The sequence below is a fragment of the Lepisma saccharinum genome, chromosome 22, assembly GCF_977018435.1.
Source record: "Lepisma saccharinum chromosome 22, izLepSacc3.1, whole genome shotgun sequence".
Taxonomy (NCBI): domain Eukaryota; kingdom Metazoa; phylum Arthropoda; class Insecta; order Zygentoma; family Lepismatidae; genus Lepisma; species Lepisma saccharinum.
Window position 1 is genome coordinate 14481511 of NC_139250.1, and position 144179 is coordinate 14625689.

At 38.6% G+C, this 144179-nt stretch overlaps 1 protein-coding gene across 2 annotated transcripts; it reads left to right on the plus strand.

The window, feature by feature from the left end:
* The first annotated feature begins 18920 nt into the window (after positions 1-18920).
* On the plus strand, positions 18921-78527 carry Usp10 (ubiquitin specific protease 10). 2 transcript variants are annotated; one of them, XM_083144061.1, is made up of 10 exons: positions 18921-19031; positions 31747-31915; positions 36295-37926; positions 40761-40959; positions 42671-42917; positions 43704-43817; positions 45713-45877; positions 62747-62975; positions 68308-68367; positions 77395-78527. In XM_083144061.1, the coding sequence occupies exons 1-10, from the start codon at positions 19014-19016 to the stop codon at positions 77592-77594; spliced, it is 3033 nt and encodes a 1010-aa protein (XP_083000187.1). In that variant the 5' UTR covers positions 18921-19013; the 3' UTR covers positions 77595-78527. The 2 variants fall into 2 exon arrangements, with proteins under 2 accessions (XP_083000187.1, XP_083000188.1); XM_083144062.1 differs by lacking the exon at positions 18921-19031 and adding an exon at positions 19154-19253.
* The last annotated feature ends 65652 nt before the right edge of the window (positions 78528-144179 follow it).

A 144179-nucleotide genomic window follows, 5' to 3' on the forward strand; every position in this document is an offset into this window, starting at 1 on the left:
GAAAGTTAAATAGGCTTTATAAAGTGAAGAATGTGAAAATTCATATTTTGCACTACATAGGTTACGGTAAATATCGATAAATATAAGTTTAAAAAATATTTTAGAGTGTCTTGTCAGCAACCAATTTTATAAGCAATATTTTTCGCATGGCCTGAGAACACACACAGCTGAACCCTTTCATTTATCTTGCACGTGAGCAACACGGATATTTCATAGAAGAATGATCATTACAAAGCATAGCTTTCCTTTCTCCTATCGCTCCTTCTTCCATTATTTAAATCGGTACAGATTTGTAAAACTGTTGCACGTGTTCGCTCACCGTGGGCTACCCATCCGGAACTGGAGGCTCGAAGCAGATGACAAACGAGCTCTCCCTAAGGAGTGACGTAGTAACATGGCGGCGGTGTGTTTTAAGCGCAACGCTAGCCCCGCAACTTTGGAAGTCTCGTTTCTGCCTTAAACTGGACGCAGAGAAACGCGAGAACTTGCAGGGGTCATTTTTCCAGGGTGCAGTATTTAAATATGCTGTAAAAAAAATTGAGTGGAAATGTCCATTGTACTTTATCATTAAAGCTTTTTTTTTTTTCAAAAAATCATGAAGCGTCTTACCCAATGCGTCCATGTATTACCGGTATTACGTATGTGTGATATTTGGAACAGGTGCAAGTCGATTAAGAGGGAAGATGAAAATAGTTTGAGAATGAATTAATGTCAAATGTAACCAGAAAGAAAAGTGGACATGCTAATGTTACTGTTTCATTCAGTACGATGTCCTTTTTCAGTGAGTATATCCTGGTCATGAAATCGTGAATATTGTTATTAAACTAGCCTTTCTCTTTCGAGAAAGAACTGCAACGATATGTTTTCAATTTTCTCCTGTCCCAGCTTTTCAAGTACAGGTCAATTTCAATTCCTTTATTTTCAAATAATTTCCAAGAACCCCAGTTACAACATGACGTACAGATCATACAGCGCTGCTTTGGACAACCAGTGCGTATAATAGTTTGGTCTGCATTTTCCGTGTTATTTTTGCCTATCATAATTAAATGGCCGAGTCTGCTGCCACGCACGTGTCAGCAGTAAGAATAAGCATCAAATTTGCTGCTGCCACGTAATTCGTCTGCTAAGAGGATGTTACAAATCTTAAGAACAGATTAAGACGAACGAAATGCAAGTTTATGATTAGTGGAAATGAATGTACAGGTAATTTAGAACCTTTTTTCTTTAGAAAGCATTTAGCGATATTATTTTAATGCTAATAGAACTTAACCTAACTACGAGAGCATTTAGGTTTATTATTAGAAGAATGCTGAGGGACCTAATCTTAAAACATTTTTGTGAAAGTAATCGCTACAACTTCACAGTATGTGTTACAGACGTAATTGCATACATAGCACAATGAAATCACGATAAGACAAGAGGTTCCAGCAGAAAAAGAACGTGGCAGTAGACACTACCCTTAAAGGCTATACACAGGATGCAAGAGAAAAATTAATGAAAATAGTCATGGACAATTTGCACTGTACACACCCCTCAATTAGTACTGCGGCATTTAGTTTCTTTATACACCATATTTGCAGTAAATACAATTCAATCCACAGGTGTTAATGTACGCTGTATAAAACACAACTTATTACCGACTTCGTTATCCCTGTACAATGGGATGCATAAGTAATACCAAACAAATTGCCAATCACCATGTTCACTTGTTTTTATTCATGCAACGAGAGCTTCATGAATTGAAACAAAACACAAAAGAAGCTAAGGATCGTGTCTGCACCAGCATGCATAAAAATAGATTCCTTAAAAACTAGTAGTATGCCAAAGAAAAATCAATGAAAATAGTCATGCACAATTTACCGAGCAATACTCGTACATCCAACAGTACAGTCAACAGGCAAGATTATTATAGGCAAATTATCTATCATCATTTTTATTCTACATTCTGTTTTGCCTTTCCCGATAGTGCAGTGGTAGGGTTGTCACCTTGTAATCCAGGGGGACCAGGTTCGATACCCAAAAGAGGCACACACAGTGGTTCGGATCTAACTTTAAACTGTAGATCCAGTCCCGATTAGCTTTATTGTGCATAAAGTGGACTAAACACCAACAAGAGATCACTCAATCCTACATTCTATATTGTTTTAAGGAATGTAATTATGTTAAGCAAATGTTGTTCCGCTTTTCTTTCGTATCATTCCATGACCATCCAATTGCGCAAAACAGACTGAATGAAAATAGGATGGACAATTCCCCCATCATATCTTTTGTCATTGGGTCTATTATTGAAACATACATCAGTGTACAGTTCTATTCTCTCTTTGGCAATGGCACAATACAAAATACACCACCTAGCGCAGAAGATACCAATAAATCAATTCAGAAAAAAATTAAACATTGTGAGAACCCATTAGATCACACAAATTCAAGTATATCAATTTATGTTGACATTGTGAGCGATCTTCTGCATTCTTCATCTACCCTAGAAACAGTGGCGTGGCGTGACTTTTTAAAAAGTGTTACCGGCTATCAGTACGACAATTATGCCTGCTAGACATTATTACAACCCTCCCCCCCTTTCGGTAAAGAAAACATATCTTCGAGCTAGATATTTGTTCATTTCGTTCTTGTTTTGCAATCAGCACAGTGATTTAGCCACAAACACTGCTAGAAAGAACCACCACTCATAAGACAGTTACCACGAAAATCCAATGAATGGTGATAGACCCTTTTCAATTCTTCATCTGTCTCCGTTTCTTTGCAATGAGCTGCGAAGGGGAAGAAGAAGTACCACACTTTTCCCGGGCCAGTTTGACGTTTTTGTGTGGTGAGCACTGAGCAGACGACAGAACTCCCCTTCGTCGTGGAAGGGAAACCCAGCTGTGCGTACTACTGTTGCCAACTTAGTATTTTGGAGCAAGGTTTGTCCAAATCACGAATCACACCAAGGAACTATATTTTCGTCTATTACCTAACTGGTCTCAGTTGTAGTTCAATCCAGTCTTGGCTTTGCAGTCTACTCTGGTTGCTTCACAGAAATTGTATTCCTATTCTAGGCGGGATATAGCTCTTTTCTGTCAATCCGATGTGACAACACTGGTTGCTCCGGTGGGTCTGAACGGCAACAGGGCCCCTTAACAGGCATATGAATAATACACCAAAGTCCTTCCCCGCTCTTTCCTTGCATTGACGCCCTCTTCTCCCTTGTTGCCTCTTCAGGGTAGCGGAACGGCCTCCCTCTTCGCTTCTGTCGGCTGCAGAAAATGTCCTAGGCAATATCTACTCGATGGCAACTGTGTTCATTAACGTATTTAACAATGTTGTCATTTTATTGAAACAACTTTTTAATTCTTTTCATTTTGCTGTTACCTGCGGTAACACCGGCTACATGCACGCCACACCTCTGCCTAGAAAAGATACAATTATTTACATAACATGCTAAATGAAACATTGGGTAAAACAGCTTCTTGAACATTAGTTTTGGTATTCAATCGCAACCTTTTTGCCAACATTTCAAGGCACAATTGAGCTTGTTACAGGTGCAACTTGTATAATTGAAATTCAGGGAAAATACAATAGGAAAAAAATATTACCCAAGTGTTTTTAGTTTGACATGAAAACTTATTTATCTATCATGACATAATCCCCCCAAAGTTTGCTAGGAATCTAATCCAGGTCTCCCACGTGTCTGTCAGATGTCTTACCAATAGTTCACCACACTTGTGGTTCTCCTTGCAAGTAAACATGTTACAGTTTCCGATAAATTTCTCAAACAAAAAAACATAAAAGTTGGCATAAACATAACACTAAACAGTTGTTATTCACCATATTTTGGAGCGGAATCCTTTATTGTACTTACTCTCACTTGCAAATTAGAGTTGTTTTTATTATTTATAATAATGCAAAACCAGTAAACAGCAGAGTATTTTTACTGTAATCATGGCTTATTCAATATTATCTTCATTTATAATCGGCAGTTTCCAGGGATGGTCAATTGCATATTTTTCTATCCAGAATCTGGTTCCATCCCCAGCTGCTCAAAGAGGATTTGAAAACTTGAACTGCAATCTACACTGGATTGCAGAAATGTAAATTTACCACACTAACCACTCTTATCAAATTTTGTGCAACATGAACTACTTTAATAAGACAAACATACAAGGATTAAACTACAACATGTATACATGCTGCTTCTCCACTCCGTGCCATCTGCCCTTAGCTGTACTACATTTCCCTTATATTCTAGTGGCACCACTGGCGTACGTGGAGGGAGATCGATGGGGTTACAGCCCCTCCCGAAATTTGGATAAAATCAAAAGTTTCCAATGAAAGCTGTAAAGAACTTGGAATAAAACCTAAATGGTAACTGAAACCTCGACTTAAAAATGACCTCCTATCACAAATTTTTGTCTTTGAATTTTCATCGTCCTTAAAATGCAGATATGTAATATCTACCTTTACAATTACAGCCCCTTCTGAAAAAACCTCCATACACTAGTGACTGGCACAGCAACTGTTGAATGGTTACTAGTACAGGAAAGGTAACAGGTTATACAAAACATGATTTATAGTGCAGGAGGCCTTAGAAAGATCGCTTCGTGGGCTTACAGCAGACTACAATATGGGGTGTGTCTGCGAGAACCAATCAGGTCCGCAAATGAGCGAGCCTGGTTGCCACAGCTAGTTCGCTGCACCCTTCTGGTAGGGTGAATGACCTCTGCCTATTTGTTCGGCTGAGGAGCAGACGACATGAGAGTATCGGCAACAGTGTGCGTGCGACGTCTGCTGTTAGTCCGCGAAACGCTCTTCCTAAGGCCTCCTGCACTATAAAACCAAAGTCAGAATATACGAGGGAATATAAAAAAGTAAGTTACACCCAAGCCGTGTTCCTGTACTAAGAGAGATAAAATTATCACACTTGTTGGAAACACTGTTCCGAATATTTTCTTCCCACACCCAAAGCAGACGTGCTGCAGCTGATTTAGTATGCGAGTAGTTGAAATTAGTAGTGCATGTACTATAGTACTATAGTATTGGATGAAATTTTTGCACACAAGAAATAGAAAAACTGGTCACACTGCGCGAAAAGTGTTGGAATAACTTGGCGACTATGTTGAAAAAAGTTAAATGCTCATATGTGTTTGTCCAATATATTTTTCATTTGAATGCGTTTTGTTTGTTTTATACGGGGGTGTAATTTTCTTTTTGATTTACCCTCGTAGATATTCACGCTCAAATAATGTAAGGGAAGTTAATTGACACAGGCTCCATTTATTTTATTAACAGCATACAACAAATACTAATATTTTTACTAGCTACTGACAAAAGCACACTTTTACTTGTATAGTGAGAATTATACACAGAAACTCTCAACATTTTAACATTTTACTACTACCAAGGTCTTAATTTTGCCTGAGTTGCATGGGTTAAGATCCAAGTTTTACTTTCTTGTTTTTTCATTGACATTTGTTTGTGCCTTGGATGGGTTTTACATTCATTGAACAGCCTATCATGGCGCCACACGAAATAACAATCTTTACATCTTCTTTTCAGCCTACCCTTAACTTTGTATCCGCAAACAGGCATCAGCGATGGTAGCCATGGTGTTAGAAGCGTGGGTTCTCTTAATGAAGTAGATGAATTTATACCACTACAATTAATATTAGTCTTTAAAAATGCATTGTGGTACAGTCTCACTCCATATGATGGTAGTGTGCTTGAACATCTTCTCAGAAGACAAGTTAGCCTCGAAACAGTATTCATGATTGACACCTGCACAAAATAAAATAAACAGAAATTAAACTTGATGTCAACTTAATTAAAAAATGATGCAACTTTTATTCATGATTCATTGCCAGTGCTGACAACGTGGGGATCACAATCCATGGTAAGCACACTCTGGCTGTGTCCGAAAGGTACGAATTACAGACTTGAGGTATGGTCTTCACAGAAGTGACATCAACTAGTGCAGTTCGAAAGTGGCAAGTACAGAAACATTTGAGACCATAGGTCAGAGTACGGATCATTGCAGACGTGGTCACATTGTTCATTTGTTTGAAATCAAGGAGGTACAGCAAGTTGTTGGTTCTCCTAGCAGAAAGACTAATTATCGTAGAACTTTGGCAATCTTTGTCAAACAAAATCTAAACCTGCCTTAACATAGTGAGCACTGTTAAATTTCGAAAAAGTCACTCCCTCTGTCCCATAATTATTGTCTGGTACACTTTTGTTTGTTGTCCCATAATACTTGTCCGGTATTCAAACTGTGACATTGGTGTATACAGAAGAAGAAAATGAAACACGGTAATGAGTCATACAACATTATTACTCAAGGATCAGTACAAATTCGCCGATCAAGTATCCAAAAGAACATAAATAAAAAGTTACCATTTTGGCATACAGGACTACAGAGGGAGTATTTATATTGGAGGGGAAAAAAAAAAATGAAAATTATACCCAAACCTGCGTGCCTCCCATGGACATTTTCCATTGACAAGCGACTGTAAGTATGGTAGACTAGTGGAAATTAATGTAGAAGAAGTAAACCGGAACCTTAGTAGACTGCATTTAGGGACTTTATTTTATAGCTAAGAGAAATAAACCTGGCCCACCTAACCTAACTACAAAAGCATATATTGGACAAAATCTTAATTGGTAAAACTCCGCAGTATGTGTTAACAGAAGTAAATCGAAATAGAGTCATGTAAAAATTGCATTCGTAGAATGATGAAATCGCAATAAAACAAAAAGAACTTGGGCCGAAGTTCTTCTAATGTGTGGAAATGTATGTATAAGAACATTTGAAAATACTATGTGATTTCTATGGTGAAAAACAAGAGTTTAAAATGCGGGGAAAACAATGAGTCCTAAGTTATATCTATTGATCATATTTGGCATTGCAGTCGAAGTGCAATTCAAAAGACTTTCACTTCCAGTCCACGACTTCAAGACCATACTCGGAGAAAGCTCGCTTCAAGTACGGTCTTGCACCTTTCGGACACGGCCTCTGACTGCCTTTAACGTTTCCTGTGCCAAATGTTAATGGTAACCAACCATTCGTCTGTTGAACTGCGGATTTCTTCAGTATTAAAACGCAGGCTAAATTTTGCAACAAAAAGTTAGTCTTTACTTCCAAAATACAAGAATAGCATGGAAGGAATGCACTCTTGTGTGCACTCAAAACAACACTTTGACTGGTGTTCACAAGACCTGGCTTTGGGGCAATGGCAGCAGAAGAATCTGGTCGTCATACTCTTGCTTGAGGGTCAGAATGCACAGTTTTTCCTTCCTTATTATTGTTGAATGTCTGCATCAGTTATTTGCATTTCCACATTTAGGATGATAGCAAAATCTTAAGAAGTTGTTGTGGAAGTTTTGGTGTACGTAGATACTAATGTATCGTCTGCCAGACGACGCAAAATAAAAAACCGTTAAAAACACACTGAAGGAACGCTTGTAAAAGGACACCGGTACTTTCTTATCAGTCTCTCAGATTCAAATTAAGGAAGATGGAACGGGGAGCGGAAGATTTTAGTGGAAGGGGGTGAAACAAGAAAGCCACCCCACACGAGTAGTCTGCCACACCATGCGTTGGCTTTCTAGGGTTAAGCCTCAGGGTTATCAAAATATATTACAACTAATTATGAATTATTTGAAATCCATTTCATACCATGTGAGAGAAAAACTGACAGGTATGTAAGACAGGAGAAGAAAACCAGAGTCCCTCAGTGGTAAAGTTCTTTCAGATTAGCTCAACATGTCCCTGCGGGGCATTGTGGATAATGATATTGCCTTGTAATCAAACGGTCCTGAGTTGGGTCCCTCATCGAGGTATACATTGAAGGTTGTTTCTGATACCAATTTAAACTTGTGCATGAAATAACTTCAAATGGATTTCAGATGATCTGTAGCAGCATTCAAAACCAAGAATAAGTGTGAATTATTACCACCAATAAGTATAATGATTGTTTTATGAAACTTTTTTGGGGTGGACTTGGTGCTTTTACATAAAAAAACCATTAAAATTGAGGACATTGGGTATTATCCCGATTATAGGAGAAAATTGGAAAATGTGTCGATCTGAACACTGCTGTTAAATGAATGAAGCAATTCTTTTCCCATCAAAAATGTATCTCTAATTAATATTATGTTACAGTGAATTTTTCCCACAATTTGGTGTGCTTAAATATGAATATTTATTTTAACATCTACATTTTCTAGAAATGTTGCATGCACACAGTGGTGGATGCTGGTTTTAACTAGTGGGTAATCTCCGACACTTGATTCCCCCACCCACTCCTGAAGTCTCCCTGCAAATTTACCTCAACATCCATACAGGATTTATGAATATATGTGTTAAAAATTTTACCTTATTGTTGAGACCACTGTCGAATAATTGTTGTGATTGCACTTGCAGTTAATCGTTAATCTAAATTTAGAATTTCAAATAATAAAACAAGAAAAAATAAATCTATAAAAAAAACTGTAACAAAGAATATGAAAGGAATGCGGTAGTGAAATAAAAACCCTCAATATTAATTGAAGTGTAAAATTCAAGTTACCCCAGTACCCAGTTACTTGTACATTCCCGATTTTTGTTTTTATACATGGAAGTTTAAGTTCAAGACCTGTGATACAAGAGATGTTACTGACCTACCTACATTAACTATTTCCAATTTCTCCGGAAAAGATCCCGTTCCAAATATTTTCACATGCAAATCAAATATTGTATTATATCCACTGCCTTTAACTTCAGTAAACACAGCACTAGCACGAATACTAAACCACTAATAGCTAAACAAATATTAAATTCTCGAATCGCTACAACACGCATTCAATTCCCTGCGCCAATCTTCTATTGTGGTTCCTTCCTGCTTGACACAGAATTAAATTCCCTATGGATGCTGAAAAATTCCCTTTCCCAGCTTTATATTCCCTGTGATGCGTGAAGTTCTATAAGTTGGAATCATTGCGTTTTTTGTTTACATATTTAACATTCAAACATCTTTTATCATTATGATCATTATTAATCTAGAGAGGGGGGAAAATCAACTTAAATTACCTATGTACGTATATATAGAATTTATTTCTGATAGCTTTCCCTTTTAAAAAATTATTTATTTCTGTGAAAGAAGTACTCTCACTGGTTTTGAAGGCTACAAAGAAAGTAATCACGCATTTTAAAATACAAAAATGAAAAACTAAGCATATAAATAGTTTAATTACTTCATTAATCGATTGATTAAATTGTTATTTGACGTCGCTTTTCTGCCACTTTTGGCTAATCACTACGAGTGATGATATGACATTGATGAAGGGACATTTACAAAGAACACCAATGACCAGAGCGGTATACGAACCTTGGAGCTCTGGCGTCGAAGGGAGCTGTGCCAACACTCCGCAACGGAGGTCGGTGTAATTTCTTGAATTTCTAGTTCAAATTTTAATTTATTTAATTACCTTCATCTTCAATATTAAAGTTGTTTTTTTTCCTTTGACAATATCTGTTGAAATAGCAGAGATCAGGAAAACAAAAGCAAATGTAAAATGAGAATTAACATAGAATTGGTTCGCAAATGTTGTTCAGATTTCCCTGTCTCTCACGTATTTTCAGATGTATTTTCTCTACTTTCCTTTTCAGTACGTAATTTGTGAACCCAGAATTCTGTTTCCTGAGAAATTTCCGTGTCGTAAACAGCACATCTCCTACGATACAAAGGCCATCGGGGAAGAATGGCAGTTGGCAGAAGAGGGTGCCAGCCGACGGAACGGCAAAGGCTCTGGGTTGGAGAGTGCGACCGATGGACTCTCTCCAGAAGGAGGTTACCCTTGCCACGGAATCACCGCACCTGAGAAGCAATGTTTCCTTCCCCTCCCTTCCGTCAAGGGATTTAAAGGGAGCCGGTGGAATCTCACCCTGACGTCACCAGATTCCACAAGCTGGAGAAAAACCCTCACAGACATTTCGCGGAAAACAGTTGAAAACATTCGCGGGCTGGAAGCAAAGAAATATGTGAATCAAATCAAAGTAACATGGGCTTAACTTCCTCCCTCACCTGTCCGAGGAAAAACCAAAATGTTCAAAACATATTGTTGCATTGAGTCTGTCGTCTCATCCAGAATGACACCTATATCGCAATCTGACACTTTCACCTTAATTTTACGAACAGTTTCTTCATACACAGGTTCGATATAGTTTCTCTGTAACGAACTCTCATCGGGCACTGACAACCGTGTGTACTTTTCACAGAACCCTTTCAAGGCCAGATGGTTCACCTTGTTGAGTGGAAAGATGCACACAAGTCAACATTAAATTCCTTTAAATTTTGGTTCTTGGAAGAACACTGCTCAAATGCATTGCGTAAGAGAGGCTGCCGAGATTTACTTCCTTGCAGATTCTTGTTCTTTTGATGCTTAGAGCTGGAAATATGTTGCTGGATGCGATCTCTCTGGAGTTTTTTATGTAATGTGATTTCCGTATCACAAACCGTGCATAACAGTTCCATCACCTTCTATGAACTCGTACTTAAATTCTTGAACCAGACTGAGAAATCGGGATCTGGGCACTTTCGGCATGGTAAAGTACATGCACTAACAGGATCTAAGAGAGTGAAAAAGCAGGTAAGGAACTTACATCCACAAACAATATCTGTCCACCGCGCACACATGAAACGTGAAACCCACCACTTCAGAAACACATTGTTGCTTCACTGCTTCCAAGACCAAACTGTGTTTCCTTCTTCCTTCTATCTTAAAAAAAAATAACGGCAATCTGGTGCATATCAGTAGCAGTCTTTCCATTGTTGATTTCAAATAGGCAACAATCAAGCACAGTTTAAATACATTCAATTTCAGTTAACAATGTAAAAACATCTTAAAGAGAAAAGTGTAGCGAAAAAGAAAATAAAAATTCAATGATTTGCTGAGGAAATATATTTAAAAACACCAGTAAAAGGACACAAAAGGGGAGGAAAAGCGATTAAGAACACGAAAAAGGGGGAAAATAGATAATGTCCCAGAAAAGGGAGGGAAGGGGAAAGGTTATCAAAAAAGGGGAAAAAAGGTGCTGGAAAATTAGCTCCATTCTCACGTTGAGGCAACATTTCACACACTGAGTCCTTCCAGAGAGGTCTCACTTTCACTACGAAAAAAAGGTGCGCACCTAAAAATCCTAACTCTGATAATTAGTCTTCCTGCTGCTAGGAGAACTTGCAAAAAAAGAAATGGAGTGACTAGTTTCAGCAGGTGGTGATATATTTTAGTATGATCTATGATCTGACCTGGCCTATTACATATATGTATACATTATTTAGTTGTTGGTGTGTATCAAGCTTATGTCGGTGTGCATTTATTTTCATGCAGGTGACAAGTACCTTTTTTTTTTTCCTCTGCACACCATGGAGTTGGGAAAACACCGCAAGGTGATCCAATATTGACTGCTTCTGCTAATATGTGACGTGCTATTGGTATGAAGGGGTAATGCATTCCTAAATATTTTCGTTGTTAGGTTAGGAAGGCAAGGTTTAGGGCTGTAAGTATTAAAATCACTTCCTTAATGATTGCAATACCTGATCTAGTAAAAACAGTTGCAACGAAAATAAAAATATAATTGGGGCACTTATTCACATATAAAATTTAACATTATAGACATTTGATTGGATTTAAATATGGCCTTTTCATCAGGTGGTGAGGATAGCATGTAGGGCTATTTTCACCAGGTGCTAAACACAGCATATGTGGCTATTTTAACCAGCAAAAGTAATTATCTGAATCATACCATAACATTGTATTTTATCATATTTTATTACATGCATTGGCAGTGTTACTGAACTTACTGTTGAGAAGTTACTTTAAATTAAAAATATGTTCGACTACTACTGTGAGAATAGCAGAAAGTGCTGAAGGCCAGAAATTACATGATCAGGTGTTAGGGAGTATCTACAGAAGTAATTTTGGTAAATATGCGATAACGCCCGGACACCTTTCGCTCATTTATTTCCTTAATTTTACCACTGGTACTTACCTATTTTACCTTGCGGAATATTCTTTAAGGTGAAGTTCCATAAGGCCTTTTTCCATAAAATACTGTCAACTTTTCATATTACGATTGATTATTTGTCTTACTTGTTCCGCTTCTGTAATAGACAATATGGCGTGCACTCGTAATGGATCATCGCGCGTCATGACGCGCCAGCTTGTGTTTTGTCGATTTTCACTGTGCAAGCAGTGTTTCAAACCTTCATGACGGAAAATTATGTACTATTTCGATTCTTTTTTCATGTTTACCTCCACAAACCATGCATGTTAGCCCCAAAAACCATCCACGGGTAGCCCCAAAAACCAATGACGTTAGCCCCAAAATCCATCCATGGGTAGCCCCACAAACCATTGACGTTAGCCCCAAAAATCATCCACGGACAGCCCCACAAACCATTCACACAAGGTTAGGTTAGGTTCCATTAGCACTCATTTCACCCCTAAATTCATCGAAAAAAGAAAGTGCGGTGAAACATAGTTAAAAATAGAAATTTTCGTTTGGAAACACTGCAGAGATTGCGTGACTTTCAACGCTCTCGCCATCTGAACGCACACAATGGAAACAACGGCATAATGTGACAGGCAATGCCAATTTCTTACGTAAAAAGTTATTAATTCTTGTTCGGCAGGATTAAACTACGAAGTTTTTACTTTCCATGAAAGAAAATACCTCCAAGAACGTCCACAATGATAAAGAACCTCATTTCAGTAAGTACTTTCTCCTGTAAATTTGAAGAAATCCGTCCGGGCGATATCGCATATTTACCGTAATTTTAATGCTAATAGTCCTAAACCTGACCTACCTAACCTAACAGTAGAAGCATTTAGGAACATAATACCCCTTCATACTAGCAGTACTGGCCCATATCAGAACACCTCATGGTATTTTTCCAACTCTATGGTATGCGGGAAGAAAAAAGTACTTGTCTCCTGCACATGGATGTAAGCTTCATACACATCAACAACTAAAGAATACACACATCTGTACAACAGGTCAGGCCAGGTTGTAGATTATGCACATGCAGTTTAAAATTTGGTGAAAACAGCTCAAAAGCTAGCTTCATCACCTGGTGAACATAGTCACTCAGTTTAAATATTCATAATGAACTAATTTCATAGAATTATGAAGTACTTTGTGGTTCCTGCTAACAAACGAGAGAAAAAAAACAACAAAAAACACAACAACTAAAGTTCCCCATGCCGTGCCTTTGCTACCAGTACTAATATTTTTTGTTGGTTGAATATGCATTGACAAACATTTCAAACCTTAATGTAAATAATAACAATAATAATTTTCATTGATTCATTTTGTTGTTACACGGACTCACTGGCGGCGATTGGGTTCCAAATCTAGGGGGGGGGGGAGGTGCAAAAAGTGGGGGGAAGGACAGTACTTTCTCTTCGTACAGTGCAGGTGTATCCAGTGTCAGGGTGGTGCAAGGAAATAACGTTCAACCAACTAGACTAAAAGCGGTGTTCAAGTTCAGAATATTCAACAAATGCCGGTCTGCTGCTTTAAACAGTCATTTGATTAGTTAGCACGCACCATGTGACCATACACCAAAAATACACCGGTCCGGAAGGTAGTGCAGAAACCAAATACACCACTTGACTCCATATCAATGAACCAGACGACTTGGTGTTGGACCGTACAAACAACTAGAAGGGGCTAGTGCAGCGACAAAAAAGTGGGAGGGAGGGCAACTGCCACCCCTAATCGCTTCCACTGCATGGACTATAACCACTTTCCGTGGAATGCCCCAATTGTACTCTTAGTGATGAGAGAGGATGCTTCATCTTTCCATGACTTAGGTTAGTATCAAGCATGGGTACTACTTTACTATACCGGAGACACCTATCAATGATTTATTTCGGAATTTTTTACATTGCTAACGTACTATTCTGCGCTGCAGAACATTTCTTTAGGTGAAATAATGGATTTCTAATGAAAATAATGTCTATTTCTTACATACGATAGCCCCACGAACCATCACGGGGACGAGGTATGCCTCTAGATTAGGCCTGTTGGGTTAGGTTCCATTAGCACTCCTTTCGTTCAATTTAGCATATATGAACAACATCGGAATTACAAATTCCATGGCATCTTCGACACGTCATGTTGGTGCAGCAGCAATAGCGCGTATTGTGCTCTCGTGCAGAAAGGAAATGGCGGCAGCAGCATTAGTGCGTCGGAAATGGATTTTCGTAGAAAACAACATGCATTCGCATTAAAATAGATCAAAACTACATTCCCGAACATCAACAACGCTACAGAAAATGATTTGTGTAAGTACTTTCTCCTGTAAATTTGAAGAAATCCGTCTCCGGTATAGCAAAGTGTTACCTCAAGCATGTACCTAGTTCCAAACATGCAGTGGTATAAACATATTTTTGAACTACCGTTGTATTTTATACTGTTATGGGCTAGATTCTAATTTACGTCCTTATTGCCTTTTGGTGAGTGTAAAATATGTTTATCCCAAGTAATAATTTAGTGCATCGTTCAAAACCGTGCTTGCAGACAGCCGGCATCTCTTCGGGTAAGTACCTTTTCTCTTTTTACACTTTCTGTTCGCAATAACCCCATGAACCATTCATGGATAGCCCCACAAACGATTCATGTTAGCCCCAAAAACCATGCACGGGTAGCTGTGGGGTAGCCCCACAGCTAACCCACATGTTAGCTCCAAAAACCAGGTAAAACTTCGATAACGGCCCAACGAATTTCTTCATTTTTACACAAGAAACTACTTACCGAAATGAGTTTCGGTAAATGTCTGTTATAACGGAGACACACTTCTAACGCATATTTTCAGTTGCAAATGGTTCGTACTTACCAATTGTGTATTGCGGAACCTATTTCAAGGTACCATTATGCTTTTTACCCGAAAATAACTTCCGATTTTTCACATTACGAGTAATTCTTTTGGGTCCTTTCTTCCGTTGCGGAACATAGAATATTTCGCGCACAGCTGTGGATCATCATGCATCGTGCTTGTGTTTTGTCGATTTGGAGTGGGGCATGCAGTGTTGCAACCTTCTTAACCGAAAAATACCTACTTTCGTGTTCATTATGTCATCACAAACCATTAACGGATAGCCCCCCCAAAAACATTCACGATAGCCCCACAAACCATTGACGATAGCCCCAAAAACCATTGACGGATAGCCCCAAAAACCATTCACGATAGTCCAAAAAACCATTCACGTTAACCCCACGAACCATTTCCGGCAAGGTTAGGTTAGGTAAGCATAGTTAAAAAAAATAAAAAAATTCTGGTAAAAAAAAGGCACGTTTGGAAACACTTCTTCCTCTCGCGAGACCGCGTGATTTTCGACACTCGCGCCATCTGCAGGTTCATAATGGAAACAACGGCATAATGTTATCGCTTCGCACAAAAGGCTACTTTATTACATCAAAAGTGCTTATTTTCTGTTGTGCAGCATTCCATAGTGACAAAATACCTCCACAAAGTTTGATAAATGCAACAGAAACTCATTTCCGTAAGTAGTTTCTCCTGTAAATTTGAAGAAAAGTGTCTCCGATATAACAGACATTTACCTGAGTTTCTGTAGCATTTAGAAGTTCATGTTGATATTTTTTTCATCGAGAAAAACCAATGTTGTCCGTATATGCTAAATTGAACAAAATGAGTGCTAATGGAACCTAACCTAACTTCGTAGGCATACCTCGTCCCTGTGATGGTTCGTGGGGCTATCGTGAATTTTTGGGGCTAACGTCAATGGTTTGTGGGGCTAAAGTCAATGGTTTTTGGGGCTAACGTCAATGGTTTAATGTCAGAAATTGAACTTTTTCGTGAAAAAAGCAAAATAGCACCTTGAAGAATCTTTTGCCATGCAGAATAGGTAAGTATGAATGTTAAGAAAGACGAAATAAACAAGTTTCCTCAGTACGTTCAATTACGCATATCCGGACAACATCGGTTTTTATCTACCGTGCGTCCATTTCGATCTGCAGCCGAGAGATCGGGAGAAGCGTGGTGGGCGGCTCTGACGGAGAAGCCGACATTTGCGGCCTGTAATGCCCGCTTATTTTTATAGACATATGCAGACATTTATATAAATATTGCAAAACGATCACTAACCTGTGTTATAACACGCAAAAGTTCTTCTGTAATTCATCCAAGTTCTGCTCTTATATACACAAATAAATACGCTATAGAAACGATGTTAAGAGCCACAGATAAAAAAGCATTTTAATCATGGTTTTGATCAGTAACGTCCTGCTTAAGTTTATATCCTTGAAAGAGTTTTGTGGCGATGGGAATCGTTTTGAGGTCTCCAATGTGCAACACTGTATCAGGGTTACACTGCAGACGAAACCGATAAAAGTGAATGGTTTTCGTGAGCTTCCTCGCAATCCGAAATATCCGAGCTAGAGTTTTTTGTTCCTTCGCGACTAGATGAAGACAGAGTTGTAAATATAGTGGCGAGCAATGTAAACCAAGAGCGTGTTAATTTCGTAATGTGCGCAAGAGTGTTATTCTTGGTTACTTGCAGTTACTTGTTTGTGTTATTGTAGTGTGTATGTGTGACGTGTCAGTGAGACGATTGGAATGCCAGCCGCAAGATTCACGTTAGAACAAAGATTTTTTTATGTATGACACGTACCTACGTGAAAACAAACTCGTGTCGAGACGTGTGTAGGCAATTTGTACAGAAATTCCCATGCGTTTCAACTCCACACAGAGATATGGTTAGATATCTTGTCCTTAAATTACGAGAAACTGTATCGTTAAATTTTAAAACACCTAAGCAAAAACGACGGATTCTAACCGAAGCAAAACTCGATGATATTGGTGCAGCGTTAGAACGTTCTCCAAACAAACCTCTACGCCGTGTTTCACAAGAGGTGGGCGTGTCAAAATCATCGGCACATACAGTCACTAAGCTACTAAAATTAAAACCATACTCTTATAACACAGGTTAGGGTAACAGTAGTATAAGCCGGAGACACATAAAACTCGGTTGTTTTCAAATAAAAATCATTGCTACTTACCTCATACGCATAGCGGAAGATTTTTCAAGCTGGCCATAACTTTTTTCCATGAAAAACACGTTACTTTTAACATTATAATCATTTATTGGTCCTTGCTAATTCGGCGGGCAAATCTTGACTCACGTTGTCTATCGTCAGCTGATATGCAGTATCGTCAGCTGATGTGCAGTGTTTCCAAACTTATGAACCGATAAATGCCGCACAAACTATTCACAAAAGGTTTTTAAGCGAAAATTGAGGCTAGACTCTACTTTACGTCCTTATCTGCATGGTGATTGCTTCTTTGCGTTCGCGGTGCGCGATCGTGGTGCGGCACCCGGCATCTCTTCGGGTAAGTACCTTTTTCTTTTTACACTTTCTGTTCACGATAGCCCCACTATCCATTCACGGGGTCGAGGTATGCCTACGAGGTTAGGTTAGGCCTGTTAGGTTAGGTTCCATTAGCACTCATTTCACCCCTAAATATGTGCTTCATCATCTAAAAATACCTCAGTATGTTCAATTGCGCATATCCGGACAACATCGGTTTTTCTCGATTTACTCCTTCAGGAAATTTTTGCTCGCTTTGGGATTTACGTTGTTGAATTCCTTATAAAATAAGCTTTCCAACAATATATGACACGTATTCCTTAGGAAAAGGACGTAAACTAGAATCTTACCTTTTATTGGAAAAAAACCGATCACACGTCATCTTGTCAAACTTCCGCGTGGTTGCTACACTGCGAGGGGGTTACATAACCAAACGCAAGGAAAATTTGATTCACGTAGTCGACGGTAATGGCGGCACGAGCTATCGCACAACGGAGATTCATGATTGACGAAAAATACCTTATTTACAGGCAAAATACGTAGCACGATTATAAAAAAAAATATCTCCGGTTTCAGAAAGCCCTCAAGAACACAATTCCGTAAGTACTTTCTCGTCTTTTCTCCTGTAAATTTTAAGAAATCCGTCTCCGACTTATACTACTGTTACCCAGGTTAGTGCTCGTTTTGCATTATTTATATAAATGTCTGCATATGTCCATAAAAATAAGCGGGCATTTCAGGCCGCAAATGTCGGCATCTCCGTCAGTGCTGCCCGCCACGCTTCTCCCGATCTCTCGGCTGCAGATCGAAATGGACGCACGGTATTTCCTCCTCCAGGTAATTTTTCTTCGCTTTGGATTTACGTTGTTCAATTCCTTATACAATAAGCTTTCCAACGATATACGTATTCCTTAGGAAAAGAACGTAAAGTAGAATCTTACCCTGTTATGTACACATAGCTTAAAATTCTTACTTTCGTATTTGTAATGTGTTAGTTTTAAAATAATAAAAGTTGTAAACACACTGAATTCTCCTTGCACTTATGAATTAGATGAATTGTTCTGCAGCAAATAAGTTAATAACTAGTTGTTCAAATTTTTTTGTACACAGAGAAAATAAACAGGGATTTCCTTCACTGCACTTACATCGATTGCAACTTCAACAAAAATTAATAACATATTAGAGAATACTACTGAAAGCACTGTACAATAGGCAGAAATACAGTTTCTATTTGAAATCGGGGTAATCCACTACAAAAGAAGTGAACTGAAGTTGACAAGGATAATACTCAACGTGAAATTATTTTCTTTTCTGATGATTTGTATTATTTTGAGAGAATTGGAAAGTTTGAAAATTACCAATACATTCCTAGAATGGATATTCCATTCCACCAAGGAACTTCACCACAACATGGATATGGATGTATTCGGAAATTTCTCATACCTTATTACAAGGCAAGAAAGGGACCACGTTAGTTTTGTAACAAATGCTTTGATTAGCTACGTTTTCAGTCTCCTTTCCCCATCTACCAATAGAAAAGTATCTCGCATTATGACTCTATACGCATGCGCAACGTGCAGACTTCTGTACATGGAGGAGAACATGTCTTCGTCGGTGTAGTTATGACATAACGTGGCTTTTAAATACGATGGAGCCTTCATTACAGGTAAGATATTTGTAAACATGTTTGCTACCTGTTGTTTAGTGACATTTTTATAACATATAGTTGAAGTACTCGCCTTTAAAGTACCAACTTAAGGGTTCCTGGTGAATAATCTGGCGAGTGCAGGAGGCGAACAAGCGGTCAAGATGTCGTTAGGCCTATCATGTGCTGCACGTGGAGATTTGAGAAAGATATTGCTGTATTTTCACTTTAATTTAGTATATGGTAATGTATACGCATGTTTTTGTAGTTCATTTTTCAATAATTTATCTAATAGTGGGCATATTTTTTCCCAGGCGCATGCCTTGTTGAAAGTTTTGGGAATCTTGAGTGGAACGGAATCTGGTGAGAGCCTTCGGAATCTTGGGAGGCATTGCAAGTGGAAAATTGTAATACTGTAACTAATGTATTTCTATTTGATGTGTGAATTTAATAGGCCTGATGATAACCATTCAATGATGGGATATAAAACGACGAAACGTAATTGCAAAATGTAGTAATTTTTCCGCCAATAATCATTACGTGATTCAGCATACTTGAACCATTGGTTTGCATTTTCGTTTCATGTAGGAGTTTGTTGTGCAACGTGTAGAACTCCAGTATCTATTTAGTGGTTTATTGTTTACCTTTTTTTTCATTTGCAACATTTGTCCCTAAAATGATGATTCAGAATTATAAAAATTCCTTCATGTCGTATTTAGTTTCCAGAAGCTTCCTGGAACTGTAGGCAATAAGGACGTAAAGTAGAGTCTAGCCCTGGCGTCCAAAAAAACGTTTTATGTAAATGTATGTCCTTGTGTGTCGAATTTTTATCTACATTTCATGCGAAAGGAAATATCGCTGTCCAAACAGAATTATTTTAATCGTCCCAAGTGTATAGCCTAAATTACATTGTTAGTAGCTATTAATGATGACAATTTTTGGTAACCTGATTTACCATTACATAGAATAGAATTTTTGGTAAATTTCTCGTATGGGACAAACAGCTTAAATTTCCTAATTTTCTTTATTTCGATATTCGTACTTACGTATTCTGCATTGACGAAGATTGCTGAAGGTGACATTTCGATTATTTCACCGAAAATAGCTATATTTGCGACATATAGAGTAATTTTTCTTGCTTGCTTCTTCTTGCTTCTTCCCTTCCGTAACACGGGAAATGGCCGTCACAGTTTCACCACCGTAGTCAATATGCAATGTTTCCACCCCACCTAGCGTAGAAAGTGCAAGATCGGCACAATTGCTCATTATTTACCGGTGAGGAGGAAAGTCGGAAACGTGTTCGGGAATGTAGTTTTGATCCATTTTAATGCGAATGCATGTTGTTTTCTACTAAAATCTATTTCCGAGGAGCTATTGCAGCTGCCGCTATTTGCTTTCTGCACGGGAGCACAATACACGCTATTGCTACTGCTAGAAGCCAATCTTGTCCGTATATGCTAAATTGAACGAAAGAAGTGCTAATGGAACCTAACCTAACAGGCCTAACCTAACCTAGTAGGCATACCTCGTCCCCGTGATGGTCCGTGGGGCTATCGTGAACTTTTGGCCCAAAAATTATGCCTACTAGGTTAGGTTAGGCCTGTTAGGTTAGGTTCCATTAGCACTTCTTTCGTTCAATTTAGCATATACGGACAAGATTGGCTTCTAGCAGTAGCAATAGCGTGTATTGTGCTCCCGTGCAGAAAGCAAATAGCGGCAGCTGCAATAGCTCCTTGGAAATAGATTTTCGTAGAAAACAACATGCATTCGCATTAAAATGGATCAAAACTTCATTCCCGAACACGTTTCCGACATTCGGACAACATCGGCTTCTAGCAGCAGCAATAGAGTGTATTGTGCTCTCCTGCAGAAAGCAAATGGCAGCAGCAGCAATAGCTCGCCGGAAATAGATTTTAGTAGAAAACAACATGCATTCGCATTAAAATGGATCAAAACTACATTCCCGAACACGTTTCCGACTTTCCTCCTCACCGGTAAATAATGAGCAATTTTCAACACGTTGATCACGTTCAAATTTAAACGTGTGACCAGTTACATAAACGCATGTTTGGAAACACTGGCCCGGATTACGTCATCACGCACAGGCTACATCCACCTGGAAGTAAATGGATGCAAGAGCTCTCGTGCAACGATGCAAGAGCTCTCGTGCAACGATGCAAGAGCTCTCGTGCAACGGTCACACATTTATATCGAAAAAAGATGATTAACCGGCAAAATTCAATGAACGATGCGTGAAAACACTTCCCCGAACTTCCACAAGTATAAAGAAACTGCATTCGGTAAGTACTTTCTCCTGTAAATTTGAAGAAATCCGTTTGTCCGATACGAGAAATTTACCGAATTTTTTTTTATTATTGTGGTACACTAAAGTGAAGCCCTGATTTTGATTCTGCCACCCACCCCCTCTCAAAGTTGATCCCAAGCCTATGGGATACATTTTTCGTGAAAAAAGTTGGTGTATTTGTAAGTGACATAAACCAACATGTTTAGCATGTAATGTGAGAATCAGTATAATAATAATTTTTATTGTAGAAACATATGAGAACCTCACATGTATTATAATCATCAGAAATATAACCTAGCCTTATACTAATAAAGTAAATCTTAACAAACAAACATCCCATCAGCAACTTAGAAACTTAACACAACTTACATAAATTTGGTAGTTAACATTATCATTGGTTCTAATCTGATAGTCAGGACAGATTTCTTAAATTTTACAGAAGAAACTACTTACGGTAATAAGTTCGTGTAGCATTGTCAGACATCTGCAAGGTGTTTTGTGTGATGTGGGAATGTTTCATAGTGGAAATTCATGTTTGTTGACAATTAATCTTCTGACGGAGAATAGCCTTTGCCACGTGTACACTTTCCTCGTACACCTTCCTACATCATCATGTCGTGATTGTGTTTTGTTAATGTTCATTGGGTATCCGGTGTTTCGACCCGTCTGTTTTTCCAACGAAAGTGAGAAACATGACTTCGTATTGGATGCGTGGTTAAATTTGTACCGGGTGTAGAGGATCCAGTGGATTTTGTAATTCAACATGGGATCGTGAAGGAAGGAGTTGAATGTTCAAAGTGTGGCAGTGAATGTAAGGAATGGTCTGTGGGTATATGCATGTTCAAAAAGAGTTCAGGGACGTGGGAAGTTACGGTTTAAAAGAATTCCGTGTAGATTTGAAAAATCGGCAAAAGTGGGTACCTTCATAGGACAAAGTAAGCTTTCTGTTGATAAGATAATATACTTTTGTAATTTGTGGCTGTCTCTGCCGTACCCAAGACAAGATATTGTAACTATGTTTGCCCAATATGACGTGTCGTGGATGCGTGGTGAAAGTTGGGGGCAGGTAACTGCCAATTTCTAACATGCCTTTAACATGGAGTCTATAGAAAAAACCGGGGAGCGGAGGTGGGGCTGTGGTAGCGGTTGGGGGCAGTAGGTCAATTACCCCAGGGGCGGAGCCTGGAATCTGTGGAAAATTTGGACTCAAAAATTTGAAACTAAACAATTTTTTTTTTCCATTTCACACCGGTTCCTTGACGGATAGCTCCAAATATCATTTACGGACAGCCCCACAAACCATTATAATTTTCTTTGTAAAACAATGTGAAAAGAAAATTGATCACGAGCTTTTTCACGGGGGGCATTTCTTGGGTTCTGAAGGTTGACACACTGCATAACAAATGAAAATCCACAAAACACAAGCTTGACGCACGATTGCGTTGGAAGTTGTACGCGCCATATTGTTGTAAGCAAACGGAAAGACTAAGAGGAAAATGTACTCGTAATGTGCAAAATTGCAATAACTTTCATAAAAAAAAAAAACGTGAATGTACCTTCAAGAATGTTCCGCGAAGCAGATGGGTAAGTACGAAGGTCAAAAATTCACAAAACGAAAAAGTTATAGGTGTCCGGGGACTATCAGATAATTACCAAATTCGGTAAAAATTTACTATTCCACAAACACATGTAACTTCTTTGTTTAGTCACTTTTAACATTCGTACTTATGTATCTGCTTCGCGGAACATTCTTAAAGAAGTATTCACGTTTTTTTTTTTTTATGAAATTAATTTCAATTTTTCACGTTAAGAGTACTTCTTTATTTGCTTTGTTTCGTTTTCATACAGTATCGCGCGTACAACTTCGTAGATCATTGCACATCGTGCTTGTGTTTTGTCGATGCAGTGTTTCCAACCTTTGTAACCCAAAAAATACTCGTCAAATGAATTTTTTTTAAAGCTTCTTCGCATTATTTTACGAACAAAATTTTAACTATGCTTGCCTTACCTAACCTTGCCGGAAATGGTTCGCGGGGCCATGTGTGAATGGTTTGTGGGGCTACCCATTTTTCAAGTACCCAATTACAAAATCCAGTGGATCTTCCACACCCGGTATGAGTTTCACCATGCATCCACAACACGTCATCTTTTCGGAAAACAATGGTCTGGTTGGACACCCTGCAATCGACAAAACACAAGCACGACGTGCGATAATCTACGGAGGTGACAATGCTACAGGAACTTACTACCGTAAGTAGTTTCTTGTGTAAAAATGAAGAAATCTGTTTGTGGAATAGTAAATTAGTACCAAGAGTTATTCTGCCTTATAAATACAATTATGTCGATATTTTTTGCAGTTTTCTTTTGAATTTTAAAAGGGGCAGTTGCGTTAAAGACAAAGGGAGAGCATTGTGAAACTTAACCGACATGTAGTAAAAGGTTTTTGTGTCTTGTAATTACATCTAAACAATCCCTGTTTCTGGTTTGATAGGTATGTGAACTCCCTAACTCCTCATAAATGTGGATGTTTTCTTTTATATAGAGCAGGCATTGGAATACAAAGAAAGCAGGAGCTGTCATGATACCTAGTCTAACAAAACTTAACTTACAGTGGCCATGGCTTGGAAGACCATACATTAATCTTACACATATCTTTTGCACTTTTAATTACCTTTTTATTGAAGGCTGATGACCCCAAAGTATGGTACCATAGCTTAAGTGACTGTGTATCTGTGCATAATAAACAGTTTTTAGAACATTCAAAATTCTTGTTACTCTGTTAGTTTTCAAACAATATTACATGTCTAGTTTCAGTTAGTTACAATACAGTTTAATTTTTTAAAACATCTGCATTGCCATTCGCATCAATACTTTACAGCTATCTATAATTCAGAACTTTGTATGCCTATGATATGCCTTTGTATTATCAGCAAGTGGTCACACTAGTCCAATTTCCACTTGGAGATAAGCAAAGGTGCCCAACAGACATGCAAATTTGATTGTGTCTCATGTGTTGTTAACTTCCTCTTGTGAGACAGTAACTCTGTCTAGTTTGCTGCACTTTTTTACTCACTCTGCACTCTCGTGTCTAGTTGGTTACAAAGTACACCACCAAAGTGGTGCATCCTAACCAATGAATTGTACATTTAAAGCAGCATACAGGTATTTGTTCAATCTACACTGCTATTCTTGTATACAGCGTGTACTTGGTTGAATGTAATTTCGTTGCACAAGCCTAACACTGGTATAGTGGAACCACGAACAAAACAACCTGCGCAGTCCCGCGACTCCTGTGCACTATACCCCCGCGAGTAGGGGAGGGGGAGAGTTGACCATGCTTCCTTATGGCCCAAGGTGGAGGGAAGAAGGGAAAGTTGCACGGGGACATTTCGTCCCAAGGTTTTTTTCCTTGTGGTCGATCTATATGCATCTGCACTACACCTGGTGTCAAAAAAAGTGTAGCGAACTACGTTTGGCTAACACAATCTAACCTCTTCACCTTCAGACAACTTGCTTCACCATCTCTTTTATGTGATCAAGTGGTCTGTGTGGGTAAGTTGTTGACTCTTCACTAAAGTTCGTTGGTTCATGATGTTGCCTGGACTTCTGTGTTCTTTGCGAGTAGCCCTGTCTAGTTCGTTTCACTTTTTGACTGGTGCAGTGCACCACCAATTGAATTGACTTCAACTTCAGGCTGACACGAAGTAAACATTCCTATACACTCAGTAGGGAATGGGGAAAACATTTTAATATGTTATCAACATTGCCCTCCATTTTGAGAGATAATTTTGGGGGGGGGCTCCCTCTTCCTCTCCATTTTGGACCTAACTTCATTTTTTTAAAAATGGAAATGCTGTGTGACAGTAGAGTAGGCTAGAATTCACATCGAAGAGACAAGATGCAAGCGGCACTGGTTTCTTTGCTCAGTTTTCATGATAGTACCTATGTAATTAATCAGTTTATTATTCCCGGGGGGGGGGGAGTAAGAGACATTGTACATGTAAATAACATTGTAAAATTTGTGCAAGTTATTGAAACTCAGGAGAGGCATGTTGTACATTATAAAACTGAAATAATATGGGAGCGAATTTACAATACCGGAGGGTTTTTCCAAATTTTTTCATATTTGTTATACTAAGTGATTTGGCCTCGTGATCTCGAATCTGAAGTTAAATTGTGGGGGTCACGTCTGGAAATTGGAAAATACCCGAATTAAGTGGTTTTTGGTTAAGTTTTTCTGGAGCTATATGTGCATTGTTTTAAGAACTAAATTTTAACTATGCTTGCCTAACGTAACCTTACCGAAAATGGTTCCTGGGGATATCAGAGAATGGTTTGCGTTCAAATTGCGAGCACATACATTAAAGGAATGTTAGTTTTGTAGCACTAGAGCGGCAAGCAATGTTTTTTACCTCACAGAAGATGCCATTTTCCTCAAATGAACGCTCTAGCATCTCTGTAATGAACATTATTTTACAACTTGTACACATGCATGTACAATTTCTACACGTTACCCCCAAATCTGAACTGCAGATATGTCATCAGGACTCGATATTTAGTAAGTATAAGAAGTAGGAAAGAAATTTGAGATCATTCCGGTATTGTAAATTCTTACCATAATATGCACTGACCTCAAACTGTAATTGCTAGACTTTCCAGCCTGAATACAGCGAATACCCATACACTAGAGAAATGCTTCTCAACCTTCATGAAACCATGTCCCGGTATTTTTTTTAAAGTCAATGCCCTTAGCTGAAGAATTTTCCTTGTAAATACCTTGTTACGATCGCCCTGTATCGTACTTGGTTTGATGGGTATATTGAGCCTCGGCTTCGCGCTCAGTATCTCTTCGGGGCTTGAGTCTCCTCGGCTCAAGGTTCGGGTTAATCCGGCTGCTTCAGTCCTCGATGTAAGGTCCCTCGTAAATCTGGGGCAAAGGTTCTCAATGTACTTATAGATCTTGACCAAGATTCTATAAGCAATCGACAATCCTTTTTCCCACAAGGTTCTGTCGATATTCAGTTAAGCACCCAACTTCCTTTTCTCTTTTCAGCCTCTGACCAGAGAACCGAGAATTAATCCATGACCACAGAATAAGAAAAGGTGTACCTTGACGAGGGTCACAAATGTTGACTACCAACAGTCTATCGGCCGATCCCGAATTCCGGTATATCTTAAAACAATCACAACCCTCTCAATTATATCTCCTGACCAGGAGCATAGAACTGAGAGAACATAAGCCTTCTGACCAGAAGAGCTAAGTAATTGTCCCAAGGTGATACCAGAATGAACTAATTCCTAATAAAGAAGTGGAAGAAAAATGCAGAAGTTCGATCGTTGAAAGGAAAGACAGTTATACGAGTTCCGTATTTATAAGAAGTTCGAATACAAAAGGCCACGGGCCACCGAGCTTCGCTGCTTATATAGCATTTCACTTTTATCATAACCTCAATTTTACATTACAATAAAATACAAATTAATAAAATATCGATGAGGAACATAATTAGCTACATGTAAAAATTACTATTTTTACCCTTTTGTGAATAACAAATATGCAATATAATTTTAATTGTTACACTCAGTATTTAATTTGACCAGGGAGTATGGCTTCTTCCAACTCCCCTCTCTCTGCAACGGCCACGCGAGATGACAACAAAGAAAAAGAAAGAAAATTTACAACGTCAACATGTTAAGCAAAAATTATTTATATACAGGTTTTGTCTTGCGCGGGCATAACTTTCTTTTACCTTAACGTAGCTAAATTCTGAATACACTGTCTTGAAGTTAAAGAATCGGGGATTATTATGATATAAATGTAATTATTGTCTGCCAAGGAACACAACAGATATAGCGTAGGAAAGACAGCCTAATCTTTCGTCTTTTCCCTGTGACAACGTTTTCATATGGTTGAGTCTGCCTGGCTCTTACACAATAGCGTTAGCTTCCTTGCATTGTTGTCACCGATAAACTTCCAGCTCAGCTTGCTGGCAGAAAGAAACAAACTCTTGGAACTTATATTTAACATGAGGATGTATAGTTTATATACGAGGTGTGTTCCACAGTCCTCAATAACACATAAAAATTATAAGTACAAAACAAAGAAAAATATTAAGTTTATATGCATATTTGTAACGTGAACACTGCTACACGTTACACCTTTACAGTATTTAAGATTTTATGCATGAATTAACATGTACCTATGAAATTAAATATTGATAAATAAATTCTAGCATAATCATAAAGAGTAATAATAGTTTGATATTATGGAAGACAAAGTGGTAACTTAGTCTCCTTGTAATTAAGTGATCCCGGGTTCAATAACTGGTGGAGGCACACAGTGGCGTGGGTCGCACTTTAAACTGAAGGTCGAGTCCTGATAAGTATGTTTGTGCATAGAATGGACTTAAAAGATGAAAACTCTCAACTCATATATGATATTGGGAATATGATAGTTGTCAACCACTTTCAGCAGAACCTTCTGCTGGTCTATAGTTGATATGAAGGCACAGTATCGGGTCGCAGCCTGGCAGTTAAGAAACAATGCAGTAGATTACTTACCAAGTCTTAAATGGCGAAAGCACAGCCTCTTCACATGAAATTGAAGGCAAATTACAGCCGATAACTCCATCATAAAACTTGATAAAGCGAAAAGGATGTTGTTAAAACATTAAAACACTGTGCATATCGATACTTTGGGCTCTCTTCTAGCCTAAATATAGCTAGTTTGAATGAAGCATTCGCTGCATGTACGCAAACAAGAAACTGAGGTGACACGATGCACGGTATTGAGAAAACGGCACAGTCTGAAAGACACGTATGAGACATGTGCAGCTTGCCGTGTCTTCGGTTTGAAAGGTTGCATTGATTAATGAGTGTTCGCTTCCAAGCGACGCATGTTGCGTGTGTCTTCGGTGTAAATTCTCCATAATATGTTGGTAAGCTTATATCTATTTTAACTATCTTCAACCACAAAAGTGTTTAGTTACATGTGGCGTGATTGACGATTTTGCTCCATGAGAAGTGATGGATATCTTTTTGAGTGTCATGCTACAATAAAAAGACTTCAGTAAATGTTAACAAGATTGACTGACCAAGTTGATTAAGAAAGTTCTATAAATAAGTACAGTCCACATTCATGTTTACCAAGCCACATGTAATGAAAATGTGTGTTCAAGCAGATAAAAGGCATGAAGCCATGTAAAACATAAGCAAATCAAGGTTCTTTCTCATGAAACTAGCAATTCTTGTATGTCAAATGTTCACCATGTTATTTTAAAAAAATGAAGTTACTCTTAAGATGTCTTCCATGTTGGTAACAAAATCTTAAGAAATCCTCCTCCTTCCTATGTTCTGTTCAGAGATGTTTAATTCGTGTGTCTGTAATTATATTGGTTTTAAAAGATTGTTTCCACACTTATGGAGAACTGAACACACACATACACATGAGGCAAAAGAAATTAGTTTAAGTCCACTTTATGCACAGAAAGGTTAATTGGGACGGAAACCTACAGTTTAAAGTTGGATTTGAACTTCTGTGTTCCCCCACTAATATTGAACCTGAGGCCCCCTTCTTTATAACATGATGCCACCTTCTGTGGCAGAGTGGTTAGCACATCTTGCTGTGGAACGAGAGGTCCCAGTTTTGAATCCTGGCCTGAACATCAGTGTTCTTTGTGAATGTTCTTTCTCAATTTCACCATATGATTGCTCGCCCTCATCTTTACGATTAGCCATAAGTAGCAGAAAAAGGTAAAATAAATCAAACTTGATTATAAGGTGATGATGTCACCACAATGCCATTAGGAAAGCAGTAGTTTTTTTCCTTATTGAAGCAGTACAATGTGAAATTTTTGAAGACATTGGATTTGTGTGAGAAGAGGGGTATTGCATGATGAAAACTGTTGATGAAAGTTATGTTTTTTTTTAGTTCAAAGACCAAGACAACAATTGAACCTGAGTTATATGTATGTCAAGGTGAAGGAAAGTAATATGTATAACTGAGAATACTTACAAATCAGATTTAGATACCATGTCATATCATTATTAAAATACTGTAATTGTGTCAATTTTGAGGAACAAGATATACGTAATATAGGCTATTTCTGTCATACAGTGTTAAATTAATGAATCGAAAAGTTAGATTATTAAGTTTTATGTGGATTAGCATTTACTTCCCGTATGAATTTTATTTTTTGGTCATGCGTGTAACTATTCCTCTCTCTGTTTTCCATAACTGACCAGTAGCAACTGAAAATGTTCGCTGAAGGAACTGCTGTTCTGTTTTAAGTATGGAACACTGCAAACATCAGCTGTTGGCATCTTTTTAATGTGTGTACTTTCATATCGTAATTACATACAAATGAGAACGCATCTCATCAGCAAAATCTTCTCTGAATTCATGCTGCAGCCTCTCCTTGCCTTCTCCGAGACACCACCACAACTCAAGACTGACCGCTGCCATGCCCTCCTATCTTGTTTTGTATTTGTAACCACAAGAAATTTATACTTGTAGCATGATTATGTACAAATCAACTGTATTTTATGGAAATTAGTATGTATAATCCCGAATTAACATATAAACAATTACTTAGAAATAGGGTTTAATTAACATGTATTTAAATTATATTTTGCCGGGACAGTCTCAATTGTATTCCCTGAATTCATCTTATTTTCATGATTATTTTTGAAAATATTTTTTTTACCTGAAATGTATTTGCACAATATTAGTTTTGTGTTCAGAAATGTGTGGCTATGTCTGTGAAGACCAGACAATATTTTTTAAAGAAAATCCCAGTTTAAATGCTAATTTATCACTAGGAATAAGTTTTATTGGTATTCGTTCAGTAAAGTAATTTTGCTCCTCCTTGGACAAGTTTCTACCAACTTATGTCTCGAAGTCCTTGATTTCAGCTCACTCAAAATTCTTGTAATGCCGACAAAACTTTAATTCCTTCATCAATACCACTTCAAGAACGTATACTTGTGTGTGAAAAAGCTGTAAATAAAATAAAATTTTGGTTTTATAGCTGTGAAAAACTGATCAAAAGTGGTATATAAAATGACATTTTGGTTTTAAAATTCTGAACCTAATCCAAAATTTCATTTTGAAACTTCACTTATTACAATAATAAGCATAATCCTTCTAATAGCACATTTATGTAGTTACTAGAGTATTAAGTTTATTCCTGTATAAAGGGGTCCATTATTGCTTCTCAAATATTTTCAGCAGAATTAATCAATTTTCCGTGAATTGCGTAACTCACAGGATAATTTAAACTTCAGAAAGTGTCGCATCGGTAAATAAACTCTAAATTTCGTGTATGAGAAATATGCATGCCCCTACTGATGTATCATTATAGGCCAATATCAGTGTCCAGAATTCGAATGTTCAGATCCAATTACTGATACTGTCGATAACTTTTCTTGAGTCTGCGAAGTGCCATGGCCACTTTAATGGAGTCCTGGAAATTCACAATAATTTATATTTATTTTTTCCCAATATTTCTGAAAATGGACTTTGTTATTAGACAAGCATATAATTATTATTTTCACATCGTGCTTGTCCTATGTGTGACCTTGAAGTTAAACTGTGTTAGATTGATAGTTGTACTTCATGTGAAATTCTTTTTTATTAACCCATTAACTGCGGCGGAGCTTTATATAGATGCTCTATAAATTGTGCCTTTTTTGAGGAGCGGTTATAGACAGTATTTCAAAATTAACGGTTCTGGTATCGTGGCGACTCATTTTTATAGACACCACTTTTTCGTGCTATTATTAATTTTTGTGCGCTATTGACAACAATAAAATCTGTTGTTGATGCTTTGTCAGTTCCTGAAAAATATTTTTTTGCAATATGGAATTAAGAGCTGCAGAGGTGTATTTGGTGGTGTCTCACTGCAATGCCGGAGACCTGGATTTGATTTCTGGCTGGGTGTTCTCAGGTCAGAATTTAACGACCTAGTCCCTGCATAAAGCACATCACCTCCAAAATGGCCAGGGTGGAGAATATGTAGTTGGGGTGTGAGGCCCTACCCCCCACATACCCTAAATGTGTCTTCAAGGCATGGTGGTGTATGGGGGGGGGACCTTACCTAATATGGAATGTTTATTTGCGGCAGAGTCTATATATAGATTGTCTTCCTTAGCCTCATTTTGCTGCAAGTCTTTTTATAGTTAGTTTTTCATTTTGCACGAATTTGTGTTTGTATCTATATATGTATAGATGATTTTTTGTGATCGCAATTCTCTTCAACTTCACCACAGGGAAGGGGTTAATGTTTCCTAATATTTTGGACAAGTTTTTAACATGTTACACTGTTTAAAAATTGGCAAGAATAACAATACGACTATAGTTATGTGATTTTCGCTAGTGTGTTACAAATTTATTGTTCTTTTCAATAGTAACACATGTATTTATTTTTTCCCCAGGAGTTCGAGTTTCTGGATCTCTCTGAGATTAAACCAGAGGAACGGACCTTCTTGCATAAGGTACTGTTCACACCTGATCCAAGCAAAAAGTCTCCTGAACTACCATGGGATAATTTACCAGATGAGAGTCATTCAACTGCTGAAGAGTGGGCTTCGTCCAGTTCATGTGGTATGAATGCATATTATTTGTGATTTTCAATGAGTTCTTAATTCTGAATCAGAAAGTTGATATATTTATTTCCAGTGTCTTGCTTGTACTTTTGTCTTATGCATAACCAGGATCCAGATAGTTATGCATACGAAAGTGCATAAATGAATCATACATATAAACTTCTTAAATGTATTAGAGCCAACAACCCCACTACTAAACTGTTTTACGTCTGTGCGTTGATGTATTGCCTTCTTAAAATCCCTTTAGACGAAAGCCGTTTGTCGTAACATTTATGCCATGACCAAAAAGCTACCGTGTAAAGTGAGAAATGTTATGGCATTTCAGATGCCATGGCATTTCTCAAGGATACAACTGGCTCTATTTTCGTAGCAAAACCAATCAGAAGCGACCTCATGGTCACTAGTACAAATGTAATGGCGGATGTATCACCAGGTATCACTTCACACGTTTAAACGACGATAAATATTCAACCAAGAGGAATATTGCTTCTTATTAAATTGTTTTAGGTGGAGAAGAATAAAATGCTGATTATATACAGATTATATATACTGATTACAATGTTGACTACACGTATGGAAGAATATTTGGCTTTTTCAATTGTAAACATCGTGCACACAGCATTGACGGTGTAACTCGACGTGCCTTTCATGCTGTATGTATTGTACATTGTAATTGAAACAGCTAACTGAAATGTTCCATAAAAGGCTTTCGTGTAAAGTACTATTGGTTTTTTGAAGCATTTACATAGCATGCTAGTAAAAATGTTAAAGGAAATCCTTTTGTCTAAAGTCGGCTTAATAAAATAACTTTCTTCTGCCATTGCCAACAATGCAATAGATGATTAATAGCAGAGTGCACCAACGAAGACGGTTCAACACTTGATTGCGATCTAAGAACATCAAAACGAGTTTATCTTCTGATCGGCCATTCACCACTGTTTTGGTGGCTGATCCTGGTTCACGATACTGACGCTTCAACTGCAGGCAGTTGTTTTTGAATAAAAAAAAGAGTAGAAAGTGATATCAAGTTCGTGCAAGTGCTAGAGATTTTGGCCGTGCAATGCTGATAATTCGAGAACTGTGTAAAAACTGCCAAAATAATAAAAAATTGTGGTGCAAAGTCGTAATGTTTCTAAATATTTTCTACCCCAGAACACAAACATATATAAATGTCATATACTATTACCATGCTATAGATCCACCAAGCTTTCTGAAACCTTGGAAAATATGCGAACTAACCGGCCTCCCCCACCTCCTTCTTTCACCCCCGGTGTTTGCTCTGGCGCTGGTCAGGCAAGGACCTTCCCACTTCCGCTGACACAGTGTTGCTAATTTTACTCTCTTCAAGAATTCAAGGAGTGTTGTTGATGTGCGTAGACGTGTTTTTGAGTAGGCTAAGTGTAAAGTGTCGAAAGTTGTGCACAGCAGTGAGCGAAATTTGCTACTACGAATCATCGAGAAGGGTGGAATTATCCTCGCGATCAATTCCTAAAGAGAGCAGTATATCTAACGGGCGCTACGACGCCAAGGGTCCCGGGTTCGAATCCCGGTCGGGCTTGGTTGTTTGTGAATGTCCTTTCATCAATTTCATCATTTCATCACTCATCCCCATCTTCGCAAATTAGCCAAGAGGCACAAAACGTGAAGTAAAATAAACTAAATCAAATCAAATCAAAATATTTAACGGGACGGTTGGAGTCATTGCTTAAAAAACTGAAAAGAGAGAAAAAAGATTTACAAACCCCTGACCAGAAATTGTCCATGAAATGTACGTAGTGAAAAGAGAAGTTCCTACAATATTGAAACTTTTAGCTATTGCTAAGGAAGAAATTAATTATCAGGGGGGGGGGGGGGAAACATTACGGAAAATTATCAAACATATCGGCTTTAAATTTTTAAAATGTAGAAACTCTCGCTTAGCTCTGGTTGAACGAAGCAACATTGTGGTTTGGAGAGCAAGATATCTTCGTGCGATCAACAGATTCCGCAACGAAGGGAGGCCTGTTGTTTACATTGATGAAACTTGGATTCAAGCTTTTTTCTTTTTTTTTTTACATATTTTTTTTTATAGTTTACATAATTTAGAATATTAATCGTATGTGTTTAAATTGTTGATATCCTTCTGCGAGACAGCAGGCGTTTTTAACTTTAGTGTACCCCTCCCTCCTCTCTCTTATGCTATATTATTTGAATTACCACGTCTAGAAACGAAACTTAATAGTCGGCCTGCATATTTGTTTACTTGCAAACCTTTCACGGCACACGCCCACTTCTAGATTTGGCAACACAGGGGGAAAACACGTGTTTCTGCCATCCCTTCCCTTGCCCCAGAGTTCCCGAGCTCCCCTCCTAAACATTCGACACTAGCGCCACTTGTTTCTGGCCAGGGTTTCAAATAAGTTGGTGGATCTATATTACGTGCAAGTGCAAGGTAAATATTACTATATTGCTACATGGTGGTGGAAATATTTTTGTATAAATTTACAAAAATACATGTTACTGGCTATTCACACGACATGACAATATAAATATATAAGAATTAAGAAATGAAAAATTCAAATACCACAGACATCAGTAGCATCAAAATCAAATGCATTTCGTAAGACATTAAAGCATTATGAGCTAAGGTTCTGTCCCGTAGAAGAAGGTTCCATGCTTTCTCTCTTTGTATTGTGCCGTCAGTTCTTTTTTAATGTTATTATTTTTCTACACACTACTACATCCTTGTACTCGTCAACAAGGTTGATTAGTACATATCTCAAATTCAGAGAAGTTTGCAGCCCGAATTACTTTCTTCTACATGTTCGTACTTTAACACATGACCCTACTCTGTGCGGTTCAGGTATAGCCTTACAAATTAATCTCGGATCAGTTGAACGGAATCTCGTGAACGTCGTTTTTCGTTGGTGCAATGCAAATCTTTAAACAAAGTTTAAAAGTGGCCACAAGTAGTGCACCCACAAGTAGATGATCTTGAACTTGGCATGTCAAATGCTGTTGCCTTAAAATATTACCCAGTTGTAATTTTTGAAGTAGAGCAAGTTTCTTTTGATTATAAGAGACTATTCTTGCTAGAAACAGGAGTTTCCAGGTTGAAAATTTGAGATATGATGTAATGAAGTGCAATCATGGTCTGTAAGAAATGTATTTTTTTTCATTTATAAAACCGCAGCTAATGTAAAGAAAAGTGGAAAAATTCAAAACTGCAACTTTTCTTTGAAAAGTACCTCTTCTGATGAGAGCCACAGTAGCACATCATCAGACTGCTACACGGGAAGCCTGGCTTCAATTTCTAGGGTGGGTTATTTCTAGGACATTGCGTTTGGAAATGTCGGGGAATTTAAGTTTTCTAGGAAATCTCTGGGAAATTTGCTGTTTTTCTGGGGAAAAAATATTTTTTTAGAGCACTAAAAGTAAGTTTTGTACACCGAAAAAAAGGAAAAGCAATAATTTTTTAATTTGTCATGGACAGACTATACTTTAGTTTAATATACTGACTATTAAGGGTAGTTACAGTAGACACTTTATAGTAAATACTCGAGGAAAAGGAGTCATGTTTTGAACTAATAGAAATGTACTAGAGTAAGTAGTGGCCCTGTATATATGATCTTACATCAAGAAAGAATGCTCAATTTGTGCATAAGTTTAAGAAGTGCTCAAGAATGGCTAAACATGGTGTCACCAGAGCCAGTGTCTCGTATGTATGTTTGCAAGCCCCTATGCTTCGACATTGCAAACTGATTGCAAGTGTGTTATTTTTCTTCGTTGCAGCAGTTAAAGATCAGAAAGATGACTTTTATCGTAAATGCAATGTAAAGACTAGATTCCAGGAGACTAGCTGGATATTTTACTCATTCCTTACGGATAAGAGTGAAGAAATAACGTAAGAAAATTGGGTACGATTTTTTTCAAGAAACGCGTCAACAATTTACTATAGGAACATTGATGTACTCTTTACACTGATGTATCACTGATATCAGTATTTGTTTCCTAACTGCAGTGACAGTAGCAAATGATAACCCTCTATGATCAGTTTCAACCACGTAAGATACTGTTGTCATATTATTTATGAATATGGTCTAAAACTGCCAATGTTCCGAAGGCTTCAATATTCATGCGTTTCCTAAAAAAATACCTGCTTTTCTTATGCTATTTCTTAATTAACCCCTCATCTGTAAGCATAGTATCTTTCTTTATATTCACCAGAATCTAATCTTTACACTGATGAGTGATACAACCCCCTTACAGCCCCAACCTTGCCCCCCCCCCCACACCTCACTATGCAGGTTGAAAGTTTTGTTTGGAAAACACATCCGGGACATTGACATGATTGCTCATTTCAAAATAATGGATTGATTTCAGTTCTTGTTCTTACAGGTGAAATTGCCAATGGGCCAGCAGTTTCGGATGTATCTTCAAGCGAATTGTCATCTGTTCCTGTGGAGCTGCAGGCAACTGCACTCGTAGAAGCTCAACCAGTTCTACAATCCGATTCCAGCACCCAGGTGCCAGGTGTAAATATGTACGCTCCCCCACAGCCTCAAGCTGTATTGACAATGCCACCCACGAACAACACAATGCCAGCACAGGTTACTACAATATACCAGCAGATCGTTCCTCCCATGCAGAGCAGTGTGTATGTGAATAACGTTACGGCGAATGTTAACGTGCATGGATTTCCGATTGGTTACCAGACCCTGGCCCCGCACCAGTTTTCAGCTGAAGTTCCTACAATATACCCAGACAAGCCAGACATGAATCGGATGGGTGAACCTGTAATCAAGAATGGTGTTAACGGACAGTCGAATCGCAGAAAGTACATGAAGTCTAAGCGAGACATGAATCATTACGGAAAATCTTCACAGGACATGAACGCTCAGGACCGAACCAGTTTAGATCCATCGGCAGGTGGGGGTAGTCCTCTAGTGCAGCCAGCATACAATGCGCAGTATATGACGCCACATTATTCACCAGGTCCTCTACATTCGCCTGCCGCTGGACCCATTCCCGTTGCAGGACACCACTACATAGCGCAAACTCCATATTACCACGCGACCCCGACTCATCATACGCCCACTCATCCTACAGCGCAGCATGCAACTGGTCATCCGTTGTACCTCCCGCATCCTATATATCAGCAAATGTTCAGTTATGCTCCGATTCCGACACATCCTGCAGCCGGAGTTTATTCCAGCCCGCAGATGGGAAACAGCGGCTCAAGTACTATAACGACAGACACGCAGTCTGTTCCGTTGCAGGTCTCGAGTGAGTGTAGTTCATCCGTGGTTATGGTGGCGACTCCCCAGGCAAATACGTTAGTTGCACCAGAACAGTTGGTTCATTCGGTGAGTTCCCCTTCGTTCGAAGCAGAAACTTTGACTTCCCCAAACTCGCAGACAGTAGAGGTGGAAGCTGCGGTTCAAGTGACAGAAGTGAACAGTGAAGTCGAACTTCATTCTCATTCCAAGGAAAAGACTGACACAGTAGCTGATGAACAGGATGAGGTACCGCATGATAAAGTTGAACAGCCACAAATCCCACCAAGTAACTATGAGCCTGTAAATAGTGTAAATATTAAAGTGATTGCACCAAGTACTTTAGAAGTAAATACCAGTGATTCAAGTAGTGTAAATAAATCTAATGACACAAGTGAAGAAGTGAAACTGGTAGTGACGAGCCCGACTGTAGATAAGATTGTAAATAATTCACCGGCATCGAACGTTGATCCTTTTCCGACAGTTGGCTACCCAACTACATCCCCAGTTAACAGTCACAATGGACCCGAACCATGTACGCCCCCTGTATCTACTCCTGCTGGGGGGAAGTCATGGGCAAGCTTGTTTAAACCACCCGGCTCGCAACCAGAAACCAAACCTCTGGCACGTGTGAATCCTTTTATCAACCAGTCTCAGGAGAAGAATGAATCTGGAGGTCGTTTAGTTGCAGGGGTATCATCACTTCCTGCCTCAGAGTCAATGGTAGATGATCCATCTGTGTACAAGCTTGCGGGTAAGTTATTCCCTTTCATATGTACAGTACTTTTGTTTTGGGTAAGGGGGTCTTGTTAATTTTTGTAAGTCTGCATCTGCTTTTGACGTAAATAATGCAATGTTCAACTTGAACAGGAGGAACAGTTTGTGTCCAGGCAGACGCGAGGACCCTAGCTGTTCTTCCCGCACGGTGAGCTAGGAAAACACGTCTGTTCATTGGATGTTCGTAGGAGGAAAGAAAACTTAGCATTAAGATTGTGGAAGTAAATTTTACTTGTTCTTGTGGGAATATACTTCGGATGGCACAGAAAAGCACATGAAAGGAAAGAGGGCAGGTTAAAGATTTGATTAGCAGGTGGAAAAGTAGAGACTTCTATTTGATTAGCCGTAACTTGAAGTTGTTGCATTTTTTCTCCATAAGGAATACATGCGATTCTGAAAATTCTTACCATATTTTTCAACCATCGTATCAAGCTTAATCTACTTAAAAAAAACATGCTTCCACCTGCAACAAGGGGAGAAATTCATATTCTCCTGTATACCGAAGTTTTTTTTAGTAGTGATCATTCCAATGATATTGACATAAATCCATACCTGTTGAGAAATTGTCAGTCCTAAGAACTACTGAAAAATACTACTGTCTACTTCATTCATTTATAATTGTCCTATGAGAAAGGTTCTGGTGTGGGCACCATTATTAACCTCTAGGAAAAAGAAACACTTTTTGGTGTACTTACAATAAGTTACAAATGGATGGGTTACGGAATATTGATACAGCAATTCGAAAATTACTGATAGCAACATATTGATCTAATATACTGGTTGATTTTTTTAACCTGAATCATTTGAATATCTTGAAAAAATATCATCCTACAAAAAAAAGTTTCGAATAAAAAGTTTATAGTTTGGAGGGGTAAGTTTAGTGGTGCAACAAAAAACCACCCCCCCCTCTTGTAAGTGGGGTGGGGGCAATTTTGAAATTTCAAATAGAAACCCCTATTTTTTATTAGAGATTTGGATTTTACGGAAAAAAATACGTATGTTTTGTCTGAAACATTTTTTTCGATTCGTGATAGATGGCGCTATAATCGACAAATTTTCATGAGCTGACATGAGGATCATGGGCCACAGCAGCTAACACATTAATTTCATTTTCTTCTCCAGTAACTGTTCTTCGACGGGTCCTTTGTTCAGGTTTAACACTTCCTTCAGTAGTAAATTGATTGACTGTACGTTGAAACGAAGCGAAAGAACGCACCCTGTCTGAAACACACTGAGCATAAACAACGACTGCTTGACAGAGATTCCTGCCAGATTCTCCATACACGAGAACCATTTCAATTTTCTCTTCTACAGTTCTTAGTCAAATTAATCGCTCGGACCATTCTTGTGATCTAAAAAACAATGATTTAACAGGAAAAGTCTAAAAAGGAACTGTTTCTTGACATTGTTTTATTATTTTTTTACTGTTGTAGCTTTGTTAAGCATCTTTGACACAACAATAAAAAAATTAAACAAGTGTCGAATCTAACTTTTAAATGTTGTAAATAGGCGAATTACCAGCTTAATGAAATCTCAAAAGATTTGTCAAGAATTAGTACAAAGTTCATGCACGAGAATGTTTTATTTTTTTACTTTAAATGAATTCCGAAATGAAATACATTGGCTTTAAAGTGGAAACATTCAAGAAATGAAAATTTGTCGATTATAGCGCCATCTATCACGAATCGGAAAAAATGTTTCAGACAAAACTTATGTATTTTTTTCCGTAAAATCCGAATCTGTAATAAAAAATAGGGGTTTTTATTTGAAATTTCAAAGTTGTCCCCTGCCCCACCTACAAGAGGGGGAGGGGGGTGTTCTTTTGTTGCACCACTAAACTTTCCCCTCCAAACTATCAACTTTTTATTTAAAACATTTTTTGGTAGGATGATTTTTTTTCAAGATATTCAAATGATTCAGGTTAAAAAAATCACCCAGTATAATTACAAACATGGATTATTTGTATGTACTACTTATTGTCTATCCCCCCAAAAAATGTAAGTCCTGAAATCATAAATTTGCCAACAAAGTAGCCAATTTTCAGACATGTCCTTCTTGTAAATGAAGCACACTGCCATGAGAAATTTACTCATTATAAGGTTCATTATCAACTTACATGGTCCACTTGGTATATTGGGAGAAAATTATGAACAAGGGTGGCCAAAGCTAAAAATAATTCGCGAGCAATTTTTTCCCTCCTTTTCAAATAAGGAGTAGGTAAACAATGAAATGTCACTTTAAAACAACTAATGTATTGAATTAAAGTTAATTAATTCTTGTGCCTGAGTGCCCTTTCTAAAATTATCTGTGTATATGGCTCCGCTGGTAACAGTATGCATAACTATGCACTACATATTAATATACATGGTGGCCCAAACAAAAGTAACCGAACACATAAGGCCTTGTTCTAAATTTCAGTTATCTTTTTTTGGGCCACCATGTATGACTGACTGCCATTTCCCTGCAGATTTCAAAATATGCATAGCAACAGTAAAAATTTATTAGTTGCATGTTTTTCTGTATTTCTTTACCCATGCTTGTAAATGTTTCATTTTTAATATGATTTTAATATTTTTTTTACAAGGTAACGATGTTCTTTTAGAAATTTTATGCACGTAAAGTGTCACAATGTAAATCGTTCGTTTTGAACATGTTTGAGATATAAGTGAGTACAATGGAACCTTCATTTTAAGTTTTTCAGAGGACCAGGCTGAAAGGGAAATTTAACACTGTATTTATATACCTACAAGTTGCTAACTTTGTTGTGTGATATTCAAATGTGTTACTACTATTGAAATTTGTTTGTTCCAGAATTTTTACATAAGTACCAACTGGATCACAAAGCTGTCACTCTTCAGCCACGAGGGTTAACAAATAGAAGCAATTGGTGTTACATTAACTCCACATTGCAGGCTCTGCTGGCATGCCCTCCTTTCTTTAATCTTATGAAGGCATTGCCTGTAACACCAAGCAAGGGCAGTAGGAAATCGACACCCATAATAGATGGCATGTAAGTTGTTTTCAGTATTTTAACTTTGATGTATGTATGTATTAAATATAGAAGGTATGAAGTCATTTATATTTGTATTGTCAATAGTTCTACAGTTTAATTCTGTTTTAAGCATGATTTTCTATTATGCACTATGGCACAGAAATATTTTGTATTGAGAAAGCTTATGCTATATTCAATTTTTTGTTGAAGTTTGATCATAGTTTATTGGTGATAGATTATTTCATTCTCTGCATGTGACAATTGTTCTTCATTATTATTCAATCTGAATTGGAAATTATTGATTGTTTAGTGCTTTTACCTATACTTATTTGAACACTACTTGTGAGACCAATCCAATAACATTTTATGCTATTGGGATCATGAAGATGAAAATATATTAGGGATGGGCCGATACTGATAAAGTACAGATATGAAATTTATCCATACCGATAACAGATATTCTACCAATCCGATATAAAATTCCAAATGGTCCTTGAAGAACGAGAGTGGATCATTGACCTCCTTAATAAATGTGTGTTTGGAGGTGACTGCAGTGCAAAAGAAATTGCATATTTCGACATTTACTTTTTTAGAAAGTAGAGCATGGAGATTATCCATAAAAATTACAGCAGAATGGCAGAATTTTGCACTAAATTATCAGATATTTATCGATATATCGGATCGGTAAAATAATAGGTAATTTTACCGATAACCTATATCGGCCGATACCGATAGAGTACCGATTAATCAGTCCCATCCCTAAAATATATAATGTGGGAATATGTAAATTCTAGGAATGTAAAATTGGTTCCAGCACATAGCCAATTTTCAGACACGTCCTCCTTGTAAATGAAACACACTGCCATGAGAAATTTACACTCATTATAAAGTTCATTATCAACTTACATGGTCCACTCGGTATGTTGGGAGAAAATTATGAACAAGGGTGGCCAAAGCTACTTTTTTAGAAAGTAGGGCATGGAGATTATACATAAAAATTACAACAGAATGGCAGAATTTTGCACTAATTTATCAGATATTTATCGATATATCAGATCGGTAAAATAATAGGTAATTTTACCGATAAACCTATATCGGCCGATACCGATAGAGTACAGATTAATCGGTACCATCCCTAAAATATATAATGTGGGAATATGTAAATTCTAGGAATGTAAAATTGGTTCCAGCACATGCCAGGCAGTTAACCAGTCATAAAGGTCAAGAAAAGCAAAGAAATCAACAAGTACGTCAAGAAGTCAATTAAAAAAAATAAAGAAATTATGCTTGCAGTCAAGAATTTTTGCTGTCATGATGACTGATTTAGTTATTTTACTTCTATTTTCTGCGCCCCATTTGCTAATATCGAAGATGAGGATGAATGATGGTAAGATAAGATGGATGAAGGGACAACACGAGCCCCACATAAGATCATACTGGATGGGAGTCCAGATGCCAGAGCCTCACTAGTCTGTCAAATGCAGTCCGGGATGCATGAATAGAAGCAGCAAGTATAATTCTCTTGTAAATACAGCTTCAGCTTTCATCGTTAACTGGCCTTTTGTAGGCGTTTTTCATTAAATATTTATTTTCCTTCGTAATTTCCAACTTTACCTAAGTAGGGTTTCGTATAAATAAACGTTAAGAAAAAACAAAAAAAAAGTCTAGAATTTTGAATTAATTTGAACACCCAGAATGTCCGTATAATATCGGATTTGTTTATTTGCAGAGTCAAGTTTGTAAATGAATTTCAACCATTGCCTCCCATAAATCGATTGCCAAGGAAGGAGAAGGTGCTGCGAAGCAAGGATGAGGGACAGGTAGACATCCAGCCGGGGCCTATTTTCGAGCCAACTTACATCTATAAAATGCTGAGCAACATCCAGAGTGACACGTTCAAAGTTGAAGGCCGTCAGGAAGATGCTGAGGAATTTCTAAGTTGTCTGCTTAATGGCCTCAATGACGAGATGTTAGAGGTAAACTGTCTTTATTATTTGTAATCCCTGCGTATGTATTGTTTGTTAACTGTGTTTGACATTATTTCAGGGCAAGTAATGTGTCGTGCAGCATAATTCTTCTTTCTTAGTACCTATAGTCGGAGCACAAATTTTTTTCACCTTTTTCTTAATGCTTTGAGTATGTTATATTCAACATCCTTTTATATGTGACTACATACTTGATCTTCATTAATTCATTCTTATATTTTGGACATGCTTTCATTGTAGAAATGTGCATTCTTCGTTCACGAATAATGTTTTACTCCCTACTTTGAGTGTGTTGAGTTTGATATGCTTTGTTATAGGTTTTTACAATATTTAGTATTTCTCTCCAATTCTTAAACAATATGTGATATGGGTCCCTGGTTCAATCTCCAGTGCAGGTCATGTTAATTGTAGGCTGTCATGATTTAGCTTACCTGAGCATAGAACGAACTTTGATTTATTTTTGGACATTTTTCATGGCATGGCTGTGTTTAATAGTTACAAAAATTATCCGAAGTAAAGCGGAAGATGTATTCTTGCTTCATTGACATCGTGCAAATATGCAGCATTTTTAGTTACCAATAACTATTTTCTATTTTTACTATGTTTTGAAACAAAATATGACTAGAAACTTTAATCATCCTGTATGTAGTACCCTCACATTTCAAATAAAATTCAAAATGTGATGATTAATATAGCAGCTGCCAGAGAAAGTGTATTTTAATAATTTTTTTAATAAAAATAAACTTAGAAGGTATTACAACAGTCATTTATTTACAGCTCATAAAACTTGTTGAAGACAGCGCTAGCAAAAACAACTTAAGCAATGGTGATATGGCCACAAATGGCGAGGCTTATCCCCCTAGTCAGGACGAAGATGAGACTGAATGGAAGGTATTGTGCATATTTTTTGACACCCTCAAGAGTTTTTGATATGAGTAGTGCAATATTTTCATGGCTTTTTAATTTTTTTTTTCCCACCTGCAACAATCCCATACCTTTGCATGTCCTTTTTTGGCGGAGGAGGGTGAATTTTGTGGAGCAAGGCATAACTTTTTTTCTCGCACTGATTCATGTTTTGATGCTTTTTTTAATAAAATGTAAGCAAGGGTATCTTGTGTCGAGGGTCTCCAGAGTGACAGACAACACTGATTTAATGACATTTCAATGTGCTGTAAAATGAAAATTGTTTGAGATAGTGAAAAAAATTTAGGGGGTTTCTTTCAACCATATAGGAAAGGTGTATACCAAATTTCATCAAAATCGGAGTTGGTGTGTGTCCTGACCTCGTTGAAATTGCATGGAATGACCCTATACTCAATACGTCAATTTCTTCAACCCGGTTTAAAAGATGTCTTCCATTCTTCAATTTTTAAAACTCCACATGTGGGTAATTCACATCCAAAATGCAGGAGATATTTCTCTTACTTTGTCTTATTTCTCAAAACATCCATTTGAGGTAATGCATTATTCATCTACTAGCTTGATGATGCATATGCAAGCAGATAATAATTTCCTGCTTCAAATTTGCACTTTTCGCAAGTTCCAAATCTTTTTAAAGATTATGCCATTATAAAAGCATTTTCAAGATTCTGTTATGAACAAAAATGTCTATATAGTTCAAACAAACTATTAAAGATTAAAGTATAATCTTTCAAAATATCAAGATTTATACAAATATCAATCCTTCACCAATAGCCACATTTTTACTTATCCTCCATCCATAATGAGATTACTCAAAAGTCACAGAGGACTGGTATCAGAGCAACTAGTTCAAGCAAAATTTTTTAGTATGTGTTATCTTCAATTGTTTTGGTTTTATATTTTTGTCAATAAGTGCTTAACAGCTCTGTTACAGCTGTTTTGCAATGTATACAATAATATACTTATCTAGTGATTACAATTACCATTTTTTGAATGTTGATACAAAATACCAAGAATGACATCATATTATACATTGAACAATTTTAAAGAGTTGACCTTTGTATATAAACCTTGATGCCTATGCAAATGTACACAATTTTGATAAAATTATAAATTTGAATGTATCTTATCTTGCTTGTCTGAAAGAACACACATGATTGAAGATTTTTGTTTTTCATATTGTCAGTCAAAAATAACTGTTATAAATATGAATCCGAAATATTGCACAATTTGATAATTCTGTCATGATATACAAATTGGCTTTTTTAAACATCATATTTAATAAAATTAGTTTTAAATAGTAATTTCAGACACTTAATTGCATTATATGAATACATTTTGAGCAATCATATGACCAAAATAATTATAACTATTGCACAAATGTGGAACTCTGAACTTAGCCTAACCATTTTCAAATGTTATGGCAATGTATTGATTTTATTGTCATCCTCATTACTAATGTTTTTGTATCCCTTGAAAGAGATTACTATTTCATTGCAGGGAGAAGTAAAGCAAATAATTTGCTTTACAAAATAGTACTCCGAAAATGATTTTTTAGTCGTATCATCAGTATTACATGTTTACTGTGTATAGTCTTCTATGAGCATTATTCACCAAATACACATGTGTACTACATCACCTCAACATCAGTGGCAAAATTCAGTGAACAATAACATTTTTATTGTAGAAATTTCCAAAAATTAACACTCAAAACAGCAAAAAGGTACAATTTATAAATTTAACAAGGAAAAAGTGAAAATTGGATAATTCATGTTCGAACAGTACATCAATAATGCATGTGTGGTTAATAATAGTAGTTGGTAGCCATTCTTAAAATCTAAAATTCTACTTTTATACTTTCATAGGTTATGGGACCTAAAAACAAAGGTTGTGTAACTCGCAGAGCTGACTTTGGACGATCACCAATTTCTGACATCTTCAGAGGCCAATTACGATCCAGAGTTCAACGTGCTGGAGACCAGCCAACAGATAATGTCCAACCATTTTTTACACTGCAGCTTGATATTGAGGTAAGGTTGTAAATACTGTTTTTATATGCATGTATATGTGTAACAAATGAGATGGAAATATGAAATTCTCGCCAAAGTATATGCCGACCTCCATGGCGGAGTGGGTAGCATATTACACTATGATGCCATGGGTCCCAGGTTCGAATCCTGGCCTGGGCATGGATGTTTGTGTGTCCAATAATCGATTTCATCATATCATCACTCATCCCTACAGGCATGCATATTTCGTTTTTGACGAAAACCCGAAATATGAAATAACTTGCTGTAATGTTCTTTTTTCATGTTTCTGAAAGGTGTGAGGTGCATTTTGCTACCCTGTTTTGTCACGAAATAATGTGAAATGAACTGCAAAATGCGAAAGATACTCTTAAACACGAAATTTACAGTTTATTTACAGATGCGACCCTTTCCGACGTCTGAAGTATCCCGAGAGTTATGCAAATCAGGAAAATTGATTAATTCTGCTGCAAATATTTGAGAAGCAAGAATGGACCCCTTTATAAGGAACAAACTTAATACTCTGGTAACTACATAAATGTGCTATTAGAAGGGAAAAGTTTATTTTGTGTAATAAGTGCAGTTTAAATCAAATTTAGGATTATATTCACAATTTAAAACCAAAATGTCATTTTATATAGCACTTTTGATGTGATTATTCACCGCTATAACACCGAAATTGTATTTTATTTACCACTTTTGAACCCGAAATAGATGCTTGTTTTTGTACCGAAATTTTGCTTTTTTATTTACTAAAAATATGTGCCTCTACTCATCCCCATCTTCGCAATTAGCCAAAAGTAGCACAAAAGCGAAGTAAAATAAACTAAACCAATTAATAAATCGCCAGAGTATACGAGCTGCATCAAGAAATATGGTAGAACCAGAAGTGAGTATTTGACCTGCAAAATTGCCAGGTTTAGAGTGAAGACACTGTTGGTGCAAGGACTGAGCCAATACACCTGCCAGTGTGTCGGTATCAAAAAGTATTGGAGTTTATTTACTGGCTGCATTTCAGTCTTACGGTATTTTGTGGAGTGTGCTGAAGGGAGGGTGAAATAACAACAAAATGCCACGTAGCACTTGCACTCCATTTATCCTAGAAATTATGCAAAATTTGAAGTTTCTGTGTATTTTGTACCAATATTGTGTGCAAAAAGTGTATTTGTGATTACAAAATGCATATTTTAACATTATGATGTACTTCTTAAATATTTCGAAGCAAAACTGATAAAAATTCATGCTTATAATTGGATTCCAAGAATTAATTACATACTAATGTTAATAATTTGAACAGAGGTGGAAGTTCTGATATTTTGAACAGCAGTGGAAGTTCTGAGTACATGAAGAAAGTGGTGGGTGTGACGAAGGTAGGAGGGCACAGCATTTACAGAAGGCTTGATATATAAAGGATGTGCAAGTATAAAATAGTCCAGTATCAAGAGTTGCAGTGGTGTGCTGCTGGTGGGATATCAAGGCTGGCTTGTGTAAGATGACATTGGTGCATCTGCTATTGTCCAAGAGGGTCCAGCTTTCACATGTAAAGTTGCCTGCAAATTAGGGATGGGACCGATTAATCGGTACTCTATCGGTACATATAGGCTGATATACGCATATCGGTGTATCGCTAAAATTACCAATTGTTTTACTGATCCGATATATCGATAAACATCTGATAATTTAGTTGAAAAATCTGCCATTTTGTTGTAATTTTTATGAATAATCACCAAGCCCTACTATCTAAAAACGTAAATGTCTAAATATGCAATTTCTTTTGCACTGCAGTCACCTTGAAACACACATTTATTAAGGAGGTCAATGAAACTTTCAGGTTCAAGGACCATTTCTAATTTCATATCGAATCGGTAGAATATCGGTAGAGGCATATATTTTTGGTAAATAAAAAAGCAAAATTTCGGTACAAAAACAGTCTATTTCGGGTTCAAAAGTGGTAAGTAAAATAAAATTTCAGTGTTATAGCGGTGAATAATCACAGCAAAAGTGCTATATAAAATGACATTTTGGTTTTGAAATTGTGAATATAATCCTACATTTGATTTAAAAACTGCACTCATTACACAAAATAAACTTACCCCTTCTAATAGCACATTTATGTAGTTACCAGAGTATTGATTTTATTCCTGTGTAAAGCGTTCCATTTTTGCTTCTCAAATATTTACAGCAGAATTAATCAATTTTCTGTGAATTGCATAACTCACAGGATACTTCAGACTTCAGAAAGTGTTGCGTCGGTATATAAATGGTAAATTTCGTGTTTAAGAGTATATTTCGCATTTTGCAGTTCATTTTGCATTATTTCGTGACAAAACAGGATAGAAAAATGCACCTCAGACCTTTCAGAAACATGAAAAATGAACATTACAGCATGTTATTTTATATTTCGTGTTTTCGTCAAAAACAAAATTTGCATGCCTCTAAATATCGGTTATCGGTAAATTTTATGTCAGTACTTATCGGTATCTGCCAAAATTTTCATATCGACCCATCCCTACTGCAAATTATGCCTATTTCCAATTAATCCCTTACCCCAAAATTAAAACCACCACCTTGCTAACAAGGATAAGTGCTAGATCCCTAATTTGCCAACAAGAGTTCCAGGTTTCAATCCTAATCTAGGTGTGGTGTTGTTTTGTAAGTGTCTGTTCATTAATTTCATTCATGCCCATTGTTGCAATTAGCCAAAAATTGGCAGAAAATCAAATGAAACAAGAAAATTAGAACTGATTTTTTGTGTCACCATAAAAGTTTTTTAAGTTATGCCCATTTTCTGATGTGAAGTACTGCCTTTCATCACATGGCATAGCATATTTACTTCTACTCTACTACTTGTGTATCACCCCACTTATTAAGAAGCCATGTGTAGCATCGAGAGTTGCAGTGGTGTCCTAATGGTGGGGATATCAAGGCTGGCCTGTGCAAGATGATATTGGTAAGTCCAATATTGTCCAAGGGGATCCAGGTACACTTACACATTTAATCTTACAGTTTGTGATTTTGAAAAGTATAGCCATTTCCAAATGGTCCATTGCACAAATTAAAACTGCTTTGCGGCTGAAAATGCTTTTTAAGTGATGAGACTCGTTATCTCTTCACTGATAATTTCAGATTTGACTCGCGATCAGGGTGTAGGTGTTTCAGTACAGTGAAACCCCAATTTTACATTTTCCTGCATTATACATTCAATCTTCATGGTCCAAACGTAGCAAAATGTTATTAAATTTTCCTCAATTTTTACATTTTCCTGCATTTGAAGTTCTTGCAGCCTGAAAAACTTAAAATCGAGGTTCCGCTGAATTATCTATTCGTCATTCATCCTCATTGCCGTAATTATCCAAATATACTGCATACTGACAATTTCATACTGATGAAATTGTCAGTCACATTACAGAATCAGGGTGGCTATTGAAGTCTGGAAATTATGCATGAATTATTGTCTCCGGGAATTGTAAAGTTGACCGTGAAAACTGGGAATTATACTTTCATCATGTGGTCACCCTGGATATAAACAAACATTATTTCACACCAACGAAATTCAGTTAATTACAGAATGATAGTTTGAATTTTGCCCAGTTTCTGATGCCAAATAATCTCCTCCATAGTCATGAAGGAATTTAGATGTAAAAGGGGGGGGGGGATGTAGTGGCCTGCATATTGTCATTTTTGGAGGTGATGTGATCAGCATCATGCTCTGGCTGCTTTTTTCTCAGGGTTGTCCCCAGGTACCCATTGATTTGAGGCTGAGTGAGCCCCAGAGGCACTTTAGGGAATAAAAGATGCGGTAGTGTAATTTTGTTTGTTAAATAGCTAATTTTTTCACAAAGGTTTCAGATTTCAGTCTTGGCCTAGGCATACTTATTCCTTTGTGAGTGTCTGTTCATTAATTTCATTCATGATGGTTGCAAGTAGCCAAAAATAAAGAAGAAAAAATGCAAAATTAGAACGGGTTTGTTCCTACTGAAGAAATTGCCTGTCACTACAAAAGGCTTTTAAATTATACCCATCTTCCAACACATTCCAAAGCAGCATTATAGTTCTGGAGATATTTAGCATTCATAATCTGAAAGAAGTCTACATCTGCTTTAAAATGCTGTTGAAATTTTTTAGGTGAAACTCAAAAACCACGTATTTTGTAAATTTTGCAAATGGAAGGAATAACAGTTTCTTGCATTGAGATTTATGTAAAGAAAAAAAGTTTATGCAATTCAATATTGATAAGTGATATATGTACTACATAGTAGAAAGATCTGAATTGAATTGTTATTTGGGAAGTTTGTAGTTGTAACTTTCTGCTTAATTCACTACTTTTGTATCACCCCACTTATTAAGAAGCCATGTGTAGCATCGAGAGTTGCAGTGGTGTCCTAATGGTGGGATATCAAGGCTGGCCTGTGCAAGATGATATTGGTACGTCCAATATTGTCCAAGGGGATCCAGGTACACTTACACATTTAATGTTGCAGTTGTGATTTTGTAAAGTATAGTCATTTCCAAATGGTAAACTGCACGAAATTGAAACTGCTGCACCTCTGATAAAGTTCTTTAAATCATATGCTTACTATCTCTTCACTGAAAGTTCCAGATTGGAGTAGTGATCTGTGTGTTGGTGTTCATCTCTAATCATCGTTCATCAATATCGTCTAATTATCATTCATGCTCATTGTCGCAGAGATGCTGCATAAACGAACGTAGGACCAATTATTTCATAGTGACGAAATTGTCGGTTGCCGTTCAGAATGAGTGTGTGAATTATGCCCAGTTTATGATGCCAAATAATGTGAACCATGTAACAGAATAGAATTGGATTGGTGAAAGTTACTTGAAAGTTTAAATTTTTGAAGTTTGCCCCCCCCCCCCTTACCCCTTTTGTTTACAACTTTAGAAATGGACCATATAAGAGAGATAATTAATTACCATTCTGATGGGGGATGTATTATCCATACACCTGTAATGTCCTCTATTATAAAGTCACATCCTGGGTTTGTCAAGCAAATACAGTTTAGATTTTATGTTCTGGATTCTATATTTTCTCAATTTTTTACATCTTGTTCCCAGTAGAAAATGTAACATGTAGGCTCCACTCTGCCCATTTATTTTCCAAAGGCATTAACTTAGTTACATACATTCATGTTCAAGGAATTTTATAGCAGACCAATAGAATATCAGTACTTGATTGGTTTTGGTGAACATTTTATATATTTCTAATAGAGAGAGAAAGAATAACGATCATACTAATTAATTTTTTTGCATAATTCGCGAGCGCATTGCGTCATTAGCATATACGAAGTTTCAGACTGCTACTCTCATTACAGCCCGTGCTGTAACACTCTGAACACCGTCACTTTAATTATAACCACCTGGTACTTACAATTTGGAAGCTTTCAAAATGTGTTATGAAAGTTTTGAAAAACCATTTTTTTTCTCACTTGTGCCTGATATTTATTTGATACACTGATAAGCAGAGCTAGGAATTTTAGGTGCAAAAATTTGCTAATAAAGGTGCAAAAAAGGTGCCAAGTTTTGTACAAAAAAGGTGCTAAAATAGGTGCTCATTTTCAGATGTAAAATTTATTGTGAGCAGTGCATACATATATGATTCAACTTGTCTGGATAAACACAGAGTATTCTCTGGTTTTAAATCGTTTAATATAACTAAGCAAAGAAAATTCTCTGATACATTAGAAAGCGACATAAATTAAAACATGCTCATTCTTACTTAGAATTAGTCATCGAGAAAACTGTTAAAATAGATTACATTCAAAATTTCTATGTTCTTCTGAGTGAGGCTACATCTGCGGTCACTAAGCAGATACTTGAAGTTGAAAAAGAACGTTCAACGTCAACAGACACAAGTGGTGCATATTTTGTTTTAAACCGGTAATCCACATCCTTGTTGGTTGCAACTTCTTGAATCGGGGTTTTTGGCTAAACTTTGTTCTAACTTCTCTTTCCCGACCCCTTGCAGCTCTCGTTGCACATCCATCAAAACAGCCCACTGTGCTTCCTTTTCAGAACACTGCTCCTCCAGGTTTGTGATTTCAGTAGTAAGGAAAGAGAAGCCATGTACAATATAGAGTTCATCTTGAAATTCCTGTCTAAGTGCAAGTTTTTTGGAATCGCTGACGAATCACTAGGCAAAGCATCTAAAAATTTCGATATTGTATGGAAATGATTGCAAATAAACACTGCAGCTTTTAACCATGTACCCCATTTAGTGAGGATGGGAGAGGGTGGGAGTGAAAGTTTCGTAATTTCTACGTACTTCTGTATTCTATTAGGAGCCTTTTTCAGTATTTTCTTAATGCTAGAAACAAATTCATTCACATATGTATATTCATATTTAAGAGCTTCACAAACTCAATGCAAAGCATGAACAATGCAGACCACATGTTTTAAGTTAGGATACATATTCAGGGTGGCGACAGACCTGGAAAACCGGGAAAAGTCAGGGAATTTGAGGTGTCAAAAAAAGTCAGGGAATTTCGTCTTCATTGAATTTTAATTTTTTTTATTTATTTATTTAAAGATATCGTTATGGAACTCTGCTCGGGAACAGGAAATCTCGTTCGTAAGTTTCATCTTTTAGGCCCCTTTTATGCGCAACACAACCATGGCGCCAAAAACCAGTGATGGCAGGAGGAGAGAGAGAGAGAGAGCGAAATTTCTCTCCCCCGGGGTTCTCGGCTGAATTTTAAATTCGAACACTCTTTGGAGGAAAATTGTTATAACTCTCACACTATAGGAGCAATCTACTTCGGATAACTTTTGTTTTGCAGCTACAACATCAGCACATGCAACCGTGTTCAATTCAGAACACCGGCCGAGGAATGAGGGCGGGGGAGGGGAGCACGTGTCCCCCGAATTTCAATGGAAAACATAAAAATCTGCAGTTTGCCCTCTCTTCAGCCGCTATTTTGGGGAGAAGGCGCGAACTTTAGTATTCTTTTCAAAGAATGGCCATTTCTCAAGAGAATGAAACATGTTTCATGTTCTTGGGTGCAATACAAGTTGAATAATTAGCCGAAATGTGATTTTTTTATGCGAAAAATAGGTAATTTGCATTTTTGGAGGAAAATTTTTATAACTCTGGTACTATGGGCGCAATCTACTTCGGATAAGTTTTGTTTTGGAGCTAAAACAACAGAGCATGCAACTGTGTACAATTCAGAACGCCAAACCGAGGAAGAGGGGTGTGTGGGGCGCAACCTCCGAATTTCAATCGATAAAACATAAATAAAAACATAAAAATTTGGAGTTTGCACCCTCTTCTCCCACTATTTTGGGGAGAAGCTGCGAAATTTAGTATTCATTTCAAAGAATTGATATTTCTCAAGAGAATGAAACATGTTTCATGTTTTTGGGTGCCATACAAGTTGAATATTAAGCCAAAATGTGAAACACTGGTTTTTACGAAAAATAGGTAATTTGCATATTGCTCAGAAAATTGTTATAACTCGAGCACTATGGGAGCAATCTACTTCGGATAAGTTTTGTTTTGCAGCTAGAACATCAGAGCATGCAACCGTGTACAATTCAGAATGCCGGACTGAGGAAGAGGGGCTTGGGGGCACGACCCCCGAATTTCAATGGAAAAAACAAAAATCTGGAGTTCGCCCCCTCTTCTCTCGCTATTTTGGGGAGAAGCCCCGCAAACCTTAGTATTCTCTTCAAAGAATGGACGTTTCCAAAAAGATTGTAATATGTTTCATGTTCCTGGGTGCCATACAAGTTGAATAATGAACCAAAATGTGAAATTCTGTTCGGAAATGTGGCATTGATATGTTGCGGAGAAGGTGGGGGGAGGGGAGAGGTTGGTCATCAATATGAATTTTCCAGGCTTGCTCCAGACCTGTGTCAGAGTTTCCACCCAAACATAAAGAGTATGAAGGTCCAAAAAGCACATTCATTTCGTAATCATAATCGGGGAAGTAAAGGTTAAGCCTCTAAATATTACGTGGTAAATGCATTGAATTATCATTTTTTCTTGTCCGTAGGGGAGTAGTAAGGAGACTTGTCAACAGATGGAGGGGATAAGAGTGGGTGGCGCTGTCCGATAGTTGTTGGGCGTCGTAGTAAGGCATTTTGTTGGGCAAACTGAAGGAACATGTAAACAAATAGGTTCCAATGATACATACGATTTTTGTCGACAAAGTATCTCACTACAACATGAGACATAAATTGCATGGACTGCAACATCCAACAAAAATCGAATGCATAAACAAGAAGAGCTTTAGACTGTAAATATGCTGCTGGAATTTTATTACTCTTCTGGCTCACTTCACCTTATTTAATGTAGCAGTGCTTACGAAGGTTTTCTTTCATCATCTTGACGTATTACTGGTTTCGCACAAGTTCACATACTTTTACAATGACATTGCACTATTCTTAGATATCAAGAAGAATCCAACCAAATATATTGAATACTATCACGAAAAAGTGAAACACAAATCTACATTGGTGAACGTTATAGAAATTGGCAAGTGCATGCTCCCAATCTCAAATTTACTGCAACACTAGTATTGCAATGAAATTAAAGCCACTCTCACTGAGTAAGGTTAATGTCCAATATTATAAAATAAAATACTAATAATAAATACGTAAATATTTTAATATCATATTTACTCGAATCATTCAATCATAAAAGCAAATCACTTTCTAAAAGAATTGACTTTTCTCTGCCAGCCTTGCTAAATTTTATCTTTCCATCTACTGATTTATACGAGGGGTGGCCAGAAAATAATTCCCAATTAGTAGGGGACATTGATTTTTCGCAAACGCCAAAACCTTGGAAGAATGGTAATTGCTGTGAAGTTATGTTTAGGAATGTGCAGTGATGTCTGGACACATTTTTCGCCCGTTCGAAATAATGCGAATTGTTGGCGTTTTTAGCGATTATTTTAAAAGTAATGTCCTAAAACAACGAAAAATTCCATGAAATGAAAACATTCTTGTCTTTTCTAGGCCATGTTTGTGTACATAGAACATGCATGTTTTCCAACATTTTATTCAAGAGTAAACTATAATGCCTGTTTTATACATGGAATTATTCCGACAGCCACATTAAGTCATGTATTTCCCATGATTTTTTCGACTTCTATCAAAACCATTTGCATCACAGAGCAAAGTGGCAGGGTTCTAACAGGAGATCGAGTGTGTATCTACTGCTACACGGGAGCCACATCTTCGTATTTGTCGCACGAGATATGTTTCGAATTACCAAGCTAAGTGCCCACCATCGTCATTTGTCGTGCGAGTAATAATGGAGCTCAGTCGTTAGGGCATGTGACTACTATGCGAGAGACCCGGGGTCGATCCCCTGATGTGGACAACCGGGATGTTTTCCACCTATTCAAACTGCTCCGGCACCCACCCAGCATCAGCTTCAGCTGGTTCTTTGAGGAAACTTTGAGGGATAAAGGTAGTCAGAAGCGTGGTGCTGATTACATCCATCACCCCTACCTTCAGCCGTGATCAAGAAAGTGTGGGCCCCTAACTCCGCACCTACTATACACCTTCATGGAAAAGTGCAGGGGAGCACTTTACTTTTACTTCCTCAAAAATCTGTTCCAACATATCAAACTTGTCACGAAAATACGTAGACCATGTAAAAAAAAAGGTAAAGTGTTCCCCTGTGCATATCACCATGCCATGAAGGCGTATAGGGGGTGTGGGGGTAACGCCCCACACTTTCTTGATCCGGTCGTGAGTGGGGGTAATGTGATCAGCATCACACCCCTGACTGCCTTTACCCCCCGGGGTTTCCCCCAGGTACCCATGTTATTCGACGCTGGGTGGGTGCCGGGGCCGCTTTTACCGTTAGAAAAGTTCCCGGATTTGAACCGGCCGGGAATCGAACCCGGGACCTTGCGCATGGTAGTCAGACGCGTTACCGACTGAGCCACCGCGGCCTCTACTTAGACCATGCGACCTACAATTTAAAATAATAATTTAAAAGCAGAATGGAGTATTACGTTTTGGTATATTTGGCAGAAAAATGTTCTAAAACAAAAACGCGAATTTTGGGAAACGTAATACTAACAAGTCAAAAAAGATAATTCCAATTTTTGGTGCCATAATATATCGGTATCTGTCACGTGAGATTGATTGATTTTAATTTTTTTGGTACGTCGCCACTTATGGTCATTATGCACCCTTCAGTATATACGGGGAAAATTCCAGTATCTAAAATCCTTACCTTAATATTAAAAGAGGGGTATGGAAAATAACTTTCCCAAAATAACTTTCAAGATATCAAACTCTCACGAAGAAGCGTAAGCCATGTGACTTACAATTTGAAACAGTAGTTTAAAAACACCATGAAAGTATAATTTCAGATATTTGCCAGCAAATGCGCTAAAATGAAAATGTGAATTTTGGGGAAAATAACACTGTATAGTAAAAAATAAAAAATAACAAAAGAAACTCCAATTTTTTAAAAAAATAACAAAATATCAAGGTCCCTACTGATTAGGCATAAACAAGAATATCAATTGTAATTTATTGCATTAGTAACGTCCTAACCTAATTTTCGGCATAATCACCACCATTGTTCTGGCATTTGTCGTAGCATGCACTAAATTTTGTATACCCTTGTTATGCGTGTCTGACATCAAGCAAAGACTGGAACTATCTCTACCGCAGTGTAGCTGTCAAATCCTTGCCCTGCCAGAAACCTCTTCAGTTAAACAAAGAGATGAAAGTCGGTACATTCAAGGCCAGAGCTGTACAGGGAGTGGTCCAAGATCTCACCTGAAGTGATGCAAAAGGCCCGTGTGTACTCAGCTGTATTGGGTTGTGCACATTTAATTGACCTTCCGTGAATTGTCTGCACCGTCTTCTGACCTTACTATCACTCACGACGTCCGGTCTGCACACCTCACACGATTTCTGGTGGCTCTGTGTCAACTTCCGAGCGTGCAATGTAGGCTACATCGCAGTCGGTGGGAGACTGTATGAGAGATGCAATGTTTAACCTAGAACTGTCCTAAAACGGCTGCATTGCAACTGTACCAGATTACATCGACATGCCACTTCTTTCTGCCTGCATGTGTGTGTGTCGCTCTCCAACCACTAGTTCTGCGTATAGGCACCATTGGAGCTTTTTTCAGGATGCCCCTCGTATATGAACTTTCAGAAGCTTTTATTATTAGAGTGTTCCTGTTTTAATGTGTGGTTAGCTAAATTAGGTACCTATACAATGCAATCTATAAATTCCTTGCGTTAATTTCTAATAGCTACATACCCTTTTCGTCAGCATTAATTGTATGGTATAACTGCACGTTGTCAGTTTCACAGTACTTCACTTGGATATATACTGTACTGTAGCAGAAATCCCATTGATAATGTAAGAAAATATGACACTTTATTTTGTTCGATTCAATTGTTTCACTTATATGCAAGAGTTGAGTTGTTTGCCTTACAGAGAATAGAGAAGTAGCTTTATACATTGAAAAATGAGTCCGCACTCATGGTTCTTGCAAGCAGAGGGTTCCAAACCTCAGTGGAAATATCAACATATAATACCGAAAATGTATAAGGAGACTGATAAATTACAAATTGTATTTCTTAATCAATCACTCTTCACTCTTATCTCATTTAGTCGTAACTTTAAAAATAATCAATTATTTTATTTCAAACTTACTGCGTATGACAAAATTCCATAATCCTTCCCTAGCTTGTGAATTGTAATATAATTTTCCAAATTCATTATTTTGCAGTTTGAATTCAAATCATAGAGAATAGAGAAATTAAGTCAATTTCATAGAAGATAATATTGGAACTTAACTAAACCATACGTGGATCTGTGTGAGTTTATTATTTCTATTTGCAAAAACATCAATGTAGTTTAGTTTGTAATTGTCAGGGAAAAATGTAAATTTTGTCCTGGAAAACCTGGAAATGTCAGGGAATTTCATTTCTGCTTTTTTGTAGCCACCCTGATATTCTTCAGATTAGAAAATGCAGCTAGCATGTAAGATGCTTGGTCTGTAAGAATTAACCACACTGTCATATTTTACGCCCTCCGGCCACAATACAAAACATGCATCCCTGAAACTTTGCATTACACTTGCATTATCTGTTTTGCCGAGAAAATAAGTTTTTAAAAGCATGGTTTTCTCTTAAGTCCATTGAGAGGTGCCTGGATGGTCAGCTACTACTTGCCTGATCTGCGAGATTTTAGCTTCATAAAGAGGTTGAAGGTAAAGATTTCCTTAAGGTGCTCTCATCTGGAACAGACTTCCCAGTATATTTTTGCAAATATGATTTCATGACAGGATTGTTAAGTTTCGAAAGAGGTATTCCACACGCTATAAATGTCCTTGCTGTCTCACTGAAAAAATCAATTGTATTTCTGGAACTCGAAGATGCAATCGCCTCACCAATGAATTACTGTCGCTTCCTACCTTTACCATCTCGTAGTTCTTTATTCCTGACGTGCTTCCCACTTTGTAGATGCTGCACAACACAAGTGCGTTGGTGTTTTCATCAACAGCAACAGAAATATCACACACATCACACCTCAGAACAGATCCATCACTCTGAATGCAGTCACCGCTAAACTGTTTAACAATGTCCTGCAGTTTCCCAACATTTACTTTATGTTTTGGCATGGTGAACAAGCAAATCCGATGCATCGATCAGTCGATCACAGACTGCAGTTGCCTTGCTCGCTGAGACGGGAGAAGGAAACGAAAACAAAGCAGCTTTCCTACAACAATTCGTAAACAATACAGCATAGGACAAAAAGAGTACAACTTCTAGCAAATGTAACGCGTCATTGTTGGCACTGTTTAAAGTCCGAGCGCTTACTACATTAACGTCCAAGAACTGAAGAAAGCTGATTCATTGTTGTGCGGTAAACAAGAATCGTGTGCCAAGAAGCGGTCTCTCGAATGTGGGTGGGGTTAAACAGCATGCGAGTTGTATTAAAAAAAATGATAAAGATGCAAAAAGGGCAAAAAGGTGGAAAAGGTTCTGAGATTGTGAAAAAGGTGCAACCGAAACACCATCAGTAGAGTTCAATAAGTGCTTATTTTGGGGATGAGTCACTTTTTTTACCCATTTTCACACAAAAAAATTTAAGGTGCAGCACCTAAAATTCCTAGGTCTGGTGATAAGATGTTAATGCTAATTATTTTGTGAGGTACCCCATTTTACAAGTGTAATGAAAAATCCTGCATCATTGCTTCACTTGTAGTTACATACCCAACTAGTGATATTTATTATGTATTAGATAATTCAGAATTAATGTTACATCTGAAAAGGTGTAGTCCACTGTTTTTGCATCACCCCACTTGTTTAGCTGGCCATATGCATCTTCAAGAGTTTGTGTTGTGCTAATCCTGAGGATATCAATGCTGGCAAGTCATAAATGATATTGGTACATCCGATATTGCCCCAGGAGATCTAGGTACACTTTCATGGTTAAAGTTGCAACTTGTGTGATTTTGCAAATTATGACCATTTCAATTAATCCATTACACAATACAGGAAAACCTCGTTAATGCGAAGTTCAAGGGACCAAAAAATGTCAACTTCGTATTAAAAGACTTCGAGTTATCCAAACTTTTCAAGATGGCACCTGTTTTCACGTGTAAATAAAGTAGAGTATAAATTACCCCCACAAAGGATGTTTTATACTTGGTGGTAGCTCAGAAAATAAGCTTTATATGTACTATATAATAATATTGTACGTTTTAAAGAAAGTGTAAAAAATGTTACACAAAATGAGAACACTGAGCTTAACGCGGGCACAAAGATTCCAAGGAGACGGTTAACACCATTTATCCTGCCTAGTTATACAACCGGTTATGCACGGGATGCATATTGTGGCAAAAAGTCTTATAAAAAACGGTATTTTCTTTTAATTGTGCAAAGTCCTTGCTCTTCCATGAAATTCTTACAATTTTAGTTCATAAGAAACCCGTTTTCATGGAGACCTATGGAAAGGAAAACAATCTCGTTTATTGCAAGAAGTGAAACTCGGAAGAATCTTGACAGTAGTCACACTGGCGCGAGCAAGAGCAAGAGACGTGAGATAATCTTACAGAATGAATATTGGATTTTATGTGCGTTCACTAGAACATTGTCCACTACAGGATTAACTGGTAAAAGAAGATTCTCTTGGGAGAGAACACAACCTTTCCCTGGCACAAAACAAAACAAAAAAATCGGGGCTGTAAATTTCGTTCTGGTTCCCCTGTCTAAAACACATCGTAAAAAAAGTCATGTATTCTTTTAAACTGTATATTTAGTCCCGTTTAGCTCATCAGCATAAAATGAACTAAAAACAAGCTTTAGGACCGCCAAAACTTTTCCTCTCTTCCTCTCGTATTCCTACATTGAGCATTGGGGGTTATTTTTTTTTGGTGTTTTTTTTCAACAGCAGCACGCTAATGGTTCTGAAGAAAAGTGGGGATTATATGGCTTTGCGAGATTCAAAACAATGAAGCTTATTCCATCCCACTGGATGAGTCATTGCACTTATCGGCAAGCAAGAGCTTTCCAGACGCTAGACTAAACACTGGCGCCAGCTGCAGCGTAAACACAATGAGATGGGCTGGAAGTTAGTGCAGTGCAGCAGGTGGCAGAAGAGAAATCATCAGGTTGTCGAAGACCGAAACCATGCACACCAGTGGCGGATAATGAGCTGTTGTAGGAGAAGGAAGGGGGTCACGTATCTTTTACTTATCATGCATTTTTTTTTTGTTCGTCTTAAAGAAGTTATTCAGAACTGTTTGCTTCTTTTTAGACGCCAAAGGAAAGGAGCCCGTGTGCGCACAGGAGCAAGAAATCGTGCCCGAAACAATTAGCAACTGACTCCCCCCCTCCCCCCCGTTTGCTGATAGATAAAGGGGAGAAGTCACTCAGACAAGAAAACATTGTTTTGGCAAATTTTATGACCGGCACAGTTGCACAGTTGGGAAACTGGAGTTGGAACATACGTAAGATCGAAGTCAACTTTTGCGGGAAACCTAGATGACAACGTATTAAGCGGGTTGACGATCTTTAGTTGGCCTTTGCGGCTTTGATTATCTGTAACAGTTTCCCTTTTTTTATGAAGTTCTACAGGGCACAAAGAACACGCTTTTAATGAAAGTGGTTACGGGAAGTTGTCGGCTACCAGGCCAAAAGTTGCTCGCTCACGGGAAATTGCTGTATCTCGATCTCAAAGCTAGACAGATGGGTGACACTTCCAGGTGCCACGCGTCTTTTATTTTGGAACATTCCTGCCATCTTATCTCTCATTTCTCATCTAGCACTGGTGAATATTTTCAAAGTGGCGCAGTCAGCGGGTAAAGAGCTTGACCTGCCATGCACATTGACAAAGAATGTCATTGTCCAACAGGCATTTCGGGCTGCTTCCCTCGAGTTGTCAGCAGTTCTTAGGACAAGGAAACATGTCAAGGTCAAGTTAAAATAACATCCAAGCTCTCTCCACATTCGATCTTCTCTTGTCGACTTACACAGGTGTCTACTTCGAATTAGGCGAAACCAGTTTTGCGGAAGGGTCTTCTAAACAACTTCGTATTAAAAATTATCCGTATTTCGATTTATCCGTACTGAAATACATTATAAATCCTATCTTATCGGCTGGGGAATGGGAAGAACTTCGGATTAAAGGGTACTTCGTATTAACGAGGTTTTCCTGTAGTAAAAATGTCCTCTTTCTAAGAAAGTTAAAATGCTAGATTCATAATTTCGCCACCAATGGATCCAGGTTTGAATCCTTATCTAGGCATAGATAATTTTATTTATCCTCATTGTCACACTTAGCCACAAATTGGTGGGAAATCAAATTAAAAAGAAAAATTATAACTGATTTGTTCCTACTGAACACACAAAATGTTTTTCTAGATCTAGTTTCTGATGTGAAAACCATCTTCCGTCACATTATAAAGCAGCATGCTAGTTCCTGATATATAGAGTATAGTTTATGCTGAAAGAAGTCCTAAATCTGCTTTAATGTTGTTGAAGAAAGTTATTAGGTACAACTCAAAATCCACTTACATTTTTGAGTTTTCCCATTTATAACCTAACCAAAGAAATGACGGAGAAAATTTGTTGCACTTGAATAGTGAGATTTTATTTATTGGAAAAATATGCAATGCAATATTGATAGATGATATTTATTACAGATTACCTGAATTGTTATTTTTTAAGTTAATAGATAACGTTCTGCTTAATTCAATACTTGTGAATCATCCCACACATTAAGATGACCATGTGCAACGTAAAGAGTTGCAGTGATGTGCTAATGGTGGGGATATCAAGGCTGGCCTGTGCAAGATGATATTGGTACATCCAATATTGTCCAAGGGGATCCAGGTACATTTTAAATTTTGGATACAATCAGTGTTGAGTGATAGTACAAGGGGTCCCAAGTTCTCTGGTGAGAACTCCACAAGATTTAGTTTTAAGCCCACATATTGATTCTAGTTAGAGAGCCACATAAAATAAAAACGGGAGCATTTTGGAAACAAAATAGAATGTATTGAAATTTCATGTTTCCATGTTGCACAATTGGATAGTGTTTTGTGATTAATTTTGAAGTTTCACTTCACTGCCTTCATTCACGAAGGGTACGACATCTAGAGCAGAGATGATAGTGCATCACTTCTTAGTGAATGAAGGCAGCGATCCTTCGAAAGTAATCAGAAAGAAACAAACTATCCAATTGTGCAATGCGGAAACACGAAACTTCATGTACGTAATACTTAAACCATATTTTCCGCATCCATCATGAAGATAAAATGTGTGTACACTCTTAAAATATTTACTCTAGAAGACTGATAAAGAAATTGATACACCTAGAATTGTTATTGAATTTTATTTTCTCTTTATTTCTTGCAGAAGGCACAGTCCGTGAGAGAAGCATTGGAGATTCTGGTTGGACGAGATCAGCTGGAAGGTGTCACATGTTCACGCACAAACCAAGAAATTGAGGCCTGGCAGCAAGTTTCGCTGGAGGAATTGCCATTGGTCTTGGTCCTTCATTTGAAGTGGTTCGATTACAAGCTTGACACGTGCTCCAAAATCTGCAAAACTGTGGAGTTCCCTATAGATCTTAAAGTAGATCCAAGTAAGTTCTTAACACCTGCTGCTAATTTTTTTTTTTTTTGTTTTGTAATGGGGTTCAGCAGATATTGATGTATTAATTCCACTAAAAAAAGGTAAAGTGATCCCCTGTGCTTAGCACCATGCCATGAAGGCTTATAGGGGGTGGGGGGGTAACACCCCACACTTTCTTGATCCGGTCGCGAGAGGGGGTGATGTGATCAGCATCACGCCCCTGACTGCCTTTACCCCGCAGGGTTTCTCCCAGGTACCCATGTCATTTGACGCTGAGTTGGGCTTCCAATGTTAGAAAAGTTCCCAAATTGGAACCGGCCGGGGATCGAACCCGGAACCTTTAGCATGGTAGTCAGACGCGTTACCGACTGAGCCACCGTGGCCACTAGTATTGATATTTATAAGTAGGGTGCAAATTTCTGCCTAGATCTTTCACCACTTTATCTCTTTCCACAGAGTCCGATCCTGCCCTTTTGTTAATGCTCTCTACTACATGGTCTTTCCACATCCCCCCCCCCATTTCTTTTTCCAAGCCCTTGTACAGCTTATGTTCTAATTTGCAGATTTTCCACTCTCCCCCTTCCCTCCAATCTCTTCATGAATGCAGCCTCGCTATCCCCTCATTGTCACTGCAGCCTCCTGCTCCTACTAAGCTCTAAGAGTTTCATCTCCGCTGCATCTTTCTTCTCTCTTTGATTGCCCAAGTCTGCGATTAAAAATTAAAACTTTTTTATATATTTTATTTCCACATCATACAATGGAACCCCGATTTTATGTTCCCAGATTTTACATATTCCTGCATTATACATTTAGTCTTGGTGGTCGCAACTTAACAGAATGTTATAAAATTTTCCTCCAATTTTACATTTTCCAGCATTTTAAATTTTTTCAGCTTGGTCCCCTGAAAAACTTAAAATGGAGGTTCCACTATAGTTGCAATTAATTAGAAAGATTTGGGGTCATTCCACGTCAGTTCAACCAGACCAGGGAACCCACCATCTCAGATTTTTATGAAACTTGGTACATTCAATCGTTCCATGGTGGTAAGAAACCACATAAAATTTTTCGCCTCTAACTCATCTGGTTTCAGAGTTATGGCCTCTCAAACTTTCAGCCAACTCTAGTTTTCCTTCATTTCCGAAGCCCTCATTGAAACCTGCAGTGCTTTACAAAAAAAATTCCATCTCGCTCACACATGATTCAATCCTTTTGAAATTTCACAATAATATTAACCAAACAATAGGCATTTCATAAAAAAAGATATGGCAACACATGATATGAATATTTTAGTAAAACAAAAAATTAATAAAACAAATATTAGCGGGATTTTGTTGCCGAAAACATGCCTTGCTAAAATTTCAATTATCATTAAAAGGGAATGAATTAATACCAGCATAAGTATTTTTAAAATTAACCTGGATATGTATTCTAACTTACCCAGCAATAAAAGTTATGGTTATTTTATTCCTTCTATAAATATAATATACTTATGTCTGATATTTGGATGAAATGGCTTCCGAAGTATTAAAATATTTTGGTTAACTCAAAATCAATCAAATAATGTGTTATAAATTAATCAGTGAAGCAAACTCGAAATTCTACACTTTTGTTTATTCTTTGAGCATTGTTGTCTTATTATTTCCTTACTTATTTATAAAATAATTTATCCATATATAAGCAAAATATGTATGGTTCAAAAAAATCTTTGTTTAATGTTGTGTTCTTTGTAAGCAGCAGTTTGATGATATGTCAACATTACCTGAGACAGAATAGCAATGAAGATGACAATAATGATGATAATAATAATAATAATAATTTATATCGTTGAACAATATCAGTTATTAACGTATCCCCTCCTGCTTCAACATTTGGTGTTTGATGATTTATCCATATAGATATTTAAATGTGATTGACCAAAACACAGGTTTAAAAATTACTGAATATTCCATATATTGCCCATATATATTTTTTACCTTTCCATATATGTGCATGCAACATATACAAAAATTTACTTTGTGACACAAGTTGTATACTTTGACACGTTGGATTATCTTGTCCATTGAACTTGGAACCTTTTGCCATCCAGATGTTGTTTCTGGTGGATCAACAACAGCCAGCACATGGGGAATTGGTACTGCACATATATCTTCATGTCTTGGCCAATAGAATGATGGGGAAGGAGCATGGGGGTGAAGAAACTTTACAACAACATCTCCTTGATCTTCATCCACTTGAGATACCATTCCAAAATACCACAACTGATCATACTTACAAGCAATGTAACATCCAGGAAAGAGTTCATGTAGGGTTACAATAAAAGATTGGCGGTTTTTCAGACTGTACGTGAGAGATGGGGTCTCATCTTGACTGATTCTTCCAGCCACAATGGTGCCTGCAGAATCCAGAGGGCTGAAATTGTGGAAACTTCTAGTGCCTGGAACTGTTTGTACATCTGTAAACCGGTTTTGAAGTGTCAAATGGGTTGAATCAACTTCACCTTTCTCAATAAAGTGAAATGCAATAGTTGTAATTTTTTCCACACAGAAATTGTAAAAATCCTCTGTTGTGATCTGTCTCTCAAATGTTCTCTGTAAACTCTCTTTTCGTGCCAAGCGTTTTGCTGTTCCGCCAATCCCATTACATTCTGATTTCCCATGGCTTGTTGCAAAGAATGACCATTGTGCCTCTAGCTGGAAGTCCTCTTCATGCAGACACAAGTTGAGAAAGTTATATTTGTTTTTGTATTGAGCAGCAGTCCTGTCACGAAAATAGTGTATTTTCTTGACATGTGAAAAATTTTCTTTCAGAAATCTCACGACTATTCCTTGAATTTTGTAAACCATGTTCACATCATGCTTCAGGTCATTATATATAATGCAGTGTGATGAAACAATCTTTTCCCCAACAGAGTTCTTACAGTAGACTACCACAGGATGTACAGTACATGACTCAGAAGTCCAGTGGTAACCTTGCGCCTCATAATGGATTGTAAAAGATTGGATTCAATCTTTTATTGTAACCGTAGATGAACTCTTTCCTGGATGTTACATTGCTTGCAAGTATGATCAGTTGTGGTATTTTGGAATGGTATCTCAAGTGGATGAAGATCAAGGAGCTGTTGTTGTAAAGTTTCTTTACCCCCATGTTCCTTCCCCATCATTCTATTGGCCAAGACATGAAGATACATGTGCTGGCTGTTGTTGATCCACCAGGAACAACATCTGGAAGGACATACCACTTCTCAGACATCTGCATGACGTCAGTGCAGGAAAGAATCATACATTTGGGTGGCAAAAGGTTCTAAGTTCAATGGACAAGATAATCCAACGTGTCAAAGTATACAACTTGTGTCACAAAGTAAATTTTTGTATATGTTGCATGCATATATATGGAAAGGTAAAAATATACAGGGTGAGTCATAAGTCTCCATACAAATGCCACTAACGAAGGAAGAACGGATTGACATCGTTCTGTTGGCTGGGAGTGGTACCACCCATCATGTAGCACGTACATGCAATGCAACACACAGAACGCAGGTAACCCTTCACACCGTGGCCAAACTTATCAAGAAATTCAGAAGGACAGGTTCATTTGTTGCTGTCTTTGGTCTCCCAGGCCTGCTTTCGTCGGCAACGAACTTTGGCCACGGTGTCATGGGTTATCTGCATTCTGTGGGTTGCATTGCATGTACGTGCTACATGACGGGTGGTACCACTCCCAGCCAAGATAATGATGTCAATCCGTTCTTCCTTCGTTAGTGGCATCTCTTTTTCATTGGTTCACCTGCCTGAAAAGGAAAAACAAACATTAGTCATGGTTTTCACCATTTGTATGGAGACTTATGACTCACCCTGTATATAGGCAATATATGGAATATTCAGTAATTTTTAAACCTGTGTTTTGGTCAACCACATTTAAATATCTATATGGATAAATCATCAAACACCAAATGTTGAAGCAGGAGGGGATACATTAATAACTGATATTGTTCAACGATATAAATTATTATTATTATTATCATCATCATTATTGTCATCTTCATTGCTATTCTGTCTCAGGTAATGTTGACATATCATCAAACTGCTGCTTACAAAGAACACAACATTAAACAAAGATTTTTTTGAACCATACATATTTTGCTTATATATGGATAAATTATTTTATAAATAAGTAAGGAAATAATAAGACAACAATGCTCAAAGAATAAACAAAAGTGTAGAATTTCGAGTTTGCTTCACTGATTAATTTATAACACATTATTTGATTGATTTTGAGTTAACCAAAATATTTTAATACTTCGGAAGCCATTTCATCCAAATATCAGACATAAGTATATTATATTTATAGAAGGAATAAAATAACCATAACTTTTATTGCTGGGTAAGTTAGAATACATATCCAGGTTAATTTTAAAAATACTTATGCTGGTATTAATTCATTCCCTTTTAATGATAATTGAAATTTTAGCAAGGCATGTTTTCGGCAACAAAATCCCGCTAATATTTGTTTTATTAATTTTTTGTTTTACTAAAATATTCATATCATGTGTTGCCATATTTTTTTCTGAAATGCCTATTGTTTGGTTAATATTATTGTGAAATTTCAAAAGGATTGAATCATGTGTGAGCGAGATGGAATTTTTTTTGTAAAGCACTGCAGGTTTCAATGAGGGCTTCGGAAATGAAGGAAAACTAGAGTTGGCTGAAAGTTTGAGAGGCCATAACTCTGAAACCAGATGAGTTAGAGGCGAAAAATTTTATGTGGTTTCTTACTACCATGGAAGGATTGAATGTACCAAGTTTCATAAAAATCTGAGATGGTGGGTTCCCAAACCTCTTTCTTTTTTGGTTGAATTGATATGGAATGACCCTTTGCCAAAGATAAATTTAAAGGAAATTACTCTGCTTCCAACCTGAAAATTCCAAACAAACAATACTACTGATTTAATAAAGATTCAAGATAATATGCAAATTTTCAGTTACCAAAATTGACAACCTTGTGCAGTGAAACTCTGTTAAGTTCTTCAGGAGACCAAGATGATGAAATTTAAAAATGCAGTAAAACTTAAAAATCGGGAAATTTTTATGATGTTTTGCTCAATTGGAACTATGAAGAATGAATATGCAAATGCAAGATCAGGGTTCTGCTTTAGATTGCTTGGCATCAAACAGAAAATAGTAGTTGCTTTTACAACTTGCAACCCCAGCCTAAACACAATGTGATTTCCACATTCATAGGAAGCTGGTGGTTTGCATGGGTTGGTTATATTTATTATTGATCAGGTTTTCTCTTTGGTCTTGTTCTTTATTTTTGTCAGTAAAAAAAATCTTGTTTCCTTTCAGAACTGGTGTCGTCAAACAAAAAGTTCGGTCCTAAGCAGAAGCAGTATAAACTCTTTGCAGGTAAGATTGCTTTGAACCTTTTCAGTTGTTAGATGTTCCCCCTCTTCTCCGCGAGATGTTCCCCCTCTTCTCCGCGAGATGTTCACCCTCTTCTCCGCGAGATGTTCACCCTCTTCTCCGCGAGATGTTCCCCCTCTTCTCCGCGAGATGTTCACCCTCTTCTCCGCGAGATGTTCACCCTCTTCTCCGCGAGATGTTCACCCTCTTCTCCGCGAGATGTTCACCCTCTTCTCCGCGAGATGTTCACCCTCTTCTCCGCGAGATGTTCACCCTCTTCCCCGCGAGATGTTCACCCTCTTCCCCGCGAGATGTTCACCCTCTTCCCCGCGAGATGTTCACCCTCTTCCCCGCGAGATGTTCACCCTCTTCCCCGCGAGATGTTCACCCTCTTCCCCGCGAGATGTTCACCCTCTTCCCCGCGAGATGTTCACCCTCTTCCCCGCGAGATGTTCACCCTCTTCCCCGCGAGATGTTCACCCTCTTCCCCGCGAGATGTTCACCCTCTTCCCCGCGAGATGTTCACCCTCTTCCCCGCGAGATGTTCACCCTCTTCCCCGCGAGATGTTCACCCTCTTCCCCGCGAGATGTTCACCCTCTTCCCCGCGAGATGTTCACCCTCTTCCCCGCGAGATGTTCACCCTCTTCCCCGCGAGATGTTCACCCTCTTCCCCGCGAGATGTTCACCCACTTCCCCGCGAGATGTTCACCCACTTCCCCGCGAGATGTTCACCCTCTTCCCCGCGAGATGTTCACCCTCTTCCCCGCGAGATGTTCACCCTCTTCCCCGCGAGATGTTCACCCTCTTCCCCGCGAGATGTTCACCCTCTTCCCCGCGAGATGTTCACCCTCTTCCCCGCGAGATGTTCACCCTCTTCCCCGCGAGATGTTCACCCTCTTCCCCGCGAGATGTTCACCCTCTTCCCCGCGAGATGTTCACCCTCTTCCCCGCGAGATGTTCACCCTCTTCCCCGCGAGATGTTCACCCTCTACCCCGCGAGATGTTCACCCTCTACCCCGCGAGATGTTCACCCTCTACCCCGCGAGATGTTCACCCTCTACCCCGCGAGATGTTCACCCTCTACCCCGCGAGATGTTCACCCTCTACCCCGCGAGATGTTCACCCTCTACCCCGCGAGATGTTCACCCTCTACCCCGCGAGATGTTCACCCTCTACCCCGCGAGATGTTCACCCTCTACCCCGCGAGATGTTCACCCTCTACCCCGCGAGATGTTCACCCTCTACCCCGCGAGATGTTCACCCTCTACCCCGCGAGATGTTCACCCTCTACCCCGCGAGATGTTCACCCTCTACCCCGCGAGATGTTCACCCTCTACCCCGCGAGATGTTCACCCTCTACCCCGCGAGATGTTCACCCTCTACCCCGCGAGATGTTCACCCTCTACCCCGCGAGATGTTCACCCTCTACCCCGCGAGATGTTCACCCTCTACCCCGCGAGATGTTCACCCTCTACCCCGCGAGATGTTCACCCTCTACCCCGCGAGATGTTCACCCTCTACCCCGCGAGATGTTCACCCTCTACCCCGCGAGATGTTCACCCTCTTCCCCGCGAGATGTTCACCCTCTTCCCCGCGAGATGTTCACCCTCTTCCCCGCGAGATGTTCACCCTCTTCCCCGCGAGATGTTCACCCTCTTCCCCGCGAGATGTTCACCCTCTTCCCCGCGAGATGTTCACCCTCTTCCCCGCGAGATGTTCACCCTCTTCCCCGCGAGATGTTCACCCTCTTCCCCGCGAGATGTTCACCCTCTTCCCCGCGAGATGTTCACCCTCTTCCCCGCGAGATGTTCACCCTCTTCCCCGCGAGATGTTCACCCTCTTCCCCGCGAGATGTTCACCCTCTTCCCCGCGAGATGTTCACCCTCTTCCCCGCGAGATGTTCACCCTCTTCCCCGCGAGATGTTCACCCTCTTCCCCGCGAGATGTTCACCCTCTTCCCCGCGAGATGTTCACCCTCTTCCCCGCGAGATGTTCACCCTCTTCCCCGCGAGATGTTCACCCTCTTCCCCGCGAGATGTTCACCCTCTTCCCCGCGAGATGTTCACCCTCTTCCCCGCGAGATGTTCACCCTCTTCCCCGCGAGATGTTCACCCTCTTCCCCGCGAGATGTTCACCCTCTTCCCCGCGAGATGTTCACCCTCTTCCCCGCGAGATGTTCACCCTCTTCCCCGCGAGATGTTCACCCTCTTCCCCGCGAGATGTTCACCCTCTTCCCCGCGAGATGTTCACCCTCTTCCCCGCGAGATGTTCACCCTCTTCCCCGCGAGATGTTCACCCTCTTCCCCGCGAGATGTTCACCCTCTTCCCCGCGAGATGTTCACCCTCTTCCCCGCGAGATGTTCACCCTCTTCCCCGCGAGATGTTCACCCTCTTCCCCGCGAGATGTTACCCCTCTTCTCCGTTAGATGTTCCACCTCTTCTACATTGGCGATGATCTTGCAGCATTGAGCACCTCTGGAATGGCATAGTGGTAATATTTCTGTCTTATAATCAAGGAGTCCTAAGTTCAATACCTGGTGGAAGCGCATAGTTGTTTGGATCCCACTTTAAACTTGTCCAGTCCTGGTTTGCCGTTCTTTGCATCAAGTGGAGTTAAATATGAACTCAAAGTGTTATTGCATTGGTTCTCAACCTTTCTTATTTTGAGGGATTCGTGATTAGTTGCCTTACAAAACTGTGCCCCATTTTTGATCATGGTGAATTACATGAACACATTAGTTCAGGATCCCTTTTCAATAAGCACATATTTTTCCATTTGTCTTTGTAAGCTTTGTTCTGAATCTACAAGTAGCATTCACAATTTTCCATTCGAAACTAAAGAAATTTATTTGTTAAAACACTAAAATAACACACGAGCAGCACGATAAAAAACACTTTGGAGTTCTTCCAAGCTTTCGGCTCTTTCACGGAGTCTTCTTCAGGGCTGGTCGAGGAAAGACTGAGTAGATGCAGTTTTCGTTACACTGGCGTTACTTCATGTATCCGTTGGCAGATGTCGTTGCGGTCTTGCAGTGTTGGTAAGTCTTGGTATGTTTGGAATACTCGTTGGGGGAAATGGATTTTTGAATTTTACTGTGTTGTACCAAGAAGAATAAAGATTTCCACATAAATTGTCATCGAGATTATTTGTGTTTTTGATCGTGTGCAATGAAGGAAACACAATCCTGTGGAAGTTGATGGTTGGTTTTTAAGGCGTGTTTGGATAAACCGGAAGAACTTTCTTTCCTGCGTATGTATCCTAGGTGGTCGGCTAAATGGTCTTTGATGGGTCTTTGCATTGTCCTATGTATTTTTGGGTGCATTCACATCTGAGGCTGTAGATGCCACAGTTTGTTAAGGGGTCTTTGTCGTACGTTTTGAAGCCTGCTAAGTTTTGTCCTATGGATTTGCCAGGTTTATATGCTATTCTGTAGTTTCGTTTTTCCAAGATGCGTCCGAGTTTGGTGGAAAGGCCTGGTCTGGTATAAATGGTATCCCTAACCATAGTCGTGGATCCTCTTCGTTTGTGGGAAGGTGGTGTTTGGCTTTTTTCTGTTTTTTTTTTCCTTTTCTTTCACTTTTAGCAGGTTTTGGTCAATTATACCGGGGCTGTAGCCATTAAGGGAGGTCTGTTATCTTAGAATGTCCAATTCTTCTTGCAGCACTTGGTTGTTGGAACGTAAGTGCACGGCTCTTCTAACAAAGTTGTTCCAGATGTTGTCTTTTTGACTAGGTGGGTGGTTGGAATGTTTATGTATGAATCGGGATCCAGCCGTGAGTTTGTGGTAGATTTTGGTTGCGAAAATTAAGAAAAATGTAATAAAAATTATAGTCATTAATAAATTAGAATAATTTGCTTCTGGTAGAATATGTCTGAATTACAGTATTTTTTTTTCTTCTTAATTCTCTCAGTTTGTGGGATTCTGTTGAAATGTTCATTCTCGTCAAATGTTATACCTAGAGCCACATATTTATTGTGAAAAGTCAAGATATTGGTACAAAATGCCACATTTCAAGTTAAAAGTGGGATGTAAAATGGCATTCTGGTGTTAATATGATGAATAAAACCTAAAACTGTTATACAAAATTAAATTTATCCAATAGCAAATTTTTGTAGTTGTCAGAGTATTAAGTTTATACCTGTTTAAAGGAGTCCATTTTTGCTTCTCAAATATTTACAGCAGAGTTAATCAATTTTCCATGATTTGCATAACTCAGGATAATTCTTCCAAAAAAGTCATGTCTGTAACTAAATTTTGTTTTTTTTGAGTATTTCACATTTTGCAGCTCATTTCACACAATTTCGTGATGAAAACATTACAGTATGTTATGTCACATTTTGCGTTTGTCGTATAGTTATACCATTTTAAAATTGAAACTTGGATAAGTGCAAAATTTAATTTTTTACATTTATCATAGATTGATTTTGTGAACAAGTTAAAAAGAAGGAATTTTTTTAGGGTAGGAACACCATTTTCCCTACTTTTGTTCATTGTGTGTGCCACATGAAGTCAGCAGGTGCCTGGTAATAATGCAGGAATCTTGTGTTACACATGTGGCAGAATAATTTTGTTCAGAGAGTTGATCATTGTATATCCTGTACGTGGTCATAGTTATCGAACGTACATGCATTTCACAAGTTTATTTTTATAAATATCATTTTTGTTTATACATTGTCTGATATTTATGTTGCTCGTGACAGAAGCTAACAATGCTGCAGAGTTAGATCAGTTAAAATCTGTTACTCCAAGAAGATACTCTGTGACCTGGGAAACCAACTTGGGAGTGAAGAGAGAGAGAGAGAGTAATTTTGAAAAATGTGTGTCCAAAAACCTCAAAGTTATTGAAATTGAAAATTTTGCTTGCCATGATCAGAAGCTTGAAAACACTTTCACCTCCCCTCCCAATTGGTTTCTTTTCTTGGGGAATGTTTTGCATAAATGTGTTAATTTTAATTTGCATAATTTATTTTTGACAATTTTGAATAACCCTGATTCATTTGATAGATATTCAAAGTTGAAGACATGACACTCATTTACTAGTATGTTAAATTATTATTAAGTGGCCTAATATGAGAAACTAGCTCATGCATTGTGCTGGAAAATACATTATTATTCACTCTTATGTTAAAAAAAACAGCACATGGTTATAACGGAAGGGTTGACAAATTTCTCATTTTGTAGGGGTCATCCTATTATGACGATACAAGCAAGAAGTTTGTGAAACATTACCTGTTATTCAGTTGCTCAATGTGTTATTTAGAAATATGTAGTGAATACTAATTTATTAAATATATGTATAAAGTTAGAGAAAACCTTGTGCACAAGTTTTTAATGTAAGTTTAAAATAGATTATTAATTATTATTTATTTTTGTGTGTAATTAGAAACACAAGGTGTGAAGTAAAAACCTGTGGTTCGACAGCCCTTGAAGGGCCTAGGCAGATTTCCAGACTGCCAGCCCCCCTCCCACAATCCTACCTAGAGGTGTGGAGATCTTCAACAGTTAATGGGGTGACGTGACATCTCCACAATGAATATAATAAATTGAATATTTTGTAATTAGAGTAAACAGTATTTTTCATACTGCATCATCAGATGCTCATGTGATAATTGAGATTTGAAATTTTGAGTTCTGTTGTAATTTAACATACAGGGTGACAATTAATGAACTATATGAAATAAAACTGAAATTAGTGACAAACCACGTAGTACACAAACTATATTGCACATGTAAACGGATTTAGGTTATGACATGTTCGATATGTCTGCCATCTCTGGCGATGATGTGGGGCAGACGAACAGCAAAATTCTACTTGACCCGCTGAAGTGTCGATACATCGATGCTGTCGATGACCTCCTGAATAGCAGTTCCAGCTCGGCAATGGTTTTGGGGTTATTTCTGTACACCTTGTCCTTAACATAGTCTCACAAAAATGAGTCACATGTGTTCAGATCTGGGGAATATGGCAGCCAAGCGAGTTCCCTTCCAGTGCCCTCTGGGTGCGCATACACATACGAATTCCCATCATGCCCTGTGGCCAGCCACGCAGTTTGGACATCATCATGCGAACCGTTCAGAAATTATGACGGTTTAATTTCATATAGTTCATTAATTGTCACCCTGTATATTGCCACATGAAGTCAGCAGGTGACTGGAAATAATGCAGGAATCTTGTGTTACACATGTGGCAGACTAATTTTGTTCAGAGAGTTGATCATTGTATATCCTGTACATGGTCATAGTTATCGAACGTACATGCTTCTCTGTTATTTACTTGTAATTACTAGAAATGAAGGATAAATTGAATATAGTCTACTTTTTTATTTCTATGCTTAATAGATTTTGCTAGGTTTTTGTATTGTAGTACAAAATTAATATTTTCCAATAACAAAGCACCACCTTTACATTTTGGGTGTAAATGGAACTAAAGCTATAGTTTTAATCTAAATCATAAAAGTTGTAGGGCCAGTCCCCATGTCGGAGTGGTTAGCACATCGCTCTAGGATTCCAGGGATCCTGGGTTCGAATCCCAGTCTGGGTATGGATGTTTGTGTGTCCATCAATTTCATCATGTCATCACTCATCCCCATATTCGCAAATTTACCAGAAATGGCACAAAAAGGGAAGTAAAATAAAGCAAAGCAAATAAAAGTTGTAGGGTATTTATGGCTGAACATTTGTCAGTAAAAGTTAAGTTTTTTATCCTAGTGTGTAATTTGTTAGTTTTTAAATGGCCAGTAAGTCTGTATTTTTCTCCCCCTTTTTTATTCTGTACTACCTGATTACCCGGTGTTGCTTGCGTATTTATTTATTTATCCCAATCTTGTATTAGACAGGAAAATAATGAATTCTAACTAGGTAAAATATAATAAATGTTAAATGTGATTGTAAATGTCGCCAATTACAAATGAAATGTATTTCTTGAAAATTAGGGTGAATTACGTATAAACAAATTACATACAACTTGGTTTCGTTAACACGTTTTTAAATTATATTTTGCGAAACCTACAAAAGAGTACCTCTAAAACAGAATTTCACAGAACTGAGTTACTGTAGTACGAAGAAGAATTTATCAAGAACAAATCAATTGTGTGTGAATTGATTGATTGATTGAGTTGGTGTTTTAAAGTTCACTTTATGCACACTACAGCTAATCTGGAATGGACCTATAGTTGGAAGTGGGATCCGAGCCACTATATGCCTCAACAGGGTGTCGAACCCAGGACTACTTGATTACAATACCAATTACTTTCTTTCTTCTTTCCGTTGGAGTACAATTTCTCCAAACAACTCTTATAAACACACACACTCACACACGAACGCCCGCTCACAGAAATCGGACTGAATATTAAAATAAAAATGCACTGCACTCAGCCAAAAGCTCTCCGCCTATTAACGTTGTTCCTTCAAATATGAACAGAGCCTGAATGAGAAGAATGGAAGTGTCCCGTTGTTGACTGTTTAACCAGATGTTTAATCATGTGTTTCTGTGGGCTCGCGAAAATCCTGAAGTAAGTCAACCCGGCAACAGTGCGTCACTAGCAGAGCGAGTGGTTCCACACCGGTTGCTAGCGCATCCCGACTGGAACAACATTTCTTTCGCATGCAACTTGATTTTTTGATGACACAATTTGTTCTTTTCATGAGAACATTGTTTTGGTGTGGACTACTCAACAAGGCTAGTCAGTCCAGTGCTGCCACCACATGCCAGTCAGTGGAACTACTGCATGTCACATTTAGAGGCAGAAAGAAAGCCATTGTTTGATTATTTGATTCAGTGTTGCTACTAGTGACAATCAACATGTTGAATAATCCCTTTTTTATTCTGGGAACTGTTCCGAGCCATCCCATGTGAAACTGGACGAACAAGGTTAATTTATTTTTATTGAAAGTATCACTTATTATATATGAAATTAAAGGGAACACTATGCAGAATTTGGAATTATTAATACAGACATAGTTCCATGGCTTTTAAATAACATTGTTTTAAACCTATTACTTTTTATAGTAGAAGTATAGTATAGTATAGTATAGTAGAATAGCCACTGTAGCTCAGTTGTTATGGCATCGGTCTACCATGAGAGAAACCCGGGTTCGATCCCCAGCTTGGGAGAACTGGAATTTTTTCCACCTGTTCAAGCGGCTTCAGCGCCCACCCAGCGTCGTATAAAATGGGTACTTGGAGGAAACTCCAGGGGGGGGGGTAAAGGGGGCCAGGGGCCACACCCCCTATAGCACAGAGGAGCACTTTACCTTTTAGAAGTGGGATTTTGTGTGTGGTGTTCCACATATTTACTTTCATTATGATATATTATTATACCATTCATTCATTCATTGTTTTCTGCCTAATTGGCAGGTTTTTCACTGCAATCTCCAGCTTTCCCTGTTCTCTGCCTTACGCTTCGTAATAGCATACGACCCAGTTAATTACCATAAGAAATCTAAATTAATTCTAATTTCATTCTAATTATCTCATGTGTTGTTTCTATATCTTAAGCTGTGAAGTATTCTACTTCGTTTCTGAAACAAACCTTAGTTTGAAGAATCTATTTATGATAATTTTCATACTCTTTGCATTGTTTCATAATTCTACAAAGTAAATAATGTGCATGATGCCACATTTGTCACACCCGTCACAGCCAAAAATGTTTATATAAAAAGTATAAGTATATAGTAATAATTTTAGAAACAAGGCACCTAAATGTTGAGTAAAGTTTGCTTTGTGGAAATAAAATTGTTTCAGAAAACCCATTTACTTAAGAGAGTTTTCTGAAGCTCCTAAAGTCATGTCTCGGAAGTGTCACATCCGTCACAAGTACGAAAAATGTATTTTCTGTACCTGAGAATTGAGATGGAGGGAGAGGAATATTCTGAAATTAAACAACTTTCATCAAGGAAAATGAAATTACATGAATTGATAGTTACGTATTTTAAGGTGTTAAAATAATTTAAAAAATGAATGTTGATTTGTCAGATCTGTCATGATGGAATTGCACTCGTTAATCTTTAAAATTGTTTGTCTTACAGTTGTCTATCATGATGGAAAGGAAGCTACCAAGGGGCACTACATCACTGATGTTTACCATGCAGGGTATGGTGGGTGGGTGAGATACGATGATAGTGTTGTGAAAACTGTTCTGGAATCACAAGTGTTAAAGCCAAGAGTACCAAGAGTCCCGTACTTGTTGTACTACAGACGGGGAGACACGCTGGTCGGTACATCTTAACTACCTCCATCTGATAAAAATAATTTACAGTGGTGGTAGTTTGTAGGAAGTACACAGTTCTCGTGAAAACTAAAATTGACCTTCTAAAGCGTAATCTTGATTGTGCATATATGTAGCATCAAAGTGTGTGGACAGTGTAGTGTCTACCTGCCATTAAAAGACTACAGACATAATGACTTTTATTAAAAGGAAAATGAAAAAAATAGTGAGAATGCAGATAGTGCAACACAAGTGGAAATCTGTTTTAATTGTGAAGAATTTACATTTTGTGAATAATTTATCCTGGTTTTATTGTAATTTCTCTGCAAGCAGAGGATTATGTGATGTGATAAAATATATACATATATGTATATGAATATACTTTTGACAATATAACATCAGAAGTTGATTCCTAACAATAACTGGTGACAAGATAATGTAATTGTTACTCATCATTTGTTGAATTGTTGGAATGTGATGTTAATCAATTTGAAAAGTAGTGAAGTGCACTTAATAAGCTAAATTAAAAGTAGTGAAAAAAAATAAAGAAGCTTGCTGTGGTTTTTATTAGGAATATTGAATAGTATAGTATGTCTCGAGCTGTTAACTATGGATTTCAAAGAATGAAACCTTATTTTGAATCTGTGATACAGGGGTGATAAAAGTATGTCGTAAGTAGTAACCTTTATTTTAATATCGTAACTATTGCTTTTTTTCCTGTCGATAATATCAGTGATTGCATACTTGGCTTCGGTTAAATGTCACAATTATATAAAAAAAATGTATCCTTGACGTACAGCTATTATGAAGCCTTTGTGTTATTTCTTTTACTATGAATTTTGTTGAACTTTTGTATTTACATAATGTGAAATTGTATGTATTTTGGATGAAATGACTTTGTAAAAAAACATACTTTTTGCCTAGCATAGTGAAAGAAAACATACTTTAATTCTCTTTCTGTATCTTATTTTCATTAATTTTTTTGTATTATAGTTTAAATGATCAACTTTAGGAATTAACATAAATTAAAATTTCATCTATAAATAGGAATTTAATATATTTATGAGTAATATGAAGGGGTTTTGAAGCCGCAAGCTTGACACTTTAAACGTCCAAAATGGGGTTAAGAGAGAAATATAAGATGACTGAAAATGCAGTAGTGATGCATTTTTTTAATGCTGAAGACATTGATACAGATTTGAGTTTTGTGGTCATTGCTGTTTCTCATCAATCTGTCTTCCACTGTTATTTTCCGATGCTGCTTTTTGTGTGTGTGTTTTTTGTTTGAGCTTTACACTGTGAGAAAAATATAGGTTAGCACCCACTATGTACTAGAAGCACCTTATTTTCTGTACAGCCATTTAGTTTTGTAAGTAATTCAATTTACGTGGATCCCTCCTAAGTAGCCTATTTATTGCTTCATTTTCTTTGAGCAAATATATGATGTGAAAGGTATATCAGGTTCTTTGCAAGTCTGAGGGAATATATTAAACTATTGCCTTGCAGTCCAGAATTTAACATGCGGAAACTATATTGGTTATACTAGTAATATCGTAGGGAATTGTGCCTTGTACCCAGAAAGCAGTGTTCTTGTCCAATGCGATCTTCACTTCTTGAGATATTAAATAGTATCGAGTGGTGTAGAATAGCAGAGCTGTTTTTAGAACTAAGTACTAGGTGTTCTGGACCCGTTAAACAATCCTATTTGTATATCATAAAGGTGCCAAATGAGACAGATATCCATGAAGTATATCTATTGTTGTTCAATCAACTGATAATCTTGTATCCAGCAGAGAATGACAATTGAAGGTCACTGGTTCCACTTTACAATGATTTGTTTATATTCGTTATTAATTTGCAGAATCTACTATATATATATGTGAGATGAATCTTATGTGTTGAAATTTTTCACTCCTATTTTTTCTCATTGTATACATATGTAATGTGCATGCATTTAAATTTTGTGAAGATCGAGTGGTGGGTTCAGTGAGTTAAATGATTTCATTCACAATACTTTCTTTTTTGTCCAGGCTCAATTTATTTTCCCTAATGCAATTCATTCTTATATATGTGAATACATATAACTTCCTTTTTGTAAAGCGATGCATATCCAATCGGTAGAATTTTTGATTAGGAATGTTTGCTGTGTGTGTATACTTAACCATGACTATAAGAGTAGCATTTATTTTAGTGGCTGCAAATGTGTGCGTGTTCACAAGTCATCATTTTTTGTTAGTGGTGTTGGTATACTGTTTTGCGAAAACAAAGTATAAAGTGCCCATACAGTCCCCCATTTGTAAAATGAATTTGCGTGTTCCTTTTCTTTTTTATATTGTAAATATTTCTATTTGAATATTGCAGGTGTGGCTTCACGCTTGTTGCGAAATTCAAGAGACGTGTATATAAAATACTTTTTATTGTGTGGTTGTGAATTCTTTGCTACCCAGTCAAACTGTTCTCAATTTTTTTTTCACTAAATTGAATTTCCTTGAGTTGTTAACTGTTAATTTTGTCTTGTAAGGTTCTTTCCGATGTCTACTTCAGTAATGTCCTGTCATATTGTACACTGTTGCTAAGTTCTGCTGCAAATCAAAACCTGATTCTCAGGCCTAACACGCTTTTCCTTGGTGGTGCCGTTGACATTTCGACTAAATTTTCGAATCCCTCCCTACTGGCCAGACAGGCATCTAATTTCATGTTCTTATATCACCTTTTTTCAATTCATGTGATAATCTTGATTTCCACAAAGTAATCGTAGCAAATTGTGTATATGAGCATAATGTATATAATTATTTAAATAATTTTTCAGTTATTGCTGGGAGTAAAAACTTAGCAAATTTGACGGTAAGTTGTAAATTTCACAGAGTGCTTGCCAAGCGTTAGAAGCATGGACACCAGTCTTCAGAACTAAGATGTGCCTCCAATGATGTTGATAATAGTTGCCATATATATATATATATATATATATATATATATATATATATATATATATAACAAGAAGAGAATGTAGTTTGAACATATTGCTTTGCACTTTAGTGTAGGTAATGAAAATTCCACCAGTCATTTAGCTTTGTCATTATTCTAAATTTCTGCAGTGCAGATAACCTTATCTGTTACATTGGCATTCAGAGTATATTGTATACTAGTTTCCATGAAGCTAGCGCAGTAGATTTGTTCCATTGAGCGAAGCTGTTATTTTTTTTCCCCAATGGCACAATTTTCTGCTAGTGTGTTTGTTGAGCAGTATAAGACTTGTTGTAACCTGTATATACATACATTTGTTCAACTCCATGGATTATTGTAACAAATTGTCAATATTTTTGACACCCTGGAAGTCTAGTCTTCCAAAGGTGAATGAAGAAATGTATAATCTATGAAAAACGTGTAGAAGACTGTAATAAAGAAACTTTAATAATTAGTGCATTTTTATTGGATGCTTGACACCACGGTTTTTGTGGGCCCAACTGTTTCAGAAATTCTTGTAGACACTACTACTACAAGTCTCGATACGAGGTCAGACAATAAAGTAATGAGAATGATTTTATATTGTGAAAAGGAAACAAAATAATTGAACATTACTTGTTTATTACTAAAACGATCGATACGACATCTGCAAGTCTTCAAAGTGCCCAAAGGAAGAAATACGTGTTTTTTTTTGTTTCGGCTAAAAAACTGTTTTAGGGGGCAAAACCCACCTCCAATGTCAAGATGAGGACAAATTGACGTGGGGATCATCTGACCCCTGTGTACTCCTCCGATTTCCATGAAATTTGGCAGGTGTATAGAGGGGCCCTATGCCCCCTGTTTCTTCCTATGCCATATTTACATGGTTTGGGGTCAGATCCCCACTTCAATTTCTCCTCATCTTGACATTTGAGGGGGGGGGCCTCTATACACCTGCCAAGTTTCATGGAAATCGGAGGGGGAGACTTAGACCTCCCTTGCAAGTGTATTAATTAATTACAAATCGCGCACGCGCGCGCGCACACACTAAAATATATATATATATATATATATGTGTGTGTGTGTGTGTGTATGTATATTATATATATATATATATTAGCAGGTAACAATATGTTATAAACACATTCTTACTTTCCAAAGAAGCTCATGTGGGATGGCGATCCGGATCCGGATCTGGCCATCCCTAATCCAAACCACTGTGTGTGTCCACCAGGTATCAAACCTGGAACCCCTTGATTAGAAGAAGGTGACACAACCACTTAACCATCTGGGAATCCCTAGTATAGCTTACTCATGACTGCATTCTAAATTTGATCTGAACCACTGTGTTATGAGCTTGTATTGAATATTGAACCCAGAACCCATTGATTACAAGATAATAGCATGCCACCATACCATGGAGAGACCAATCAACATAATACAAAATTAGATATGTGCATGCACATTGTGGTTCATTATGTTTAAATAGAAATAATGAATATTAAATTTATGTCTGGTCAAGTGAAATTAAGTTCAAAATTATTTTTCTCGAGAGAGGAAGGTCTTTTAATCAAGGTGTCCCGGGTGTGATACCTGGTGAAGGCACATAGTGGTTCGGATCCCACTTTAAACTGTAGGCCCAGTCCCAATTAGCCTTACTGTGCATAAAGTGGACATAAAACACCAAATCAATCAAATGAGAGAGGAAGAACCAAAGTCTAACTTGCTTATACTTTTGAAAAAAGACGGCAACCTCTGTTTCCGAAAATTAGACAACATCCACAGTTCCAGAAATTACCATAGACGAACAATGGAATCATTAAGATTACTAATCATCACAACCTCTCCATTTTATAAAATAAGGTGCAAAAGGTGACGTAAAGATAGTTTGATTTCTCCAACCCTGGTATTCCTAGATACGAGGGCAATTCAGAAAAAATAAATAACGCCGGTTGGTTATCAGTAGGGAGACAAATTTATGGTAAATAAAATGTTAGATCAGCGGTATATACCAGCGGTGGAAAAAAAATTGGCACACACTTTTTTCATTATGAGAGGAAACAACATACAAAAGAGCTATAAATTGATCAAGTACTTCATTTTTATATACTGTACACATACACAAGTACTTAGCTGTCCAACCAAAGAGAAAACATCAACACAAAATCACTTCATTTCTAAATTGCATATTTCAAGTGATTTATTCATTGTGTGTATTTAAAGGATATACTTGCTGTCCAACAAACAAAATAATCACTACCGTACATACACAAACACATGTTGAAAACCACATGATGATAAACAAAATTCATTCATGACTGAACACAAATGACGCCATTGTTTCCCTTGATGTGCGGGACCAGACTAATGTTATCGCTGCTACAGCTAGCAAGTTCAATGAAACTGGAAGTTGAGTAGACCTTCGGGGGAAGAAAGGAATGCAGCTTGATAGGGAGCGAAGTTTTCGAACTGAGATTATGTGCATGGGAAATCCCAATTTGCAGCGTCTTCCTGATGTGATCGAAGATAAAACGTTTTTCAGCTGCAAGTGGTAGGAAACTTTAGGCAAACGTTTCGTTACAAATCGACAGTTTGCGCACAACCTCGATTGCCGGTTTTTGCGTGTTTTCTACTTAATTTTATGATATTTCATGATTATTTCGCGAAATCCTTCATTTCGTGGAAAAGCACACATTTCGCATTACTTCGCGAATAAAACTCATGCATATTTCATCATTGGGGGTGTAGTTACGTGCAGAATGTTCAAAATTGCATCTTTTTTTCACATTTCGCGATTTCGCGCATCGCGAAAACTCAATGTCCCTAGTTATCAGTGACAGACACTCGTAGATACAGAACTTTTATTATACACATTAGAAAAGTACAACGTTACATTACTTTTCAACATATTCACCATTCAAATTGAGGCACTTGTCATAACGTTTTACAAGGTTTGAAATTCATCCTACAAAAAAATTCCCGCTTGGGAATGAAGCTACCCGCTAACAGCATCGTGAAGCGCATTGCCTTTGTTGAAGCGGTGCGATGCAACCCACTGTTTCATGTGCCTGAAGAGGTGGTAGTCGTTCGGCGCCAAATGTTGGCTATAGGGAGGATGATCAGAAACCTCCCAACGGAACTGCTCCAAAAGTTCTTGAGTGCGTCCAGCGGTGTGCGGGCGATCATTATCGTGAACCAACATCACACCGGAAGTCAGCATGCCCCGACGCTTGTTCTGGATAGCTCGTCTGAGTTGTCGTAACGTTTCACAGTAGTCTTCTGAATTGATGGTCGATTCACGCTCCATGAACTTCACTAACAGTACTCCTTTGGCATCCCAGAAGACTGTTGCGATAACCTTTCTGGCAGACAAAGTTTGCCGAGCTTTTTTGTGGGTTCTTTGGTGAGTGCGTATGACCCCACTCGATTGATTGCTGTTTGGTTTCAGAGTTCACGTACGACACCCAGGTCTCATGGCCAGTCACAATTCTGTTAAGAAATTGTTCTCTTTCCTCGGCATAACGCGGGAGAAAGTCCAAAGCAGATCCCATTCAGTGTTTTTTGTGTTCCTCAGAAAGGAGTTTTGGAACCCAACAAGCACAGAACTTGTGGTATCCCAACTTTTCTGTCACCACCTCGTACAAAACAGTCCGAGAAATTTGGGGAAAGTGAACAGAAAGTTCAGATATTGTGAACCGACGGGTTTCACGGACCGTTTTGTCAATTCCCTGCACGAGTTCATTGCTGACTACAGATGGGCGCCCTCTTCTTGCCGCATCGTGCACGTCAGTTCGTCCATCTTTAAACATGCTACACCATTCACGTACGACACCTTCACTCATCATGTTTGGTCCTAAACATCACACAGTTCGCGATGAATCGCAGCTGCCGAAAGTGTTTTCGCACGCAGAAATCGTATTACCGCACGCACTTCACATTTGGCGGGATTCTCTATTGGAGCGTTCATTTTCAATGGGGCTGTTCATTGCCAAACTTTTCCGGTGGCGGCGCCACCCCTGTCGTGTCCCTAAATAATTTCGTTCGTCATTTGGTTGCCCTAAGCTTTACATTGGAGCACGATGGGATGGCTACTCAAACGTTATTTTCAATGAAGGTAAGAATTTCTCGTGTAAATCGATAATAAAAATGGGTTTAGCAAAGCTTAAAGATTATGTAGCCAGTCATACGTTTCCGAAAAATACATTCTCCTGAACCTAAGAATGAATATATAAAAGCGCAGAGGAATGGTTGCGATAATGAGCTAAATATAGTACGTTTATGCACAAAGAACACTAAACTTGACGTCATTTAGGTCATCTCTAGCTGCCATGGGTCGAAAATACAAAAAATTAAATTTTTACACTATGCTTTGCTTTTTTCTGGTTGCGAGCATGTGTAATTCAACGGCGGGTAGGAATCGAAGAAACTCGCAATATTATAAAGAGAAATGTATTAAGTGTGTAAACGCATGATATATATATATATATATATATATTATTATACACTATGACTGACATTATGCCCTATCCGATAATTTAATATTAACGTATGTTTTCATTGTATTAAGCAGATATTCCCCCTCTCGTATTTTCGTCCTTCTTTTTCTTGGTAGCAATCAGGCGCGGCTCGTGCATTATTTACCCGGGGGTTCACTGAAGTCATGTGACATATATTCAGTTTCCGCAAAATAGACTTCCTTCGCCTAACAAAAGGATGGGGGGAGGGCTTAAAAGATTTGTCCAGAATTTTTTTACCTGGGAGTATAAGGTTTTGTATTAGGGGTATGCGAATAAATTTAGGGCTGAAACTACAATAAATTGTGCCTTTATGAAAAAAGTTGAGTTTTCTTGGAATGTCATGAACGTCCTCAAGTAGGGGCAGGTAATATATTTTTTTCCCCCAGGAGGAGCAAAAAACACTCTTTCAGCCTGAAGTTGCTGCAACGCTTTTATAATAATTACCAAAAATTATTGTGACTGACATTAAATTATATGCGTGTAATATATAATTTTTGGTTTACTTTCCATGGGGGGCGGCCCCCTTTTCCCCTTCCGGACGTCCATGCCGATTAATCAGAACTGGTCCTACATTTATTAAAGGGAAATGGCAACTAATGGCATGTGCATTATAGAAATCAAACCTGAGACCCTTTTCATTGATACGCGACAGCTTTGTTCAAATTTGGGGCTGGTCGACCAGCACACGCTTTTTTTCAGTGGACAAGGAAGTTTATTTTAAGTTAATTATGTGCATTTCTATCGGTCATTTCTTACCTGCGCGGACAGCAACGCCTACAATGCATCAAATGACATAACCTAGGTAAAGTCCATCCCTCGCTTCACTCGCAGCATCACTTAATACTTTCCAACAAGTATCCAAGCACTTCAAAAACTAACAAACTTGAGACGATTGACACCGAGCGACAACGAGTCACGTCTTCGCGCCATTCTTTCTCTTTCGCGAACCCGAAGTGTTTCCACCTTTAAGGAAAAACCTCTGAATGCATGCACGAGCTATTTTGGTAATGTATCTCCTTTATTTTAATTCATCGCATCTAATTCCAGCTTTTATTTGTTTCCACTCATCCATCTCTGACACAATCTTGCATTTATTCCAAGAAGTTCGGTGCAAAAATGATACAAAGAGAATATTGAATATGTAATGTGTGCGCTTCAAACTTGAACCGCACACAGCAACACTGGAAGGGAGGAAGCAGCGAGATCGGAGCCTTGTCCCGCGCCTTCTGCGAGAGAACGAACTGCGCATGACCGTTGGGTGTCGACATAGGTTCTGCAATCTCATCTTCCATGTATTTTGTCCTATACCCTCCTCGAGCTTCTGCTCCCGCGCGAAGCTTTCACAATGGCAAGAGCTGTCCTGTGGGGGTTCAACTGAGGGTCTGTATCAGGGCGGCCGATTCGCGGTTTCTTCTTCTCAGCAAAAGAGTTCGCCGTATTACGGGCACAAATACATGACTTATTGTGTAGAATTTTTAGCGAAATAATGTGGAAATGTAAAGACATTGTTTATTGTTCATTCTCGAGGTGATTATCGTATATTACTGGGGGTTCACTGATCCTGTGCGCTATAGGGCCAACCGCGCCTGGTAGCAATAATTTTAAAATTATAATTGCTGTAAATAAGATAGCCCTAGAGATAGCGAGACATGAAACAGAAGAAAAAATATTTTTTTTGTAATAACTATTCTTGACGATAAATGTGTGTATAAAAAACAAAGGACAATATTTTCTAGCTACGTGGAAAATTATAATATCACGTGAAAAAGTTAGTTATTAAGAGCAACTATAAAAATAAAAGTTTCAGTCGCGCGGAATTATTCTGCATTATTCTTGACCGGATTCTCAACAATAGATCACTTAAATTGTGAAAATTGCAAGTGACGGAAAAAAAAAGTGCTGTGCAAATTTTAAGGCTTTTTTGAGTTTCGATATCTTTTCTGTTGTTGACGATCGTCTTTTCAAAAGTCTTACTTTTACAGCACTGATTATTCAACTACAAGGGTTGGATAAAAAATAATGGCAACACTGGTATAATTGGTACTTGACTGTATTGGCAGAGGAGCACGTGTTACATTCCTTCAAAGTAATCGCCCCTCATCTCTACGACCTTCTGTCACACGTATGGAAGGCATCGTACACGGTCAGCGCGTCCATCTCTGTCGATGTCCCGCAGTGACCACCCTATAGCACGTATGATGGCTTCGCGCGTGTCGTAGTGCTTCCCGCCCAGTGGTTCCTTCATTTTGGCAAAAAGGTCGTAATCACACGGTCTCATACCGGTGGATACAGAGGATGTTCCAGTACCTCCCACTACCGGTTATGCAGGAGCGCCGTCACATTGTTCGCAGTGTGACACCTTGCATTGTCAAGCAGGATGATGGGACACCGTGCCGTCGCTTCCTTCTTAATGCGAGACGAAGGTGGTGTTGCAAGAAGGTGCAGAAGTAGGCTGCGTTGACCGTCTGCCTGAGAGAAGTTGTTCTTCTTGCCTAAACATATTGTTAGGGCGCTTGCACTCTCGTCCTCTGCTTCAGAGCACTGCTGTTTTTGACTGAATAACATACAATCGCTCCCACTCACTATACTTCAACGTCTGACATTCCTTTATCAGCCACGAAACGCTTGTGGCGCTGTGATTCACCCCTTTCACGGGACAGCAGTGTTGCCATTACTTTTTATCCAACCCTTGTATCATGTTCAGACATCATTTCTGAGGTTAAGATGATATTAAAATTGCAGTTTAATGTAATAGCAGCACGTTCGGCATCAAATTTCCCATGTATTTAAATGGGAGAACAAATGCCGATCAAAAGCGTGGGGACACAACAGGGCTACTGCCACCTACAATAGCTTGCTTTGACCAGGCCCATTGTTATAGCGGACGAGTCAACTGCAACACAACACAACCATCTCCTTCCACTCAGTGCCGGATCTACAAGCCGCGAAACCCCGCATTGCGGGGGGGGGGGGAGACCAGTAAGCCTTTAGGGAACCCTCAGCCATTGACATAGTAGAGGGTTCGCGTATGTAAAAAAAATAAACGTAGTTACTCAGGGGGGGCAGATACGAATACAATATATACAGGTAAAGGTAAAGTTCCATGTGCATATAGCACCGTGCTATAAAGGCACATTTAGGGTATGTGGAGGTAGGGCTCCACATATTTTGCATGTCTGATGTCTTGGAGGTGATGTGATCAACACCACGCTCCGGCCGCCTTTACCTTCCCACCAGGTACCATTTGATTTGAGGCTACTGTAGGCCCTGGGGCCGCATTATGCGGGGGAAAAAACCGGAAATATTTCTACCTTAGATCACCCACCTCGGGTGTTCCACGTAGCAGTCATACTAGATTCAAATCAGGCTAGAATTTCACGAGAAATGCATTGGTGAAGGTTTCTTCAACCTACCTTTAATCAGGAAAAAGTTACAACTGCATGATTGTAACAAATGTATCATTTTCCAGGTGTGAGAAAACAGGGTGATATATATATATATATCACATCACCACGGGCGCCGTAACCGGGAGGCAGGGGGGGCAGGTCCCTCCAGTTCTCGTTTGGCTGTCCTATAGGGGATCCAATCCAATGTATAACTTTCAATATGACATAACTTTTGCACACAACAGGTGGGAAATTTCGCAGGATTCTGCTCTGAAATTGGAAGAGTCAATAATGTGGAACTATCGCTCAGTTTGAGTGTCTTTTTTTGCATTGGTGCACACCTATGTGGTTCCCCCTAAGCCTAAACTGTTTCTACATGACCAACTGTACCCAGCCTAACTACTTTACTCTTTATAGGGTTAATTTTCAAGAATTACACACACACACACATACATTATATATGTGTAATATATATACGTATATACAGGGTGTTGCAAAATACCTGTTACAACACTTGGGAGGTGATTCAACAAGTAAAAACAAGGAAAAAATGCCATGTGAAAAAATGTCGAAATCGGCACCGTTTTCGAGTGACAGGCATGCGAAAATCGCCTCACACCATCTGTAAAGCATAATAGCTCAGGAAGGAAGAAAGATATCAATGTCGGGTTAAAAGAATAAAAAGAAAGTCGTGCCTGACGAATACAATGGTGCAGCAATTGAGGCCCAGTGTACATTGCGCAAGGGGACTCTCAAAGAAAGTGGGGAATCCCCTGATGGAAAATATAGGAAATTTACTACTATTTTCTACATAATGTTGAGATCGGAATGTAGGCAGTAAAAAATGACGACGTATTCCACATGTCCCACTACTACTGGGACACCGTCCCACACCCGGGAAATAGGAAAATAACTGCAAATCTCCTGTTGTACACGGTTCACTTTGCGGTACGAAGAAGAAAAGAAACCAATTTGTCGCATGTCCCACTACTGCTAGGACACCATCCCAAGTGGAAAAAAAACACGGGAAAACCATAAAAAACGTTTTCAATTCCTTAATGTTGACACACTACTTTGCAGTACGAAAAACAAAAGTTAAACAATGGCCACATGTCGTCAGGCTGTACATACTACAAGAGAGCTCCCCAAAACAAACTGGGTAATCCACGAAGGAATGAAGAGGGAGAATGGCAAGAAAACGCACACAATGGCATGTAACATTTCCAGGGACAGCACATCTTGAAGCGATTCCATTGAGAAGCGCACAACCTCCGCACATGCAGGTCGACGGCATGTAGTACAGCGACCTCCATCATCTTCACTCGCACCTTTCACTAAAGGACACTATGCGGTGCTCACAAACACCGGTATACTCAGAGTTGTTGAAAATGTCCGCCATTGACTTCAAGACAAAGATGGCATCGGCGAAGCACAGATGGTCTGGTACGCGCAAATACCTCTGGCATGTCACCAATTGTCCCAGCAGAGGCACTAACACGAGCAACGAGGTCCTTAGCACTTTCCACAGGGGTTTCATACACGAGCCTTTTAATTTCTCCCCACACAAAGAAATCCAGTGGTGTGAGGTCGGAGGAGCGAGGTGGCCACGGTTAAGGCCCATCCCTGCCAATCCAACGATCACTGAGTAAGACCCTGGCTCCCCGGTCGAAATGCGCGGGGGTGCCGTCGTGTTGAAACCAGATACGTTGTCTACCTGCCAGTGGTACGTTTTCCAAAAGTTCAGGTAATACGTCATGTAGAAACACCCATTAATTCCCACCACACAAAGTAGAGGGCAAAATGTACGGGCATATCAAGTGGTCACCTACTACTCCACACCACACATTCACTGCGAACCTATGTTGATGATGGCCCACAATGATTGCATGCGGATTGTCCACATTCCAGACGTGGCTGTTGTGGCCATTGAACATGCCGTCCCTGGCGAACATTGACTCATCGGTCCACAAAACTATTGTTGAGAAATCTGGAATGGCAAGAGTTTGTTGCACGTACCATTGGCAGAAATCCATGCATAGGGGAAAGTCCGTGGGCAGTATGTGGTGCACTTTATGCAATTTGTATGGGTGCAATCCCTCCTCCTGAAGAACGCGGAACACATTACATTGCTATGGTAGGTTTGTCGCGTACGAGCAATGACACGTGTGCTGGTGCCAAGACGTTCTCGTATCGCGTCCAACACGTCCTCTTCAAATTGCACAGTGCGCATAGTGCGGGGTCTTCCACAATCCCACCTACGGGGTAGTAGAGATCCAGTTTCACGCAGTCGAACATCAAGTCTTTGAAAGAGTGAATGTGCTGGCAACCGCCTATTGGGAAAACGTTCGTGATACGAAAGCCGTGCCTCACGGCTGTTTCGGTTTGCCTCTTCATAAACGAGACGCATATCATCAAGCTCGTGGGTATAGTACTCCTCCATTGTCCTGTTCGAGAACTGCCCAGCAACAGGGGCACTTTCCCTCCGAGTGACGGTTCACAACTACCGTGATTAGCACCCACGTAATGTCACACAGGTGTCCACGCAGTTGTTGCAAACCGAGAAAGAACACGCGAATGCGTACTCTACGTACAATTTACCTTGGTGCAATTCAACCACACACACACACGCCAGACTAAACTCCACGCTGTGACACGCAGAACAGACAGGATGAACAACGGTCGACTACACTCTCTACATAGTATCCACCAACGCAACTACACAACAGGTGACCTACACTCCCAGCGCCTCTAGTGGGGCTTTCTGTAGCAATCAGCTGAAATCAATCTCAGCGTAACCTGACGGCATAGCGTCATTTTCGGGTGAATTTCCTATTTTCCGAGTGTGGGACGGTGGCCCAGCAGAAGTGGGACATGTGAACATACGTCGTCATTTTTTACTGCCTACATTCCGATCTCAACATTATGTAAAGAATAGTAGTAAATTTCCTATATTTTCCATCAGGGGATTCCCCACTTTCTTTGAGAGTCCCCTTGCGCAATGTACACTGGGCCTCAATTGCTGCACCATTGTATTCGTCAGGCACGACTTTCTTTTTATTCTTTTAACCCGACATTGATATATTTCTTGCTTCCTGAGTTATTGTGCTTTACAGATGGTGTGAGGCGATTTTCGCACGCCTGTCACTCGAAAACGGTGCCGATTTCGACATTTTTTCACATGGCATTTTTTCCTTGTTTTTACATGTTGAATCACCTCCCAAGCGTTGTAACAGGTATTTTGCAACACCCTGTATATATAATGTATGTGTGTGTGTGTGTGTGTGTGAAGGAAGTTTTGTAGAGGGGGGCATTGGTAATATTTTGCGGGGGGGGGCTCAAGGGCTTAGCATATTGCGGGGATAAAAAGTGGGCGGGGTAATTGCCCCCTCCACGTCCCGTTACAACTGAGCAAAATACTTGTTTACTATTGTTTAACATGAAGTTGATTTATTTCAGCATAATTTACATAAAGTTAAGGAGTAGATTTTGATTATACAGCTTTGCGTTGACAGTGCCGGAGAAAATTCATGCATGTCACACCACTAATAATACCCATACAGGTAATGATCATTTTTCATCAGCTGGTTCCTCCTGTGCCTGACCTGTTTCTGTACCTACCAATTGTGCCCGGCATAACTCTTTTACATTTTATAGAGGATATTACAGAACTTTCGATTCACCCTGTAGAATAATATATTTTTTATTCGTCTGAGATATGTGCCGGTTTTTTATTTACAGAAGCTGGCAACACAACAATGTACATCACACATTTATACGTGAGGGAGAGTATTTCTACTAGGTTTTACAACTCTGATTTTTATTTGTGCACCCTAGTGGCGAAATTGCGAACCATTTCATGCATATTCAGAGAGCGACATTTGCAATAAAAGGTCAAGATGGTGATAGTTGATGCCATTTTTTATTTATACTTGCAAGGTCAGCCATTGTAGTATAGCTTAGTACTATAACGTAAACAAGAAATTGGTTTGTCATCTGTTCTTTCGTTGTATGTGTTGTATAATTTCGAGCTCGCTTGGCTTACTGAATGAAGATTTTTCTTTCCCTATCCCCTTTTCTCTTTATATATATCGCAAAATTAAAACGACTATAAAATCGAATCATCTTGCATTTCAGCTACTTGTTCGTGTGCATTTGTGGGAAAGAATTAGTTAAGATTATAACAGAAGAAATCGTTAATTTTATTGCTTATAAAGGCAAGCTTTGGTCGGTTCTGTTTTCAAACAAACAAATGCAATGCTGGCACCATAGTGGAGTCACTTACAGCTTTGTGAGCACTTCAGACTTGAAAACTCTACACACATTCAAATAAAAACGTGAAAAACAAACTGACGAAGAAAAGTTTTAAGTAGATATTCTAATAATATTCTGATGTTGAGAATGATATTCTTAATGAGTCTGTTCGGTGGTTTTGACTAGACGATTATTATTATCAAGCTAAAGAGCTGTTCGCTTAACCGTTGAAATAATAAATTCACTGGCGGTTGCTATGCTTTTCTATCAATGAATGGTGCTTAATCAGTTCTAAGGTTGGTTAATCGCTCAAAGATAAGAGGGCACACAACTGATTGCTAGCTCGTTGTATACCCACTTGGAATTAACCAAGGTACACTTCGCAACATCTTATTTGACCGCCGCGAAAGAATTCTAAGTCCCAAAATCGTAAACTTAGCAACATTGCACTTCGGCTCCAGGTGAGAGTAGCCAACTTTGAGTAGGTCCTTCCACTAGACGAAAAACGCTGCGGTGAGAGGTTTTAAATTTAACACTTTCCATGAACTTAGAAACTACAAACCGCTATTATAATACACAATCAAACAGAAATAATAAATTGGAAAAAGAACCTTGAAGGATATTTACGATTCTGCTTGCTCGACTTGAAATTTGGGGGGTTTGAAACACTGAATAGAGTATTTCTCCACCTGGAGGAAATTACCATCAAGTTTGTGCTGATAGAAGCAAATTTGTGAGGATTTTATGCGACATTTTATTTACAATACCTTGCATAATATCGAACAGTTCTCAAAAACATATATTTTACACGACTTGTAGAGAAAATGTGCTTGAAAAACAGGAACGTCAACATGTTTTAAGGCTATAACGTCATTAAGTTAACGTAGAGCAGTTGGTTAGGCGCTGCTATCCTTATTTTTCATCAAGCGTGAAAGGTCGCGGGTTCAAATCCCACCCTCTCCTAATTCTTTTTTTTCGTTTTTTTGTTTGCTGAACAGATACCGTTGATATTAGAATATTTAAAAAAAATGAATCGGATGCACACTTGAGGGACGTCCCTTCTCTCTTTAGAAGTTGGAGATTTCCAGGATTTAAAGTTAAAACTTTTCTTTTTAGTTATTGTTCATATGTTGTGTTAACACACATATCATGATTAATTCACAAATCAGATATATGTATTCAGGATGAAAAATGTAATGTTATTTAAGTTATGTATTTTTGTTCTTCACTGACACCTAAAATATTGATTATTTGATTTCTATATACTAAAAAAAAGATATACAGTTATGTTAAGTAGTGATGTAGTGCAGTACTGTAACGAAGGAGAGCGTTTAATGAGTTCAAATTGTTAAGATTGGTAATTGTATGTCCGTTCCTTCATAATGACTGTTTTCAATCCCTTCACCACCATCTTACCATGCATCTAAAACTAATAGTAAATAGTTAATTAACATAAGTAAATTGTTATTGCGACGGAGGCCGATTCGATAAGAAACTACTAATAAGTATTTATATAGTGAGTGACAAAAAAAAAATACAAAACCTCATAATGATCGTTAATTCCTCACTGCTTTGTATCTAAAATGTTTGTCTTCTTTGAACAGAAAGTACGAGTATCAGATGTAACAAACTTTCCGCACTAACTTTGCAATATTCGAAACCACCATTACAGACTTAGCTCTATGTAACTTAATTGTGCGCATTCCACGTAGCATGTGACTTCCTCCTATCATCGAAATAACTTTCTCTTACTATTTCCTTTCCTCTCGTGAAATACAGAGACCAATGTTAACTTCTTAGCACGGTGGTATCCTGCCTATGTGGAGAATCGAACCTACGACCTTTCTCGTGAATATCAAGCACGCTACCTCTTCTCCAGATAGCTCATGTTAAAATTTGCTACCAGTTTGAAGAAACCCATTCACACATAATGTCATACCTATAATTTCCTCATGGCAATTTTCATGAGGAAACGAATTCAGATAAAATCGAGAATCGCTGAAAGGGAAAAATGATGAACATGTCTATTGGCGTTTTGTCATATTTTGTAAATTGTGTAAAAATTCCATGTTTTGAACAAGCAATCGTTTAGTTACGAAGTATGTTGTTGTTTGTTTAAAGTAGGAACAGGAGAGCAAAAAGGAGTAATTTGAACCAGACCCCGTTTGACAAGAAACTTCAACTTTTTTCCAAAGACTGTATGGAAAGAGAGAGGAAATGGATATTCAACGTATGAAATATAAAATATGTTTGAAATTAAAACAATGGAAACCTTGAAAGATAATACTAACGAACTTCAAACTATGAAAAACATATTTTCGTGGTGGAAAACTCCAAGTCATTTTCGAAATATGAACTTGATTTTTTTCTGTATTATAAAGTGGAGATATGGGACGATACAATCCCTCCGAAAGAGAATTTTAAGTGAGCTACCTCCAACCTTTTCAATGGTCATAATTACTAAATAGGGTCCGGAAGTTGATGAAAAATCAACTTTTTTTCTGACCCTTAAAAACAATGCTAAACCTGATATAAGGCCTTTTTCCCTTCAGTTAGAACCGGAAAACACTTTCTATTTTACATTTTGTTTTTGCATTTTTCGGCCTTTTTTGGCTTTTAGTTTATTTGTCAGTATTTTTAATAGTTTTCGTTGCATTTTTACTTATTTTTGAGGTTTATTTTTCTCCTCCCCTGTTGTTTCGTGCATTTTAAATGCATTTACCAGTAAAACATACATATTTAGATGTCTTGACATGGTCCTTTTAGCAAATTCACCATGAATCGAAAATTCGGTCAATGGAAAAGCATAATATTATTCTTAACTGAAATGTTTGGCAATGGATTAAAATACTTTGTGTGAAGATCTACTTTGAGGTTCTTTTCTGGACACTATTCTCGCTTTAATCTGTAGTTTTAAAATAAAATTAGTCACAATATTAAATACAATTACACTCTGGTGTACGCGAAGCAGAACTGTATTTTCGGATGCTGGCCGACTACAGTATCATAGAAGGCCCACTCTGAAAGGAGATGAATTGGTTGATTTGGTGTTTTAAGTCAACTTTATTCATAGTAAGGCTAATCGGGACTGGACCTACAGTTTAAAGTGGGATCCGAACCGAGTGCATAAAATAACGTGAACCGTGTGGTGTAGGGGGATCCTTTGCTTATGGAATGGAAGGTCATGGGTTCAAACCTACTTCTTTGCAAAATCTTTTTCGGGAAGTAAATTGCTTTGGACGAGAATGCTTATCTACGTTTCTTGGATATTTCCGTTGATATTTATACGATTTATGTCCAGCATTTCCGGATGGAGAAAGTTGACATGTAAGTTCTTAATATGTGTTAACTTATAACAGCTGAATGAAAGGAAAAGTATTTCCTAAAATCTAGCCAATCACTGAAAGATTAAAAACATTAGTAGAAGCATTACTTGAGGCATGCACAGTGGCGACGATTATGGAGTGTGGAGGGGAAGATGACCCAGCACTATGCTTAACATTATCTACCAAGGGAAAGGAACTGTCCTTGCCCCCCCTCCTCCCCCACCTTGCCCCATCAGTTTTGAAACCCAATCGCCGCCACTGAGCATGCATCGCATAAATATTTACAGTAATATCATATGATCTTATATTACGTTATTAGAACACTTCGTACTCGGTAAATAAAAAGGAAAAAATAATAAGGAAAGGGTGGGATTTGAACCTACGATGTTTCGATCTTGACGAAAACAGTAAAAAAACGAAAGTGCTGTAATCTAACCAACTACTCCAGGAGATTGCTAACAGAAACCTCAGTAAAACACGTTAATCTCAGTTGAAGCAACATTGTGCCGGAGTTTCGAACCATTTTTCGCGAAGAACCAAGGAAAAGACACACTTTGCAGAATCGTGTGGTGTTGTGCAAGATATCATTACTAAACATTTCGCATAAAATCATCATAAATTTGCATTCTTGTGTTCAAATGTGACCGCAATTCTTTCCAGGTGGATGAGAACCTGTTCAGTGTTTCACAATGCACATAAATTTCCCTATTTTCAAATTCAGAACGAAGAATCTTGAAATATTTTCAACATTCGTATTTCCACTTAACAATTTTTGTCTACTCATATATTTTATTACTGCTTTAGGGTATCTTTACTTTATGGAATGTGAAAGAGTGAAAAGAAATCACAAGAGCGTTTTCATTTAGGAAGATGAAATGTTGCAAAGTTGGCTACTCTTAGTTGGCTCTGAAGCGCTATGCTGCCAAATTTACGAATTCCGGACTTTGAAATTTTTCAGGGCGGTCAAATAAGATGTTGCGAAGTGTACATAGAGATTAGGTAAAGCCATCCGAAGATTGCCGATCTTGCACGAACGCGTGACGTCATCGGAGAAGCAGTGAGCTCGGCTCAAGCAGACGGCCCCTAGCATTTATATGGGAGATTCAGAGAGCGAAAGTATATTATTACTTTTAGGAGGAGGAAAATATTAATTGTCATCCTCCAAGATGGTATTGAGGCATCCTTATAATGATTAGTAACATAATTGAAAACGCGCTACTTTTAAAAGGGGGCAAAGTACATGTGAAAAAATGTATTTTGAAAATCCATATTCCTGAAACTTTCTGACCGATGCGCTACAAAGAAAGTTGCGTGTTCTCCTTTAGAATTTCGTCATTTTACAAATTGTAATATAATTTTAACAAAAACGTTGCATGCTAAAGAAGAATTAAAGAGTTTAAGAAAATAATTGATTAATAGACTTAGTTTATTTTACTTCGCTTATCTGTCACATATGGCTAATCGCAAAGATGAGGATGCGTGATGATATGATGACATTGAAGAATGAAAAGTAGACCCATGCCCGGGCGGGGATTCGAACCTGGGGGCCCTTGGCATCGTAAAGCGTTGTGCTAACCACTTCGCCACGGAGGTCAGCATTAGTGTGGTCACTGCCTATAGCTATGATGGAGAAGAATGCACCAATTAATACGCTATAATAAAACAGATACTTTTAAAACTTTTAATCAAATAATTTGTGAACTATGATTTAAATTTAGAGAGCACATAACTTTTTAATTTAATTTGGATGAGTTAACTTATGAAGCCTGCCATTTCCGAGCCTTCTTCCGGTGTAACTGCACTGCCCTTTGAGCCCTAGCTGCTGCGTTCAGGTGGCGGAACGAGGAGAAAACTAATTAAAACATATATATATATACAAAAGAACAACGTGTTGAAGCTATTGACGGCGCCAAAGAAAAGACAGAAGAGAAACGTGGAGAGTGCAGTGATATTTTACGGGAAGCAGCAGGCACGTATCCAGGAATTCCTTGCGGGGGGAGGCTGAACACCATTTTTTAAAGGGGTATCACAATTGTATGTTTAAGGCCAGTGGTGGCAATTGGGTTCCAAAATGTGGTGGGGGGGGGGGTGGACAAGGAGACAAGCATTAAGAGGCCGTAGTGTGATAGTGTGGAGGCAAAAGAATGGAAGCAACTATCTCCTAAATCGTCGTCACTGCTTAAGCCTGTCATTTTAATCAGAACGTGTAATCCGGACATTTTCTACCACTCAACTCCTCTGTTTCCATGCATTAATATTGTGTGCCGGAACCATCTCAGTATGTGTGTTTGTCCATTTCTTCTCATCAGGCATCAAAACATAAATGTACCAGAAGTATTTTTACGAAGGTGTTACACATGCACGGAATACACAATCCACTCGAGAACGCGAGATTCAAACTGTGTGCTGGGAACTGGACGCAGACAGTTCACGAATATTTCTCTCTCATTCGAGCCTGAACACCACTAATGTGTCTTGTCCTCCCATGTTTGCAGCTCTTATAAAAGCCGAAACCCACCAAATTGTTCATATTCAGGCCTAAGCACTCGCAAGTGTTCAAAATTGTCTGTTGAGTGTGTGTCGAACCCAGTAGCCTTAAACAAAAATATTTTTTATGCCATGAAATTCTCGGTAAGATGAAACCGGTATGGGTAGAAACATTAGTATACGCTGATGATATTGTTCTCCTAGCAAAAGATAGCAACAGCCTACAAAATGCTATCCTAGAGTGGGGCCGAGCATTCAAAGAACGAAAGATGGAAATCAACGTTAGCAAGACGAAAGTCATGCACTTCACTAAACAAGAACCAGCAAGGATGCGCATTCATTGGAATAATAAGACCTTAGAACAAGTACAACAGTTTGAATATTTAGGAACCATACTAACTGCGGACGGGAAAATGGACTCTGAAATTAATCACAGAATTCAGAAAGCAAATAATCTGTACTATAATATTAGTAACACCATTATAGGTAAAAAGGAGATTAGTAAAGAAACAAAAATGAAAATATATAAAACAGTCTATCTCCCCACGCTATTATATGGATCAGAAAGCTGGATAATGCAAACTAAATTGGAGAGCAGACTTACTGCTACAGAAATGAAATTCTTAAGAAAAACTGTAGGAAAGACAAGGAGAGATATGATACGAAACACAACAATAAGAAGAGAATGCCGGAATCAGGAACCACTGATTGAAATCATCGAGAAGAGGGAATTAGGCTGGCTGGGACATCTTATTAGGATGGAGGAAGAGCGTAAACCGAAACAAATATTTGAGGCCCGACCAGAAGGAAAGAGAGGAAGGGGACGACCCAGGTTGAACTGGAACCAGTACATTTATGGACTGGCACAGAAGAGAGGGAAGACACCGGACGAAGTGAAAAGACTGGCACAGGATAGAACTTCTTTCAAGAAGTGGCTGAAAGGACCCGACGCCTAAGTGGGCATAAGGGAAAAGAAGAAGAAGAAGAAATTCTCGGACTGCATACACAAAATTTGGTCCTGGCACAACCAAATCATCACTCAAAACTTTGATTTTCAGTTGATCTGTGCAGCTTATTTCTTTTTTAATAAATCGCTGCAATGCCCAGCCCGATACTGCCGAAATATTCACTTTAGAGAGAGAGAGAGAGACCTTCGATCCCTTCGTCTTTCGACCCGAACTACTCGTAGCACTACTCGTAGCACTACTCGACGTTCCACTGTCGTAAATGTCTTTAGCTTTGGGCCCGAACTGGAACTAGTAGTAGACTTCGTTACTTTACGGAGCCGTCATTTTGTTTATTTGTGTGCCAGATGGATGGAATCATTCTTAACGTTGCCACCAGAGGTCAATAGAATCGGTTACGCAATGACGTAACAAGGAAACCTCGGTGCGAACTCGCAGCCGTTCAGGCTGCGCATTTTGGATTCTGGCCCAGGGAGAGGAAGTAGTTTTTCCTCTAGACAGACACCTTAGGAAGGTGTCCGAGAAACCACGACATGGGAGGAGAAGGATAAGTACTTTTAAGTTTCGAATTGGCACTCACACACCAAAATTATATTTTGTTCATCTTTCTCGTCCGTTAACCTACGTGGAGAATTGACTTGACTGTAAAGGAATAGATTTAGTTCATCATTATTAATTATTTAGTTCAATTAATAACCATGCAACTGGCACAAGTGGTACGACACGAAAATTGTTTATTTCAGCGAGTTTAACATCGAAAATCTTTCTTTATGTAGACTAATGGTGCTTGCACATTATGTGAATATGAATAAACTCGCATATTTTGGAAAAGGTGTTGTATCTGTACTTTCTAATAGCATAGCTGCCCCATAGCAAAATAAGTAGACCTATAAAGCGGAAATTTCCACTGCGCGCTTTCTAAAGGTTTGTATGCATTAAACAAGCCCGTTTAACGTGCATGCGGTATTTAGTCCATTTCATTTTCGAATCACTAGAACTTATAAAGCAACCAATGGACACTGACTGATCACTAATCGACTGTATGAATTGTCATACTTACCTCTGAAGTCTCCACCTATTCTGTTATACAGATCAACCTGGAAATTGAAGCCGCGTATTAATATCCTCATTATATTCTAGAACGTTCCGCAGATAAAAAGATTCGTAAATATTGCCAGTAGTTCGACTCCTTCTCTTTTTGAAGAACGTTCCCTCTCGCGCTTTCCAGAGATTAAAAAATTACAATGAATCCGAATCGCCCTACCTGTGGCGCTACCTTTGTTGTGCAGCTTGCAAATGCTGACAAGTCTCTACATAGTGTTCAAGTTCGCTACGACAACACCGAAAGCGTAAGAAAAGTTTACGTGCAATATTATCAACAGCAGGGTTATAGAACATTCTCCGTCTAGCCTTGATAAGTATTTCTCTCCTAAAATTATCGTCACATTATTCAAGAAGACAACAACCTAATTTTATCTAGTGCAAACTGAAAAATTTCCTGGTGGGGGGGAGGGGGGCACGAGTTACGATCCCCACCTTGGATACGCGCTATAAACAATAACAGGGTTATAGAACATTCTACGTCTTGCCTCGATAATTATTAATTTTCTCCTTAAATTATCGTCACATTATTGAAGAAGACAAAAACCTAATTTTATCTCGTGTAAACTGAAAAATTTCCTGGGGGAGTGGGTTCGAGACACCTGATGTCCACCTTGTATACGCACTATTAACAATAACAGGGTTATAGAACATTCTCCGTCTCGCGTCGATAATTATATGTCTCAAATTATTATCACATTATTCAACAAGCCAAAAACCTACGTAATTTTATCTAGTGTAAACAAAACAATTTCCTAAAGGGGGAGGGCTCGAACCCCTGATCCCCACCTTGGATACGTGCAATTAACAATAATAGGATTATAGAACATTCTCCGTCTTGACTCGATAATTATTCCTCTCCTTAAATTATCCTCACATTATTCAGGAAGTCAAAAACCTAATTTTATCAGTGTAAACTGAAAAAAATTGCTTGGGGAGCGGGGGGGGGGCCTCGAGCCACCTGATCCCTACCTTGGATACGCGCTATTAACAAAAACAGGCTTATAGAACATTCTCCGTCTTGCCTCGATAATTATTTCTCTCCTTAAATTAACGTCACATTATTTTATTTGACACCACAAGAAACAAAAAATCTCATTTTATCTAGTGTAAACCGAAAACTTTTGGGGGGCTCAAGCCCCCTAAGCTCCCCTTGGATACGTGCCTGGGAAGTAGTCACGTTTATTACACCCTTACGTTTATATACAATATTAAACATTTCTGCTTTTAGATCTCGCACAATGCCTTTTTCACAAAAATTAGTGTTGCCCACGGGACGAGACGGGACAGGCTTTTAAAAATTCGAGACGAGACGAGATTGATCATGTGTCCCGAGACAAACGAATATTTTCGAGCCGAGACAGCATTTCACAGCATTTCCAGGAGAAGAGACAGGCCAAAGTCTCGTCTCGTGGGCAACACTAACAAAAATGGGCAATACCGCATTTTTTTATATCAGTCAAGCTGTGATATTTTAGATTTCTTCCGTTAGTTTTCTGATAATAGTTTTCACAGCTTTCCATAGCATTTAGGCATGATTTCAGTTGACAAGAACAAAATAATCTTATTTCAAAACATACAGCAAAAAGAAATCCAACGCGCTTAAGTTAAAACTCCCTTACATTGGAAGCCTGGAGAGAACAAAACAGGGGTTCCTTCGTAACACGATTTCTTGAAAACCATTTTACACATTTGAATCAACTTTGTGATAAATTGATTAGAAAGGATGAATCTTAACAGTAAAAGTTGTAACTTTTCCCCTGCTACTATATTTTAGAAGATATTCGTTGTCAAATATCTCAATATTTGCATAAGGAACCAGCCTTTTCCGTGCCGAGCGTTTCGATGATGACGTCATGCATCCACGGACAACTGCACATACGATCTGCGCCGCCGAACGAGCACCCCCTGGGAATTAACGCGTATTCCGCGTAACCTCTCTGTCAAACCTAAAAACGTACAGCACTGAGAAGGGATGTGCGAAAAAAAAAAGTGAAAAGCCAGTAATTTGAGAAACTTGACAATCCATTAGTTTTATACCTGCTTGTGCTTGGGATTCGGCACCCTAATCATTCTTTAGAGCGCGTATGTTATAGCTAGACCTTGGATTTTGGGTTTTTCACCTATTTTTTCCTTTGCAGGTAATAACAAGTTATATCGGCGTTTCATAAAAAAAAACAAAAACGAAACAACTAACTAAGTTTTATAGTGCCTAAAATAACCTATTTTGCTTGTTAGAACCTATTATTGGTTTATGCGCCTAAACAAAACCTTTTTTTTTATTTATTTTAAATTTTTTTTAGGTTTTACGGGATTTTTATATCTCTCAGAGAGTATTTTCTAGGTTTGGTGGCGAAATAATTCAATGACTGGCGTGTTTGAAACATATTTTCTGTCTCCCGCCCTCCAAGCGGTGTCGGGAAAAATGCGCCCGGGAAAATTGCGCTCTCGCAATAAAAGTGGGAAAAATGCGCCCTCTCAAGAGTAACCACAATGAAAAGTGGGAAAAATGCGCCCAGCACACACAACCTTCACCAATATTATAATATGTTGATTAAAGCAACCTTTACGCAGCTTCCCCTCACACTTAACACAGACTTGGGACTGTCAGGAAAGATCATTTTGTTTTTAAAGTACAGTAAAAATATTCATTTTTCTGGCGTGTTTAGAAGCTGGAGATGATTGATGTCCGTTGTCATAATTTTTTAAAAATTTTACTTTTGTAATTTTTTTTAATATGTTATAATTTTTATTTTATTTCATTAAAGTTTTTATTTACATTTGTATTTCCATTTCTTGTGACCTTCGTTGACGATCATTTACTCCATTTTTTGGGTGTACGCCAGACTTCTCAGGCACTTGGTAAGGTCCTTGGGTGTGCTTGTTTTGTAAGTATGTAAAATTTTGCTAATCAGTTCATCCAGTTTTATGTACGTTCGTTACCTCTTCGTTCCTTCCAAACCGATGCTAGCCCTGTCATATATGTATCCGCTGTATTCCGCTTCCTGCTTCAGCGTCTTCAGAAGGGTGTAGAAGTTGGGATGAAGTCGAACTTTCTCCTGCAGCTTATTGTTCCACCCTTCGACAGCATTGTTCGTGCGGTGCTTTGCATCTCCACAGTGCCACACATCAACTGGTAGATTTGGATTTTGCAGCCATTGTTGCACAAAGTAGTCAAGAAACGCTGTCAGTTTCTCTCCTGCTGACTGGTCATGTGTGCTGGGCGCATTTTTCCCACTTTCTAATGTGGTTACTCTTGGGAGGGCGCATTTTTCCCACTTTTATTGCGAGAGCGCATTTTTCCCGGGCGCATTTTTCCCTGATTCCTCCAAGCATATGATGTTTATCAAAGCTTTAAACCAAACAAAAATGTCTGACGTCACTGTTACCTGCGGACAGTGGCGCGAAAGGGGACAGTTGTTCCCTACTTTTTACCCCTACACTATAGAATCTTAATGCTAAGCCTTGCCGACTAATGGCCGTGTGCACGAACGAAGATCAAATTTTAAACTCGGATCGGGAAAGGATCACTGGAAAATTCCATTGCACGAAGACGGTTCAACACTTGATCGCGATCTAGGAACATGAAAACGAGTTTATCTTCTGATCGGCCATTCGCCACCGTTTTGGTGTCTGATCCTGGTTTACGATAATGACGCTTCGACTGCAGGCAGTTGTTTTTGAATATAAAAAGAGCGGAAAGTGATATCGAGGGCGTGCAAACGCTAGAGATGTTGGATGTAATTAAAATGCTGATAATTCGAGAAATGTGTAAACTAAAAACTGCCAAAATAATAATAATAATTTGTGGTTCTGTGGTGCAAAGTCGAAATGTTTCTACATACTGTACTTTCTATCCCAGAACACAAAACATGTGCAAGTGCAAGGTAAATTAGAGCCATGTTACGATATTGCTACATGGTGTTGGAAATATGATTGTATAAATTTACGAAAATACATGTTACTGGCTATTTACACGACATGACAATATAAATATATAAGAATTAAGAAATGAAAAATTCAAATACTTACCACAATACAGTAATAATAATAATAAAATATCTTTATTGAGCGGGCGAGGTTTAGCGTACGCTGTTCTCTCGCGAATGCATTTCGTAAGGCATTGAAGTCCCGTAGAAGAAGGTTCCATGCTTTCTCCTTATCCTTTAGTCTTGTGCCGTCAGTTCTTTTTTAAGATTATTATTTCTTTACACCCTACTACATCTTTGTACTCGTCGACAAGGTTGATCAGTACATTTATCAAATTCAGATAAGTTTGCGGCCCGAATTACTTTCTTTTCCTACACGTTGATACTTTAACACATCACACTACTCGGTGGGGTTCTTGATTGTCATTTGTTTTAGCCAACCAATCAGGCAATATTGATCTCGTTCATCTGAACTTCGAAATAAAGGCGTTGGTGCACGCGGCCATAAGATAACTGTCCTTGCCCCTTCCCCCCTCAGTTTTGCCACCCAATCGTCTCTACTGCCTGCACAGTCCCAAGTGCAAACTTCTGATCTGTGTGACCTTGCTCACTTTCGCGTCACTTCGGTCCTTTTTTGGTATTCACGCCTTGCGTAGTAATATTTCAGCATTCAAATTAGCACTACTGACTATGTTTCTGTTGAAAGATAATTTTCAGCACATGAAATGATCCTCACAGACAAAAGGTGGAATTTGAGTGTGGATAACGCAAAAAGATTCATGGTGGTCATGATAAAATTCAAGTATAATTCCTGGTTTTCAAGGTGAACTTTCCAAAAATTCAAGGATACAAGCAGATGTTTTCTCTATTCCAACCTTACGTATTACCGACTCTCACCCTCCCTTCCATACACAAAAATATTGACAACGTAAAGGGTTTGTATGATTCCAATGTAACAAAAAATTTACCTAATCAACTTCAATATATATTATTTTGTAATAATCTTCCGTTTGTCAGATAGATTGTTCTGTAAAAGACACTAACAAAGTAAACGGATTGAGAAAATTTTGTTTTATTTTCTGTGTAGCTTTCTTTTTCAGCCTCAAAAAATGAATGAAATAAAAGCTAAACTGAGAGAAACTTGCCTCAGGGCATTTATAAACATGTAAAAATTTAATGCGATATGGAATAAAAAAGTTGCAATTTTTCACGTCTACGTAGAAAAAAATGGAATAGAGAAAACATCCGCTTGTACCTTATTTCATGTCTTGCCAAAATTCATGAATAATTTCCAGAGACAATAATTCACGCATAATTTCCGGTGCCAATAATTCGCGTGTAGTTCCCGGAATTCAAGGAATTCCAAGTGAGTAGCCACCCTGATATTGTGCAGCAAATTATACATACGTAATTGATTTCTCATATCAACAAGTAAGTTTTTATAACAGCACAAGTGCAGTATTATAATAATTTGTAGATAATTTTGAAAATTATATAAAGAAATGAAAATTTGTTTAGGAAATTAATATTTGGTTATTATGGTTCTTGTGAAATTTTTTTAACGATTGTATCTAATCAGTATTTTTCAGGAATTTTATACCAAATTAAGACTTTTTGCAACCTATTTCAGGATTTTTCGAGCCTAATTTAAGGTTTTTAGACCCTATTTTAGGATTTTTAGAGCCTATTTTAGGAGCCTAAAAGCACATTTTTTAGATCCTAAAAATCCGAGGTCTAGTTATAGCACAGATAAACGTATTATAAGACGTTTATCTGTGTTTATAGAAAGCATGTTGCAGTGACGGAAATAAATACAAATGAGGATAAGTCGTTTGAAGGAGAATGTAGAAACACAGATAGTGAAGCACCTTATCCTATTATGAGAATAATTTCTAATGACAAACACAATTTATTTATTATGTTCGGATTAGCACAACCAATATTCACACTGTGTTGCGTAAATTACATTTGTGTTGTAAGATTTATAAGATATTTTTTTAAAAATGTTCAAATTTGAGGGCATAGGTATAATACAGAGCATTCCCTGAAATTCGCTACGAGACTCGGCGGCAGCGGCCCGGCGTCAGTACTTGTCTTTCCCGGTTAACGGGGTGCGCGACAGTCGCACGCTACAGTCTGTTTTTTCGCTCTCCCTGCCTTCGCTCTCTTTCCCTTTCTGTTGACGTTGCAGACTGACGCCAGTATAATCCTACTTCGGAAGTTGGGTTGTGTCGTGTCCGTGTGTTGAAGATTGTGGCTTAATATGGCACCACAAAAAGTTTACATTACAACAAAGGATTTATCTTGTCGAGTGTTACTTCGGAAAGAGGAATTGTGGAGAAGTGCGACGACGTTTTGCAAAGAAATTTCCTGGTGTTCCCGTTCCACATAGGACCACTATATTAAACCTCGTAAAAAAGTTTATAGTAACAGGGTCAGTTCTGAATAAAAGTGGAAAGAAAAATGGGGAAATAAAGTACACAAAGACAATCCGCACACCATCCGTGAGTTAAAAGAGAGTATTGTACGAGAAATCGGGATAATTACAGTAGACGAACTTGCACGTGTAAATGCCAATTTCCTTACGAGATGCCAGGAATGTGTTGCAGCAGAGGGACATAATTTTCAACACATTCTGTAGTCAAGGTTAGTACACAATATGAAGACTGTAATTTTAATAGCCGACTCTAGCGACTGTCGCGGACCCCGTTCACCGGGAAAGACAAGCGCTGATGCCGGGCCGCTTGGAATGCTCTGTACATCTTCAGATGTAGAGGAACCTCACAGTGCAGCGATTGCTCTTCGTAACGAGTACGAATATGATTTATCCTTCGAATTTTCTGATCAAATTCATAGTTTTAAGCATGCGCTTACATCTGATATCACCTCAATACCTTCCACAGGGCTTTGGCAAAGTTTCTTCTGATCGATAACTTTACAATAACTTACAGTAGTGGAGGTGATTATGGAGGGCAGTTACCCCCAACTTTTTTCCTTGTCTATCCCCCACGTATTGGCACACAATCGCTGCTACTGGCTTACAGTGTTCCCGATCTCTGCACCGCAGTAACTGTCGTTACCGCAGAACGATCTTTCTCAAACTTGAAACTTGTAAAGAACTACTTCCGGATTAGTATGACAGCCCAGCCCAGACTTAGCCGACTCAGTATTCTCAGTGTTGAATCTGAAATGGCAACCCGCATGTATTGATGTTAGTGAAGTGATAGCTTCATTCGCAGCTCATAAAACTCGACGGGAGCCCACTTTCTGTAAAAAGAGGGCCCGTAGTTGTTTTCTTCTCTTTTTGAATATAAATTGTAATCTATGACAGCACACGTTCGACTTGATTACCGTATTTGCCGTCATATAAGACGTACCCCATTTTTTGTACATATTATTGAGAGAAAAGCTTTATCAATAGGGAGCGGAAGTTGATGAAATGTCATCTTTTTTCTGACATCTCGGATACGATGTCCATTAAATATACACAATATTACACTTCGTCTAGAACCCAACAAAGGTAATTTTAAAGTGCATTTTTTGCCAATTATCAGGTTTTAGGTAATTTTTCCGTCATTTTCCGCAATATTCTGTATATTGTTTCGTCATATTTTGTCACTTCTTTCGTTTTGGTAATATTCTTGAGTATTTTCACCAAGGTGAACATAGGCCTCTATATATAACTCGCATGATTGCAATTTACGAGCAAAACAAATGCTGAACTGGTGACAGTCTTTGTTGTATCGGGGAAACCACCAGGTGTATTCTCGTTGCATATTTTAATTGAATGTGCATGTGATATCATTTGGTGCATTTTTTTAAAAGCAAGATTGCATTTTGTTGAATTTCCTTTTCATTTCAACCTGAAGCTAACAAATTTAATGGTCATTTTTTGCATTTTTTACGTCATTTATTCCCCATTTTTTTAGGACATTCTACAGGTCATATACCTATATTTTTTAGGTCATCAACTTCCGCTCCCTATTTATCACTGAATATTATAATTAATTTACAGTATTTCAAATATAAAGTAATATGAGGTCTACTTTCAACAAATAACTTTCCTAATCCAATTTGGAATGAATACATTTGAATTTTCTTCGTAAAAACCCAGACATTTATCTCCAAAGCAAAATGAAGGATCACTTGAAATGGAAAAAAATCAGAATTTCAGTTCTCACACCACAAATTGTCCTCTGTACCGTGCAGTGTGTTACTAATGACACACTTCTAAAATGATTTAGCCACTGTGTTAGTTTTCATAGCATCCCATGAAGCTTTGATCCATTCACAATGCTCTTTCCTTTTTCTGAGTATCGGCGTATAAGACGCACCCTGTTTTTCAGACCTATTTTTAAAGGTAAATAAGTGCGTCTTATACGCCGACAAATACGGTATTTCATGCAAGTGTTGCCTCAACCAGCATTCAAAGTAATTATTTTAATTTATAGGGGAAAAAATGTTGCTGACTGTACTGGGAGGGGGGAGGCAAATTTGTTTCTTGCGGGCGGGCCCTTGAAGATTTTGATACGGCTAGTTACTCTTTGAATCAAGTAACTAACTATAACTCAGTTACTTTTAAAGAGTAAGTCTCTAAACACAGTTACTTTTAAAGAGTAAGTCTCTAAACACAGTTACTTTTAAAGAGTAAGTCTCTAAACACAGTTACTTTTAAAGAGTAAGTCTCTAAACACAGCTACTTTTAAAGAGTAAGTCTCTAAACACAGTTACTTTTAAAGAGTAAGTCTCTAAACACAGCTACTTTTAAAGAGTAAGTCTCTAAACACGGTTAGTTTTAAAGAGTAAGTCTCTAAACACAGTTACTTTTAAAGAGTAAGTCTCTAAACACAGTTACTTTTAAAGAGTAAGTCTCTAAACACTGCATCCCACCTCATAAGCACAGCGCACCTTCTAGATTCCAAAGCATGACGCTCCCGACAGGTGACGTCAATTTCAGGAAAGACACGTTAATTCAGTTCGTCTGGACGCGTGTGTGCGTGTATTGATAACACAAAGGGGGTTGATTACTTCAGTGCCTCAGCCGACCGTTGCATTTACACTTGATATTGTTGTTTGCCGGTTTGCTGGCGAGAAACGTGTGTGTTCAGGATGCCACATGAGCGCGAATCCAATCATAATACTGCCAATTAGTGATAATTAAGGTATTCTCACATGTAGGTTGCGGCGTCTATTACGTAGATGATAGTGCTAAACTGCCGATAGAGTCCATGAACACTGGCATACGCAAGGGGAGAGCTGCTCCCGACATAATAAAAATTTTGAAATTAAACCAGTGGGGAAACAAAGAAATTGGAAATTCTTCTTCCTCCTCACTTCGTTATTTATCTTATCTTTCCTGCAGTGGCGTATGCTGAGTCTAAGACCTGGGCTATCTCACTATGACACTGGTCCTAGGCTATGGAGGAAGGGAGAAGACTAGACTCATTCTTGAGGTCTTCAAGGAAGCCACACGATGCCATCCCAACGGTAGTCAGGTTGCAAATTTATAAAAATTCAGGTTGCCAAATCCTAAGAATTCAGGTTGCCAACTCCTGAGAATTCAGGTTGCCAACTCATAAGAATTCAGGTTAGTAGTTGGTATCTGAGATAACGTCAATCGCTATTTAATATTCGCAATTAATTTGCACGTACTTATAACTAATTTGCACGGGTGTTAATTAATTTGCACGTACTTAGAACTAATTAGCATGTACTTAGAATACTTTACATTTATGTATTTGCATGATTATAACTTTTCTGAATATATAATTATTTATTTTATGAAAAATATGTATATAGAAGGTAATTAGAGGTACTAAACGCTATGCATATGGTTTTATATTCATTACTGCAAAGTATGTAATGTATAAAATGTTAATATTAATGTTTATAATATTGAAAATAAGAGTTTACGGTTTATGAACCGCTATGAAAGGTGTTAATGGTACGAAAGAAGACGGTGCCGGTACTCGAACCCGCGATATGCAAAGGTAATAAATGGTTAGGTCTATAGTGTATACTACGTATGTAATAATGTATGTTATTATGTTATGAAAGACGATGGTACGACACGCTAAACAGAACACGGTGAACTCCGCGCTGAGGGTAGATGAGAAAGGAATTTGGGGGAAGTGCGGTCAAGGTCAAATGACGTCAGAACGTCAGAACAAAGAAAGATCCCGATTGACCAATCTGAACCGGTTTTCCCAAGGTTAATTAGGACGCAAGAACAGGAGAAAGGTATGCTACGCCGTAGGGCAGAGGAGGGATTGATCCAGACAACAAAGGATGTCTGGGAATGCGCAGCAAGGGTCAATTTTTTGAAACTGCGCGTCGCTTGCATGCTAGAACATGTTTCTGTCTAAGTAGGCCAAGGTTTTCTAGAACACTAGAACAAAGGATGTCAGGGACTGCGCGATCTAGGTCAAATCTCTGAAGCTATGCGTCGCTTGTAGAACCGGTTTCCGCCGCCAATTAATATTCCGCTCAGGGTTGCCCCAAGGCACAGGACGCTTTAGCGCGGGTTTCAGGCTAGAACGCTTGCATGTCAGAAGTAAGCCAAGGTTACCGAGAACACAAGAAAAAAGGATTTTTGGATATCCAATTAGATTGGAGCGAGAACTTTAATTTGAACAAGGAGAACGAAGCGTAAGGGTTTTTTTATCTGTAGTATGAAGAAGGGAGAGCTATCAGCGACGGGGCCTACAGTTTTCACCATTTGCTTTTATCACGGGGTAACGAACCTAGGACCCTTTGATTATTGATTTAGGTAGTAAATTTATGTTACTGTGTGCTATTTAACATAATATTGAATTTATTTTTTAACAAACTTTGACTTTATGTCAAACATTTTCCTAGCTTATTCTTATTTTTATTCAAATAACACAATTTAAACGATTCTAGCAAAAGTTTTTATTATATTTTCGACACACAAAGTGTGTGTTCTCAACTTTTATTTGTTTATTTCACAAGTTTAGCCTAATATTTACTCAAATAACACGATTTGAACATGTTTTTTATTACATTTTGGACACACAAAGTGTGTGTTCTCAACGTCTATCTGTTTATTTCACAAGTTTAGGCTTATTATTACCAAAATAATACAATTCAATCTGTTCAGGAAAGACTTTTAGTTGCATTTTCGACACACAAAGTGTGTGTTCTCAACTTCTATCCGTTTATTTCACAAGTTTAGGCTTATTATTACCAAAATAACACAATTCAATCTGTTCAGGAAAGACTTTTAGTTACATTTTCGACACACAAAGTGTGTGTTCTCAACTTCTATCTGTTTATTTCACAAGTTTAGGCTTATTATTACTCAAATAACACAATTTCATCTATTCAGGATATTTTGCATTTACAAAGAGATTTTTCAACTTTTAATTTATTATTTACAAGTTTATGCCTATTTTTTACTCAAATAACACAATTCTATCTGTTTAGGAAAGACTTTTAGTTATATTTTCGACACACAAAGTGTGAGTTTTCAATTTTTATCTGTTTATTTCACAAGTTTAGCCTAATATTTACTCAAAGAACACGATTTGAACGTGTCTTTTTATTACATTTTTGACACACACACACACACAGCTATATTTTCCAAGTTTACAGGATTATTCTCTAAGTTTACTCAAATAACACATTTTAAATGTGTTTTGAATTAAACTTTGTACACACGAAGTGTGTTTCGTCAATTCAAGAAAGTTTTCAATTATATTTTGGATGCAAAAGTATGTTTTGTCAAGTTCTACCCTTTTATTTTACAAGTTTAGGCTTATTATTAATCAAATAACCAATTTCATCTATTCAGACAACATTTTGTTCGTTATATTTTACTCACAAAGATATTTTATCAATTTTTAATTTATTATTTCACAAGTTTTTGTAATTTTTTATTCTAATAACACAATTTTAACTATTCAGGCAACATTTTTGTTGCAATTTGGACTTACAAAGAGATTTTTTTTTAAATCTTTGTATTAAATTTTCTATTTATTGCGTTTTGTATCTCACATTCGATATTACAAAGTTCTAAAGGTGTGTATAATATTTCAAACTATTTTCTGGGTGTATTTGTTAATGCATTTGGATAATAACTATTAGGTTTTTGGATGAACTAATGTTAAGAATATTTCAACCAATCAGAAAATGTGTCGGTTTTATTTCCACCAATCAGAAAACGCGTCGGTTTTATTTCATCCAATTAGAAAACGCGTTGGTTTTATTTCAACCAATCAGGGAAGGCGTCAGTTTTGCTTATGAGGTATAAAAACTGCGTAAAAGAAAGCAGAAGCTATTTTGAGAAGTATTTGTGAAACATTGTGTCAGAGAAGACATCAAGTTGTGATTATTGGCCGTGAGTTTCAGACAAAGAACTCAAGAGAAGCTATAATTAATGTAAATTATTTTTATTATGTAGTGTGTTTTTAAAAAATATGTAAATGCAAATATTGAAACGAAGAAAACGTCAGTGCAAACCAAAAAGAATATTCGTAATGTGAACAAGTACTACAACTATTTTTCTATTTTTCAGGTGCTTCTAATTTTGTATGTGTGACTGAAAGGGACCATTAGTGAAAGATGGCGTCTTCAAGCTCCACAAACAAGGCTAACCACACTGCGGTGAGTACCTCGCAAGAGATTTTACCACTGGAATGTATATTTCTCCACTAGTTTTTGAAATAATATATAAATCCAGAAAACAAAGAAACGAAAAAAGTAAATACAGAAATGAATATGCGTAATATAAACAAGTACTACAACTATGTTTCTATTTTTTCAGGTGTTCTTATTTGTGTACCTGTGAGTGGAAGGATCTATTACTGGAAATAACGCCAACAAAGTAACCGACAAGGACATGAGTCAAGTAATTGCATCATGTCCATGTTTTTCCAATTATATCTATAAGGATTGTGTGTTGGAGATTTTGAAGAGGTATACACCTGGCAAGTATATTATATGCTGGGGATGTTATTCTAAACAAGGCAACCAACTAGCCCACGATTGTGTAGTTAACCATTTCTACGAGTGTGAGTGCGTATGCTGTAAAGATGAAGATTTACTCTTTGAACGTTATTTTATTTGCCAAGGAGAACGCTGTTTGAATAAATGCCAACGATGTGTTAAGTGGATGTGCGAGAGAATCCGGTATTATTTACAGGACTTGGATAACACAAAACATATTTTTGATTTTTATATTACTAACCATGAGGATGTTGCGGATGCTTTGACGGCACACGAGGTACAGACAGAATACAAAGCTTTTTATAGTGTGTTATGTGAAATTTCAAACAATATCGAACTAGTGAAAACTCTTATAGATCCTATACGCTCAGCAGAGCTTACTTATGGCAGCACAGGATTTTTGTGAGAGTTGAATAAAGAGAGACTGACTAATAACAGCGAAAATGGTGCAATACATTATTGATGTACAAGGATTTATTTATAACAGAAAATTTATATTGCGTGAGATTTGTGTGAGTTCTACAAATTTGGACACTTTGTATTATGCGCTTGTGAGTGTTCCCGATTATTTCAAAGAGAACAAAGAATCGCGCTGGGTTAAAGACAATCTCCATGCATTAATGTATGATATTCCTTGTGGAATATTCTTTTTGGTTTGCACTGACGTTTTCTTCGTTTCAATATTTGCATTTACATATTTTTTAAAAACACACTACATAATAAAAATCATTTACCTTAATTATAGCTTCTCTTGAGTTCTTTGTCTGAAACTCACGGCCAATAATCACAACTTGATGTCTTCTCTGACACAATGCTTCACAAATACTTCTCAAAATAGCTTCTGCTTTCTTTTACGCAGTTTTTATACCTCATAAGCAAAACTGACGCCTTCCCTGATTGGTTGAAATAAAACCAACGCGTTTTCTAATTGGATGAAATAAAACCGACGCGTTTTCTGATTGGTGGAAATAAAACCGACACATTTTCTGATTGGTTGAAATATTCTTAACATTAGTTCATCCAAAAACCTAATAGTTATTATCCAAATGCATTAACAAATACACCCAGAAAATAGTTTGAAATATTATACACACCTTTAGAACTTTGTAATATCGAATGTGAGATACAAAACGCAATAAATAGAAAATTTAATACAAAGATTTAAAAAAATCTCTTTGTAAGTCCAAATTGCAACAAAAATGTTGCCTGAATAGTTAAAATTGTGTTATTAGAATAAAAAATTACATAAACTTGTGAAATAATAAATTAAAAATTGATAAAATATCTTTGTGAGTAAAATATAACGAACAAAATGTTGTCTGAATAGATGAAATTGGTTATTTGATTAATAATAAGCCTAAACTTGTAAAATAAAAGGGTAGAACTTGACAAAACATACTTTTGCATCCAAAATATAATTGAAAACTTTCTTGAATTGACGAAACACACTTCGTGTGTACAAAGTTTAATTCAAAACACATTTAAAATGTGTTATTTGAGTAAACTTAGAGAATAATCCTGTAAACTTGGAAAATATAGCTGTGTGTGTGTGTGTGTCAAAAATGTAATAAAAAGACACGTTCAAATCGTGTTCTTTGAGTAAATATTAGGCTAAACTTGTGAAATAAACAGATAAAAATTGAAAACTCACACTTTGTGTGTCGAAAATATAACTAAAAGTCTTTCCTAAACAGATAGAATTGTGTTATTTGAGTAAAAAATAGGCATAAACTTGTAAATAATAAATTAAAAGTTGAAAAATCTCTTTGTAAATGCAAAATATCCTGAATAGATGAAATTGTGTTATTTGAGTAATAATAAGCCTAAACTTGTGAAATAAACAGATAGAAGTTGAGAACACACACTTTGTGTGTCGAAAATGTAACTAAAAGTCTTTCCTGAACAGATTGAATTGTGTTATTTTGGTAATAATAAGCCTAAACTTGTGAAATAAACAGATAGACGTTGAGAACACACACTTTGTGTGTCCAAAATGTAATAAAAAACATGTTCAAATCGTGTTATTTGAGTAAATATTAGGCTAAACTTGTGAAATAAACAAATAAAAGTTGAGAACACACACTTTGTGTGTCGAAAATATAATAAAAACTTTTTCTAGAATCGTTTAAATTGTGTTATTTGAATAAAAATAAGAATAAGCTGGGAAAATGTTTGACATAAAGTCAAAGTTTGTTAAAAAATAAATTCAATATTATGTTAAATAGCACACAGTAACATAAATTTACTACCTAAATCAATAATCAAAGGGTCCTAGGTTCGTTACCCCGTGATAAAAGCAAATGGTGAAAACTGTAGGCCCCGTCGCTGATAGCTCTCCCTTCTTCATACTACAGATAAAAAAACCCTTACGCTTCGTTCTCCTTGTTCAAATTAAAGTTCTCGCTCCAATCTAATTGGATATCCAAAAATCCTTTTTTCTTGTGTTCTCGGTAACCTTGGCTTACTTCTGACATGCAAGCGTTCTAGCCTGAAACCCGCGCTAAAGCGTCCTGTGCCTTGGGGCAACCCTGAGCGGAATATTAATTGGCGGCGGAAACCGGTTCTACAAGCGACGCATAGCTTCAGAGATTTGACCTAGATCGCGCAGTCCCTGACATCCTTTGTTCTAGTGTTCTAGAAAACCTTGGCCTACTTAGACAGAAACATGTTCTAGCATGCAAGCGACGCGCAGTTTCAAAAAATTGACCCTTGCTGCGCATTCCCAGACATCCTTTGTTGTCTGGATCAATCCCTCCTCTGCCCTACGGCGTAGCATACCTTTCTCCTGTTCTTGCGTCCTAATTAACCTTGGGAAAACCGGTTCAGATTGGTCAATCGGGATCTTTCTTTGTTCTGACGTTCTGACGTCATTTGACCTTGACCGCACTTCCCCCAAATTCCTTTCTCATCTACCCTCAGCGCGGAGTTCACCGTGTTCTGTTTAGCGTGTCGTACCATCGTCTTTCATAACATAATAACATACATTATTACATACGTAGTATACACTATAGACCTAACCATTTATTACCTTTGCATATCGCGGGTTCGAGTACCGGCACCGTCTTCTTTCGTACCATTAACACCTTTCATAGCGGTTCATAAACCGTAAACTCTTATTTTCAATATTATAAACATTAATATTAACATTTTATACATTACATACTTTGCAGTAATGAATATAAAACCATATGCATAGCGTTTAGTACCTCTAATTACCTTCTATATACATATTTTTCATAAAATAAATAATTATATATTCAGAAAAGTTATAATCATGCAAATACATAAATGTAAAGTATTCTAAGTACATGCTAATTAGTTCTAAGTACGTGCAAATTAGTTATAAGTACGTGCAAATTAATTGCGAATATTAAATAGCGATTGACGTTATCTCAGATACCAACTACTCAGGTTGCCAACTCCTGAGAATTCAGGTTGCCAACTACTGAGAATTCAGGTTGCCAACTTCAGAATCGCTATTGTCTTCTTTTTCAAATCGGCTTAATTCACACAAGTAGAGGCATTTGGAGAGTACTGGGCCCTCAATTGGGGCTCGAATCATCATTTGGGGCTCAGTGTTGCCAACTCCTTACTCGAAAAAATCACCAAGGTTTTTGGGGTAACCTAACCTAAAGCATGGAGCTGGCAACCTTTTTCTCGCCCGAAATTAAAGCTCGGTGGGGGGCTCGCCTTGATGGTTTGCTCTTGTAAGGCATAAACCCCCCTATTTTGTTACAGTGTTGCCAACATCTTACTCGAAAAAAATCACCAAGGTTTTTTGTCTAACCTAACCTAAAGCAAGGAGCTGGCAACCTTGCTTGAGGCTTGCCTTACAGTACAGGTGGCCCGGTTCTAAGCCATTATTTGAGGCTCGAATCATTATTTGAGGCTCGTTGTAGCTTTTTATGATGTATATTTTAAGGACACAGAGTTGGCAACACTGTAGGGGGCTTACTGTAGCCTGTTATGAGGGGGGTCTATTGTTTTTTGTTTACATCTGGCAATACTGCCGTAGATTTTTTGACAGTGTTGTTAACCTACTGGGTTTTTCACTGTAAATTTTCATCAAAGGACCTGAGGGGTCCACGTATTTTTTATGTCAAGACTCGTCGGTGTTACCTACCCACTCTATAAAAATTCCACTATATGATATTTTGAAGCCTTTCACGGTGTATGTTAACCTCACAAGCAGTGTTGCCAACTCGGGGCGAGGCGTAGCCTTTTATGGTGTATGTTAACCCTACCAGCAGTGTTTCCAACTCGTTGTAGCTTTTCACGGTGTATAATTTTTACACGCGCGCGCGTGTATTGTGACGAATGCACTCTCTCATCCTTGAAGGATGAATACAACTTATCGTAATTTTCCAACTGTGAGACCAAATGTTTATATATCGTGACTTTTGTAAATCTCTTTCGGGAACAATATGTCGCACACACACACGCACGCGCGCGTGCCTGTATTGTGACGCAAGCAAACAAAAAAAAACTTTGCGTGTCATTACAAAAAAAAACTTTGACCGTATTCTTAAATAACTAACAAGGACAATGAATCTTTTTGGCTTCCGCAAACAGATCAACATGGAGACTGCACCGCCAAATTTCAATAACATCTTACCTTCCGTGTTATCTAAACTCAATGGTTTACTGATTGTTCATCTCAACAGCATTTGGACGAAACTGAATGACGATGTGGGCAAGATGTTTTATGTTTTTAATAACAATTTACATTTCTACGAAATTCCGATCGACGGGAAACTTCAAATCACCGTGAATCCGGAAAACGCAGGCGAAATCAAAATTTCTACCGGCAAGAATATTTTTCGAATCAAGCACGACAAGATGCTTTCTAACATTACGTACGATGTTTCTGCAGGAGATTATCTTTACATGGAACTTCTCGGAGATTACGACAAACTCATTCCTCTCTTTGTAGAATTACGTATCGTTTATCCTATTATAAATAACCGTTAACCAAAAATGCCTAACGACATTTTCGGCAACACCAAGCGTGTAGACCACGCAGAAGAGATTCTCATGTTGGATATTCGAGTTAAGAAGTTGAGGACCGATTTGATTGCTTTGCAGGAGACCTTAAACAAAAGTTTAGAGTCGGAAATCGCTACGCTCCAAACGCAATGTCTCGACCCCATTCTGAAAATCGATTCCGAACTGAAAACGCTCATAAAAAATTATGTCGACGTACCTTCTTACGACAGCGTTCAAAATATACAGTTGAGCGTGGATTCGCTTCAAAATGATTTGGCCAAATTACAGCAATTTCAATCGAAAAATGAAGATTTGGAAAAACTGAAACTCGAAATCGAAGAACGAACTTCCGCAATAGAAAAGAATTTCTCTGAACTTCAAACCGTCGTGAACGATATAGACGCAGAACGCTTGCATGTTGTTGTTTCCAAATTACAAGAAGAATTCACCAGCACGTTGGAAGAAATTAAATCCAAGTTGCAGACTTTGGAAGATACAATGGCGAACCTACCATCGTCGGACGAACTGCAGGTCATCGGTAAAAGCGTCGCGAACATAAAAATTCAATTGGAGGCCTATCAAGATTTCGAACACATTCAAACCACCATCGCCACGCTTCAGGCGTCCTTGGAATTGATCAACGAAGAAATTAAAAATATTCACGCTGAAGCGAGAGCGTTGACGAGCATTCAAGACACGTTAAGCACGGTTCAGCAGAAGATCGAATATTTAGAAAATTTGAACGTCGAAACGAATCTCGCTCATTTTCATCACGTACTCGACAACATACAGGGTGACTTGGAATCGTTACGGACGAGCGTGCCTTCGAGCGAAGATTTGGAAAAATTGAAAACGGCGGTGACGGCACTATCCGATTCGAGCGACATCAAAAGCTCATTGAGCGATCTCGAGAGTAGGGTGGCCAATCTCCCCACCTCCAAAGAATTGCACGCTTTGAAAAGAAACATATCTCGAATGCTGAAACGACTGGAAACGGAAACGGCGAACGTGGAACAGATTCGAGACGAAATTAGTTCGCTGGTGTCGACGCTGCCCACTTCGCAGAGCGTCGCCGATCTTCACACGCAGTTTACAGAGATGCGAAGCATCGTGAACGATCTTACCGAGAAGAGCTCGAAATTGAATCAAGTCGAGAACCTTCAGAACATTGTCGTCAACATCAGAGATCAAGTTGGAGTGCTGGAATCCACGCAGGAATCGACGCTGGCCTCTTTCGGTGCCAAGTTGCAAGAACTCAACGAAAACTACAAGTAGTTGAACGTGGAAGTGAAAATCAAACCGTCCTTTTCTGCCGTAACGGATACCATAGTCGAGCATTTGCTGCCCATCGAAAATAAACTCGGACAAGTTCACAGTAATCTCGTCACCTTCGACACTAAATTCGCCAAATTGTTCACCTTGCAAGCCATCGAAATCAACAGCATACCCAATCAACAGAGAATCTCCACGTTCGTCGAAGGTTGCATCCTTATCATCTGTATTACAAGTTTCTCCTCGATGGCACAATTCAGATAAACGAATTTTCGTACTGGTCTCACGGCAGAAAAGCTAGCGTTCCCACCATGACCTTGATATCGAATCGTGGTGTCCAGAAAGCAGGAAACATTCCTCTGGCACGTTGGAACGAAACGCGCAACATATATGAAATACACGAAGACGAAGATCTTACCGTTTTCGACGTGAGTGCCGGCGATAAGCTGATCATTCAAAACACGAGCGAAGTGCCACCCTCTTTGAATCCCATCACGCTTGTGCTTCTCTTGAAACGTAATCTCTAAAAAAAATGTCTAGGCAAGCCATCGTCGAAGAATTGCATAAACCTGCACGCCGTAACTACGAACGTTTGGCTGTGGTAACCAAGGGCATCGACGACCTCTGGCAAAGTGACCTTGTGGAGATGAGTAGCGGCAATTTGAAAAACGTACATAAATTGAACAAGGGCAACAAGTACCTCCTCACCGTCATAGACACATTTTCGAAATTCGCATGGGCTCTACCTTTGAAGGCGAAAACGGGAACGTGCGTCACGGAAGCATTCAAATTAATTTTTCGCGAAAGCGGCGGCAGACAACCACGGTTTCTGCAAACGGACAACGGTAAAGAATTTTACAACGCCGTATTCCAGAAGTTTATTCAAAAACACAAGATTCGACATTATTCGACCTTCAGTCACATCAAAGCCGGCATCGTGGAAAGATTCAATCGAACCTTGAAAACACACATGTGGAAACGATTCACGCTTCGGGGAAATTACAAATGGGTCGACATCCTGCCGGAACTCGTCGACACCTATAATCACACGGTACACAGAACGATAGGCATGAAGCCAGTTGACGTTACCAAGTCTGACGAGCAGCGTTTAATTTCTACAGTTTACTGTCCAAAGTACACACCCACGACAAAAAAAGCTAAATACAAAATTGGAGACCAGGTGAGGATCAGCAAATTCAAACGCACCTTCGAGAAGGGATTCACAAAAAATTGGAGCACGGAACTCTTTACGGTGGTTCTAGTTCTACCCGGAAACCGACACACGTATATAATAAAAGATAGTAGCGGCGAGATTTTGAAAGGAAGATTTTACGAAGAGGAACTCTCTAAAACAAAACACCCCGACACGTACCTCATCGAGAAAGTATTGCGTAGGAAAGGTGACAAACTGTTTGTCAAATGGCTGGGACTTCCGGAAAAGAGTTGGATCGACGCGAACGAAGTGATCTTGTGAGTACGTGGAACGTGGTGAAGCGTCTACCGGATCCGGAAAGTCAAACGAGAAAAAAAAAGAACGGCAAGTTGCTTCCCGACAACATCCGCTGTCTGATCGTAGGTCCTTCGGGGTGTGGGAAAACAACACTGCTCGTGGACAATTTTCTCCTCGCACCGAATTGGTTAGATTGGAAGAACAGGCACCTGTACGTGTTCTCGAAAAGTTTGGAGCAATCCAAATACCGGCAACTGATGAAACTGTACGATGGTCTGGACATTGCAACGTTCGCTTCGGAAATAAAACCACTCGACGATTGTCGTGAAAATTCAGTCGTCGTGTTCGACGACGCCATCCTGGAAAATCAAAATGAAATTCGCAACTTTTTCACGCAAGGTCGTCACAAAGAAATGGATTGCTTTTACCTAGCTCAAACGTTTTCCAAAATTCCAAAACAGTTACTACGCGACAACGCTAATTTCATATGTTTGTTTCGTCAAGATCACACCAACCTCAAGCATGCGTACGATGACTACGTAGGCGGAGACATGAACTACAATCAATTTTCGGAACGCTGCTCTACTTGCTGGAACGGTGACGATTTCGGATTCGCGACGATCGACATGACGAGGAAACCCAACGATGGAAAATACAGAAACAAAATCAACGACTTTCTAAACGTTGCAACGTTGTGAGAAACGACGTGTATAAATAACGTCATGACGAAACGAAAAATCGAAGACGAAAATCTCAAGTTGCGAGAATACCTCGCGAAACGCTTCAAAGGTTGGAAATCCGAGAATCGCGGATTCTACGAAGAGAAGAAACGTCAGGATCAACCTGTGATCGATGCCATCAGCGGTCTAGGTAAAGAAATTAAAAGTGTCACGGAACAAAATAAAAATTTGATCAACGAACTCGTACCGCTCGCAGCTAAAAGTTATGCCGTACCCACGCCCATTTCGAGCATTCCTTCGACGCCGTTCGAACTGAAGGATGCACCGGCACGGCGTCGAGCCATTGGTAGCACGTCGTCTTCGGATAAGATCGAGTTGGGACCTTTGGCACGAGACTACCTGAGTACGGGGAAATTCGACAAGGATGAAGTGTTCGGTTTGTATCCTAGCATGGAAACCAACGAAGGCGGTGGTGTGGTGTGGAAGATTGGGAAATCGAAGGTGACCTTCGAAGGCAACGACATTAAAGTCAATTTAGGCGACAAGGATAGTTGGAACAGGTATCCGGGTACGGTGGGACTGTGGGAACTCGTCGCCAAAAAGCAGCCGAAAGATTACACCGACGAAGATTACCAAAGTTACAAGGAAATTCTGATCATGACGGATGCCTTGTACCAGAACAACGACGCCTCGCAGAATAGGGTGAAATCGAGCAGCGGCGAGAAGGACAGGAATCTCATCAAACCGATTTGGAACCAGGTCAAAACAGGCAGCGGCGTCAAACGCTACAACACGTTACCCAAAGAATTCGTTTGGGTGGACGACGTTAGGAAACTCGTGGACCGATTGTTGGTGATAGCCGGCGAAGAGAATGCAGGCAACCGTAATTTCTACAACGAGAAGGTTGGCATCGTGGACATGATCAGCACGAAACTTTCTAACTTCATCGTGAACGACGACAAGGGCATAGGTTACCTGATCAAAATCATCAACACGCTGCCTCCGAAATTTTGGAACGTGGCCGAAGGAAAGGGACTCGTGAACGACATCATCAACAAGTTACCTTTCGAGATGCATCTACCTGGCTACCAGTACTGCGGACCGGGTACCAAACTCGAGAAAAGATTGGAGAGAGGAGACAAGGGTGTGAATCCGTTGGACGCCGCATGCAAAGATCACGACATCGCCTACAACACCACGCAGACGGATCTGGACGCACGTCACGAAGCAGACAAAAATTGGAACATGCAGCTTTCGAAAGGTTCGTGAGCAGAGACGCATCGCTGGGTGAACGGGTCGCCGCACTGGGTACCACCATTGCCATGAACACAAAACAAAAATTGGGGTGGGGTATATAAATAACATCCAGTAAAAAAACAACATGGCTTGCATAACTGATTTGCTGCACGAACTACTATCTAAAATATTCAAAAAGGTAGTTAACGGAGATGTTAATAAACTTGTGATCATAGCTAAAACGACGCCGGCACTTCGCATCCCTTGTGAAATAGTTCTCAAGGACCGTCTTCGGGAGATCAGTGGAATGAGGTGCGGTGATCTCGACACTCTTCTGTCGGCCGCGGGGAAAAAATTGAACGAGAGGTTGGACGAACTGCACGAGGCGAGGCAGGGGAGAAGACGGTATACTGATGATTGGCGTAAGTCCAAACAGGAAACTGAAGAAATCATCACGCACATCATCGCGTTTTCGGAAGCACGAACTTTCTTCCTCTGTTAAAAAAATATTCGATACAAAAAAAAATCTCGTGAAAAAATATATATATATATAAATAACACACATCGTGAATAAAAATTAAATTTCTCTCTAACACTCTGAAATTTTTCTTTGATATGACGACTGAAAAAATGAGTGACCTCCAAGCATTAAAACAAATGCTAAATTTATCAGTCGAGTATGTAAAAATTCAGGAATTGGAAGTCGACAAACCTTACACGATAACTTCCGGTTTAATCGTTTCTACCCAGTATGGTCCCAAGGTACGCCTGTTGCTCAACGCACAATACAGTCTATTTTTACCAGATCGATACGCTAACATGTTATCCGACGAGAAGCTATCTATTTTAATCGAGAACAAAACTCGAATCGTGTACAAGGGGACAAAGGAACTTCTTGGCAAGAAAACGAAGCACGTAATAGAATTTGTGTAACGACTGCGAGGCTTTGAAAAAAAATCCCAGAACATTTATATATAAATAACATACCGTAAAAAAAACTACACAAGAAAAAATCTCAGAATATATATATAAATAACATACCGTGAAAATAACACATAGAGCATCAACATGAAGCCCAAGGGTGTCGTGTACCAGATACCATACTCCAATCTAAAAAATCTAGGTGCCCTCGATGGGTTACTCACCAAGAAACAACGCGAGAAGAAACGTTCTTGCTTGTCGAAAGGACACGGAATGAAATTACTGCTCAGCACACCTCAATTGAAAAGATTGCAGCGTTCGCGGAAACAGCAAAAGATCGGAGGTTTCATATTCAGCATCCCCGCCATCCTGGCAGCATTGGGGGCCGTGGGAAGTTTGGCCGGTGGAAGTGCCGCCATCGCGAAAACCGTCATCGACTCGAAGAAAAACAAAGCGGAATTGGAAGAACAAAAACGTCACAACCTGGCCATGGAGAAGAAGGGGAAAGGTGTGACCAAAAAGCAAAAAAGCAGCCTCGATGCTTTGAAGAAATATAAAAAAAAGAAAAAGCCCTGTCCAACTTCGATATTGAATCTCTGATCGAACCGTTGGGAATAAGGAACTTCAGGGGTGTTTTCATGTCCGATTCTCTACCCTCTGCTGTGAAGAAAAAGGAGTATGGCGTGGTCAACCTGGACAGTTACAAAAATCCTGGTACACATTGGATATGCTACCTCAAAATTAACGATAACAATGCATTTGTTTTCGATTCGTTCGGTGGCACACCGCCTGCCAGGTTGGTGAAGTATCTCAGTGTTGCCAACCTCTACTACAATGACAAACGCATCCAGGGTTTCACCGATGTTAACTGCGGCCACCTATGTCTTTCCGTTCTCGCATACATGTCTAAAATAAATAACCCGTCGGTGGAACATTTTCAGAAAGCATTGTGGTACCTAAAACACCATGGGCGTGTTCCATCTCACGAGCGAATCTTCAATCTTGAAACTCACGCTGCACGACGACATCGTCTATCCTAAATCCGTGGCTCTGCGTGCATTCTACAGCATGTACCTCATACCTAACGTCACGCAGCACAACAACAAAATTAGCGTCGGAAGCGAACACATCGTCGTCACGCCAGGACAATACAATCTTTCCACTTTGCAAGCTCAATTACCCAAAGGCACATACCTTTCTCAAAATTCGGTCACGCACAGAGTGGAAATCCTATCCGCGACGGAGACCGTGGACCTGGGCACCATGGGAGAACTTTTAGGTTTCGAGAACAACCACCCAAAACTCGAAGCTGGCATCAAGCACACGGCAACAAACATTCCTAAATTTCTAGCCATAGAGACTCTGAACGTACACTGCAACGTGGCGGAAGGCATGATCACGAAATCTTCGGACGGATTATTAGGAAGTCACAAGCAGACGGGAATCATAGCCACGTTCAAACCAAGTTCCGAGTTCATGGAACCGATCATCTACACGCCCTCTTCGCCGATCTATTTTCCAGTATGTCGCAACCGCATAGACGACATAGAGTTGGTAGTGACGAACGAGAAAGGAGACGTGGTGGATTTCGCAGGTGCCACTACGACGGCCATCGTGGAGATCAACATATAATAAATAACACACATATTGTAAAATGGAGCAAATCGAAAGTTACGAATTGCAGTCTTTCCCTCCCAACCGTCGCACGTTCGCCAATCTGAACGAAGCGAACAGGGAGATCGAATACGACGTGGACGTAGGCGACGGGTTTATTCATCCTCACAGAGCGGACCTCTACCTTCAATTCGACGTGGTGAAGAAGGAAAGCGGAGACGCGTTTCCTGCAGCAGCAAACTTGATACTCGTGGACAACTTCGTGCCTCACCTGTTCTCGCAGGTGGAGGTGAGGAAACACAACACCGTCATCGACAGAATAGATTATTCAGGCATCACGTCGACGGCAGTGGGAACGTTGAAATTATCCAAAACGGACGCAGCGTACTACCAGGCCGGGGGATTCGAAGCCGGGACCAAAATATCGACGAGAAGTCACACGATGCTCTTTCCCATGCGTCTGCTGCCTGGTTTCTTCTCGGACTACAAGGAGATCATGTGGAAGGGAGGACTGAGGATCACGTTTCGAAGAGCGGCCAACGACAACGACGCACTAATGCGATACGCTACTTTGGGTCCGGACGGCACCACACCGATAGCCAACACTTTACCCGAAGCAGCGAAATGCGTCATCCGGAGCATGGAATTGAGAATGCCGGTGGTGGAATACGAAACGAACTACGCCCTCAAGTACAAAGCGGAGATCTTGAAAAGTCCGCAGGTGCCGATTCACTTTCACGGTTACCAGTGCGTGCAGAAGATGGCGTCGGGAAGTCACATGGAATTCGACGTGACGACACAGTTCAACAACATACAGTTCGACATGCCAGATTTCGTCGTAGTGCTTTTTCAGACCGGACGCGATAACGATCAGGAAAAAGATTCCAGCAAGTTCGACGACTGCAAGATCAAAAACGTTTATCTGAAGAACGGTAGGAACGAAGTGTTCCCGCGCGAGAATTACAACCTCGACATGACCAAAGACGATTACCTCAAACTTTACGAAGCTTACACGGCTTACAAACGCGTGACCGAGGGAAGCGTGGACGTGTACTACGCGCCCAGCGAATTCAAAGCACGGAGACCCATGACCGTCATCAACACCACGAAAAGAAAGCAAGTGGTGGTCAACGATCGTACCAACATCAAGATTGTATGCGAGTTCCACGATGCCTTGCCTGCAGATACTCTGTGCAGTGTCATTCTTATTGCAGAGAAAACATTTGTGTATGACGTCAAGAATGAAAGAGTGACTGAACAGATTTAAATAAATAAAAAAAATAGCACACAATAAGAAATGTGGAATTTTATATATATAAGTACAAGTTGCAATTAGCAGTTTCCAGAAGTTTAATTTTGCTGTGCCATGCATGCATGTAATCGAGGAAGTGGAAGTAAATTAAAATTGTTTTTTTTCGCATTGCCTATTACTTTTTGTTGCACTCTGGGCAGGCCTTACTAGTTTGGAGGCGATAGTGGCCCCACGGAAGTGTATGGACCCCACATTCAAGAATACACCTCTTGTCGTCGTGTGCATCCAGAGCAACTTTCCTGACAATATTAGTTGTAAGCACATTATCGACGCTTTGGATACGATGCTCTTTTTGTAGAATGGGCGATTTTGTTCTGAGGCACTCGAGGTAATCCTCAAACTTGAGGTGCTCCCGAACCACTTGCCTGCTTACACCCTTTGCCTTTTTTGTTACAGAACCCTCAGCCCGGATCGCATAGGCTTTGGCACGAAGTCCAGCAAACTCCACAATCACATCCCCGTCTTTCTCGTCCTTGAGTTTGCCGGGTATTTTTTTGTTCCGGGGCAGAATTCCATACCGGTTTAGCTGGGGATAGCCCGATGTGTCGAAGAGCTTGACAAGAGCTGGAACTTTGGCTATATCACCATACGCATCGGCCGTGCGAACATGGTACACCAAGCTGTCTGTGTCTGTGTAGAGGAGCGAGATATTGTGGTTGTAGTGTGCACGTAGTATGCCGTAATATGTCTCGAACATGCACAACTTGCTCAGATCCAAAACTGCAGCTCCCACATAGATGGGCTTGTTGAGTAGCACCTTGCCCCGGTTCATGTGAATCAGAGACATCTGTTCGTTGTAAATTGTTCGAGACCTGAACAGCGGGCTTGCAACAAGTCGACGACACTGTGTTTTCTTCGTCACCAACCTCACATCAACGTGATTTCGCACATTCTCCATGGTCTTCCCAAATACCGCATTGTTCATTAATTTGAAAAAATCGCGATCAAGTTCCGAAGTGGCAGCAGTGCGATGGTTGGTGTTCAGTTCGATGTACGGCTTCAACCATGGAGACTGCCTGAACAAGAGCACGTTGTAAACTGCTTTGACCGAGACCCCTTGCTGCATTAACCACTGGAGGTTCCGGTAGTGTAGCACATAACGCTTTTTGGGCTCCAAGTCCATGACGAGCTTCGGTTGATCCGAGCCAGGTGGACACTTGACTTCCGGAGCAGGCGAGAGGTCACAGAATGTATCCTGCAGCTTCTCGGGGAAGTCAAGGTCCACCTCGGCAAAAAACCCAAACTCGTCGCACTCTTTTTCGATGTCGTGGTATAAAGGATCAGCCCACTCAAACTGTCCTGTTGGGAGTGGCTGCATCATGGAGTGCCCGTAAAGATTATTCACGTCAGTGTACATGATGTAGCTTGATGGTTGGGAGGGGTCGTAACCAGTGGCCATGTGGTGATTGTTGGCGTGTGCGAAGCGTTGCGACACTTGGACCATGCCGCCCCGGATAGCTTTCTCGATGAAAAGCATGATATCATTATCGGAGATAAGTGAAAGTTTAACTTTAGTCAGCAGGAGCATGGCCGACCATGCCAGTCCAGGAAGGCTGTAAAAATATACAGGGTCCAGGTTGTAAATGTTTATCGCAGTTGCCCGAAACGCCTGGAACACATCGGCAAGAAGCGTCACATCAAGCTTCAGGTATGCATCGTGGTAATCACCGAAAGTTCGGCAACCCAACTTGACCCACATAGACTGAGCATTCTTGTATTCCTCGTCGGTAATACCTGAACTGGCTGGCTGTAGAACTTATCCTGGGGAGGCAGCAACTCTTCTTCGAACTTGGAAGGGTCGGTGACGTATTCGTAGGGGTAGACCCCTTTACGTCTGATGAGTGCGACATCTAAGTTCGGGAAACTTGATGTGGTAATGGCTAGTTGGTCGTCTCTGAGCTTCCCAGCAAGAGTATCGAGGCTTGCCTGGAGGAACCTTAGAGAGTCGAGGAACCGAAGCTCGATGCTGCTGCTTGAGTCGGGGATCGGCACCCACTTGCTGATGCTAATATAACGCTCCTCGTTCTGTGCCAGGACATTGATTCTCGCATTGTCGTACCCTAGATGTGTGACCAAGTGATGGAAATCATATCCCGAGCCATTGTGAAAAAAGACCGGTATGAAGCGCGGGTCCCTGGCTCTCAAGTTACATCCGTTGCACCACGGGCCAATGTAGCTTCCGCTCCCATAATGGTCATGGTGGTGGACCTTTTTGTTATCGTCAGTGAAGACCGAGTTGCAAACAGGACAATTTAGAGCTATTTCGTGCTGATGCTTGTTTTTGGGAGACAGAGGCAGCATGGGCTTGGGGGCCAACAGCACCTTCCCTATCTTGATGGCTTCCTGTTGCATTCTCTCCAGGAAGTGTTTGACCGGGTCGGGACCGCGATACACATAGGGCTCGGAGGCAATATGTTGGTCTCGCCACACCACAACATAGGAGTAACTCGAGGCCTCGTGGATTTGGAAAGGAATGGTAGAGGATGTTTCGGGGTTGGGATGGCAGTTAGACAGAGGTTGAAGAAAGGCCTCGAAGTCTGCTACAATATAGGCAGGATGCTTCACCATAGCACTGTGCATGCGAAAACACTCTACTGCACCAGGTTTGGGCTGGATAGTTCGTGCAGGCTTGTTGGTACCACAGTAGAACATGTGGTCAGCTAGCTTCTCAGCAGCAATGTTGGGTCCTTGAAAGTGTTTGAATTTATAATGGTTTCGGTTGTCGAAAGTGGACAGGCACCTGCGACACACCACGATGTGACCATTATGTCTATTTTTCTGATTTGAAACAAGTCTGGAAAGAGAGCGAATAAGGGTGTAATGGTGATGGGTTTCGTCCTTGATGAGCAGGAGGTTGATTTCTCGTACCTCGTTGTTGTTGCTCACGTTGCTCACCCGGATGGGGTGGACCTCATTTTTGTTCTCGGTGAGACCGTAAACATTGATGGCTAATTGCAGGCCCAACAAGGCACGAGCACGAACCTCAAACTTGTGAATATGCGAGACTTCTACAGGGTAGGCAATCCCGGCCATTGCATCCTCCAGTTCCGACTCATACTGCTTGTAGTGGTTAACACGGTACGAGTGGTTTTCCCTAGGTATAGGGTGTAATGCTGCCAGCACCGACCAGAGGAAGCATTTGGTGTCTTTGTTCTGAATATTGAGAACAGCTTTCCTTGCTTCAACCTTGCGTGGCAGGGCAATATAGCTAGACCCTGCCAGTGGCAGGAACTTACTAAGGTTCAGACAAAGTTCGTGGGGGTCGCCACACAGCGAACCGCCCGAGCCTTCAGTCTGATGTTTCTCGTGCTTTGCCACAAGCTTCTCGACAAACTTGTCGTAGATGCTGTCGAGGTCAGTGATATCTGCCTGATGTAGTGTTTTTGCTTTTGTCGCATGGAAGAATTTATATATTTCATCAGACGGTTTCTTATACTTGCAGCATAGCACAGCATAGAATTTAGTGGAGTATGTAGCCAATGCATCGTTGAGGATGGATATTATCTTAGCTCGCTCGCTCTCCAGAAAACTACGCACATCGTAGAAGCTGTCTGATGTTATGTTAAAGTCTTCTAATAAATGCTCAAACGCAAATCGGTCTGCTTTCTTCGCCAGCTTGACGCGTTTGGCAGGTGGCGATGCATCGAGGGAGGTTACTTCTACCTTTCGCTTGGAAGGTTGCGGTAGAGATGTTCCAGTGCTCTTGCAAGTAAGCTGGTGTCGCTTGAAGTTGGCAATAGATTTATTTATTCCACACTTAGAGCACAGTTTGGTCGCACATATTCGCTTTCCCGGCACACAAGTACGACAGTGCCTTTGAAAATGTTTACTTGACACAGCAATTTGGCACGTAGGGCAATTTTTTTCAGAACGCATAATGCAGAGATTTTTTGGGGGTATGTTATTTAATACCGAATGCTGTGCAATGCAAAATATAATTGTTCACTTTTTTTTTTAACTATTCTCTATGACCTTATTTGGGTTTTTTTTCGTCAAATTATATGCTTCTAGTCTCCTATACAATACAATATACGTACAATATTGTCAACAGTATCATATTTGAGCAGGTCGCTTGTCACCTAAACACTACAGCTCACAGGTTGGCAAAATCTGACATGAAAGCAGATAATACGCTTAAGTCTTATTTATATATAATTTTCACGGGCGTACAATATTGTCAACAGTATCATATTTGAGCAGGTCGCTTGTCACCTAAACACTACAGCTCACAGGTTGGTAAAATCTGACATGAAAGCAGATAATACGCTTAAGTCTTATTTATATGTAATTTTCACGGACGTACAATATTGTCAACAGTATCATATTTGAGCAGGTCGCTTGTCACCTAAACACTACAGCTCACAGGTTGGCAAAATCTGACATGAAAGCAGATAATACGCTTAAGTCTTATTTATATATAATTTTCACGGGCGTACAATATTGTCAACAGTATCATATTTGAGCAGGTCGCTTGTCACCTAAACACTACAGCTCACAGGTTGGTAAAATCTGACATGAAAGCAGATAATACGCTTAAGTCTTATTTATATGTAATTTTCACGGACGTACAATATTGTCAACAGTATCATATTTGAGCAGGTCGCTTGTCACCTAAACACTACAGCTCACAGGTTGGTAAAATCTGACATGAAAGCAGATAATACGCTTAAGTCTTATTTATATATAATTTTCACGGGCGTACAATATTGTCAACAGTATCATATTTGAGCAGGTCGTTTGTCACCTAAACACTACAGCTCACAGGTTGGTAAAATCTGACATGAAAGCAGATAATACGCTTAAGTCTTATTTATATATAATTTTCACGGGCGTACAATATTGTCAACAGTATCATATTTGAGCAGGTCGCTTGTCACCTAAACACTACAGCTCACAGGTTGGTAAAATCTGACATGAAAGCAGAAAATACGCTTAAGTCTTATTTATATGTAATTTTCACGGACGTACAATATTGTCAACAGTATCATATTTGAGCAGGTCGCTTGTCACCTAAACACTACAGCTCACAGGTTGGTAAAATCTGACATGAAAGCAGATAATACGCTTAAGTCTTATTTATATGTAATTTTCACGGACGTACAATATTGTCAACAGTATCATATTTGAGCAGGTCGCTTGTCACCTAAACACTACAGCTCACAGGTTGGCAAAATCTGACATGAAAGCAGATAATACGCTTAAGTCTTATTTATATATAATTTTCACGGGCGTACAATATTGTCAACAGTATCATATTTGAGCAGGTCGCTTGTCACCTAAACACTACAGCTCACAGGTTGGTAAAATCTGACATGAAAGCAGATAATACGCTTAAGTCTTATTTATATGTAATTTTCACGGACGTACAATATTGTCAACAGTATCATATTTGAGCAGGTCGCTTGTCACCTAAACACTACAGCTCACAGGTTGGTAAAATCTGACATGAAAGCAGATAATACGCTTAAGTCTTATTTATATATAATTTTCACGGGCGTACAATATTGTCAACAGTATCATATTTGAGCAGGTCGTTTGTCACCTAAACACTACAGCTCACAGGTTGGTAAAATCTGACATGAAAGCAGATAATACGCTTAAGTCTTATTTATATATAATTTTCACGGGCGTACAATATTGTCAACAGTATCATATTTGAGCAGGTCGCTTGTCACCTAAACACTACAGCTCACAGGTTGGTAAAATCTGACATGAAAGCAGAAAATACGCTTAAGTCTTATTTATATGTAATTTTCACGGACGTACAATATTGTCAACAGTATCATATTTGAGCAGGTCGCTTGTCACCTAAACACTACAGCTCACAGGTTGGTAAAATCTGACATGAAAGCAGATAATACGCTTAAGTCTTATTTATATATAATTTTCACGGACGTACAATATTGTTAAGAGCGTCAGTTTCCGTAGAGCTCTCTTTTTCCATCTTCCCTCTATACAGTGAAGCTGTAGAAGACACAGTTAGCTAACCTAGCATACAACATACTTTCCTAATTAATATGGATATTGTCACACATTCCTCTTATTTTATACTGTTGTAAATAGAAAAGATTATGTACGGTAAATGTTTTGTACATTATAGGGAAAAAATGCAAAATATCCCCCAACTTTAATTCGATCCACCTCTGAATCGAATTTTTTACATATTTTCACGCCGCCATATGTTGTTCTATTTTGCTTCTTTTACTTGCCTTGCTTAATTAACTCTCGCTAATTAGCATTTTTTTTGGAAGAAGTCAAATAGAACAACATATGGCGGTATGAGAAATATGCAAATTAAAGGATATTTTAGTAATATAAGGGCCCTAGCAATTAGCTTCGTCGACTAAGAGTACTCTTTTAAACATCTTCAGCTAGATCGTATTACTACGCAAGGACGTTTAAAATTTTTGGGTGTTGAAAAAGTTTGACTTACTTTTTTATTTCTATTGTTTGCTAATAGATGGCGCTAATAGTACCCCCTCCCCTCCCTCTCCCCTCTTCTCCTCTGCTGTATGACAAATAGCACAAACATAAAAATCAAGATTTTGGAGAGCAAAACATAAAATTTGCATGCATCTGATGTCGAACTAGGAACTTTTATCTTTCGGGGAGTCAATGTTATTTTTTTACTCAGTCGTCATATAACATGAACACACGCAAATATTCACATGTGTTTTTTATTATTTTGTGTTCGGTAAGTACAAGTATATTCTTACATAAATTATTGTTTAATTTAATAAATTGTAAACTCGGAGCCTGCTATACTAACACTTCTTCTGTCTATTGAAAGCGAATGTTGCGTGCATGCGGAAATAACACAGAAAAAAAAAAGCGGATGGAAGCAATTTAAAATCAGTGGAGCAAGGTTAGTATTACGAGAGCGTAAAAACATGTGCTTTCATTCAACTTCGAAAAATAAGAATAAATGTGTGCATACAGAACACATATGCTTTCTTTTCACAGTTGTAAAATCATATAAATTGTACATGAAGTAAGTTACGGGAAGGCTCTCTTTTTTATGTCTGTGTATATGTTGTACAATTTGGTACAAGTATTGTACAATTAGGTACAAATTGTTGTACAATTATTTTCCCCAGTTGTCCAGTTGGAGTTGGGGGCATAACACTGGTACTATTTGTAATCACAGTGCTTACTCATGTATTTTGTTTAATATTTTATTTCAAATTCACTGTCAGAAACTAGTGTTGCCAGTTTTTGGATGTGGGTTTACCTACTCTGTTGGTTGTCACTGTCAAGCTTTTAGTATTCGTACAGCATAAAAAGTTATAACCCCCCTCTCAAAATATATATATTGTATACGCCAAGATGCTCAATAGCCTAGCAACACATCATGAAAAAACATGCCAAGAGAACCCAGTGGGTTAGGTTAGGTTAGGTTAGGTTAGGTTAGGTTAGGTTATGTGTTAGGTTAGGTTAGGTTAGGTTATGTGTTAGGTTAGGTTAGGTTATGTGTTAGGTTAGGTTAGGTTAGGTTAGGTTACGTTAGGTTAGGTTAGGTTATGTGTTAGGTTAGGTTAGGTTAGGTTAGGTTAGGTTATATGTTAGGTTAGGTTAGGTTAGGTTAGGTTAGGTTATGTGTTAGGTTAAGTTAGGTTAGGTTAGGTTAGGTTATGTGTTAGGTTAGGTTAGGTTAGGTTAGGTTAGGTTTGGTTAGGTTAGGTTAGGTGAATTTAGGAATGTTGGTTGCTACGTGCTTGATGCCAGCTTCGAGTTTTGGGTGGTTGTTCTCGAAACCTAAAAGTTCTCCCATGGTGTCCAGGTCCACGGTCTCCGTCGCGGATAGGATATACATTGTATACGCCAAGATGCTCAATAGCCTAGCAACACATAATGAAAAAACATGCCAAGAGAACCCAGTGGGTTTATAAGTCAGTGCTGCCAACTCCTATTTGTAGGTTAGCTTAGCCTGTGAAAGATCATATTGTGGAATTTTTGTAGAGTGGGTAGGTAACACCGACGAGTCTTGACATAAAAAATACGTGGACCCCTCAGGTCCTTTGATGAAAATTTACAGTGAAAAACCCAGTAGGTTAACAACACTGTCAAAAAATCTACGGCAGTATTGCCAGATGTAAACAGAAAACAATAGACCCCCCTCATAACAGGCTACAGTAAGCCCCCTACAGTGTTGCCAACTCTGTGTCCTTAAAATATACATCATAAAAAGCTACAACGAGCCTCAAATAATGATTCGAGCCTCAAATAATGGCTTAGAACCGGGCCACCTGTACTGTAAGGCAAGCCTCAAGCAAGGTTGCCAGCTCCTTGCTTTAGGTTAGGTTAGACAAAAAACCTTGGTGATTTTTTTCGAGTAAGATGTTGGCAACACTGTAACAAAATAGGGGTGTTTATGCCTTACAAGAGCAAACCATCAAGGCGAGCCCCCCACCGAGCTTTACTTTCGGGCGAGAAAAATGTTGCCAGCTCCATGCTTTAGGTTAGGTTACCCCAAAAACCTTGGTGATTTTTTCGAGTAAGGAGTTGGCAACACTGAGCCCCAAATGATGATTCGAGCCCCAATTGAGGGCCCAGTACTCTCCAAATGCCTCTACTCACACAGTTTCTAAGAGATTTTTTCTCTTCAGTATTTTACTTTGTAGGCTTCAGGCTTTGCAGATAGCCTAGCTAGCATGGAATATACGCTCCTGCTTTCCTGTATATATATCTCTCTGTCACACATCTTCATTTCTCAACTGTTCTCTTCTCTCTCTCTATTTAACTTTTTTCTCTTTCTTTCTTCGTTCTGTGCTTCTCTTCTCTGTCTTTTTCTCATCATATCACTTCTTCATTTCGCTCTGTTCTCTTCCCATTCTCTCTCTTTCTCTGTATCTCAAGTCTCTATTCATCTTCCTCATCCTCTCTCTCTGTATCTTTCTTCTTCATGTTTCTCTTTCTCTACATCTTTTATTCCCCTTCCTTTCTGCGATTCCCTATAGTTTCTTTCATGCAATCCTTTCTCCCCCCCTTTCAAACTTCTCTTTGTTTCTGAACGTAAACATGACGTCAACTTTAAGATCTTGACCCCCTTGGAAAACTTTCTTGTCAGCGACCATGTTGTAAGTGATATGTTGAACAGTGGTGTAGCAACGTATCGCGAAGCCCTGAGCAAGATTAGAATGCGAGGCTCTCATCCGTTTTTAAATTTGAAATCTCAATGTGAATCAATACAAAATCTTCAGGGATACGTCAGCAAATTATCATAATTAAATAATAATATATTACTGAAGAAAATGATATTTAATAATTTCACTCAGCCTAAAAATGTCTTTGTTTTCCGCGAGCTGAAATATGAAGCTGTAGGAAGTAAGAACTGTTTATATTATCCATTGCATCTTGAGTTGCAAACAATTCGCACTTCCTTCGTGGCAGTTGGAGGTGCTTTATTGTAAACATATTAAATTCGGGAGTGCAAAGTCGAGAGAAAGACGAAAAGGCAAGACAAATTGCTTTTTATTAAAGAAACGAATAAATGGGTAAAAATTTCCACTCAAGTTATCGTGAATTTTTGCATAAATGTTTCACATGTGAAATATGACAATAATCTTTACTTTTTCCGGGCACCCTTATAACGGTCAAATATTGAGTGACAAGTAATTAATCTAATTGCCCGTTAGTAGGAATTAATTGCAATTGGTAATATAAATATCCGTCGCGAATACAGGTGTCTAGCGACTGCCTTAGCCAACACTAGCTTGCTCAACCACCGTTTTTCGCCCGAATTCGGATTTACATGCATTCTTATGGGAATATCAAGAAAAATGCAACTTCTAAACCAATGGACCGAATTGGATGAGATTTTAACCAGCGGAAGACCACATCATGAAAGTACTGATTCCAAGATTTGAGCCTAATCAGAACAGAAATACGGGAGTTATCAATTATTAAAGATTCATCGCTGAATTGAAAGGGAGACGGAACCCTACTGAGTTGGCCTCTCTGAACGTGTCGAATACAATGGAGGAAGAGTTAGCCTAATCTCTGCGAGAGGGGCTGCTACCAGGGGTTAAGGACCGGAGTGAGCATTGACCAGGATAGGAGGACAACGGTCAAAGCACCAGAAACAATAAACAAGCACCTGATCATAGAGGGTAGCGCGTCACCACGTTCAAATCTGGAATAAAAGGGATGATTTGGAATAGCGAGACACAGTTTTGCCACAGTTTTGCCTAGAATCGCCACCGGAGTGTGAGCTACGCGCGACCTAGCTGCGAGGTCTGGATTTGTTTTCCTCGAGTGAGTGTTTCAGAGCCATGGAGTAGAGCAAAGTAGAACCAGGGGGTCGTTCTCCCCCTCGCCGTCTACGCATCCGTGCACATACGTGTGATTATGTGAGAATAACGCCAGACACGTCCACCTGTGTCAATCGTCCGAAACAACGTCCTAAGCAGTAAAAGTTAGTAACATTTGATATCCATGTGAAACCGCGAATGGCTCATCGCGTATGTTCGTCTCATCGTCCAAGTCACGTATCTGTACTTACGAGTGACCGCGAAGAACTGACCTATCGTAACGAACCTTAAAGTTCGTGGGATCTGAACCAGTTAACTGATGGGGTGATGTAAACTACTCATCATTCATCCTCTTGATGAGACCACTCGTCATTGACATGACGAGTTATTGCTTGGCATGCGAAAGGTACAAATTACACAAAGGAATTAAACTACTGAAAAGACAATGGACACTCGTTGTGTTTTGTGAACCGTTGAACCTGTATCATGGCTGGGTGTAGGATAATTACCTGTCTAACTGAAGTCTCTTAGCTGAATGAAAATAGCGAAGTCCTCTGTAAGCTTGTCTCCTATTTGTTGACCAGAGCCTTGTAGTACTCCTCACCTACTGACTTGCTGACCACCTTCACTCTCTCCACTCAATCTCCAAAGTCAGTCACTTCCCAGCTTGTCTCACCTCTATATTCCCTGGCCATCGAGCTCTTCCTCGATGCCGAATCGCCGAATCGTGTTTATTATAATTGCTACCATGCAAACCGCTGACACCAAACCCAGAAGTGTTACCTGTTTCCTGAATGCTCAGGAGGTTTGCATGGCACAACACAATGCATTGTAAACATGCCTAAGAGGCTTGAGACAGCTGAGAGAAAAACAAGTGAATGCCCTGGTCAACATGAAGCGTTCAGAGAGACTTAATAAAATAAACATACAATCCTATGGATTGATACGTTCGCGCCGCCTAGGAAAAATTTTCCTTTGAAAATTTAAAAGTCAAATCGCAAAGCTTGACATGACTCAGGTTCGCCAATTCCATATATTTTCTTAAAAAACCAAATATACAAAATAAATCCACCATAACTGTCTGTTGTTTGCCGTATCCCGAAAAAAAGAAAATTTTTATTCCCTAAACTTCATAATGAATAATACCCTTAATACTAACAAATTCGTATGTTTATACGATGTAAAAAACAATAATATATACTATTATAGGACTAGAAATCACAAACGTTCGTGTCGTTAAGTAATAAAACTCTTAATGTATCACATGTGCGTGTACGTAATGAGTATTATGTATAATTGCTCATCAACCTGCTCCTAGTCAAGAGTCTGTGATGCCTCGCCACGCGGTAACGACTCTGTGTCTCCCGCAAGGCCAACGGTTGGGGCGTCTTGCAAGATGGAAAGGAATTCACAATGTTTATTTATATTGGCACTTGATATAGACTCTTCAAATAAATAGAAAAACCTTAAAAAGGTGTACAAGTAAGTACACGTAAGTAAGCATGTAAAACATTGTCACTTCTCACTGTTTTGTCCGTGTAAAAACCTGATCATATGAAAGTGCGTATGTTTTACGAACTACGTAGCACTGCACTCCTAACATCGCCAAATATATAAACTTGCATGGCTGTGTTGCACATTCCAATGTATTATTATACAATATTCAAAGCATATAGTGAGTTACACTGAAAACTGTCGCTGGTAAAACTTAATTATAGCGTTCAATTTTCTTTTCTACATTAAACTGTACACTGTATACATATATCTGGCTTGGTGAATACCTTTGTATGACTGCACACAAAATTATTAATCTTGCAAGTGACAAAACTATGTGCTTGAGTTATAAAAATGTTCTGCGAACAAATGTGTCGCTTTTAACATTCCATGTTGGTGAGAAGAAAGAGAAAGAAAAAAAAAATATCACAATAATAACTGCATGCTATAAACATATGCATAAAATATTGTCACTAAAGCATGCTTTCTAATAATGTTCGAAAGTGCTGTAATTATGTTATTTATTGCTTGCATGTCCGCTTATTATTCAAAGTGCAAAATTTCATCGTAAAAAAAAATTAGGCACTAATTGATGCACTGGTCAATTGACACCACTGATGCTTGTCGCTTCCTTGCAGTATAATGTAAACTTAAATGCATATAAAACTAGTTCTTATGCATGACACAAAACTGAAAATGTATATAAGGACTATGGAAAAGTACTGTTTCCCATAATGCATGTTAAATGACCAAATAGATACACATGATAGGAGCTCGCATGTGTATGTGTAGAAACACTGTAGCACAATTCTGTAATTATTGTTTGTGACCAGAACTGCTGGTTGTAGAATGTATGTTTTCTCTGCTTCCTCTTCTTTCTGGATTGCTTGTCGTCTTGACTGCATTGGGGCAATGTAAAAATGTAGTAAATTACCCATAGAACTTGGGAGATGGGGAAAAGTTGTTGTTTTAACTGCAAACAGTGTGGAGGGGAATTTTATTTAGCTCCATCACTAGGTGTTGTTGATAATGTGTAGTCCGCTATACTGGGAAATGTATGGTTGACTACATCCTTCCTGTAAAAGGTAGTCTCCGTGCAGTAATAAGTACAAATGTCTACATGTCTCCCTCGTAGAATGGTGGTGACAAGTCTCTTCTTGAAATAGTACCTAAAATGTCTGCATGTCTCCCTCAAATTGGTGGTGACGAGTCTCTCCTTGAAATAATATTTCAAATGTCTGCATGTCTCCCTCGTAGAATGATACTCAGTCTTTCTGCCTGGTAATAGACTGCCTGCGGATGTCCGTCACGAAAAATGCCCATGGATGGTGTAGGCATTGCTTGTCCATGGTGCTCCGTATAGACAGGTTAGGTTAAAAGGAAAAATTATGACAAAGAAAGGAAATAGCAATAGGATGGGTATATATAATTCAAGTATGCATGTACACAAAACCAACTAATTTGCACTGCCTTTTCTTTTAAAATTAAATTAAATTGTCTCATCAAAAATAAAATATGATTAAAATAAATTGATAAAATAATTGCCATAACTCTTTGAAAATAAATAAGGAAAAATTTAAATAAAATATCCAACCGTAATTAAAAATATTAATGTCCATGATTAATGTGTTGCCTTAACCTATTAACTATTACTGCGCTGCTCTAAATGAATCTGTTTAGAAAGCTGATAGTGTTTATACAAATAATATCCTAAGGTTGCGGTTAATAAAACATTCCAAATAACAAAAACTAATATAGACATAGGCAAAGGGTTTAAAACTAATTCTTGAAATGAAATGTTCTTACTAATTGATTGATTAAGTTGTTTTAAAGCAAGTTCAAGTGGAGTCCATTGGGGAATAGTGAAATCAGATAAATTCTTGGGAATATTAAGTAGTAATCCAATTTGCTTCATTTTGACTTGTTCGAAAGCTAACATTCTTGTGTGTAAAATTTGTTGATCCACAATAATTTGCGAAAAATCCTGATAATTAAAAAATAAAGATTGGCCTTCGTTAAGCTGAACTGATCTGTGCGTGTTCAAATTATTATTCAAATTCTGAATGACAATAAATTGACCTGAACCTGATATTAAAATACCATTGCGTGTTCTGATAAACTGAAATAATTTATTGTCAGTAATAGACTTCACTTCAAAATTACAAAATGTAAAATTAATAAACAAAGATAAGTGTTGCAAGCATGTTCTAAATTCTGTTTAAATGTAAAAAAAAATTATTATGTCGTGAACCCTTAAAATAAATATATAAAATTTGTGTTGCGCAAAGCAAGCTGTTAGTATCTAAAAGGTTGCTTTGGCAAGCCTCTAATGGCCTCCTAATAAATAATAGGCCGGTGCAATTTGCCGTGGTTGAATATAATGCAATATAAAACAAAAATTTCAGTAAACGCTACTTCTGAGTTTCGTTGAAACTCCAGGTGGTAACAAAATATAGCATCAGGGAATTAAAAGAGTGATATTCAAATTTTAAACACAATAAAATAATAAAAACTTTCTCAATTTCAAATTTCCTTTAAACAAAAGAAATGTATCCACTCAAAACTTCTTGAGTCCACCGTATACCTCAAATCACTTGGTCGTGAAAACAGACCCGCCGCGGAAAGGTATACTTGACCCATATAAGAATGGTGTGTCAATCCCTTAGTAATGTTTAAACAAAATAAATAGAGAATAGTTATGCTAATATTACAATATAAATACAAATTAATAGTTATTACCTACTGTACTAACATTAACATGAAGTTAATCAGTAAGAAGTAATGAATTTATTGCTGCATTGTCAAATAAGGTGCAAATTGGGTAAGTGAGCTAAATTTCCGAATAATAAATATTAATAATAATAATAATTCTCAAATTCTAACATTTGTGGCAAACCACACTGTTTAAATTTTGGACAGGCTAACGATGCCGTGGCGACTTTTGCTGCACATGCCTGTGCTAATCACCGAGGCTTAGCCTGGGCCTGTTGCTAATAATCTTGATTACTCTATGTGCATAAAGTGTTAAAATTGCCCTTTTGTAAAATTTCCCTGATTTTTTTAATCAAAATTTCGTTTGACCTTATCCTGATTTAAACCAAATGTACGTCGATTTCCCAAAAAATTTACTTACTATAAATATCTCTATGAAAAACGGGAAAATTTTGCGAGAAAAACGCAAAAAAAATTCGTCTTGTTGTTCCTTTATAAAATTGTTGGTCGTGATTAACCTGAAGTGCATAAATGCGACGTTTTATGGCAAAAGTTTTTTATGTAGAACAAAATATCCCTAACGTTGTTAACATAACGTTCTATCGTGAAAATCAAATTCTAATGGCTATATGCTTAGCTAAACTGATCCCATAAAATTTTAATGGACGACCGCCCCTAATGCAAAAAAAAATATGCAAAGCCTATGGTAAGTGTTTTCTAAGCTTCTAACGTGCTCAAAGTACTCGGGAGAGAGCTTCCGTGCGAAGAAAGGAATTCGCTGATACCAGACATTCTAAATTGTGCAAAGTTGCATTTGTGGTCGCTGGACGTAACTGAAAATTTCTCTATGGCGACAACGAGAGCTCTGGCAAGTTCGCTGCCGTGATCGGCGACTTCGGGGAAGTTCGGGTTCCGTTCGGGAGTTGGAGGGGAAAAGGTCGCTGCTTCGAGCAGCGGGCAAAGGAACGGAGAGAGAAAATGCAAGGCGATGGTTCGCTGATACATTGAATGACGCGTAACTGTTTACAAAACTTTAACTTACTACGAACAAAGTCTAGTAAGCGCTGCGGGAGTTCGAAATAAAGTCAAGGTCTTAGAAATGACGTAATAAATTGGATGAAAAGAAAAAAAAAACTTCGTTGCGCTTGTGACAGCGTGTTACTTGAACACTTCCGTGCTCGTAAAATAACAACAGTTGGGAAGCTGTTAGCTAACTAAATGACTAATAAACCTTGCATAGGGTACAATCAAACGTAAAAATGAATTATACTTAAAATTTAAATCGTAATGAATATAAAATTCTAGGTGAACGTGAAGTCGTAGAAAATATGGTCTGTAAACGAAACAACAGGTTCGGGAACCTGAAAATTTGGCTTACTTTCTGCTTTTAAAGTAACACTTGAAACTTTCTCGACTTTTACTGGTGACTGATTCACAAATGACTCTTTAATATTTACAACTGGCTGAACACAGTGTGAAATAGGCAATTCACTTTCCATTTTGCGACTGTTTTGAACAAAATTAGGACCCTTGCTTACGGCAAATTTCTGAACTCTATCTTTAACGGATAAAATATTCTTCGGCAAATCCATACTGTCGTCTTTAGTGACTAAACTATTTCTGGATGCATCCTGAACTTCTTCTTGTACCCTAGGTTGAATAATAATGGACTGAGGCAGTGGAGGGGGAATTGGCGGGTCACTCGTTTTTAATGGTACCTCTTCAACAATCGGTGCAATATCGTCGTAAATCTGCTCAATGGGCGGTGAATCATTAAGTTTGCTTAACGGTAATTCGTTGGTACACTCATGGTCATAAGTAATAGATTTCTTGCGGTGACATTGAAAATAACAGATTATGAAAATTATAAAAATACTAATAATAAATGTTGTTAATAATAAAATTGTAATTATATTATAAGGATAGTCAAAGACTTGTTCAACAGATAAATAAAATTAGAAGCTTTTACGTGTGGAAGTAATCCGTTTAAAATAACTAAAATCGCAATGATTTTCATGTTGCTTAGGCAATCAAAACAAACAGTCCTTCAAAGCTAACACGTACTTTAAGCCTGCCTAGTTTAATTAGTAGATAGTTTAACTCAACTTGTAATTATTTCTGACTCTAGGCTCAAATTATCTGCGTGATTTATTTATTTAATATAATTTATTTATTCTCTAAATTTATTAGCACTGTTTAACTTATGTTATTTTAAATTTTTCTGCAAACTTATCTTATTTTAATTTCAGGCGTTAACGTTATGTTGAAATACTTAAAATTAATTGAACCGTACTAAAGTACAAGGTAAGGAAAAATTGAGTCTGATTTACTCCTGACTACCTGAAATAAAATAATAATTATTATTTATGCGATCTTTAAATGCATTAAAATACTAACATCACTAAAACTTGAAGAATCTTTAATTCTCTCTACTCATTCTAAAATATGCTTAGCATATTATTGTGGCAAAGCTTTAAACTAAAACCGTTGTGGTTTACTCATAATCATTCTGCGATGGCAGAATGGATTTCCAGGATTATCGGTTGCAATCCAATATCCGAAGGAAAATACTTGTAACTGGAGCGCAATAAAATCTTGACGTCGACGTCTACATATTCATATAATATAAATATTCTCATAACTGGCGCTTAAAATTAAACTTTGCTAATATAATCATATACCTTCTTCTGAAGAGTAACTATAAAATTCTAGTGATGTATTCGCTGAGCTAGTATTATTACATACTGCAAAAACTTTTGTGCCTAAAGCACATTATTAAATAATAAGTCTGCTTTTAATCTTTAATA

Bases quoted from the DNA above. Each gene is read 5' to 3' on its own strand.
- Usp10 (XM_083144061.1), top strand. The intron at 45,878-62,746 runs GTAAGGTTGTAA...TATTTCTTGCAG, and splicing joins CACTGCAGCTTGATATTGAG to AAGGCACAGTCCGTGAGAGA. The intron at 62,976-68,307 runs GTAAGTTCTTAA...GTTTCCTTTCAG, and splicing joins AGATCTTAAAGTAGATCCAA to AACTGGTGTCGTCAAACAAA.